This window comes from Oncorhynchus nerka, linkage group LG12 (genome assembly GCF_034236695.1).
Source record: "Oncorhynchus nerka isolate Pitt River linkage group LG12, Oner_Uvic_2.0, whole genome shotgun sequence".
Lineage (NCBI taxonomy): Eukaryota > Metazoa > Chordata > Actinopteri > Salmoniformes > Salmonidae > Oncorhynchus > Oncorhynchus nerka.
Window position 1 is genome coordinate 18,328,746 of NC_088407.1, and position 134,253 is coordinate 18,462,998.

The 134,253-nt window shown below is 42.6% G+C and overlaps 4 protein-coding genes across 6 annotated transcripts; 3 read left to right on the forward strand and 1 right to left on the reverse strand.

Annotated features, from left to right (window-relative positions):
- Positions 1-44,632: 44,632 nt before the first annotated feature.
- LOC115137902 (zinc finger protein RFP-like) lies at positions 44,633-58,285 on the forward strand. The gene is made up of 9 exons (XM_029674191.2): positions 44,633-44,721; positions 46,003-46,241; positions 46,328-46,714; positions 54,700-54,795; positions 55,764-55,997; positions 56,146-56,293; positions 56,421-56,447; positions 56,655-56,839; positions 57,015-58,285. The coding sequence occupies exons 2-9, from the start codon at positions 46,005-46,007 to the stop codon at positions 57,480-57,482; spliced, it is 1,782 nt and encodes a 593-aa protein (XP_029530051.1). The 5' UTR covers positions 44,633-44,721; positions 46,003-46,004; the 3' UTR covers positions 57,483-58,285.
- A 5,239-nt stretch (positions 58,286-63,524) lies between these two features.
- LOC115139043 (cerebellin-1-like) lies at positions 63,525-65,035 on the forward strand. Its single transcript, XM_029676217.2, has 3 exons — positions 63,525-63,842; positions 64,505-64,624; positions 64,838-65,035. The coding sequence occupies exons 1-3, from the start codon at positions 63,525-63,527 to the stop codon at positions 65,033-65,035; spliced, it is 636 nt and encodes a 211-aa protein (XP_029532077.2).
- A 2,511-nt stretch (positions 65,036-67,546) lies between these two features.
- ripk3 (receptor-interacting serine-threonine kinase 3) lies at positions 67,547-84,634 on the reverse strand. Of its 3 annotated transcripts, XM_029674193.2 has the most exons (14): positions 84,469-84,634; positions 83,559-83,749; positions 83,041-83,176; positions 82,738-82,926; positions 75,486-75,634; positions 73,222-73,271; positions 72,957-73,112; positions 72,736-72,818; positions 72,436-72,499; positions 72,231-72,292; positions 71,321-71,360; positions 70,952-71,121; positions 70,459-70,501; positions 67,547-68,084 (listed from the first exon to the last, which is right to left on the reverse strand). In XM_029674193.2, exons 2-14 carry the CDS (start codon positions 83,714-83,716, stop codon positions 67,912-67,914), a joined length of 1,473 nt encoding a protein of 490 aa, XP_029530053.2. In that variant the 5' UTR covers positions 83,717-83,749; positions 84,469-84,634; the 3' UTR covers positions 67,547-67,911. The 3 variants fall into 3 exon arrangements, 2 of the variants coding, with proteins under 2 accessions (XP_029530053.2, XP_064881390.1); XR_010465264.1 differs by lacking the exons at positions 83,559-83,749; positions 84,469-84,634 and adding an exon at positions 68,251-68,344 and having other exon boundaries at positions 67,996-68,084; positions 83,041-83,552; XM_065025318.1 differs by lacking the exons at positions 83,559-83,749; positions 84,469-84,634 and having other exon boundaries at positions 83,041-83,552.
- Positions 84,635-85,635: 1,001 nt separating this feature from the next.
- Positions 85,636-111,630, forward strand: LOC115137903 (protein KHNYN-like). The gene is made up of 9 exons (XM_029674192.2): positions 85,636-85,916; positions 97,509-97,800; positions 98,065-98,199; positions 98,676-100,768; positions 101,602-101,732; positions 101,974-102,070; positions 102,711-102,818; positions 103,135-103,236; positions 107,408-111,630. The coding sequence occupies exons 2-9, from the start codon at positions 97,534-97,536 to the stop codon at positions 107,775-107,777; spliced, it is 3,303 nt and encodes a 1,100-aa protein (XP_029530052.1). The 5' UTR covers positions 85,636-85,916; positions 97,509-97,533; the 3' UTR covers positions 107,778-111,630.
- The last annotated feature ends 22,623 nt before the right edge of the window (positions 111,631-134,253 follow it).

Below are 134,253 nucleotides of genomic sequence, written 5' to 3' on the forward strand. Positions count from 1 at the left end.
GGGATAATCAACGGGGCTATGCGTTCTATGGAAAATAACTACCTGGAAAGTGTGTTCCACGACACACTGGCAGAGTAGAACTGACATTTTCCAGAGAACACATAGAGCCCTGAGTTGATTATCCCTTTTTTTAGCATGGTTATAATTTAGCACATTTTCCGCTAGAAATGTGTTCATTTGCTGGTAGAAATGTGTTCAACATCCACTGAAGTAGCTAGTGAGTTTACTAGATAGCTATGGTAGTTGCCATGGTAACCAAAAAAACAGACTTAGCTAACCAAACCATCAGTCCTAGCTTGCTATTATGAAAATGTTTTCAATTACACTTTTGCTTTCAAAAGCAGCACAAACATAGAACATGTAAAAATTAACTATAGCCATTGAATTCTACCGTGCGAATATACCATGCGTTATAGGCAAATAATGCATGCTCTAGAATGCACTTTAAGCCAATCAGCAACAAGTATTCAACAATGAGCTTGTATAATTCGAGTGGTTCTAGTCCTGAATGCTGATTGGATGAAAGCTGTGGTTTATCAGACCGTATACCACGGTTATGACGAAACATTTATTTATACTCTTCTAATTACATGGGTAAACAATTTATAATATAAATTAGGCACTTCAGGGGGTTGTGGTATAAGGCCAATATACCATGGCTAAGGTTTGGTTAGCTAACAAGTCGTTTTGTTACCAAAGCAAACTACTGTAGCACCTATCCAAACTTGCTAGCTATTAACACTTCTAGCCACTATCTAAACTTCAGTGGATGTTGAAGACATTTCTACCAGAAAATGAAATCATTTTCCAGCAACAAATGTTTAGTGTGTTAAATTATAGCCGTGGTATAAGTAGTATAATAAACTTTGGGCTTGGAAGGTTAGTGCCACATCGCTGCACATCGTGGCACACACCTTCCACGTTGTGCATTATTTTTGATAGAACGCATAGCCCCTTGTTGATTATCCCTTACATACAGACAACTCCTGACATCTCTTTGACAAGTGCCAGCTCTGTTTAAGTGTACAAAAAAGTTACATTATTACAAGTTACATTATTCTGAATTGCTCTTGAAAACTGCATGGTTTTGCACACTGTAAGCGACAGTCCCAAAGCTTTGCATATCACGAGCTGACTGGAGCAATATTTTTTTTATTTCACCTTTATTTAACCAGGTAGGCAAGTTGAGAACAAGTTCTCATTTACAATTGCGACCTGGCTCTCAAAAGAGGCATAACAGTATTCTACTGGAAAAGTCACCATTACATTATATATTTGGATACTTTCTTCTGAAGAACAAAACTTGAATCTTCTAAAGAGCAATCTTGGATTCAAAAAACAACAAAGCGGCACCCTTTTTGGTAAACAGCTGAGGCTGGGAAACCACTCTCAAATTCATAGAGCTAAGGATGCAAGGATTGACTATCCATGTGATCTAAATTAAATCTATAATGTGCTGTTCACAATTACATTGTAGAAAAACAATAGTTAAAATAAGATTTGTTTTGGCTTCTGAGGGGGTAAATTAGTTGAATTTAGCTCTTGAGGCATATACATGTATATTCTTCAATAATCAAGGGCTATATATCATTCATTGGTGTACCAACCAATAATTGTAATTCCATACAGTTGCACAAGTACAGTTGAAGTCGGAAGTTTACGTACACCTTAGCCAAATACATTTAAACTCAGTTTTTCACAATTCACAATTTAATCCTAGTAAAAATTCCCTGTCTTAGGTCAGGTAGGATCACCACTTTATTTAAACATTTTGAAATATCCGAATAATAGTAGAGAGAATTATTTATTTCAGCTTTTATTTCATTCATCACATTCCCAGTGGGTCAGAAGTTTACATACACTCAATTAGTATTTGGTAGCATTGCTATTCAATTGTTTAACTTGGGTAAAACGTTTTGAGTAGCCTTCCACAAGCTTCCCACAATAAGTTGGGTGAATTTTGGCTCTTTTCTCCAAACAGAGCTGGTGTAACTGAGTCAGGTTTTAAGGCCTACTTGCTCACACACACTTTTTCAGTTCTGCCCACACATTTTCTATGGGATCGAGATCAGGGCTTTGTGATGGCCACTCCAATACCTTGACTTTGTTGTCCTTAAGCCACTTTGCCACAACGTTGGAAGTATGCTTGGGGTCATAGTCCATTTGGAAGACCCATTTTCGACCAATCTTTAACCTCCTGACTAATGTCTTGAGATTGCTTCAATATATCTACATAATTTTCCTAACTCATGATGCCATCTATTTTGTCACCAGTCCCTCCTGCAGCAAAGCATCCCCACAACATGAAGCTGCCACCCCCATGCTTCACAGTTGGGATGGTGTTCTTTGGCTTGCAAACCTTCCCCTTTATCCTCCAAACATAGCAATGGTCATTATGGCCAAACAGTTCTATTTTTGTTTCATCAGACCAGAGGATATTTCTCCAAAACTACGATCTTTGTTCCCATGTTCAGATGTAAACCGTAATCTGGCTTTTTTATGGCGGTTTTGGAGCAGTGGCTTCTTCCATGCTGAGCGGCCTTTCAGGTTATGTTGATATAGGACTTGTTTTTACTTTGAATATAGATACTTTTGTACGTGTTTCCTCCAGCATCTTCACAAGGTCCTTTGCACTTTTTGCACCAGAGAATGTTAATCTCTAGGAGACAGAACGCGTCTCCTTTCTGTCGGCTGTGGTCCCGTGGTGTTTATACTATTGTTTGTACAGATTAACGTGGTACCTTCAGGCATTTGGAAATTGCTCCCAGGGATGAACCAGACTTGTGGAGGTCTACAATTGTTTTCTGAGCTCTTGGCTGATTTCTTTTAATTTTCCCATGATGTCAAGCAAAGAGGTACTGAGTTTAAATGTAGGCCTTGAAATACATCCACAGGTACACCTTCAATTGACTAAAATTATGTCAATTAGCCTATCAGAAGCTTCTAAAGGCATAACATCATTTTCTGGAATTTTCCAAGCTTTTAAAGGCACAGTCAACTTAGTGTATGTAAACTTCTGACCCACTGGAATTGTGATACAGTGAATTATAATTGAAATAATCTGTCTGTAAACAATTGTTGAAAAAAGTACTTGTGTCATGCACAAAGTAGATGTCCTAACCGACTTGCCAAAACCATAGTTTGTTAACAAGAAATTTGTGAAGTGGTTGAAAAACAAGTTTTAATGACTCCAACCAAAGTGTATGTAAACTTCTGAATTTAGAATTCTCTCTTTGTCATGATGTCTTTCATCTCCTTCTTCTTCTGGTAATCCTTATTTTCTTCCTTGTGGAATATCTTTTCATTGGGCTGCTCCTTCCATCTTAGTTTGATGCCATCAGGCATCCCCTTATCTCTCAGCTCCTTCTTTATCTGTGGAACAGAAAGTGGAACAGAAATCTGTGGAACAGTGGAAATCTTATCTGTGGAACAGAAATACTGCAGGGAGTGGGTTCACAGCCAGGTTCACCATATCCCAACTCCCCCTGAGACACCTGCAGGGAGTTGGTTCACAGCCAGGTTCACCATATCCCAACTCCCCCTGAGACACCCGCAGGGAGTGGGTTCACAGCCAGGGTCACCATATCCCAACTCCCCCTGAGACACCTGTAGGGAGTGGGGTCACGACCAGGGTCACCATATCCCAACTCCCCCTGAGACACCTGCAGGGAGTGGGTTCACAGCCAGGTTCACCATATCCCAACTCCCCCTGAGACACCCGCAGGGAGTGGGTTCACAGCCAGGGTCACCATATCCCAACTCCCCCTGAGACACCTGTAGGGAGTGGGGTCACGACCAGGGTCACCATATCCCAACTCCCCCTGAGACACCTGCAGGGAGTGGGTTCACAGCCAGGTTCACCATATCCCAACTCCCCCTGAGACACCCGCAGGGAGTGGGTTCACAGCCAGGGTCACCATATCCCAACTCCCCCTGAGACACCTGTAGGGAGTGGGGTCACGACCAGGGTCACCATATCCCAACTCCCCCTGAGACACCTGCAGGGAGTGGGTTCACAGCCAGGTTCACCATATCCCAACTCCCCCTGAGACACCCGCAGGGAGTGGGTTCACAGCCAGGGTCACCATATCCCAACTCCCCCTGAGACACCTGCAGGGAGTGGGGTCACGACCAGGGTCACCATATCCCAACTCCCCCTGAGACACCTGCAGGGAGTGGGTTCACAGCCAGGTTCACCATATCGCAACTCCCCCTGAGAAACCCGCAGGGAGTGGGTTCACAGCCAGGTTCACCATATCCCAACTCCCCCTGAGACACCTGCAGGGAGTGGGTTCACAGCCAGGTTCACCATATCCCAACTCCCCCTGAGACACCTGCAGGGAGTGGGTTCACAGCCAGGGTCACCATATACCAACTCCCCCTGAGACAACTGCAGGGAGTGGGTTCACAGCCAGGGTCACCATTGTACAGCTCCCCTGTAGAAATGACGGTTAAGTGCCTTGCTCAACAGATTTTTCACCCAGTCGGCTACAGTATTCAAACCTGCTACATTTCAGTTACTGGTCCACTGCTCTAACCTCGAGGCTACATGCCACCCCTCTGTGTGCCTTACGGAGATAATTGGTATGACATGAGATTCACCTGCTGCAAAATGGCCTTCTGCACGACAATATCAGTCAGGTCCATGTTCTGGTCCTTTGGGGTCAGCTTCACTCTCACAACCTGCTGTGTCTTCTTTACTGGTGGGAGGAGCATAGAAATATACAGACACATGGATAAAATGTTTGTCATGTTGATCGCAGTGCGTGTTACAAAGTAAAATGACGGGAAAGTTATATTAACATTGTGTAGACCTGTAGCGTTGCGTTGGTAAAATCACCGGGAAAAAAGACATATTGTGTTAATTGCGTTGTGTTAATTGAGTTGTTCGCTCTCAGTGGAGGCTCCTCAGAGAAGGAAGGGGAGGACAGTGAATTTCATAACAATAAGTTTGTAAAACATTTTAAAAATGTCCCTTTTTAGATAAGACTATACTAAATGTAATCACGTCAGCAAATAATTGATTAAAAAACACAATTTTGCAATGAAGGTCTACAGTAGCCTCAACAGCACTGTGTAGGGTAGCACCATGGTATAGCCAGAGGACAGCTAGGTTTCGTCCTACTCTGGGTACATTGACTTCAATACAAAACCTAGGAAGCTCATTAATTATGTCAACTTCCGGAGGACATCCTCCAACCTATCAGAGCTCAATCAGCATGACCTGACATGTTGTCCACCCAATCAAAGGATCAGAGAATGAAACTATTACTGAAAGCATAGCTAAAGCTAGCAAGCACTGCATTGCATAAAATGTGGTGAGTAGTTGACTCAAAGAAAGAGAAAGACAATAGTTGAACAGTTTTGAACAAATTCATTTCTTCCAAATTGAAGAAGAAGCAAGAGAGAAAAGACGAGAGAGATATTCTGTCATAATTTTTCACTTTCAGTTTCACTTACTTAGCTAGCAAATGTAGCTAGCTAGTTTAGCTTACTCAAACACCCTGCTCAAACAGGATGCTATTTTAGCGAGCTGGCTATGACTGTCCAACATAACACTGGAACTATTCCATGTCATGGTAAGCTTTTGGTTTTACAAATGTATTGCCACTGGGGCCCGCAGGTGTAAGTGCTAAGCTGCTTACTGACTGTACACTGTAACATTACTGCATGATTGTAGTGGGTTCACTAACACGTTAGTTCTATTAGCTATGTTGACTATAACATTACTTTAGCTAATATGGTGACAACAATGTAGGCTGTGTGTAACCATTATGATATAGTTTGGATTGGAAAGGTTTTTTCACCTGGTCACATACAGCTGCTTTGTTGTACATTGAAGTCCACAAGCGAAGGGAAGAGGTGAGAGGAGGAGAGTGCATAGATGCAAGAAGGAATACAGCGTGGCTGCTATGAAAGTGATATTTGTCTATTTGCAATCAGGGGTGTATTCATTCTTGTTGAAAAACGTTTCTTAAAAGGAAGCAAACGGAACAAAACGGGGATAAACATACCTGAATTTGTCCAATAGAAACTCTCGTTTGCAACGGTTGAACTAATGATTACACCCTATATCAGATAGATGCAAGCAAGAGCGTGCATGACGGTATTCAATCTGTGACTGTCCATGTGTCACTGGACAGACCTATGTGCACCTACATTGTAAACTTTCATTCATAGGCTAGTTTGTAGCAACCTCATGATGGGTATAGTGAAAATATGAGTATCATGTAGTAGCCTAAACATATTGCTGTTACATTGAACTTGGTGAATGGAATATGAATGACAGTCATCAAATATGCTGTAACAGACAATAAGGCCATGTTCATGAAAAAAAATGGTTCTGCCTCATCTTAACATCACTACTGTTTGCTCTATAATCAGTTAGTTCATATGCCTTGACACTGTGATATATATTGTTTCATTACAAAACTAGAGAGCAACATCTGTCTGGTAAAGTCCACATAACATATTGCATGTAAAAAAAGATGCTTGACCATGCTGTAGATCATGTAAGTTAAGGTTTCCAACATTTTCGGGCTACTAAACAACTATTGATTTAGAACGCACAGAGAATTACCGCAAGTTACAAAGAATGCAGGTGCTGCCTTCATTATGCCAGCATCACTTCAATTTCAACATCACCTATGCTTAGTCTAATACAGTGACAAATAAAATATACCAAAAATGATTTAGTCCAATCAACGTAAGCTAAATATGATGTGGCTGTCCATTGCACTGATTTCTGTGTCTGTGTGTGTATTCGTGCTTGCATGCAAGTAGAAAAAGCATGTTAATTCACCCTACTTGTAGAGAAACACCAATGACATCCTCCTCTTTCATGTTGCCTAAACTGTCTATGACTGTCATACAGTACACGCTTTAAGTTTTTGTTGTCTTATGCTATCTGGCTAAAATGCTTGCTGGCTAGCCTAACTTTCTTTCATGGGTAATTATGCGCTAGGCCAGCTTGTTAACATTAGCCTACTACATCTAGCTACATGTTGAACTTCCATCCTCAGTCCAGGGGCACAATTACAAGCATTTCACTACACCCGCAATAACATCTGCTAATCACATGTATGTGACCAATAAAATTTGATTTGATGTATGAATTTATGGTTGGATCAGAAATGTCATTATACTCATTGAACGAACAGAGAATTAAGCAAAACCACAAGTCCAAATCCCTATCTCCATTATTGGCTAATTTAGGAAAGGGACGATTTTAGCTAGCTAGCTAGCCACCAGAGGGAAACGACACAATGAGATGCTACAATAAAAAATAAAAAAATCTGTCAATGACTGTTGGCGTCTGATGTGATTGGTGTGAAGCCAATTCCAAACTGGCTTCCCTTGAAACGTTTTTGGGGTGCACCAGGACCATTCACATCTGAGCTCACTTAGTTTAGATCAACGCTGATTGGCTATTATTTTTGTTATCAAGTGAGGCCAAAAGCTCACTGGCTTCCCTTACATTCAATGCTACGGGCTGCAGCAATGTCATACTCTTTTTGACTAGAGAGAATCAGATAGATGGCCTGACATACTAAAACAAAGGGGCGCTATTTCGTTCACTTTGATGCTTTCCCGGGTGAGATACAGTACAATCAGCCTCTTGCGAATTGAAAGAAATTGATGAAACATAGAGAGATGAAAGATACATTATTTTTTATGTCTTTTCATTTTTTTTATTGGTACATTTTTTTAGGAAGCCTGGCTTCCCTTGGCATTCATGAACACACTCCACTGGTGTAGACCTAAACACTCAATACCACAAATGGGAGAATATAGGGTTGTTCTTTTGTATTTTTAATTATGATTATTTTTACCCCCTTTTTCTCCCCAATTTCGTAGTAACCAATTGTTAGTAGTTACTGTCTTGTCTCATCGCTACAACTCCAGTACGGGCTCGGGAGAAACGATGGTCGAGAGCCATGCGTCCTCCGAAACACAACTCAACCAAGCCGCACTGCTTCTTTAACACAGCGCGCATCCAACCCGGAAGCCAGCCGCACCAATGTGTCGGAGGAAACACGGTACACCTAGCGACCTGATCAGCGTGCACTGTGCCCAGCCAGCCACAGGAGTCGCTAGTGCGCGATGAGACAAGGATATCCCTACCGGCCAAATCCTCCCTAACCCGGACAACGCTAGGCCAGGTAGCTGGGGCGGCAGGGTAGCCTAGTTGTTAGAGAGTTGGACTAGTAACCGAAAGGTTGCAAGCTCTAATCCCCGAGCTGACAAGGTACACATCTGTCGTTCTGCCCCTGAACAGGCAGTTAACCCACTGTTCCTAGGCTGTCATTGAAAATAAGAATTTGTTCTTAACTGACTCGCCTAGTTAAATAAAGGTGAAAGATATAAAAACAAAATTAAAAGGCCAACCCCATGGACATCCCAGTCACGGCCGGCTGCGCCTGGGCTCTGGGTTGTTCTTGGTTTTGTTTTTTTACAAGCAATCCAGATGTTACTCAGTGTTTCCCAATCTTGGTCATGGGGACCCAAAAGGGTGCCCATTTTTGTTTTTGACCGAGCCCTAACACACTTGATTCAACTAATTAAACTCATAATTAAGCCTTTGATTATTTGAAACAGGTGAGTTTTCAAAGAAAATTGTGAAACACTGCTTTAGTAGAGTTTAAAGTAACTCACCACTGTAGCAAACAAAGGGATGTCTGTCTTTACAGTTCCAATCGAACCATCTCTCCGTCCACGATTGTTCTTCTTTGCACACTGCAGCACCACAGGACTGAACCCCTCCATTGTTATTGGGTTGTGCATGATTCCAATACCTGAAGGAGGAGTCACTCCCATCCGACCACTTCCAGGAGTCTCTGAACAGGCCGATCCACACTTTACCACCCTTAGACACCATCTTCTGTATCTCCTGGTTCTCAGTCTGGTTCCTTACACTGGCCAGGTCTGTGTGGTACTCTCTGCAGTAACTCTGAGCTTCACTGAAGGCTTTTTGTTCACCAATTAAAATAAATGTTGACCTGTTTGTTGTCTCACCTGCAAATAGTGGTAGGATTTTGAAATCACGATGGATGGGTATTTTGGTAACACTTCATTTTAAGAGGTCCTTATTACAGTGTAAGTAATACAAGTAAGTAAGTAATACAAGTAAGTATTGTAATTAATTGTAACATTTCGTAGTTATGGTGCACCCACAACATGTAACTGGTGGTAATTACAGTCCATATTACAGAGGTGTAACAACAAATGTTTGTTACCATGCTTCTTACAAATGTAATATATCTATTATTATGATTTTGTTATAATGATTTTTTATTATTTTATTGCTAAGTCATTTCACGGTGCATGAAGCTAAAAAGAGTGGGGCTTGACAATAGGTGAATTACTTTGATAAGCATCAATCAAACACTAGTGATTAAGAGCGTTGCGCCAGTATCCGTAAGATCGCTGGTTTTAATCCCAAGACCAACTAGGTGAAGAATCTTTCGTTGAGCAAAGCACTTAACCCTAGTTGCTCTGGATAAGAGTGTCTACTAAATGTAACCCATTAACCTCTTAGGGAAGTTGAGAATTCAAGCAGCTTTTCGCAGCTTTTTGTAAAAAATCGCGCAACATTTCAGCGCCCTGCTATTCATGCCAGGAATATAGTATATGCATATGATTAGTATGTGTGGATAGAAAACACTCAGACGTTTCTAAAACTGTTTAAATCACGGCTGTGAATATAACAGAATGTGCGTTTCATCGAAAAGTGCAGGGAAATCTGATCACTGAAAATGGAAAAAAATATCAGTGCGCGACTTCAAGGAATTGTTCAAAGTGAACCGAATTACATGAGGCCGAGGTTACAGTGCCTACAGCTTCCACACGATGTCTAGAGTCTTGTCATTTGATTCGGCTTTGATTCTTGGTCAAACCGACACAAGGGAACCGATTCCCTCCGGTCTCCGACCGGATGTTTTGGTCGAGCTCTCTCCAAGACATTTTTTCGAGACGGACATTATAGAATTTACATCGCCTCCTGATGATTTTTATCGCTTATTAACGTGTACTAATACCTAAAGTTGCATTACAAAAGTATTTCAAAGTGTTTTGTGAAAGTTTATCGCTCGTCAAAGGTAATGAATGTTTTATATTTTATTTCAGCGTTTTGGTTTGCGCCGGCTAACGCAAAATCTGTCGTGTTAGGTGACGTTGCAGTATTTTGAGGGTGCATGCTATCAGATAATAGCTTCTCATGCTTTCGCCGAAAAGCATTTTACAAATCTGACTCGGTGGATAGATTCACAACGAGTGTAGCTTTAATTCAGTATATTGTATGTCCATTTTAATGAAAGTTTGAGGTTTATCAACCTCTATAGGTGGCGCTCTTGAACATTTCCGCTGATTGTGGTTCCCACCACGGGACCACGGCCTTAAGATTAATAAACAGTTACGGCTAAAATTGTGAGATAATCATTCAGTGCTTGCAAAATTGTAAGCCGATTAAGAATGGTTAATAAATGGTTAATTAGACAACCTCTTATTTCATCATGTAACGTTGCAAGGGTTTCACGGTTGAAGTACGTTCTCACCTTTGGATGAGATGTATTGGTGCACTTATTTATCTTTCCAATAATTAAGGCACCACGTCAAGATCTGTGTCACGTTCTGACCTTAGTTCCTTTGTTTTGTCTTAGTTTTAGTATGGTCAGGGCGTGAGTTGGGGTGGGCAGTCTATGATATTTTTTCTATGATTTGGGATTTCTGTGTTTGGCCTGGTATGGTTCTCAATCAGAGGCAGCTGTCAATCGTTGTTCCTGATTGAGAACCATACTTAGGTAGCCTGTTTTCACCCTTGAGTTGTGGGTGATTATTTTCTGTTGTGTGTCTTCACCAGACAGAACTGTTTCCTTGTCATTTCTTTCTTTCACTTTGTTGTTTTGTATTTCAGTGTTCAGTTTGATTCATTAAATATTAACATCATGAACACATACCACGCTGCGCTTTGGTCCTCACCTTCTTCCACCAACAACGGCCATTACAATCTGCCCATTTGCTCAACGTGTTCGAAACAAGGACGACCATGCCCAGAATTTGTGTGACAGTGCTCCTGTTCGAGTTAAATTTTTGAAGGGAAAATTGTGACTGACTTACTGATCAATAAATAATAATGAGTAGTTATTTATGATGTAAAGTTATTTGTAGATCGGTCAGTCAGCTGTCTCCTGCACTGTCAGCTGCAATGTTGAACAAGCCCATTGACTCAGAGAGAGAGTGCGGAAAGAACCGGGCTCGAGAAGAAGGTTGTGTGCAAAATCCAGACATAAGAGATTTCCGGAAAAGAAACAAAGTGTTGTAGAGGAGACTAAAACATCCATACAGGACAGAGAAGGTAGGTTTTCCATGAAATTAGATTTGCTTTTTGGATACAGAAATTGTGCTGGACGATTTAGTATAGTGCTAGGAAGTTAGCTAGCTACCCTAGTGTTGGCTAGCTAGCTAATGATAGCTTGCTAGCTGGCAAATGCTAGCTAACCAACCAATGTTACCTACGCTAAATTGTCCAGCACAATATCAAAAACTAGCTAGCAAGCAAATGTTGCTGCCGTTTTTGTAGGCTTATCAACTAGGTTAGCTAGTTAGCTCTCCAACTTAGTTAACATCTACAGAATAAACTTTCCATGCCTTAATAGCTCTTGATACTAGCCATCCCGGATCCGGGATCGTGAATACAGCCTCAAGCTCATTACCATAACGCAACATTAACTATTCATGAAAATCGCAACTGAAATGAAATTAATATGCTAGCTCTCAAGCTTAGCCTTTTGTTAACAACACTGTCATCTCAGATTTTCAAAAATATGCTTCTCAACCATAGCAAAACAAGCATTTGTGTAACAGTATTTATAGCTAGCGTAGCTAGCGTAGCATTTAGCGTTAGCATCAGCAGGCAACATTTTCACAAAAACCAGAAAAACATTCAAATAAATCATTTACCTTTGAAGAACTTCGGATGTTTTCAATGAGGAGACACTCAGTTAGATAGCAAATGTTCAGTTTTTCCTGAAATATTATTTGTTTAGGAGAAATCGCTCCGTTTGGTGTGTCACGTTTGGCTACCAAAAAAAACGAAAATTCAGTTATCAAAACGCCAAACTTTTTTCCAAATTAACTCCATAATATCGACTGAAACATGGTAAACGTTGTTTAGAATCCATCCTCAACGTGTTTTTCACATATCTCTTCGATGATATATCGTTCGTGGAAGTGTGCGTTTTCCTCTGAATCTCAATGGAAAATGCCTCCAGTTGAAGATTACGCACCAATTTAGACAAAGGACACCGGGCGACCCCTGGCAAATGTAGTCTCTTATGGCCAATCTTCCAATGATATGCCTACAAATACGTCACAATGCTGCAGACACCTTGGACAAACGGCAGAGAGCTTAGGCTCGTTCATGGCACATTCACAGCCATATAAGGAGACAATGGAAAACAGAGCCTCAAAAATTCTGCTCATTTCCTGTTTGAGGTTTCATCTTGGTTTCGCCTGTAGCATGAGTTCTGTGGCACTCACAGTTAATATCTTTGCAGTTTTGGAAACTTCAGAGTGTTTTCTTTCCAAAGCTCATTTATCCAATAATGAAATACTACCCCTAGAGTCTCAAGGGCATAGACTTTCCATGCCTTGACAGCTAACTCTAGATAGCTAGCTACCTAAAGCTGACAAATAGCTAGCTAGCTGAACTCTATGGTCTTATCTTCCCTGAACCTTACCCTCATGGTATCCGTACCCAATGCTATTACGTGAGACACACCCAGAGCGTTAATGTTAGCTAGCTAGATGTCAACCCACATGAGTAGTTCCTTTTCATTGTAAACACTAGCTAGCTTAACCTGTTGCTTCTACCCGGGACGCTTGCGTCCCAACTAGAGCTCTGGAAATGCAAATGCGCTACGCTAAATGCTAATAGTATTAGTTAAAACTCAAAAGTTCATTAAAATACACATGCAGGGTATCGAATTAAAGCTACACTCGTTGTGAATCCAGGCAACAAGTCATATTTTTAAAATGCTTTTCGGCGAAAGCATGAGAAGCTATTATCTGATAGCATGCAACACCCCAAAAGACCCACAGGGGACGTAAACAAAATAATTAGCATTTCGGCGTTACACAAACCGCACAATAAAATAGAAAACATTCATTACCTTTCACCATCTTCTTTGTTGGCACTCCTAGATGTCCCATAAACACTATTTGGGTCTTTATTTCGATTAAATCGGTCCATATAAAGCCTAGATATCGTTATATGTAGACTGTGTGATAAACGAAAAAAACATAGTTTCAAAACGTAGCGTCATTTTTTAAAATTCAAAAAGTCGACGATAAACTTTCACAAAACACTTCGAAATACGTTTGTAATGCAACTTTAGGTATTAGTAAACGTTAATAAGCGATAAAATTCATCAGGAGGCGATGTAAAGATTATTAGCTGTCCGTCTGGAAAAATGTCCGGCTAGAAACTCAACGAAAATATCCGGTCCTAGACCGGATTAGATACGGTGTCCTGTATGTGTTTGACCAAGAAAAAACTCGAAGGGAAATGACAAGACTCTAGACACCCTGAGGAAGCTGTAGGTACTGCAACCTCAGTCAATTAATTGTGGTTCACGTTTATCAATGGGTTCAAGTAGCGCATGGATATATTTTCCCCATTTTCAGTGATCAGTTTTTCCTGTGCTTTTCGATGTAAATGCCGTTCTGGTAAAGCCACAGCAGTGATTTAACCAGTTTTTTAAACGTCTGAGTGTTTTCTATCCACACAGACTAAGCAAATGCATATACTATATTCCTGGCATGAGTAGCAGGGCGCTGAAATGTTGCGCGATTTTTAACAGAATGTTCAAAAAAGTAGAGGGTCGACTGAAGAGGTTAATAACGTTATAGGCCTAAACCCTAAATGATAGAAATCATTAGAATAATGACAGTAGAGATATTGGAGGAAGGGTTCTATACCGTCTCTGATGATAGCTAGCTAGCTTAGCTTGTAGGCTAATTGTAGAGTGTCTTTGCAAAATTCTCTTCCACAGATTCCCACAGACTCCAGGATGGGAACATGCTTACAAGAAACAGATGTAACTTGCAATGTTAAAAAGGGGAGAAAGGCGCGGGGTGGCGCGGTGGTCTAAGGCATTGCATCACAGTGCTAACTGTGCCACTAGAGAACCTGGTTCAAGTCCAGCTCTGTCGCAGTCGGCCGTGACCGGGAGATCCATGGGGCGGTCCACAATTGTCCCAGTGTCATCCGGGTTAGGGGAGGGTTTGGCCAGCAGGGATGTTCCTGTCCCATTGTGCACCAGCGACTCCTGTGGCGGGCCATGTGCAATGCACACTGACACGGTCGCCGGGTGTATGGTGCTTCCTCCAACACATTGGTGTGGCTGGCTATAAGGTTAAGCGGACGTTGTGTCAAGAAGCAGTGCAGCTTGGCTAGGTTGTGTTTCAGAGGACGCACAGCTCTCGAACTTGACCTCTCCTGAGTCCATACAGGAGTTGCAGTGGTGGGACAGGACTGTAATTACCAATTGAGAGAAATTGAGAGAAAAAAGGGTAAAAAAAATAGTGATATTTTGGAGATTATTTCATTTTCAAATAACCGGAAGTGAGAGGTTGTAATCTTAAAAGGGGAAAAAAGCCATTGCACTATAAAGGCTATTCTTGTTGCCATAAAGTTAACTGTAATTAGGAGCTCATCTTTTGTTTGTTTTCACTTAGTAATGAGTAGTAAGTATATGGTAATTTCTCATAGGTAACTATATATGTAGGTACTGCTGTGTTTGGTGCTTACAGAAGCTGTTAGGATGGGTAATGTACTTTATAAGTACACATTCATTGCAAGTAAGTACCCATCCTGAGGGGAGTACTTCATTTTAATTATCTAAATCCTGTGTAACATCTAGTATTTACTTTGTACTTTGTACTGCAGATATCATATGTACTCTGTGGTGTACTTGCGGGTTTATCCTCCTACTTGGATGGCAAGGAGGTTCAGGTTGTCATAATGGGTAACATACATGTTAATTATGAAGTACATTTTGTCATTATAATGTGGGATGACACCCGCAGTGGTAAACCCCAGTCAGTGACGTTGTCCTATATCTGATCTGTTTTTGGAAACTCAACCAAGTTAACCCAGATGATACACTTTTGTGGGGGAAACTGCTAGTTAGCAACAGTGAATGGAGATTTTGAAGCGTGCACATTCACAGTTAGGTAATTAGAGCCTATTGAGCCTCCAACCTTTCTAATCTTGGACACCCGGCACATCTGTCCGCGAGAGATTATAACCTTGTGATGGTTGTTACTGAGAAGAAACAAAAACAGTGAATTGGTAACAAAACAGCATGGTAACAAGCATGTTAACAAACATGTGTTGTTACACCTCTGTGTACACAGACTGCAATTTCCACCAGTAACATGTTGTTTTTACAGTGTAAATCTGAATTATTACAATGAACTACAATACTTGTTAGTGTTATTACACATGTCATTACACGGTATTAAGGACCCCTTAAAATGAAGTGTTTCCAATATTTTCTTAATTTACACTTTACAAAAACTTGACTTGACTACACTGAGGTTATACTTGTAGTTGTGCCCATCAGTGTATATGGTATGCATGTTTGAATATGCAGCATTATATTATAGTTGAAATACAGCAATGAAACACCGTTCTCACCGATGGAGGTGTAGCAGATGAAGGGAGGTTTCTCGTTGCAATCCTCATCCTGCCACTCCCCACCCTCTGTCATGACCACGCAGTGTTCATTACTGTTCACATTATCAGGTTGTCCAATCTGCCAGTTTCTGAACTCAGCCCCTCCCTCACTGTAGTAGTCACTGTCTTCCAGAGACCACCTCCAGCTGTTAACATCATCATACATCCCTATCCAGACAATATCATTGTAATCACCAAAATGTTCTAAGTTCAGCAATCTGTTCATATCCTCCATGTTGTCTATGGTGGCCAGGTCAGTATACTTATCTCTGCAGTAGGCTTGCGCTTCAGTCCAGTTCTTGCCCATGTTCACAAAGTGGTACTGATGAGGGAGACATGGAGAGGGTAAAAACAGCCCTGTGAACAAAACTATCATTTAGTGCATAATTATCTATTGTTTACACGGTCACAAACCTCCATCCAGAGCTAACAACAGAGAACTGTAACTTGCACAAACAGACATAAAATGTATACACGCATGCACACACACACACACACACACACACACACACACACACACACACACACACACACACACACACACACACGCACGCGCACGCACAATTACTGTACTGACCTGTTAGTAAGAGAATGGTTCTCCACCCCATCGTCTGACTGAAAGTGTTTCTACTAATGGAATATAAAAGGGATTATTAAATCAAATCTAATGAAAATAAGTCATTTTATAGTATAGATGTATTTATGATAGATATTGCATATATTTCTTACATTAGTGGTTGCTAACAGGAACTTACAACTTATATGCCATATACAGTTTTTTCAGTCAATATCTTTGGTGCAAGTATGTGCACAATTGTAACAACTCTTAGCACAAAAATATAAACAAATCATCAAAATCCTTCATGTTTCAAAACAGTAAACACATTTTCTATTGTCGACTGAACCAAATCCCTCTCACATTCAATAGATATTCATATCTATCAGCTTTCACACTGGAATATGCGTGTTATCAATTGAGTTCTTTGCTAAGTGTTTTGAAAATGTATCACTTACACATAGAATTTGCTCCAAAATTATTTTGGAAAAAATATTTCAATGTTGAGATTACAGTTTTTTTGGATTGCTTACACACTAAAATTAAAAGTAGTACACTATTAGCAAAACCTTACACTCAAGAAGCAAAACATAAGCCCATATTTGCACAACTATAAGCACATTGTCAACCTCACACTTGTTGCAAAACTCTACACACAGTGATTTACAAAACATTAAACACACTTAACATACATTACACACAAACATCTATCATGAAGTCACGTCCCTGCAATACCAAAGCACTGACTGTCAGATTACCACACCCTCCAACCTATTGGTTCAACACAGTCATCAGGTGTGCAAACACTCGTTTGCTTAATTGTAGACACACCAATCAGGTGTATAAGCACCATAAAAAGCAGCAGGTGAGTTCATCGGTCTTCAAACACAATGGAAAGTGTCAGAGAAAGAGTAAGACGAGGAGGAGGAGGAGGACAAGGAGGAGGACGACGAGGAGAATGAGGAGGATGAGGAGAACGAGGAGGACGACGAGGAGACTGAGGAAGAGAACGAGGAAGACGAGGAGGAGGAGGAAGGGGATGAAGAGGAAGATAAGAAGGTGCTCAAAGAGGACCAAATCTGATAAATGAGATCCGCGCAACATTGGTTGACCACGTTGTCAACCACGGCCTGATGCTGAGGGAGGCTGGACTGCGAGTACAGCCAAATCTAAGCCGATATACAGTGGCAAGTGTGATGAGAACATTTAGACTGGAAAATAGGTATTGTAAAAATATCATCATATCAAAAACATCTGCACGGTTTCAGTAACTGCTTACAGTACTGTATTCTATGCACTATCAGCACTTCTGTTACCTTTTCCTGTGAAATTACTGTACTATTGTATACTGAGTTTTTCTCTACACAGGATTGAGGGTCAGGGACGACAAGGGGGAAGGCCTCCTATGTTCACAAAACAGCAAGAGAGGGAGATAGTAAACATGGTTTTGGCCAACAATGCTATAACACTCAAGCAGCTCCTGTCATGTTATGTCTTGTCCCTGTGCTTTCCCTTCTCTTCGTTTCCCCCTGCTGGTCGTATTAGGTTACTCTCTCTCTATCGTTCCGTTCCTGCTCCCAGCTGTTCCTCATTCTCCTAACGACCTCGTTTACTCTCTCACACCTGTCCCCTCTTTTGCCCTCTGATTAAGTCTCTATTTCTCTCTCTGTTTCTGCTTCTGTCCTTGTCGGATTCTTGTTTGCTTTGCCCTTGTCCCGTCCTGTCGTAATCTGCCTCTTCATCAGATGCTGCGTGTGAGCAGGTGTCTCTGTCCTCTACGGCCCGCGCCTACCCAGAGGGACCTGCAGTCTGTTGCCGCTAGCCCTGCAATTCTCCTCTACTACTAGAAGGAGGACTCTCCTGCAAAGATAGAGGATTTATGTTTTCCCTGTTTGGACATCTCCTGTAAAGATTGAGGATTTATGTTTTCCCTGTTTGGACATTAAAAGACTCTGTTTCTGTTGAATCGCTGTTGGGTCCTCACTCATCTGCATAACAGCTCCAAGCTAACATTGTCAATAACCATGCCATTTTCAACGATATCCATCAGGTCTCAACATCAACACTGGCACGACTGCGGCATGATTATGCAGAGGTATGTATTCACTTTAGCAGTGTGATCTTGCAAACGGTCTCATAATCTTTTACTGTACTGTAATATGTATACTAGATCTACACTGAACTACACAATTTTGCCTGACACTGTTTTTCAGAGAGTTTTACGAATGGATGGAGAGGAGATCCAGCATGAGTTCATTTACGTAGATGAGGCTGGGTTCAACCTGACGAGAACACAAAGGAGGGGAAGAAGCATCATTGGCCACAGGGCTATAGTCAATGTCCCAGGGCAACGTGGGGGTAATATAACACTGTGCAGCCATTACACAGAATGGGGTCCTCCAAAGCCATGCCCATATGGGCCCTTACAACACAGCACTCATACTTACATTCTTGGAACAATTGCACAACATAACAGCAGCAAATCAAATCGATCATATGCAATACATTGTTGTCTGGGACAACGTGTCTTTCCACCGCTCTGCTCTGGTTCAGAACTGGTTTCAGCAACATCCACATTTCACCGTCCTATATCTTCCACCATACTCTCCATTCCTCAACCCTATAGAAGAGTTTTTCTCTGCATGGCGGTGGAAGGTATATGATCTCCGTCTCCAGGCTGAGGTACCCCTCATCCAAGCCATGGAGGAGGCCTGTGACCAGATGGAGGTAGCAGCAATGCAAGGATGGATTCGTCATTCAAGACGTTTCTTTCCAAGGTGTCTTGTTAATGACAACATTGCCTGCGATGTTGATGAAATTCTCTGGCCAGATCCAGCTAGGCGAAGAGACAATGTCTAGTTATTTATTTATTTTTTAAACTTACAATACGTAAAGTGACGTTTGGTTACAGTATTATGAATCTCCATGTCAACATTTTGGGCGTGTTGAGAAATGAGTTTCTTCAGTCTGCAACATTGGTCTTGTGTAGTGTTTGGTGAATTTACATTATATTTGTACTTTGTTGATAGTAGCCTACTCTAATCATATGGAAGTAGAAGTGCTAAAAGTGTTTTAGGTTTATCACAGCAGAGTGTAACTCGTGCAAACAGAGTATAGTAATGTGAAACGTGTGTGTTTCATATGGTAACAAAGTGTGGTTTTTATAAAGAAGTGTATAGTTTTTACAAGAGTGTTCAATTTTGCAAAGGATCTGTAGTGTTTTGCTAATTGGGTGTGTGGTTGTGCTAATTGTGTGTAGTGTTTTGAAAACACGGGCCCTGTTTTGAAAATTGTGCTTAAGCAATCAAAAAAAACTGTAAAGGAATAGTTTTCTATCTACATTACAATTCAAAAGTTTGGGGTCACAGAGTTGTCCTTGTTTTTGAAAGAAATAACAAAAATGTGTCCATTAAAATAATATCAAATTGATCAGAAATACAGTGTAGACATTGTTAATGCTGTAAATTACTATTGTAGCCGGAAATGGCAGATTTTTAATGGAATGTCTACATAGTTGTACAGATGCCCATTATCAGAAACTATAACTCCTGTGTTCCAATGGCACGTTGTGTTAGGTAATCCAAGTTTATCATTTAAAAAGGCTAATTGATCATCATAAAACCCTTTTGTAATTATGTTAGCACAGCTAAAAACTGTTTTCTTGATTAAAGAAGCAATAAAACTGGCCTTCTTTAGACTAGTTGAGTATCTGGAGCATCAGCATTTGTGGGTTCGATTACAGGCTCAAAATGGCCTGAAACAATAACTTTAGTCTGAAACTCGTCAGTCTATTCTTGTTCTGAGAAAGTAAGGCTATTCCATGCAAAAAAAAATGCCAAGACACTGTAGATCTCATATAACGCTGTGTACTACTCCTTTCACAGAACAGCGCAAACTGGATCTAACCAGAATAGTAAGAGGAGTGGGAGGTCCCGGTGCACAACTGAGCAAGAGGACAAGTACATTAGACTGTCTAGTTTGAAAAATAGACGCCGCACAAGTCCTCAACTGGCAGATTCATTAAATAGTACCCGTAAAACGCCAGTTTCAACATCAACAGTGAAGAGGCGACTCCGGGATGCCTTCTAGACAGAGTTCGTCTGTCCTGTGTCTGTGTTCTTTTGCCCATCTTAATCTTTTCCTTTTATTGGCCAGTCTGAGATATGGCTTTTTCTTTTCAACTCTGCCTAGAAGGCCAGCATCCCGGAGTCACCTCTTCACACGATCATACCTAGTTATAACCAATTATAACCATAGGTGAGTTCATAAGGTGCTTCATTTCTTCTTCACACGATCATACCTAGTTATAACCAGTTATAACCATAGGTGTTCATAAGGTGCTTCATTTATGCAGGTGATTTGTCCATCTGGTCAAAATCACCGATACCCTCTGAGGATACAGTATGTATAGCTTCATATTATATCTCCAAAGAAACCTTGATTCAAATAAATACTTTTAAAGATTTGTCCAAGAATAACTACACTATTTAAAGGAAATTTAGTAATATTTCAACTTCATATTCATCATCTCCAGCACCACCCCAACATCAGCATATGTGAAAAGTGGTGTTTCTATGTTTGAAGTTTTAAAAAAGGAAGAGGAACATAAGTGTTTCCAATGACATCATCTCTGTTTATCGTGTGATTTTAACAAATTATGAGTAGGTATTGCCTACTGATTGTCTACTAATTGGTTAATGATTACACTTATCTTCCTCTATGGTTTTTACTACAAAACATATGTTGATGTTGGGGTGGTGCTGGGGATAATGAATATGAAGTTTCCATTTAAAATAGAAAGACTGAAAATACCATCATTGTGTAGTGAAACCATGAAAATTAGTGAACATAAGCTGAGATCTGGTGTTTGTGATTTTTTTTTTAAAGATTTAAAAACGTGTGAAATTTTTGGGGTGTCTGTGTAGTTGGTCTCAGAGCAGTTCTTATTATTCTGTACATAAATCACACCATTTAAAATTATATTTTATGTTTTGTTTGGTATGTATTAATTTGTTGATGCCCATCATACATGTCGCATGAGATGTTAAGAATTTGCAAAACATATATGTTACCAATTCCAATTTGTTGTTGCTAACATTGGCTAAGTGGCTAATGTTAACTAGGCTAGGGGATAGGGGTTAAGGTTAGCATTTAGGGTTAAGGTTAAGGTTAGGGAAGGGAAGGGTTAGCTAAAAGGGTTAGAGTTAGGGGAAGGGATATCTAACATGCTAAGTAGTTAAAAAGTAGCTAAAAATAAGTATGTTCTTTTAAAAAATGCCTAAGTTGTCCGTGATGATATTTGAACGCACAACCTTTGGGTTTCTAGACATTCGCATTATACGCACACCCATCCTCCTTGTCTTAAGTACATTTCTGTCTTAAGTAATCATGCCAAACATAACATATCATACTAATTTGAGTGTACCAGATTTACATTTACAATGTTACATCTAGTCTGTGAGACCAGGCTGGTAAAATGTAGCGTCAAACACAAAAAGCATGTTTTTACACACTGTGTCTCTCATACAATCACATGGTTTTGAAATGCCAATGGCTTATGGTGTTAACACCATATTTTAATTAACTTTTTTTTAAAGACACTGGGAATTGAATACTTTTCCGAAGGTATACAATGGCACTAATTATAGGCAACAGTTCAAATCAAAATATATTGGTGACATACTGTAAGGGTTTTCCTGTGGTGAAGGAGAAGCGGACCAAAATGCATTGTGGTGGTTATTCATGTTCTTTAATAAAGGAACTAGACATGAATTAACTAACAAAACAATAAATGTGGAAAACCAAAAACAGTCCTATCTGGTGCAAACACAGAGACAGGAACAATCACCCACAAACACACAGTGAAACTCAGGCTACCTAAGTATGATTCTCAATCAGAGACAACTAATGACACCTGCCTCTGATTGAGAACCATACTAGGCCGAAACATAGAAATACCCCAAAACATAGAAAAACAAACATAGACTGCCCACCCAACTCACGCCCTGACCATACTAAAATAAATAAAAAACAAAGGAAATAAAGGTCAGAACGTGACACATACACATGGTTAGCAGATGTTAATGTGAGTGTAGCAAATTGCTTGTACTTCTAGTTCCGACTATGCAGTAATATCTAACAAGTAATCTAACAAATTCACAACTACCTTACACACATAAATGTAAGGGGATGAATAAGAATATGTACATATAAATATATGGATGAGCGATGGCCGTGCGGCATAGGCAAGATGCAGTAGATGGTATAGAATACAGTATATACATATGAGATGAGTAATGTAGAATATATAAACATTATTAAAGTGGCGTTATTTAAAGTGACTAGTGATACCTTTATTAAGTCCATTTATTTAAGTGGCCAGAGATTTGAGTCTGTATGTTGGCAGTAGCCTCTCTATGTTAGTGATGGCTATTTAACAGTCTGATGGCCTTGAGATGGAAGCTGTTTTTCAATCTCTCGGTCCCAGCTTTGATGCACCTGTACTGACCTGTACTGACCGCTGTTGCGCCTTCTTCACCACGCTGTCTGTGTGGGTAGACCATTTCACTTTGTCCGTGATGTGTACGCCAAGGAACTTGAAACCTACCACCTTCTCCACTACTGTCCCGTCGATGTAAATGGGGGGGTGCTCCCTTTGCTGTTTCCTGAAGTCCACGATCATCTCATTTATTTTGTTGACGTTGAGTGAGAGGTTATTTTCCTGACACCACACTCCGAGGGCCCTCACCTCCTCCCTGTAGGCCGTCTCGTCGTTGTTGGTAATCAGGCCTACCACTGTAGTGTTGTCTGCAAACTTGATGATTGAGTTAGAAGCTTGCATGCCACACAGTCATGGGTAAACAGGGAGTACAGGAGAGGGCTGAGAATGCACCCTTGTGGGGCCCCAGTGTTGAGGATCAGTGGGGTGGAGATGTTGTTTCCTACCTTCACCACCTGGTGGCGGCCCGTCAGAAAGTCCAGGAAGCAGTTGCACAGGGCGTGGTTGAGACACAGGGTCTCGAGCTTAATGACGAGTTTGGAGGATTAAATGCTGAGCTGTAGTCATTGAACAGCATTCTTACATAGGTATTCCTCTTGTAAAGATGGGATAGGGCAGTGTGCAGTGTGATGGCGATTGCATTGGCAGTGGACCTATTGGGGCGGTAAGCAAATTGGAGTGGGTCTTGGGTATCCGGTAGGGTGGAGGTGATATGATCCTTGACTAGTCTCTCAAAGCACTTCATGATGACAGAGGTGAGTGCAATGGGGCGATAGTCATTTAGTTCAGTTACCTTAGCTTTCTTGGGAAGAGGAACAATGGTGGCCATCTTGAAGAATGTGGTGACAACAGACTGGGATAGGGATTGATTGAATATGTCCGTAAACAATGCGAGATTGTGAGATTATAAATTATGTCACAATCGAAATGTTCAGGGCAACGTAAGTTACAACAGGGGTAACATGATGTCTGATGGCTGATGTGCCATCTAGCAAAATCTATGGTCAAGTATAACAACAGGCAAGTTTGCGGGTGCCTCCTCTGTATTCAGGTCCTTCATGAACTCAGCCAGGAAAGAGCCCACCAAATGTCCAGGTGAAACTCTCCAAAACAATCCAAGAAAGTATGCTTCAATAACAACATGAGTACAAAATGTTATAACCGTGAAGAAGGAAAGAGAAAAGGAATTCACTGAACAAGAACATTTGTTTTGTGTAGCCTTTCGGCTGCTATTGGTCGCTCTATGCTTATACTGTCTGTAGTCCAAGTCAAACAGCCATTTTGATTCATGATTCGTATTCTTGACGCTACATGTAGTTGTTAATGTCTTTGTTTGCACCTGTCATGCACTTGTTTCTTATGCAAATTAAGGCTTGCTTTTTAGTTGATACTGCTGGTTTGTTGACCCAATAGCTTTTTGAGCTTTATATATTGTTTGATACTTGCCCCAAACGTTATATTTAAGAAATAAGGCACGAGGGGGTGTGGTATATGGCCGATATACCACGGCTAACTGACGCAAAGGTATATTGGCCATATACCACAAACCCTCCGAGTTGTCTTATTGCTATTATAAACTGGTTACCAACATAATTAGAACAGAAAAAATAAATGTGTTGTCATATATGTGTGGTAAATGGTCTGATATACCACGGCTTTCAGCCAATCAGCATTCAGGGCTAGAACCACCCAGTTTGTAATCTACACTAAATAGCCATGGCCATTTTAGCCTGCTCTAGCTTTGGCCTACCACGCCACTTGTTATTGCATCCCACTTTTGACAATTCTTTTGACATTCATATTGTTGTTATTGCTATAGCAACACCATTTTGCGTATTGATATATTTAATAATTGCATATTCATATTGCAATTGATGAATATTATAGCAATTAATAACTTCAACTTTGTACTCATTAATTATTAACCTGGACAAACGTATTAATTTGTATTTTCACAAAACTATCTTTTATCGTATCCTTTGTTTGAGCATAATAATGTACGTTTACCAATGAGGAGTTTATCAGCACACCATTATAAGAGCCTGGAATACACAGGAGGAAGGGAATCCCATTTACCTTACTACAGAAGAAGGGATTCTGCACTAGACCGGATTCTAAAAGCCATCAAAGTGTTTAGGAGCTTTAGACTGCACCGAAAGAGAAGGCATCTAATTCTGCACTAGACCGGATTCTAAAAGCCATCAAAGTGTTTAGGAGCTTTAGACTGCACTGAAAGAGAAGGCATCTAATTCTGCACTAGACCGGATTCTAAAAGCCATCAAAGTGTTTAGGAGCTTTAGATCGAGGAAACTGCACCAAGAGAGAACGCATCTAATTCTGCACTGGGCGTAACTCCAAACCAAGTTCTCAACTTTTTCTGGGTTAGTGCTCTCAGTCTCTTTCAAGGTGCTGCACAACTCTTGATTAAGTTGTGTTACAACACACCATGTCATGTTTTAGAACACCTTAGGATGATACACACCTTAAATCTGTCTCATAACCCCTTACATCAATGTTTTTAAAAACTTGTCATGGTATACAATTGGTAGCTACGGTCTTGTCTAATCGCTGTGTGCGCCGCCCAATGTGTCTCCCAGTCGCAGCCGGTAATGACAGAGCCTGGACTCGAACCAGGATCTCTAGTGGCACAGTGTGATACAGTGCCTTAGACCACTGCGCCACTCAGGAGGCCCACTAAACAATCATTTTGATGTATTAAGAACAAGTTGATTGACAAAGTCATGAAGAATTGAATTAAAAACCTTTCAGCTCTGATAACAAATATGTCTGTGATCATATTGATCCCAGTCAGTAGTATGGGGATTTAATATTAACTCCTTGGGGCAAGGAGAGGGACGGAAGCAACACTGGTATGCTACTACATTTGTAATACCCGTGCTTAGTTACACACTTCAAATTTTCAACTCCTTAAGTACCGGCACGATTATAGAATATCGGCTTAAAAATATTGTTTTGACACCTAAATATTGACAGTACCAGCACCTATTTCAGCCCACTTCAAGCACTAAAGATTCATAATTCCTCTCCGGGTTAAAAAGGAATTACATGTTTGGGGTAAAAATTGGGAAAACTATCACTCCAATTCATTGAATTCAATTAGAGGTCAAATCTTTTATGAATATATAAAGACATTTCAAATATTTTCTTTGGTCCATATTTAGTTATAGAAATCACCAAAAAAACAAGCATATTTAATTTTAAGTTAAAGAACAATTTCAAGCAACAAACAAATATTTTTTCCCCCAGTTTGATTGATTACGCAGTTTGGATAATTCAGTTTAGATTCATAAAATCTAAATCAAATTCAAAGATATTGACCTGTTGAGATGGTCTGCTCTCTCTCTCTGGTTGTCTGGTCTGTGGACTGAGATCTCCCGTTTGCTGTGTCTGTCTGGTGTTGTCTCGGTCAGTGGTTGCCTCTCCTCTCTACAAAGGTCTTTAGAGGGCTGAGATGCAAAGTAACCCTCCAAATGACCTTTTACAGTTTCTTTCCATTTCCACAGGTGAAACAAAATGGCCGCCGCTGCCGTGACTCCAAGTCATCCATCAGCCTCGCTCACCATGGCAGGGTGCACTCTCTCAATTTGCCTAGCAAATACCAGTGGCCACTGATGAATACAGCTGCCAAGGTGACCACCTGGGGTTGAACTCTAGTCATCTGTATTTGCCATAAGATTGTGTTATCCCTCTGAACTCAACCCTATAGTATAGGCATTAGGCTTCCAACGTGTGGTGTTGAATGATGACTGAAAAACCTGTGTTTCCCCTACAATCTTAGAAAAGGATGTTCAAAAATGGTTTGTCGGCCGTCCCCATAGAATAATCATTTTTGGTTCAAGGTAGAACCCTTTGGGGTTCCAGGTAGAACCCTCTGTAGAAGGGGAGCCCAAAAGGGATCGGCCTGGAACCAGAAGGGTTCTTCTACCTGCAACCAAAAAAGGAGACTGAGCACAGAGCAGGTTAGAGGCCCAATCCTTCACAGTCACACCATCAGGGTCCATGACATCATCACACTGGAGAAGTGGAAAGGATTTGTCTTCCCAGAGTTACAATGTTTATTTTATAACTACTTTACAAACATGATTATAAACATTTTAAACATGATTTATATCGTTGATACCTATTTCACTTACATAATTTACATACTGAAGCAAATTCCAGGGGGGTAGCCCCGACCAGGACTCAAACCAGGCTCTAGCCAAGTTCAAACAAACACCTTAGCTGTTACGCCAAGAGATCTGAATCTCTTGACGAGGTTGCTACAGTAGGTGTTGGTTAAGGTCGCTACAATTCAGTATATGTATTGTAGCGATAAGGTATATGTATTTTAACATATACTCATATCATCATCAATTGAAACAAAACGGTTCATTCTTAATGAGTACGACAGAATATAATGTTTCACATGCTACTAATACATGTTCTAAACTTTCTTTATTTTTTAGCAGTGTATTACTTAAAGCTAGAATCAACATTTGGTGAAACCACGCCATAATTCACCCCGGCGCCTTGCTATTGTTTTTGTGCTGTTGTGATGAAACAGAGTTCTATCGTGCCTGCAATGAAGTCTGAGGGGGTAAAACAGTGTTTGTTGTTTGAAGTAACGTATTTGTTGTTGTAATATCACAAAAGGATAAGGCAGTTTCACCAAATACGGGTTATATATTTTAGGATAGTATCTATTATTCCTTATATAAATATGCAAATTCCATATAGTTGGAGACCAAAAAAATTCAGAATCAGGTAAAATAATATATAGAATTTCCCAGGAAATAAGAAATATAATTCTCCAAGTTTAGAGTTCTCCCTTTGTCATAACTGGTATTCTCTCCTTCATTTTATTCTTTTGGGGATCCATATTTTTTTCCTTGCGGAATATGTTTCCATCGGGATGCTCCTTCCATCTCAGTTTGACGTCATCAGACATCCCATTTTCCCTCAGATCCTTCTTTATCTCAGGAACACAAAGAAACAGAATACAGTATAACTATGCTATGCTATGCTCATAATATAACTATAATGGTGAAAGAGCTTCTTTCACCAAGAGTGGGAGACTCACCTGCTGCAAGATGGCCTCCCGCATGTCAGGATCAGTCAGGTCTATGTTCTGGTCCTTTGTGGTCAGCCTCACTCTCACCATCTGCTGTGTCTTCTTCACTGGGGGGAGGAGCATAGAAATACACAGACGTGTCCTGTTTATTGTTACAGTGAGAGGTAACCTTGACAGCAAACGTGGCATTTGTCACAATGCATTTTACAAATGTTGCCCATGCTATAGTAGGCCATGATGTAAAGATACTTAAGAGATCACTTAAGTAAAATAAATGAAGACTCACCTCCATAACAAACAAAGGGAATCCTATACATACAAGGATGTTCTGTCCATACTCCTTCCCATACTGCAGTACAGTTCTGATTCCCTAAGCGATTAATGGGCTGGTTGGGACCCCAGTATCTGAACGAGGAGTCACTCTGGTCTGACTACTTCCAGGAGTCTCTGAACAGGCCGATCCACATCAGACCACTGCCAAGCACTAGGTTCTGTAACACATTGTTCTCTCTCTGGTTCTTCACACTAGGCAGATCTGTGTGGTGCTTCCTGCAGTAGAGCTGAGCCTCTCTCCAGGTCATCAACTCGTTATTATTAACCATCATATTTTTTTTATCTGAAATATTTGAGATTGGCAGATTTCTTGTTAGGATACAGTTCATTTGAAAATAGTGCAGATTTAATTGAATTCCTTTCATTATATATATATTTTTTTTTAAGTAGTTGGATACTTCATTCAAACAGATGTTTTGGACTATGTAAGTGAAAATATACTTGAAGAGTTTTGTTCCAAAACACTATATACAACCATTTGAAAAACATTTCAGAAATGTTTCACAATCATCAGAAATGATTGCTTATGGGACCTGTGTAAAATATTACTGTTTTTTATTCATAGATTTTTGGTGTGTTAAAATGGATTTTAAAATGGATTTTGTTGCAAAACTCTATATATCCATTGTTTAGCTGGAATGGAATATTCATATCCTGTACATTTGACTGTGATATGTAGTTGTCTCACCTAGCGACCTTAAGATGAATGGACTAATTGTAAGTCGCTCTTGATAAGTGCGTCTGCTAAAGGACCATAATGTCAAATGTAAATATTTTACATACAGATCTCATATTGCTGTATTCATAGGCCTCTGGCAGTTTTTTCGTGTTTATCACTGCTCCAGTTGCAGACAGTTTCGAAGTAACAAAAGTTTATTACAAAAACAGGGTGGCAGGCAAACGACAGGTCAAGGGCAGGCAGAGGTCAGTAATCCAGAACAGAGTGTAAAAGGTACAGAACGGCAGGCAGGCTCAGGGTCAGGAAACAGGAGACAAAGGACTGTGAGACAGGTTTAATCCTAGACACATGAAAAGTGGGATGTATACGGAGGGTACAGGGCAACAGAAGACGAACAGCAGAGGGGCTAATAATTTTGGAGATGGAGAAAGGGCCGATATAACGGGGCGAAGGTTTGCGGGACTCCACCCGGGGGGGAAGATTTCGAGTGGACAGCCATACCCTCTGCCCAAGATGATACCGGGGAGCAGAGGTCCGGTCGCAGTCCGCTTGTAGTCGATACCTGGAGGTGGTCTTGAGAAGAGCCGATCGGGCTCTCTTCCAGGTACGGTGACAACGACTGACAAACATCTGGGCCGAAGGTATGCCGACTTCTTCCTCTTGCTCCAAGAAGAGTGCGGGCTGATAACCCAGGGAACACTCAAAGGGCGAGAGACCAGTGGCAGAGCAGGGGAGGGTGTTGCAGACTTATTCAACCCACACGAGTTGCTGGCTCCGGGAGGTGGGGTTGGCGGAGACAAGGCAGTGAAGAGTCGTCTCCAGGTCTTAATTGGCTCGCTCTGACTGGCCGTTGGACTGAGGGTGGAAACTTGAGGACAGGATGGCCAACGATCCAATGAGTGTGCAGAACGCCTAACAGAACCGGGAAGAGAACTGAGGACCGGTGTGAGACCATGTCCACCGGAAGTCCATGGATCCGGGAAGACGTGCTGCACCATGAGCTGGGCCATCTCTTTTGCAGAGGTTAGCTTGGGGAGAGGAATGAAATTGGCTGCTTTGGAAAACCGGTCCACTACTGTCAGGATGACGTAGTTGCCATCAGACGGGGGGAGACCCGTGATGAAGTCCAGGGATATGTGTGACCAGGGACAGTGAGGGAGAAGTCTTAGAGACTTATACAGAAAGATTCACAGCTGTAATTGCTGCCAAAGTTGATTCTAGCATGCATTGAATCAGGGGGTTGAATACTTACCTAATCAAGATTATTTTTATTTTTTACAAATGTTACATTTTTTCTTGTATTTTGACATAGTATTTTGTGTAGTATTTTATGTAGATCGTTGACAAAACATTACAATGAAATAAATTTTATCCCACTTTGTAACACAACAAAATGTGGAAAAAGTCAAGGGGTGTGAATACTATCTGAAGGCTTTGTATACACATATTGTGGCCTGAGAACGTAGCATTTGTTGAGCATTCCTGGCACGGTTCACTGACTGATAAGACATGTAATAATACTATCATCTGTAATTTGAGGCCTTTGAATATGACATTAAGCAAGTGTTTGTTGTTGCTGTAATCCCAAATTTCCCCTTTAAACAAGTATGTGGTAATATCCATGTTTCATTTAGAAAAGAATCAAATCCAAATGCCATCCTTTTCCCACAGTATATAGTGCACTGGTTTTGACCAGAGCCCTGTTTGCTTCTAAAATGGTTCCATATTCCCAACTGCAGAGCCCTGGTGAAATAGAGTGCACAATAAAGGGAATAGTGTTCCGTTTGGGATGCAGACAATATCCTCTCAGGTCTCTGAATGCAGCTGAGCTCTCAGCTCCAGTAGGTCTATGCAAAACACATGGAAACTCTGGCTCTGGGTGGATGGAAACCAGTATGTTACACACAGATGGAAGGTAAGGCGTGACCTTAAAGTAAATAAGCACATCAACAAGTGGTGAGGTTTTAATGGGTGCAGGGTTAGTTGGTAGGGCAATTTTTTTCACAAAGTTGAATGAATTCCTGCTACAGAATAGTAGGCTGAAACACATCCAATACATTATGTGGAGGTATCCACCTACATCATTTGTTTGCGGACCGCCACAATAGCGAAGAAGAAGAAGAAACAAACACAATATTGCCAAACATTTATTCACATTGAGTATTTTAATATCCTAATGCATAAGTAATATTAAAGGTATTGCTGCAAACCTTTATCGGGGACAGTTTTTGTTTGAGGCCTGATAAAAGTTTGCAGCAATACTTTTCATACTGCTTATGTATTATAATATTAAAATCTAAAAGAATACATTTGAGCATTCATAGACAACTCGTCAAGATTTAGGGCATTGTCAATCAAAATATTTAATTAATTGTATATTTTATCACATGGTGAATTTGACATGTTCTCACACTCAACAGAAACTTCTGGTAGCCTTCTTCAGAAACCTATCCGTCATGATTGACTGGGGAAATGACCAATGGGGCTGACATTTTACCAGCACTAACAATAGCTGCATTTGTTTTGCATCACCTAGTGCCCCGTGTGGGCGGAGTTAGCACTCTATTCCATTGGTCCTTAAGTGAAGTCTCCACCCACCCAGGCCACCGGTGATGCAAAATGAGCACGCCCACTGGGACTGATTCATGGATAGAAGCGAATCAGAAACCTGCTCTTCATGATTGTTAGGAATTGTATGAATAATAACTAAACAATATCTACATTTTAAATAGAACTATGACTAATTAAAACTATACTCTGTTTTATTATATCTGATTAATAATATTAATTCATAAGGGAGGGATTGTAGAGCATGAAACAGGGGGTAATTAAATTAAATAAATACCATTCCAGCCAGGTTGGAGAGGACTGGAATTGTGGGTTTTAAGTAAGCAGAAAGGATCGTTAAACTATGGTTGAACCGACTCAACTTAGCTCAGGGATGTTTAGAGAAGGCAGTGAGTGTTTTCCTAGGTTTTCCATTATCTGGAGCTGTCTTCTGAATAGTGATAGATGAAGACTTTAGAAGTTCAATCTTGATTTAATTGTGTGTCTGGAGTGAGCGAGCGAGGGGGTGGGAATAAACTTTTGAACTTGTTGGGTCCTGGTTGATAGGAGGAAGGACATTTTATAACCTATGACGTCATATGTTGTATATAAACTGTTGTTTGTGGTTTCATGGCAGTGCGCTCCGAGAGTAAATAGTATTATCTAATTTTGATAAGACTGGTCTCTGTCTATTTTATGCAAATAAGAATCTTACAAATTCTCATAAAATAGACTAAGTGAATTCAATTAATGAAAACATATTGGAATTATGAAATTACATTAACAATGATTGACAGGGAAGATGACCAATGGGGCTAAATTGAAACCATTCCATTGGTCCTGAAGTGAAATCCCCACCTACCCAGGCCACAGGGTGGTGTAAAACAAGCACGCCCACTTGGCCTGAGGTATGGTTTTATGCAAATCAGAAACCTACACTTCATGATTGACACAGGAGATGACCAATAGGGCTGAGATTTTACTATCATCATTATCACGGGGACTGAGGAAGCACCCAGTAAAATAACAGATATGAGCCTTAGCCATTACATCATAAAAGGACACCAACTCTTCCTTATAATCCACAAACACACCCACCTTGAATCCAAATTATACATCAGACACTCCTAATGATCAGTCATTTTCTTCTAGGTCTTCTCCGTCCGAGAGAGAAAAGGAGGGATTTGATGGCACGGTACTCGTCCCCTCCTTTCAGCCTCACAGTCCGGTAGTCATTCTCTGGGGTTGAGGTTATCATACCCTTCCTTTTGACGGACTCTCTGACCACACCTAGAACTCAGTAGGTCTTGTCCCCCACCTGAGAAGGATAGGAAGAGGGTTAAGGTTAGAGCAACTCAAGCATAGATCTTTTCAATTATTTCAAATTTGGCACAGAGAAACTAGAGGCCATGAATAATGACACTGATTGGCCTATTTTTTTTTATTCTACCGGGGAACAGTGGGTTAACTGCCTTGTTCAGGGGCAGAATGACATATTTTACCTTGTCAGCTCGGGGATTCAATCCAGCAACCTTTCAGTTACTGGCCCAATGCTTTAAGCACTAGGCTACCTGCCTATAGGGGAGCTATTATATTTTACTCATGATTTTCCACTAGACTTAAACCAGAGTTTCCCAAACTCTGTCCTCGGGCTCCACAAGGGGTGCATGTTTTGGATTTTGCCCTAACACTACACAGCTGATTCAAATTTTCAAAGCTTGACGATTAGTTGAATATTTGAATCAGCTTTACCATTCTTGGGTAGCAGAATTATTTGAGTTGCCTCCAGGTCTGATGGAGCAAAAAAAATATTCAGGCTGAGATTGAAGATATGAGAAATAGGAGTGGCAACATATTCCGATACTATCCTCAGCAGCTTTCCATCAATGTTGTCAGTATCAGGTGGTTTCTCATGATTGATGGCTAGCAACAATTCTTTCATCCGTTCCACGGGGAGACTTTATTTCTGTCTCGATGTAGAACTGACTGACACATGTCTGGTCTGTCTTACAGAACATCTTCAGCAGCCTCTCGTGCTTCATAAACATCCTGTCCTCCAAGTTCTCCACTGGGTCAATCAGCTTGTGGACCTTCAGCATAGCAACTTTCTGATGAGGCTCCAGGTGAATCTCACGGTAAGAGGTCAGACACACCAGGCAGGACTTCAGGGCTTTGAGCTTCATCCAGTACAGACGTCGCAGGCCACTTCACCAGGCTTGGTGGCAGTTATGGTTGAGACGCCATCTCGAGTCCTCTTGAGCTGATCGGCGATTTCTTTGAATTCCACGTTGAGGCTAATTTGGGGTTCTCTCACAGGTTGGCTACTTACATACACGTGTATCTTTTCTTTGCAATTTATGGATTATAATATCCTAAAAACTATTTGTCTAACTTGTGCCATCATTGAAATAAAAAAAAGAGACAGTGTAAGCCTATTCAATGTCACATCTTCATCCACACAAAATGACAGTTCAAGCATATAACTACTGTCCCTCCGATTCAATCAATCTGTAGCTGTCAACATAATAGTATCTATCTGTCAATTTGAGTCAGTGCGTTTCCATGTTCACGGTATCAATGCAGTTATTCGCAAGTCAGTCAACCACTCTGTCTCATGTGCCTCAGTGCTGCATATCTGTCTTTCTGTCTGTCTAAAACCTGACTCACAGTGACAGCATTCACCACAAAACCAGTCATGGTTATTTGTTTTTTATAACCCTTTCCTGCCTGAATGTTTTTTTCAGGGGCGTGCCCATACAGTCCAAGGGGCAATGTTTCCTGGCCATGATGACACACCCAAATGGACCTGACAAGAGGAATGCATCATTAGCATTACCACATTAAAGATGAACACGAGCACACACGGACACATGCACACGTGCACACGCACACGCACATGCGCACGCACACACACACATCAGAAATCAAATGATGCATCCAATGCTGTTCTAGGTGTGTTCACTAACTAGGCAATGGGTGTGACTATGAGGTAATGTGGAATCCGTGTGACTGTGTCATGACTTGATGCCAGCACCTGAGCTCCCTGCATCAGTTTAGTTCCTCCCACTCTAGCTCTGAGTGACCAATGGGAGCTCAGACCAGCCAGACAATTGGGTTCCAATATAAATATAAATACTAGAGTCCCATTTAGAATGACTGAAGCTGTGTATTAGGGAATGTATAATCCAATGACTCCAGGGGTCAGAATCTTTCCTCCACTTCCTTAACCCCCCCCCCCTTCTCCTTTTCTCCTCTTCTTCTTCAGTCTCTCTTTCATTCTCCTTGAATTTCAGCCCCTCTGGTGCATAATGGCTCTGGTTCTTTCTGTGATGATTTCATAGTTTGGGCCTGATTCACTTTGACCTCTCATCGGCCCGTCCTCAGTCTCAGGGAGGGACAGTGGAAATTATAGGATGAAGTTGCACATAGACTTTGATCCTTGGTCAGTTTAGCATTTTCCCCACTAATGGTTAAGGTTAGGATTGCGGGAGGGGACACTGATACTAGATCTGTACCTAGGGGAAACTTCATCCTGGAGCACAGTGTTTTTTCAATCAACACCCCATGTTGGCAGCCTAATGCCGAAACTATAGGCTTTAAGTTAGAGGGCTAACATAGTCTTCTGGCGAACACAGGTGACCCATCTCACCTTGGATGCCGTGTTCATCACTGGCCACTGGTATTTGATAGGCTAATATGGGGAGTGCCTATTACCATGGTAAGCAACCCTATTAGCATGGTGAGCGAGGCTAGGGAAATGACTGGTCATTAGGAATCTCTGAAGGATGACTTGGAGTCACGGCAGCGGTGGCCATTTTGTTTCACCTGTGGAAGTGGAAAGATACTTTGTTTGGAGGGTGACTTTGCATCTCAGTCCTCTAAAGGACTTCTGCATAGAGGAGAGACAACACCAGACACACACACCAAACGGGAGACATTAGTCCACAGACCGAATCAACAGTTTCATATCTTTGAAGTTTAATTTAATTTTGTTTTCCTTGAACTTTAATGTTGTTGTCTTTACTGATTTATATGTGTAAATGTAGACCAATGAAAATATTTCTAATGTTTTAATAGATTCATAATAGATTTGAACTCTATTTGCAGTGAATGACTTGAACCAAAATTTTACCCCAGTCTTATTAATTGTTATGAGTCTTACTCAGTGCTTGAAGTAAACTCAAATCGATACCAGAGACAGGAGACAGGTGGTTGAATGAAGCCTCCGACACTAACCATGCAGTGGAGTCAGTCTCTCTGCTACTTAATAGGTAAATATCTTCTGAGTAACTTCAGTATGTAGACATACAACTGTTTGCATATGAATATTGTTGCTTTATGTATTATTATTATTAGGATTATTATGAGTCTGCTGCTGCTGCTGGTGCTGCTGCTGGTGATGCTGCTGCTGGTGCTGCTGCTGCTGCTGGTGATGCTGCTGCTGGTGCTGCTGCTGCTGGTGCTGCTGCTGCTGCTGCTGGTGCTGCTGCTGCTGGTGCTGCTGCTGGTGCTGCTGCTGATGAAAGTAGGTGAAACCCTTTTGTATTTGTTTGTGTTGATTATTTTTTAATCTGTCAAGGATAATTAACATGCAAATTCCTGTGAGATGGTAATGCCTAGGAGGGTGCAACTTGGCATGATAGAAAAGGCCCATAGTCCACACGCTCTCATGCAATTAGCGACATGGTGGCACTACAATAAGCGATTGAAGATTCAAACTTTGAAAGGTCACGCCCCCTAGAGTCCTGAAATTTGGTGTATAGGTCCCGCTCCTCACAATAAACAAATTTGCCTCAAAGAACCATATTATCCGCCGTGATCCATTTTACATTTAGTTAAAAACACTTAAAATGCTACTCGTTTGGCACCGAATTACTTATCGACACGTTTTGAGATCTGATATTTGGAAAGTGTGGTCAGGAGTGCAGAAGTAGCTAATCCTAGGAAGGATGTGTCCAATTTGTCCTAATGGTCGTGCTGTGTGGCAATAACTTGAACCCCAGCATGACTGCTTGACGTTCACTAGTTTGCAAATCTGAAGTAACATTCTATCACAGATGCAAATGAGAATCTAAAACAACAATGTCCATTTACTTTTAATCCATCTGTCTGCATATTTCAAGACATGACATATGAGGCTGCAACGAGATACCCGATGGGTTGGATGATACTTTTCTCGTCAACCATCTTGAAAAAAATAGACTTAAAACTGGAAATCAACAAATCCTCCATCTTTAACCCAATGGAAAGGTAAAATGCTTTATTATCTAAATGCTGATAGATGTGTGGGCGACAAAATGGTGCAGATTGAGGCCATGTGTCGGAGAGTGATGCGGGCGCTGGAGATGGGGGTGTGAGCAGGTGGGTCTGGGCAGGGGTGATGTTATGGATGTTTGCGAGAATCTGTATGCTGTTGTATGTGGATGTTTTGTATTGTTAAATGAAAAAATAATAATATATATAATAATAATCTATAATAATAAACTAACCCTTACAACAATGTAACTATTTAGTATTAATTGCAGTAACAACATGGTAGTGACATAGGAATTACCATTTAAAGGGGCAATCTGAATTACACTGAAATATCATTAGCAAAGGCTCTGTCAGTATTCAATTAAACATGTGTCGCGCACATATTGATTTTGTGATTTTAAATTACATTTCTATACGGGCATTTTGGGAAACCTTTGAAAAGCTTCTTCTCATGAACCATACGTCCAAATAACACCAAATTTCAATATGCACACTGCCTTCAGAAAGTATTCACACCCCATTACTTTTTCCACATTTTGTTGTGTTACACACTGAATTTTAAATGGGTTAAATTTAAATTATGTGGTCAGTGACCAAGACACACTACCCCATAATGTCAAAGTGGAATAATGTTTTTGGTATTCAACCATTTGTTATTGCAAGCCTAAATAAATTCAGGAGTAACAAGTCAAATAAATGTCCCTCCTTATCTCAGCTCGCTGGTCACCATAGCAGCACCCACCTGTAGCACACGCTCCAGCAGGTATATCTCTCTGGTCACCCCCAAAACCAATTCTTCCTTTGGCCGCCTCTCCTTCCAGTTCTCTGCTGCCAATGACTGGAACGAACTACAGAAATCTCTGAAACTGGAAGCACTTATCTCCCTCACTAGCTTTAAGCACCAACTGTCAGAGCAGCTCACAGATTACTGCACCTGTACATAGCCCATCTATAATTTAGCCCAAACAACTACAACTACAACTATTTATTTATTTATTTATTTTGCTCCTTTGCACCCAATTATTTCTATCTCTACTTTGCACATTCTTCAACTGCAAATCTACCATTCCAGTGTTTTACTTGCTATATTGTATTTACTTCGCCACCATGGCCTTTTTTTTGCCTTCTACTTCCCTTATCTCACCTCATTTGCTCACATTGTATATAGACTTATTGTTCTACTGTATTATGTTTGTTTTACTCCATGTGTAACTCTGTGTTGTTGTATGTGTCGAACTGCTTTGCTTTATCTTGGCCAGGTCGCAATTGTAAATGAGAACTTGTTCTCAACATGCCTACCTGGTTAAATAAAGGTGAAACAAATAAAAAATAAATATAATAAATTATATGGACTCAATAATAGTATAATATTAATAATTAAAATTATTTTTGAATGACTACCTCATCTCTCTCTCCCACACATACAATTATCTGTAAGGTCCCTAAGGTCTAGCAGTGCATTTCAAACACAGATTCAACCAGATCAAAGCAAGAGCTGCATGTAGCCACATGTGCACATTTTGTTCATATCCTTTCCTAGTTAGTTAGTTATTGGCACAAATATAGATAATTTGTAGTCAGCAATAGATTAGTGATTGCTTTCTACAAGAGCACAAAATGTGTACATTTCTAGACATCTTTGAAAAGCAAGTTAGATAAAGAGTTTTTTTTTGTCTTAAAGGGGCAGTTTTGTATTTTGAGACAAGATCGAATAACCTAAGTAGCCAATAGGCAGAGGGTAGCATAATTTCTCTGATTCTCTGTAATAATGGTATGGGAGTGATAATACATTTTACTTTGTAAAGTGGTTTCTTGCATCAAACAACACAACAACATTTTCAGTCACCTTGTCTGAAGGACAAGTGAATAAACAGGTTAATTTCAAGCCCTGCATGTTTTTTTTTAAAGTCTTATGGAATGTAGGTCTACATTGAACACCACACATTGGCTGCTTCTGTAGGCTGAATGATAAAACAGCTTTTTCCATGTTAAAATATTATTGGATGCATTTTCTCCATTGTTTTTGATGGTAGGCCACTCTGGTAGGCCTACATTATGATCAAATAGCCACAGTAGCCTACTTGACCAATGTTAAAACTGTAACTTAAAGCCTCAGTGTTTAAGTAAACGCGCACTGGAAGTTGCACAGAATTTTCACAACATTGAAGTATGCGCTCAGCAGACCTGAAATTTGCTCAGTGCCTGAATTCTTTTGAGGGAACATTCCTCCTGGGTAGAGGTCAAAAGCACTGACCGGGAGCCCTATAGGACAGGGGTGCAAAATTGGCCCAGCTCTGTCCAGGGTAGGGGAGGTTTTGGCCGGTGGAGCTTTCCTTGGCTCATCGTGTTCTAGCTATTCCTTGTGACAGGGCCGGGCACCTGCAAGCTGACACCCATCTTCAGTCTAATGGTGTTTCCTCCGACACATTAGTTTGACTGACATCCAGACTAAGCGAGCAGTGTGTTAAGAAGTAGGCGGCCAGGCAGGTCGTGTTTCGGAGGACGCATGACTTGACCATCGCCTCTCCGAAGACCATTGAGGAGTTGCAGAGATAAGCCAACAGACCTAATTCAGGGATAAAATGCGGTAAAAAAATATACACTTGTCACGCCCAGATGTTTCACCTGTCTTTGTGCTCGTCTCCACCGCTTCCAGGTGTCGCCTATCTTCCCCATTATGTACTTATACCTGTGTTCTCTGTTTGCCTGTTGCCAGTTCGTCTTGTTTGCCAAGCTGACCAGAACTGTGAGTGTTTAGATTGATTTTAATATATTAGTTGTCAGCGCCGTGTGTATAGGTGGCAGGGAAGTCAGGCGCAGGAGAGTCAAAATGGAGTGTAAATGGAGTCTTTTAATAAATGTCCACGGAACATGCTCCATAACACTAAAAAGTACAGACATGAAAAAACATGGGTACGAGGACCCGTCGCGCACCAACACAACAAATAAACAACACTAACAATAAAACAATCTCTGACAAAGACATGAGGGGAAACAGAGGGTTAAATACACAACAGGTAATGAATGGGATTGAAAACAGGTGTGTGGGAAGACAAGACAAAACCAATGGAAAATGAAAAATGGATCGATGATGGCTAGAAAACCGGTGGCGTCGAACGCCGAGCACCGCCCGAACAAGGAGAGGCATTAGTATACATATGCAGAAACTAAAATAAAAACAAAATGTGATGTAATACAATATAAAACACCGGGCCACGTTTAGTTGCCCAACATTTTCGAACCTTTTCTACATGTCAGAGAGGTTTTTGTTCTACATAGACTATTTCTATCTGAATGTTCCAATACGTTGCATCTTGCTGAATGCACCCAGCGTAAAAAAAAATCTGGTGTTTCTAGGTCAAAAGATTTTGTTATATTTCAGTCTTCTGTGATGTATATAAAGTGTAATATTGGGATGCAAACTCTACATCTGACATGGTACAGGTGTCTTCTTTTTTTGAAGCCCATAACCAGGAAATCAGATTTTACATGGCCATTGAAATCCTTTGTAAAAACCACTTTACAACTTATAGGGTCATCAAAGACATTACCATGATGAACCATGTTAAGTTTGGCATTGATATCTTAGAAAAAAAGAAAATATTAACAATTAGCTTTTTGACTATGTAACACTAAATCCATAAAATAATCATAACCTATGAAAGTGTAGCTTAGTGACACTAGAAAGCTCTGTGATCCTCGTCTTTTAACAGTGGCCATCAAAACTGCTTTCAGTATTTTTATCTTTTTGCGACTGCATTAAGAATGACTGGGCATGCATATTTCTCTCCCTGTGCGGCACTCGCATCATGCGAGAGGTATTGTCACGACTCCCGCCGAAGGCGGTCCCTCTCCTTGTTCGGGCGGTGTTCGGCGATTGACGTCACCGGTCTTCTAGCCATCGACGCTCCACCTTTCATTTTCCATTTATTTTGTCTTGTTTTCCCGCACACCTGGTTTTACATCCCCTCATTACTCTATGTGAATATTATCCTCTGTTCCCCCCCATGTCTGTGTGTGGTATTGTTTGTTCGTTACGTGTGTGACGCTACAGGCTGGTTTTGTGCCGGGTATTGTTGTAACCCGTGGTTTTGTTATTTTGTACCATTTTGTGTGATTTTGTGCGCTCTCTTTTTCCTTGGGCCAGAGTGTTGTGACGCAGTTGCGTCCGGCTGTTTTCCTCTGCCTGATTAAAGTATGCCTGTTCACTCATCTCTGCTCTCCTGCACCTGACTTCCTTCGACCAGTTGTGCACACTCTGACAGAATACCTGTCACGTTCGTTGTAAGGAGACCAAGGCGCAGCGTGGTAAGCGTACATTCTTAATTTATTAAAGAAATGCAACACTGAACAAACTAACAAAACAACAAAATGAAGCTAATAGGAATAGTGCAGACAGGCAACTAAACATAGAAAAAGAACCCACAAATACCCAAGGAGAAATGGCTACCTAAATATGGTCCCCAATCAGAGACAACGATAAACAGCTACCTCTGATTGGGAACCAATTCAGGCGACCATATACATACATATACCTAGACTTACAAAAAAACCTAGATATACAAAAACCCTAGACAAGATAAAACAAGCATACCCACCCTCATCACACCCTGGCCTAACCAAAATAATAACGAAAACAGAGATAACTAAGGTCAGGGCGTGACAGTACCCCCCAAAAGGTGCGGACTCCCGACCGCAAACCTGAACTTATAGGGGAGGGTCCGGGTGGGCATCTACCCTCGGTGGCGGCTCTGGTTCTGGACGCCCCCCCCCCCCCCTCTTTACACTGATCCCGCCGCCTTTGTAGATCCGGACTGTGGATCATCGCCGGAGGCTCTGGAATGCGGATCATCAACGGAGGCCCCGGACCGTGGACCGTCGCTGGAGACCCCGGGCTGGGGACCTTCACTGGAGACCCCGGGCTGGGGACCGTCGCTGGAGACCCCGGGCTGGGGACCGTCACTGGAGACCCCGGTCTGGGGACCGTCGCTGGAGACCCCGGTCTGGGGACCGTCGCTGGAGACCGTGGACTGGGGATCGTCGCTGGAGGCCCCGGACTGGGGATCGTCGCTGGAGGCCCCAGACTGGAGATCGTCGCTGGTGGCTACGGACTGGGGATCGTCGCTGGAGGCTCCGGACTGGGGATCATCGCTGGAGGTTCTGGACTGTGGCCCGTCGTTGGAGGTTCCCGACTGTGGCCCATTGTTGGATGTATAAATAAGGAGATGAGGGAGAAGGGGATGTCTGATGACGTCAAACTGAGATGAGATGCCACCCGCAGTGGTCTAAGACACTGGATCGCAGTGCTAGAGGCGTCACTACAGTCCCGGTGTCACGTTCTGTCCTTTATTTCCTTTGTTTTGTCATTATTTAGTATGGTCAGGGCGTGAGTTTGGGTGGGCAGTCTATGTTTGTTCTATTATTTGGGTATTTCTATGTTTCGGCCTAGTATGGTTCTCAATCAGAGGCAGGTGTCATTAGTTGTCTCTGATTGAGAATCATACTTAGGTAGCCTGGGTTTCACTGTGGGTTTGTGGGTGATTGTTCCTGTTTCTGTGTTTGCACCAGATAGGACTGTTTTGGGTTTTCACGTTTCTTGTTTTTGTATTCAGTTGAAGAAGAAGAGGAAGAGGAGGAGGAAATCCCTGACACCCGGGTTCAAACGGCCGGCGCAAAATTGGCCCAGTGTTGTCCAGGTTAGGGGAGGGTTTGGCCGGGGTAGGACGTCATTGTAAATACAAATTTGTTCTTAACTGACTTGCCAAGTTAAATAAATAAAAATTAATCCAATGATTTAAAAAATATATTTTATGAACATCTATGTATTATGTATTACATTTCATGTATGATATATTATACGCCCTTGTACTTATTAAGAATTAACACTGTAAAATGATGGCTGATCACATACAGTGCACTCCGAACGTATTCAGACCCCTTGACTTTTTCCACATTTTGTTACATTACAGCCATATTCTAGCATGGTTTGGAAAAAACTCCTCATCAATCTACACACAATACCCCATAATGACAAAGCAAAAACAGGTTTTTAGAATTGTTTGCTAATTTATATATTTTTTTAAATACAGAAATACCTTATTTACAAAAGTATTCAGTCCCTTTGCTATCAGACTTGAAATTAATCTCAGGTCCAGTTTCCATTGATTATCCTTGAGATGTTTCTACAACGTGATTGTAGTCCACCTCTGGTAAATTCAATTCATTGGACATGATTTGGAGAGGCACACACCTGTGTATATAAGTGCAAGTCAGCGCAAAAACAAGGCCATGAGGTCGAAGGAATTGTCCGTAGAACTCCGAGACAGGATTGTGTCGAGGCACAGATCTGGGGAAGGGTACCAAAAAATATCTGCAGCATAGAAGGCCCCAAAGAACGCAGTGGCCTCCATCATTCTTAAATTGAAGAAGACTGGAACAAACAAGACTCTTCCTAGAGCTGGCCTTCCAGCAAAACTGAGCAATCGGTGGAGAAGGGCCTTGGTCAGGGAGGTGACCAAGAACCCAATGGTCACTCTGAGATAGCTCCAGAGTTCCTCTGTGGAGATGGGAGCACCTTCCAGAAGGACAACCCTTTCTGCAGCACTCCACCAATCAGGCCTTTATGGTAGAGTGGGCAGATGGAAACCACTCCTCAGTAAAAGGCACATTACATCCCACTTGGAGTTTTCCAAAAGGCACCTAAAGGACTCTGAACATGGGAAACAAGAATCCCTGGTCTGATGTAAACAAAATTGAACTCTTTAGCCTGAATGCCAAGCATCATCTCTGGAGCAAACCTGGCAACATTCCTATGGTGAAGCATGGTGGTGGCAGCATCATGCTGTGGGGATGTTGTTCAGCGGCAGGTACTGGGAGATTAGTCAGGATCGAGGGAAAGATGAACGGAGCAAAGTACAGAGAGTTCCTTCATGAAAGCCTGCTCCAGAGCACTCAGGAACTCAGACTGGGGGCGAATATTCACCTTCCAACAGGACAACGACCCTAAGCACACAGCCAAGACAAAGCAGGAGTGGCTTCAGGACAAGTCTCTGAGCCAGAGCCCCGACTTGAACCCGATCTAGCATCTCTGGAGAGAACTAAAAATAACTGTGCAGCGACACTCCCCAAAGAACCTGACAGAGCCTGAGAGTATCTGCAAAGAAGAATGGGAGAAACACCCCAAAAGCAGGTGTGCCAAGCTTGTAGCGTCATACCCAAGAAGACTGGAGGCTGTAATCTCTGCTTCAACAAAGTCCTGAGTAAAGGTTCTGAATACGTATGTTTGTCCCGAATGCACTGTATGTGACTTATAAACCTTAGGCTTTTATATACTAACTTTAGATATATTCTGACATATTGTGTGAACTGTGTCATTTTAGTCTGTTATTAATGTGTGTTAAGGTAAATTATTGATTTGCTAAGATTTATTTGACAATTTAAAAACACAATACAACAACACATGTGGACACAATGTGATTAAAATCATTAAGGATAACACACAAAAGGTTTTTAAAAAATTTATTATTTTTATTTTTATTGTGGTTCAAAAAGTATCACTTGTATTTACATATTGTCCCTCTTGGTTTTTAAATAATTATAATGATTTAAGTACATTCATTAAGAAAATGTAATTACACATTTTAAAAATGCTGGAATTGGTGTTGATCATTGTAATTTAGAAGCTAATTCTAATAAAGGATGACAACTTCACTTGTGATTGTTTTTGTTTCTATATCAACACATACTTTAACGTTAACTCTCACCCAGAACAGCGAGGACAAAGGTGGGTGGGGTTTAGGTATGTTTGAACATCTTCGTACATATGCAGGAAACATACAAAATACAGTTAAAAAATGTGCAGATGTGGGTGGGGTTAAGGTGACTGTCTATTCTCTGATTGGATAGGTGTGGTTGAATATCACCATGTCTCCACCTATGACAGGAAGAGCTCACTTGTATCTCAACACACTGAACACACCTGAGTTGAATAGGACCGGACAAAACACTTTTTTTCTGCCTACCTGGTTCTGATTACTCACAGGTGAGTCACATCAATGAAGATATTATTATTCTATATATTATAAGATAATGACCATTATGTAAATAACTTTAATTATGTAGTCTTGAAGCTTGAAGCTGATAACTTTTAAGCAATTTTATTCATTGCACAATTATATCACCTCCTTGAACATGATACAATAAATCATATATTCTTTGTGCAATCCAATCCTCTAAAACAGATGTGGTATAGAAATATGTATATACTCATTCTTGAAAGAGATTGACTTGTTATGAAGCATGCTACACTCGCTGAAATTATACAAAAACTCATACATTAGACTGTTTGTATTTCCTGCACCTGCTCAGCAGCATTTCATTGTCGGTAACATGTAAAAAAAATATATATAATAATAATAATTAACACAAGAATAGAAGAATTATTGAGCAATTTCATAGGGCGTGATCCAAACACCTGAGTCACTGTAGGAGAAAACTAGGGACAAGTACATTCCCGTCATGTGACAATGAGCAACTGGTTTGTTTTGTTTTTCTGAGGTTAGAGATTGTGTGCTACCAAACCCGTTTATGGTTTGACACTAACCTTGTGGAGAAGCAGGCTTCCCTAAACAGGCGTGACAATGACGTGATTTTGGAGGCAACATGAGACTATGATGACACAAATGTCAGCTGCAGCTTTTCAGTAAATGTTCCTGTCAGGTTCATGTGGTTGTTGTTTAGTAGTCACAGAAGAACACATCTTATGCAAATAAAGAAACTGGTTCAGGTCCAGGTTCATTTAACATAATTGTATATATGCAAAAAGATACATAAAAGGTGATGTAACAGAGAAAAATCTTGTTTACTTGGTTCCTGGTTCCTGTAACTTTCTCCAAGGGCATGGCTTTCGTTTGTATAAAAGTATCTGCTTTGTTTCACATTACTCTCCCTTGACTTCTTTCTCTCCGTCCTTGGGATAATCAAACACACTAAATTAAATTCCAAGCTTTTAGGATTCCTGTACATAAAGGGACAAGGCACTACTTTTAAACATTCATTCTCCAGCACCATACCAGTGTCTACCAGTGATGGCACTTTAAATGGGGAGGATAGTCTCATAGTAATGGCTGCAAAGGAATCAATGGAATGGTCTCAAACACATCACCTGGTTTCCATGTATTTGATACCCTTCAATTAGTTCCATTCCATTAATTATTATGAGCCCTTCTCCCCTCACCAGCCTCCTCTGGTATCTACATTTGTGAAAATATGTATGATGAAAAGTAGTGCTCTGTTAAAAACAGTCGATTCTGTCTTGTTGAAGGCATGGCTTCCCTCATGTCTGAGGAGCAGTTTCTGTGCTGTATCTGCCTGGACATCTTCACCAACCCCGTGTCCATCCCGTGTGGTCACAACTTCTGCCTGACCTGCATCAAAAGCTACTGGGACACCCGCGAGCGCTTCGAGTGCCCCCTCTGCAAGGAGAGCTTCCGCCGTCGGCCAGAGCTACGCATCAATCACGTTTTTAAGGACATCACTGAGCACTTCCAGAGGTCCCTAAAGGTGATGTATGGCATAAAATAGGTGTATATATTATACTATTATAATATAATATTTATATTATTATTTATATGATATATATTATAAAGGTCAAAGCCCAGCAGGCAGATGAAGGCGATTATCAAGACATAGGAGTATTAGCGTCACAGTGTTCACCAGGGCTCGGTCCTGAGCCAGATGCAGTTTCCTGCGATGTCTGTACCGGGACAAAGCAGAGAGCTGTTAAGTCCTGTCTGGTGTGTCAGGGGTCGTACTGCGAGAACCACCTGGGGCCTCACCAGAGAGAGCCGGCCCTCCAGAGGCACAGGCTGACGGACCCAGCAACCTTCGCCACGCGAGGCCTGTGCCGGAAGCACGAGAGGCCCCTGGAGCTGTTCTGTAGGATGGACCAGACACCGGTGTGTGTGAGATGCAATGATACTGACCACAAGGGCCACAACACTATCCCAATGGAGAGAGAGAGCAAGAAGATGAGGGTAAGTTGAACATGTCCTACATAGGGAAGCATAACACAAAGTACCAGTCATAAGTTTGGACATGCCTACTCATTCAAGGGTTTTTCTTTATTTTTACTATTTTCTACATTGTAGAATAATAGTGAAGACATCAACACTATGAAATAACACATATGGAATTATGGTAACCAAAAAAGTGTTAGATTTGAGATTCTTCAAAGTGGCCACCATTTTACCTTGATGACAGCTTTGCACACTCTTGGCATTCTCTCAACCAGCTTCACCTGGAATGCTTTTCCAACAGTCTTGAAGGAGTTCCCACATATGCTGAGCACTGTTGGCAGGTTTTTCTTCACTTTGCGGTCCAACTCATCCCAAACCATCTCAATTGGGTTGAGGTCGGCTGATTGTGGAGGCCAGGTCATCTGATGCAGCACTCCATCACTTTCCTTCTTGGTCAAATAGTCCTTATACAGCCTGGAGGTGTGTTGGTTCATTGTCCTGTTGAAAAACAAATGATAGTCCCACTAAACGCAAACCAGATGGGATGGCCTATCACTGAAGAATGCCGTGGTAGCCATACTGTTTAAGTGTGCCTTGAATTCTAAATAAATCACTGACAGTGTCACCGGGAAAGCACCCCCACACCATCACACCTCCTCCTCCATGCTTCACGGTGGGAACCACACATGTAGAGATCATCCATTCACCTACTCTGTGTCTCAAAAATCTCAAATTTAGACTCATCAGACCAAAGGACAGATTTACACAGGTCTAATGTCCGTTGCTCGTGTTTCTTGGCCCAAGCAAATCTCTTCTTCTTATTGATGTACTTTAGTACTGGTTTCTTTTGTTAGGTTCAATTCTCAGAGTAAAACCTGAATGGATATTTATGAAAGCGTAACAAGTTTATTCTGCCCAGAGGGTCAATACAGCTGCATTCAGACAACACATGTTTCCACCACCAAAAGTATATATATATATATATATATTCCAATTTAGTCACTCATCCTTCTCTCCAATCCTTGCATCTGTTATGGTCCCACAGGAAGATGAAGTGATAGGATAATAAACCATTGTTTCTCCCTTAAGGGTATCTGACCTGACCTCAACCCTCTTGAGGCCAAATCCAAATATCTCCACCCGTATCCCTTACAGCAATCCTGTGACTTCCTGTGACCCAACACATTCCAAAGCCATCTGGTTCCTACAGATAACCATTAACTTCTGATCCAGTCTCTTTCACTTCCTTAGACACTATACTTCCGAGTATAACAATGTTCCAAGTTTAACCTAGAATCTAACACTTTGCAGCAATTCGACCATGAAGGCCTAATTCACAGTGTCCTCTGAACAGGCGATGCTGAGATGTGTGAACTCTGTGAAGCATTTATTTAGGCTGCAATTTATGAGGCTAGTAACTCTACTGAACTTATCGAATGAAATCAAATTGTATTAGTCACATGTGCCGAATACAGCAAGTGAAATGATTACTTACAAGTCCCTAACAAACAATGCAGTTTAAAAAATATGGATAAGAATAAGAAATAAAAGGAATAAGTAAATAAAGAGCAGCAGTAAGAATAACAATAGACTATATACAGGGGGTATCGGTACAGAGTAAATGTGTAGAAGTTGTTTAGAATCCTCTTGGACCTAGACTTGGCGCTCCGGTACTGCTTGCCGAGCGGTAGCAGAGAGAACAGTCTATGACTAGGGTAGCTGGAGTCTTTGACACTTTTCAAGGCCTTCCTCTGACACCGCCTGGTATAGAGGTCCTGGATGGCAGGAATCTTTGCCCCAGTGATGTATTGGGCCATGCGCACTACCCTCTGTAGTGCCTGGCGGTCGGAGGCTGAGCAGTTGCCATACCAGGCAGTGATGCAACTTGTCAGGATGCTCTCGATGGTGCAGCTGTAGAACCTTTTGAGGATCTGAGGACCCATGCCAAATCTTTTCAGTCTCCTGAAGGGGAATAGGTTTTGTCGTGCCCTCTTCACGACTGTCTTGGTGTGCTTGGACAATGTTAGTTTGTTTTTGATGTGGACACCAAGGAACTTGAAGTTCTCAACCTGCTCCACTAAAGCCCCATCGATGAGAATGGGGCGTGCTCGGGCCTCCTTTTCCTGTAGTCCTCAATCATCTCCTTTGTCTTGATTACGTTGAGGGAGTGGTTGTTGTCCTGGCACTACACGGTCAGGACTGTGACCTCCTCCCTATAGGCTGTCTCATCATTGTCAGTGATCACTGTTGTGTCATCTGCAAACCTAATGATGGTGTTGGAGGCGTGCCTAGCCATGCAGTCATGAGTGAACAGGGATTATAAGAGGGGACTGAACACGTACCCCTGAGGGGCCCCTGTGTTGAGGATCAGCGTGGCGGATGTGTTGTTACCTACCCTTACCACCTGGGGAAGGCCCATCAGGAAGTCCACGATCCAGTTGCAGAGGGAGGTTTTAAGTCCCAGGGTCCATAGCTTGTTGATTATCATCTTGAGGCAGAGGTAACTCTGGGTCTTCCTTTCCTGTGGTGGTCCTCATGAGAGCCAGTTTCATCATAGCACTTGATGGTTTTTGCGACTCTACTTGAAGAAACTTTCAAAGTTCCTGAAATGTTCCGGATTGATTGACCTTCATGTCTTAAAGTCATGATGGACTGTCATTTCTCTTTGCTTGTTTGAGCTTTTATTGCTGTAATATAGACTTAGTCTTTTACCAAATAGGGCTATATTCTGTATACCACCCCTACCTTGTCACGACACAAATGATTGGCTCAAACTCATTAACCTCTTCAACCTATGGGGGCGCTATGTCATTATTGGATAAAAAAAAACGTGCCCATTTTAAGCGCAATATTTTGTCACGAAAAGATGCTCGACTATGCATATAATTGGCAGCTTTGGAAATAAAACACTCTGACGTTTCCAAAACTGCAAAGATACTATCTGTGAGTGCCCCAGAACTGATGCAACAGGCGAAACCAAGATGAAACTTCAAACAGGAAATGAGCAGGATTTTTGACGCTCTGTTTTTCATTGTCTCCTTATATGGCTGTGAAAGCGCCACGAATTAGCCTGCCCTTTCTATCGTTTCTCCAAGTTGTCTGCAGCATTGTGACGTATTTGTAGGCATATCATTGGAAGATTGGCCATCAGAGACTACATTTACCAGGGGTCCGCCCGGTGTCCTTTGTTGAAATTGTTGCGTAATCTCCAAGCTGCTCGCATTCATCCATGTGATTGAGACAGAGAGGAGACTTCCAGGAATGATATATCATGAAGAGATATGTGAAAAACACCTTGAGGGTTGATTCTAAACAACGTTTACCATGTTTCAGTCGATATTATGGAGTTAATGTGGAAGAAAGTTTGGCGTTTGGATGAATGAATTTTCGTTGTTTTTTGGTAGCCAAACATGACGCAGAAAACGGACCGATTTCTCCTGCACAAATAATCTTTCAGGAAAACTGAACATTTGCTATGTAACGGTTTTCTAGGTGTGGTGAAGGAGAGTCGGACCAAAACGCAGCGTGTAGATTGCGATCCATGTTTAATGGAAAAAACACACTTAAACACGAATCAATACAAAACACTACAAAAACAATAAATGTAACGAAAACCGAAAACAGCCTATACTTGTGTCAACTAACACAGAACAAGTACATCAGGACACTAAGGACAATCACCCACGACAAACTCAAAGAATATGGCTGCCTAAATATGGTTTCCAATCAGAGACAACGATAAGCACCTGCCTCTGATTGAGAACCACTCCAGACAGCCATAGACTTTGCTAGATAACCCCACTAGCTACAATCCCAAATATACACACAAAAACCCCAAGACAAAACACACCACAATACAAAAACTCCATGCCACACCCTGGCCTGACCCAATACATGAAGAAAAACACAAAATACTTAGACCAGGGCGTGACAGAACCCCCCTAAGGTGCGGACTCCCGAACGCACCTCAAAACAATAGGGAGGGTCCGGGTGGGCGTCTGTCCATGGTGGCGGCTCTGGCGCGGGACGTGGAACCCACTCAGTCAATGTCTTAGTCCCCTCTCCTCGCGTCCCTGGATAGACCACCCTCGCCGCCAACCATGGCCTAGTAGTCCTCACCCAGAACCCCACTGGACTGAGGAGCAGATCGGGACTGAAGGACAGCTCGGGACTGAGGCAGCTCGGGACTGAGGGGAAGCTCGGGAGTGAGAGAAAGCTTGGGAGTGAGAGAAAGCTTGAGAGTGAGAGAAAGCTCGGGAGTGAAAGCTCAGGAGTGAGAGGAAGCTCAGGAGTGAGAGGAAGCTCAGGCAGGTAGATAGATCTACCAGATCCTGGCTGACTGGTGGTCTCAGCAGATCCTGGCTGACTGGCAGATCCTGGCTGACTGGCAGATCCTGGCCGACTGGCGGATCCTGGCTGACTGGCGGATCCTGGCCGACTGGCAGATCCTGGCCGACTGGCAGCTCGTGGCCGACTGGCAGATCTGGCAGATCTGGAAGAGTCTGGTTGACTGGCAGATCCTGGCCGACTGGCGGATCCTGGCTGACTGGCGGATCCTGGCCGACTGGCGGATCCTGGCTGACTGGCAGATCCTGGCCGACTGGCAGATCGTGGCCGACTGGAAGATCTGGCAGATCTGGAAGAGTCTGGTTGACTGGCAGATCTGGAAGAGTCTGGTTGACTGGCAGATCTGGAAGAGTCTGGTTGACTGGCAGATCTGGAAGAATCTGGTTGACTGGCAGATCTGGAAGAGTCTGGTTGACTGGCAGATCTGGAAGAGTCTGGCTGACTGGCAGATCTGGAAGAGTCTGGCTGACTGGCAGATCTGGAAGAGTCTGGCTGACTGGCAGATCTGGCGGCTCCTTGCAGACTGACAGCTCCTTGCAGAGTGACATCTCCTTGCAAACTGGCAGCTCCTTGCAGACTGGCAGCTCCTTGCAGACTGACATCTCTGGCTGCTTCATGCAGACTGGCAGCTCTGGCTGCTTTATGTAGACTGACAGCTCTGGCTGCTCCATGCAGACTGGCTGCTTCATGCAGACTGGCAGCTCTGGCTGCTCCATGCAGACTGACAGCTCTGGCTGCTCCATGCTGACTGGCGGCTCTGGCTGCTCCGTGTAGGCTGACATCTCTGGCGGCTTCTTACAGACTAGCAGCTCTGGCGGCTCCGTGCAGACTGGCAGCTCCTTGCAGACTGGCAGCTCCTTGCAGACTGGCAGCTCCTTGCAGACTGACATCTCTGGCTGCTTCATGCAGACTGGCAGCTCTGGCTGCTTCATGTAGACTGACAGCTCTGGCTGCTCCATGCAGACTGGCTGCTTCATGCAGACTGGCAGCTCTGGCTGCTCCATGCAGACTGACAGCTCTGGCTGCACTGAACAGGCGGGAGGCTCTGGCAGCGCTGTAGAGGAGGAAGGCTCTGGCTGCGCTAAACAGGCGGGAGACTCCAGCAGCGCAGGAGAGGAGACAGGCTCTGGCTGCGCTGAACAGGCGGGAGGCTCCGGCAGCGCTGTAGAGGAGGAAGGCTCTGGCTGCGCTAAACAGGTGGGAGTTTCCAGCAGCGCAGGAGAGGAGAAAAGCGCTGGTTGCGCTGAACAGGCGAGGCACACTGAAAGCCTGGTGCGTGGTGCTGGAACAGGTGGTACTGGATCGAGGACACGCACAGGAAGCCTGGTGTGGGGAGCTGCTACCGGAGGACTAGAGTGTGGAGGTGGCACAGGATGGGCTAGACCGTGAAGGCGTACTGGAGATCTTGAGAGCAGTGTTGGCACAGGACGTGCAAGGCTAGGGATGTGCACAGGAGGCCTGGTGCGTGAGGCTGGCACCAACTTCACCAGCCGACTAACACGCACCTCAGGACGAGTATGGAGCGCTAACCCAGTTGCCATCAAATCCTCGACACGTTCCGTTGGGCGAATTCCATGCAAAAAGCACCAACACAGCAACTCCCTCATTTCTCTCTCCTCCAATTTCCCCATTAACTCCTTCACAGTCTCTGTTTCGCTCACCTCCAACACCGGCTCTGGTTCTGGTCTCCTCCTTGGCTCCTCACGATAAACAGGGAGAGTTGGCTCAGGTCTGACTCCTGACTCTGCCACACTCCCCCTGAGCCCCCCCCCCCCCCAAGACATTTTTGGGGCTGATTCTCAGGCTTCCGTCCGCGCCGCCGAGTTTGCTTCGCCAACTCCATTCTCCGATAACCTTCCGCGCACTGCTCCATCGAATCCCAGGCGGGCTCCCGCACATTCCCTGGGTCGACCGCCCACCGGTCTATCTCCTCCCAAGAAGTATATTCCATACTGTCCTCCTTTTTGGGCTGCTCCTGTTGCCTCTTCTCCTGCTGCACCTTTGGGCGGCTACACTCCCCTTGTTTAGCCCAGGGTCCTCTCCCGTCGAGGATTTCCTCCCATGTCCAGAAATCCTTATTCCGTATCTCCTCTTTGGGCTGCTCCTGCCTGTTGACACGCTGCTTGGTCCGTTGGTGGTGGGTGATTCTGTAATGGTTTTCTAGGTGTGGTGAAGGAGAGTCGGACCAAAACGCAGCGTGTTGATTGCGATCCATGTTTAATGGAAAAAACACACTTAAACACGAATCAATACAAAAGACTACAAAAACAATAAACGTAACGAAAACCGAAAAAAGCCTATACTTGTGCCAACTAACACAGACCAAGGACATCAGGACACTAAGGACAATCACCCACGACAAACTCAAAGAATATGGCTGCCTAAATATGGTTCCCAATCAGAGACAACGATAAGCACCTGCCTCTGATTGAGAACCACTCCAGACAGCCATAGACTTTGCTAGATAACCCCACTAGCTACAATCCCAAATATATACACACCAAAACCCCAAGACAAAACACACCACAATACAAAAACTCCATGCCACACTCTGGCCTGACCCAATACATGAAGAAAAACACAAAATACTTAGACCAGGGCGTGACATGCTATCTAACTGAGAGTCTCCTCATTGAAAACATCCGAAGTTCTTCAAATGTAAATGATTTATTGAATGTTTTTGCTGGTTTTTGTAAAAATGTTGCCTGCTAATGCTAACGCTAAATGCTAATGCTAAATGCTAACGCTAAATGCTAAATGCTAGTTTGCTATGGTTGAGAAGCATATTTTTGAAAATCTGAGATGACAGTGTTGTTAACAAAAGGCTAAGCTTGAGAGCTAGCATATTGATTTCATTTCATTTGCGATTTTCATGAATAGTTAACGTTGCGTTATGGTAATGGGCTTGAGGCTGTAGTCATGATCCCGGATCCGGGTTGGCTCGACGCAAGAAGTTAAGAAGGAAAGAAATTCCACAAATGTAATTTAATAAGGCACACCTGTTAATTGAAATGCATTCCAGGTGACTACCTCATGATGCTGGTTGAGAGAATGCCAAGAGTGTGCAAAGCTGTCATCAAGGCAAAGGGTGGCTACTTTGAAGAATCTCAAATATAAAATTGATTTTGATTTGTCTAACACTTTTTTGGTGACTACATAGTTCCATATGTGTCATTTCATAGTTCTGATGTCTTCGCTATTATTCTACAATGTAGAACATAGTATAAAGAAATAAAAACCCTTGAATGAATAGGTGTGTCCAAACTTTTGACTACTACTGTAAAATAAGCCTTACATATTATATTTAATCAAAAACGCCTGTGGGGGTATGGTGTATGGCCAAAATACCACAGCTAAGGCCATTCTTTGGCAAGACGCAACTCAGAGTGCCTGGATACAGCCCTTAGTCGTGGTGTATTGGCCATATACCACAACCCCGTGAGGTGCCTTATTGCTATTATAAATTGCTTAACGATGTAATTAGAGCAGTAAAAATAAATATTGTGTCATACCCTTGGTCTGCCAATCAGCATTCAGGGTTTGAACCACCTAGTTCATAATAAAAAAATAATGCCTGCAGGCTTTAAATATAGTGTTACCAAATTGTGTCTTGTATCAAAGTTTAGCAGACCAGTCCTACAGTTTTTTCTTCACAGACTCAGATGAAGAAGACTGAAGGAGATCTGTTGAAGATGGTTCAGGACAGACTGAGGAAGATGGATGAGATCAAACACTCAGTGGAGCTCAGCAAAGTGAGTTCTTAGGATAAGCATCCTGACTGTTGGGGGGTACCCCAAGGCTCAACTCTGGGTCCTCTGAATTTGTAATATTTCAAACTGTTTTTAAACGAGCTACATGTAGAATATTTGCATTGTAATGCAAAATGTCAATAATACATCTGCAGTAATAGTGGAATGATAGTGTTTCACAATATTTTTTCAACCAAAAAATGATTTTGGGCCAACACAAAATTCTAAAATATACACTCTCTATTTGACAACAAATGCCAGACTTGCTTCTGTTCTCAAGATGGGAAATTTCACCCTCCCTCTCTTACATCGGCATCACTAAAAGGTGTAGTCATCTCCGCCACAAGTACAACGAACAATGGAAGACTGGGGCAAGCGGCCAATGTAGAAATCACTCTGTCATTTCCTGGTTGCTAGCATTTGGCACTCTTCACTCAATTTCAGTTTAGGTGAGAACACAAGGACTAAATAATGTAGGCAATCATTATAGTATCTAAATCACTGTGAAATATATTTTCCATAACCAAAAATATTGTTTTTATGCTTGTTTGAAATTAAAGTAGTCTCCACCATGGTTCATGCTATCTGGGATCCTTGCGATATCGGATAGCACTAACCTCTCCACTTTGTTGCGGGGAAATTGAATGCAGGGGAGGTGGAAGATTTGTTTATATCCAGCTGAAGAGTTGTTGCAAGTCACCTAGCTTCCACATGGGTGAAACATTCTACATGTAGCACCTTTAAAACCTCTTAAGGATCGGACACTTTGTCAGTAGAGTGAGTTCTTATGATAAGCATCCTGACTGTTATTGTTTTCATCTATGTGGTGTACTCCAGGGGTCAACTCTGGGTCCTCTGCAGTTTTATTTAATCAATATGTTTGTTTTTTATGAATATACATTAGCAAGACAATTCATTCACAACCATTGCCTTTAATATTCAATTATTTCTTCCTTTGTTTGGTCTTGTAGATAAGTGCTGAAAAGGAGATTGAGGGCAGTGTACTAGTCTTTAGCAAACTGGTGTGCTCCATCAAGAGAAGCCAGGCTGAGCTCATCGAGGTGATTGAGGAGAAGCAGAAAGCAGCAGAGAGGCGCGCTGAAGGGCTCATCAATGAGCTGGAGCGGGAAATCATTGAACTACAGAGAAGAAGCACTGAGCTGGAGCAGCTCTCACACACAGAGGACCAGCTCCACTTCCTACAGGTCAATGTCATTTATCTTAATACTGACACATTGATATAACATGTGATGTTGTACAATGACCCTGCCTTTCTTAATTTCCACTCTGAGGGGATAAATACATTTGAATCTAATTGAATTCATTTTAATTGAATGTTATACTCTTTTGTAGAGTTTTCCCTCTCTCTCCACTCCCCCACCCACCAAGGACTGGTCTGAGATCAGTGTATACTCCGATCTATGTGTGGATACTGTGAGGGCTGCTATGTCTCAGCTTGTGGACACCTGCAGAGACTTCGAAAAGAGATTATGTGAAGCGGGTTAGTATTTTTACTGCTGTAATATATATTAAGCATATATTATACGCTATATTCACTCATGTTGTAACTAGGGGAACAAGGTTTTTATTGCATTTTTATTGTTAACACTTATTCATTCTTATTCCAGAGCTGAGGAGAACCCAGCAATATGCAGGTGAGTCAATGCTTGTGTGTGTAAATGAATGAATGAATCATTTAATCAGTCAATAAATTAACCAATCAATCAATTAATCAATTGATACATTATTGTGTAAATAAGATTATGACTCAAGTACATACCATTGAAATATCATATTTCAAAACATACATATCTTACATTTAACTTACATAACTTACGTACAATAACTTTGACCTTCCACAGTGGACGTCACTCTGGATCCAGTCACAGCCGCCTCGTGGCTCGTCCTGTCCTCCGATCGGAAGCAGGTGAGTCTGGGATACCAGCAGAACCACTCCCTTCCTGCTGACCCTCGGAGGTTTGACTCCTGCGTCTGTGTGCTGGGAAAGCAAGGCTTTGCCACCGGGAGGCACTACTGGGTAGTCCAGGTAGGTGATGATTTAAAAAGCAAACTAATCTAAAATAACCAACGTGAGCTTTGGCGCAACCAAAAATACTATGAACGTTATATGAGAATAGGCATGACTCTCCCTCTCAACATTACAGTGCAGGGAGAAGAAACATTTTAAATTGAACTGCTGTCTGTCTACCCCTGCTCTTCAGGTGGGCGACAAGACAGACTGGGATGTGGGCGTGGCTAAAGAGTCTGTCAACAGGAAGGGGAGTGTCACGGTGAGGCCGGACCAAGGCTACTGGGCTGTGTGCCGGAGGAAAGGCAGCCATCTTAGCGCATGTGCCGGGCCATCTGTCCCCCTTCACCTGAGAAAGAAGCCGCGGAAGGTTGGGGTGTTTGTGGATTTCGAGGAGGGATTGGTCTCCTTTTACAATATGGAGGCGAAGGCTCATATTTATAGTTACAGGGGATGCGGCTTCACTGAGACACTGTATCCGTATTTTAACCCCTGTCTCCATGACGACGGGAAGAACACCGCCCCATTGGTTATCTGTTCTGTGGAAGGGGAGGCGGGGCCTATACAGGAAGTTGTGAGGTCTAATATCCCGCCCGCGGCTCTGGCGTTGGCTGGGAGGAGCCGTCAATCATCTGTTGGCTCTGTTTCGCAACACTTCTGAGGGACTTTGAGAGATACTTCTGAAAAATACTACCTGTGTTGATGGACAGAACCAATAAGCATAAAAGTGCAATTATGATTTTGTATCCAGATTTGGTAGAATTGATTCTTATATTTCATAGCTTAATGCGCAATCTCACCTTGAGATTGTTTTCTTACTAGCTTTCTACATTTTGAGGAGAAAGAAAGAAATGAGAGGATAGAGAGAAAAGGGAGGAGTGTAGAACAGGTAGGCGGTTGCGGGCAAAACAAAACAGACGTTGTATGTGATGCTCGTGTATGTGATATGATTAAATGTCTGTTTGAACACAGGGGTTCCCTGAGAGAGAAAGAGAGCAGGGTTAGAAAGAGGGAAAGGAGGGAGAGAGAGATGTGAATGAGAGAAAGAGGGCAGGGTTAGAAAGAGGGAAAGGAGAGTGAGGAAAGGAGGGAGAGAGACAGAGAGGTGTGAGAGAGCGAGAGGGTGGGGTGTGGAGAGCATGTGAGAGTGAGAGAATGCTAGACAGGGAGGGAAAAGTGAGAAAAAAGAAACAGAAAAAGGAGTAACTTCCTCGTTGCTACATGAAAACATAGAAATACAATTTATTGCAAAGGTAAGATTTAAGATTTAGATTTCAACTGTTGTAACATTTTAATTCCCAATGTTGTATTCTTAATTTGATCAAAATTGGTAATGTGGGGGAAATGTTTTTGAAGACATTATTGTTATGATCATAATAGCATATTTCTGTCACTTTACTGCTCTGTTTGATTAACATCTTTATGTAATAAACTCACTTTGTGAATAAAGAGACTTTTCCCCAAGGTGCAAGTAGCCTTCTCTAGGATTGTACATTTGTATGTTTTTAAACAATGTACTTCTATGGTGGAGTCAGATAAAGTCACCCAGATAGTATCTTTACAATCCATTAAGTTCCAAGGACATTACTAATATAGACCAGTGGATGCAGTTTGGTGCAATTTCATATATACATGAATATATGGAATTGCCTACATGCTTGAATACATGCACAACTGTGTGTGCGGCACTATACTGTGTGTGTGTGCGCATGTGTGTATGTGATGGGAGTGTGTATCCCACAGATGGTTGCTCAGTAGTGATGATGCATTCCTCTCCTCCCCCTCCTCTCCTCCCTCCCTCTCTCCTCCTCTTCTTCCCTCTCCTCCTCCTTGCCTCCCCTCTTCCTGTGTCCAGATGGCTTCGATAGCCTCAGCCACCTCCCCCCTCCCTCTCTATCTCTTCAAGCCAATCCATTAGCTAATTTCTTCTTCAACCTCCTCCTTCTCTCCTCCGCATCCCTCACTTATATCTCAATCTATACAACCTGTACAGTAGATGCTACTCATTAGAAGCTGCTTTAATATCATTACTTAACCCTGACATCAAACTATAAATTCCATCAATGCATTTAATTTCGGCCTGCTTCCAGGGTCAGTTTAGAATACTATGATTCTAAGACTATAGACTATCTTCCTCTGTAAATCAGAGTTCATTGTCAATCTCTCTTCTGAAGGGTTATTTAAGTGATAACGCCAGAGAAGCCGGTGTTTGGAGGATATGTTGGCATGGGTTAGGCCCGAGACGAGTTGAGGGTCGGCAAACCATGCCAATACTCTGCATCGTCCAAACACCAGCTTCACTTTTTCCACGTTTTGATAAATTACCGCCTTATTCTAAAACGGATTCAATAAAAAAAAATCCTCATCAAGCTACACACAATACCCCATAATGACGAAGCAAAAACAGTTTTTTTTGTAATTTTTGAAATGTATAATAAAAAAACAGAAATACCTAATAACAGAAAAAACGTTTTTGCTTTGTCATTATGGGGTATTGTGTGTAGATTGATGAGGAAAAAAATGTATTGAATCCAAAGACCTGTGTCTTCAATGGGGGCTGAGTTGAAAAACTACAAAACTAAAAAACCCACTTCCTGGTTGGATTTTTCTCCGGTTTTCGCCTGCCATATGAGTTCTGTTAAACTCACAGACATCAAAACTTCAGAGTTTCTATCCAATACTAATAATATTATGCATATATTAGCATCTGGGACAGAGTAGGAGGCAGTTCACTCTGGGCACACTATTCATCCAAAAGTGAAAATGCTGCCCCCTGCTGCCCCCTATCCCAAAATAATTCAGACCCTTTGCTATAAGACTCAAAATTGAGCTCAGGTGCATCCCGTTTCCAAAGAACATCCATGAGATGTTTATAAAACTTCATTGTAGTCCACCTGTGGGAAGTGCAATTGATTGGACATGATTTGGAAAGGCACACACCTGTCTATATAAGGTCCCGCAGTTGACAGTGCATGTGAGAGCAAAAACCAAGCCATGAGGTTGATGGAATTGATCTGTAGAGCTCCCGAAACAGGATTGTGTTCTGGCACAGATCTGGGTACAAAGACCTGTATTTTGCATTGAAAGTCCCCAAGAATACAGTTGCCTTGGAACCACCAAGACTCTTCCTAGAGCTGGCTGCCCGGCTAAACTGAGCAATCGGTGGAGAAGGGCCTTGGTCAGGGAGGTGACCAAGAACCCAATGATCACTCTGACATAGCTCCAGAGTTCCTCTGTGGAAATGGGAGAACCTTTCAGAAGGACAGCCATCTCTGCAGCACTCCACCAATCAGGCCTTTATGGTAGAGTGGCCAGACAGAAGCCACTCCTCAGTAAAAGTTTGCCATATGGTAGCTAAAGGATGCTCAGACCATGAGAAACAAGATTCTCTGGTCTGATGAAACCAAGATTGAACTCTTTGGCCTGAATGCCAAGTGTCACGTCTGGAGGAAACCAGGTACAGCTCATCACCTGGCCAATATCAGCTCTATGGTAAAGCATGGTGGTAGCATCATGCTTTGCGGATGATTTTCAGCGGCAGGAACTGGGAGACTAGTCAGGATCGAGGGACAGATGAATGGAACAAAGTACAGAGAGATCCTTGATGAATACCTGCTCTAGAGTTCTCAGCACCTCAAACTGGGGCGAAGATTCCTTTCACAGCCAAGACAATGCAGGAGTGGCTTCGGGACAAGTCTCTGAATGTTTTTGAGTGGCCCAGCGAGAGCCCGGATTTGAACCCGATCAAACATCTCTGGAGAGACCTGAAAATAGCTGTGCAGCGACGCTCCCTATCCAATCTGACAGAGCTTGAGAGGATCTGCAGAGAAGAATGGAAGAAACTCCTCAAATACAGGTGTACCAAGCTTGTAGCGTCATACACAAGAAGACTTGAGGCTGTATTCACTGCCAAAGATGCTTAAACAAAGTACTGAGTAAAGGGTCTGAATACTTATGTAAATGTAATATTTCCGTTTATTCATTTTTTTTTTGCAAAAAAAACAAAACTGTTTTTGCTTTGTCATTACATGGTAGTGTGTGTAGATTGATGAAGGGGGAAAATAATTTAATCAATTTTAGAATAAGCCTGCAACATAACAAAATGTGGTCAAGGGGTCTGAATACTTTCCGAATGCACTGTATCCATAAAAATTATGCCATTTTATTCATGACTTTGACAGGCTGAGAAAAGCTGCCTCTGTCTGTCTCATCCCAACTCCCGATACGTTCATTACTATGGGACAGCTGGAGATTGAAGTTTAAAATTGAAACAATTTTACATATGTCGGAGAGACAGAAAGCAAGGTTTATACAAATCTGCACTGTTGAAAACTAAATGTTAGTTTAACAGAAATGGGAGATAATGTCTAGATGCTTTTCATACGGGATATCAAATTTCTAACTTCTCTGACTGGGCTGATGGATTGTGCTGTGAGATGGAACAGGGTAAATAGGCGTTTTAACATCATAGATTTAGACTGTGGTAGCTTGTGGCTAGAATGTGGATTAACCAATCATCATCAAGGATTAAACCCAGCTGTTGTATAATCTAGGATACTCTTGTTCATTATGTATTAGATGACTACAAAAAGTACATATACAGTGGGGAGAACAAGTATTTGATACACTGCCGATTTTGCATGTTTTCCCACTTACAAAGCATGTAGAGGTCTGTAATTTTTATCATAGGTAAGTACACTACAACTGTGAGAGGCGGAATCTAAAACAAAAATCCAGAAAATCATAGTGTATGATTTTTAAGTAATTAATTTGCATTTTATTGCATGACATAAGTATTTGATACATCAGAAAAGCAGAACTTAATATTTGGTCCAGAAGCCTTTGTTTGCAATTACAGAGATCATACGTTTCCTGTAGTTCTTGACCAGGTTTGAACACACTGCAGCAGGGATTTTGGCCCACTCCTCCATACAGACCTTCAACAGATCCTTCAGGTTTCGGGGCTGTCGCTGGGCAATAGGACTTTCAGCTCCCTCCAAAGATTTTTTATTGGGTTCAGGTCTGGAGACTAGCTAGGCCACGCCAGGACCTTGAGATGCTTCTTACAGAGCCACTCCTTATTTGCCCTGGCTGTGTGTTTCGGGTCGTTGTCATGCTGGAAGACCCAGCCACGACCCATCTTCAATGCTCTTACTGAGGGAAGGAGGTTGTTGGCCAAGATCTCGCGATACATGGCCCCATCCATCCTCCCCTCAATACGGAGAAAAGCATCCCCAAAGAATGATGTTTCCACCTCCATGCTTCACGGTTGGGATGGTGTTCTTGGGGTTGTACTCATCCTTCTTCTTCCTCCAAACACGGCGAGTGGAGTTTAGACCAAAAAGCTCTATTTTTGTCTTATCAGACCACATGACCTTCTCCCATTCCTCCTCTAGATCATCCAGATGCTCATTGGCAAACTTCAGACGGGCCTGGACATGCGCTGGCTTGAGCAGGGGGACCTTGCGTGCGCTGCAGGATTTTAATCCATGACAGCATAGTGTGTTACTAATGGTTTTCTTTGAGACTGTGGTCCCAGCTCTCTTCAGATCATTGACCAGGTCCTGATGTGTAGTTCTGGGCTGACCCCTCACCTTCCTAATGATCATTGATGCCCCACGAGGTGAGATCGTGCATGGAGCCCCAGACCGAGGGTGATTGACCGTCATCTTGAACTTCTTCCATTTTCTAATAATTGCTCCAACAGTTGTTGCCTTCTCACCAAGCTGCTTGCCTATTGTCCTGTAGCCCATCCCAGCCTTGTGCAGGTCTACAATTTTTTCTCTGATGTCCTTACTCAGCTCTCTGGTCTTGGCCATTGTGGGGAGGTTGGAGTCTGCTTGATTGAGTGTGTGGACAGGTGTCTTTTATACAGGTAACGAGTTCAAACAAGTGCAGTTAATACAGGTAATGAGTGGAGAACAGGAGGGCTTCTTAAATAAAAACTAACAGGTCTGTGAGAGCTGGAATTCTTACTGGTTGGTAGGTGATCAAATACTTATGTCATGCAATAAAATGCAAATTAATTTCTTAGAAATCATACAATGTGATTTTCTGGATTTTTGTTTTAGATTCCGTCTCTCACAGTTGTAGTGTACTTACCTATGATAAAAAATTACAGACCTCTACATGCCTTGTAAGTAGGAAAACCTGCAAAATCAGCAGTGTATCAAATACTTGTTCTCCCCACTGTATTTATCTACTACAGGGTCAAGGTTGGGGAGGACCACCTGACCACCTGACTCCACAGCTCCCAACTGACAGAGGGACAGAGAGAGATGGACACGTGTTCATTTGGAACACTCAGACATGTGTTACTAATCTGGTAACACAGGTTGGGGACCTGGACAAGTTTGGCTGCAAGAGGGGTTGGATCAAAGCCACAGCCCAAAGGTGGGTTCCAAGGGATCGGGCATCTACCATCCACTATTCAGATTCAGTGGGTTTGGATCAATTGACCCTCTGAGTTTCAACCTTCTCACAGATTCTGGAAGGATTTAAACTATGATTTAGCAGATTACTGTGTGGTTGAGACAAGAAGACTGCAAAGACAGACATTGGTTTACTGGAATTTGTCATATCTTCACAAAGGATAGTTTTCTTTTTTACTGAAACTGTGTGTGGAAACTGACATTTTCAATTGTCAAAACAGATAAACTAACATCCCCAGAACACCCAAGAGTTCACAACCATTTCAGACAATATGCACTGCCTTCCTCTTCCTTGTTCATCTTTGCCCTGCCCCATAATGTCCGTAAGTCCCACCTTGTTCCTTGGACTAATTCTGTTCCTCCAATTTGGTCCCCCGAGGGCCAGGGCTCAGAATGACACTGAGCCAATCGTGTTGGAGGGGAAGTGCCTGGTGGTTTGTGACTCCACCCCCTCATCGGAACCTTCGGGTAACGCTCTGGGGATGTCGGTGCGGTCGGGGACTGGTCGAGTGGCATTCTCCGCTGTCAGGAACACCAACCACGAACCCTCAGAGATGAGCAACCGTACTATGACCATATATTTTGACCAGGTTAGTGAGTGTGACAATAAAACATTAACATCCAGGATACTGAATACCTATACAGGCCAAAAGTGAGTGACACATTTCACCACCAACTATACGTCAATGAGAGCTTAAGGTAAACTGCTACACCAACTAATTCACCATCTCTCTCTTTCTCTCTGCCTCCGCCCGCTCTCTCTTTCTCTCTCTCTTTCTCTCCTTTACTTCTTCTCCCCCACCCCTCTCCGTCTCTCTCCGTCTCTCTCTTTCTCTCCTTTACTTCTTCTCCCCCACCCCTCTCCGTCTCTCTCTTTCTCTCCTTTACTTCTTCTCCCCACCCCTCTCCGTCTCTCTCTTTCTCTCCTTTACTTCTTCTCCCCCACCCCTCTCCGTCTCTCTCTTTCTCTCCTTTACTTCTTCTCCCCCACCCCTCTCCGTCTCTCTCTTCCTCTCCTTTACTTCTTCTCCCCCACCCCTCTCCCTCTCTCTCTTCCTCTCCTTTACTTCTTCTCCCCCACCCCTCTCCGTCTCTCTCTTCCTCTCCTTTACTTCTTCCCCCCCCCCTCTCCGTCTCTCTCTTCCTCTCCTTTACTTCTTCTCCCCCACCCCTCTCCGTCTCTCTCTTCCTCTCCTTTACATCTTCTCCCCCCACCCCTCTCCGTCTCTCTCCTTCCCTTTCTCTCTCTCAGATCCTTGTGAATGTGGGCAGCCATTTTGATCCAGCACGGAGCATCTTCGTGGCGCCTAGAACAGGAGTCTATAGTTTCTGTTTCAACGTGGTCAAGGTCTATAACCGACAGACCATTCAGGTGAGACAAACACGAGGACACAAATACAAAGTTGACGCCCTACACAAAACAATGTCAGAGTGTGCATAGGAAGGTAAGGTAATTCGAAAGACCATGATTAATCTTGTTCCTTGTCTCCTGCCCCCTCTATCTCTCTCTATTCTATATCGCTCTCTCTCCCTCTACCCCTCCACCTCCCTTTCCCCTCCCCCTCCCTCTATCCCTTCCTTTCAGGTGAGTCTGGTTTTAAATGGACATCCGATCATCTCAGCCTTTGCCGGGGACCAAGACGTGACCAGGGAAGCAGCCACCAACGCTGGCTTGGTCACCATGGAGAGAGGAGATAAGGCTTATCTCAAACTGGAGAAAGGGAACCTAATGGGCGGGTGGAAATACTCCACCTTCTCTGGGTTTCTGGTGTTTCCTTTGTAAGAAGGGATGGGGGAAGGGGAGGGAGAGAAGAAGGAGGGGGGGGGGATAGGAGTGAGAGAATAAGAGATGGGTAAGCAAGTGAGTGATGGGATAGATAGAGAGGACGTGAGAGAGAGAGAGAGAGAGAGAGAGAGAGAGAGAGAGAGAGGATAGGATGTGAAAGAGATAGAGGACAAGACAGACTGAGGAGGAGTTCGTATAACAAAGGAGGAGGAGTTTGTATTACAAAGGAGGAGTTTGTATCACAAAGGGGGAGGAGTTTTGTATTACAAAGGAGGAGTTTGTATCACAAAGGAGGAGGAGTTTGTATCACAAAATCCTGAATGGTACCATTTTGCGTTAGACTTTTTTCTATACACTGCTCCAGCATATGAATGATACTGTAGATCGTACAGTAGGTGTCATGCTTGTGTAGTTATGTATTGTGGATCGTATTCAACTTCCTTTGATGCATGAAATGCTAATAATGACATAATAATAATAATAATTACATAGAAATAATAATTGTTCTAAAGGTAATAAAATACAATGGAATCTTTATAGGTAAAGATCAATCAAGGACAGGCTTAACTGAATGAACAACAGAGACAGAATGTAATCTGGCATTTTATTGTATAGTTTTGGGGTATGGCCTCGTCGCCGAGGAATGCTACTTAGAGCCAGATGATGATGACAGGTAGCCCAATGATGGGCAGCTGGCATCGAACCACCCCACCCCCCTACTCTGATATACTTTATGAATGCAGGCCCAGATCACAAATGTAATCATAAGGGTGACACTTCAACGCTTCGAGTGGAGGAGTCTGGGTAAGGACTCCTGCAGTTCACCCTGGTGGATCCGGCGGCAGATGGTATTTTTGGCGAGGTGTGTGTGTGTGTGTGTGTTGCCAGGAACCTATGGGTTTCATACCGTACACTGTAACAACCAATTTCTCTCGCTGCATGAATACCGAGTGGAGGCATGGAAGAATATATAGGAGGGGGTGTTGGTTTATTCTTTAAAGATGTGTGTGTTTATAGAAGTGTTAATATAAGATTATAAGCTTAATATGTACTGATATACAGTTGAAGTCGGAAGTTTACATACACCTTAGCCAAATACATTTAAACATTTAAAAATTCCCTGTCTTAGGTCAGTTAGGATCACCACTTTATTTTAAGAATGTGAAATGTCATAATAATAGCAGAGAGAACGATTAATTTCAGCTTTTATTTCTTTCATCACATTCCCAGTGGGTCAGCAGTTTACATACACTCAATTAGTATTTGGTAGCATTGCTATTAAACATTTTGGGTATCCTTCCACAAGCTTCCCACAATAAGTTGTGTGAATTTTGGCCCATTCCTCCTGACAGAGCTGCTGAAACTGAGTCAGGTTTGTAGACCTCCTTGCTCGCACACGCTTTTTCAGTTCTGCCCACAAATTAGAGATAGAGGTCAGGGCTTTGTGATGGCCACTCCAATACCTTGACTTGTTGTCCTTAAGCCATTTTGTCACAACTTTGGATGTTTGCTTGGGGTCATTGTCCATTTGGAAGACCCATTTGTAACCAAGCTTTAACTTCCTGACTGATGTCTTGAGATGTTGCTTCAATATATCATCATAATTTTCCTACCTCATGACACCATCCATTTTGTGAAGTGCACCAGGCCCTCCTCCAGCAAAGCACCCCCACAAAATGATGCTGCCACCCCCGTGCTTCACAGTTGGGATGGTGTTCTTTGGCTTGCAAGCCTCCCCCTTTTTCCTCCAAACATCACAATGGTCATTATGGCCAAACAGTTCTATTTTTGTTTCATCAGACCAGAGGATATATCTCCAAAAAGTATGATCTTTGTCCCCATGTGCAGATGCAAACCGTAGTCTGGCTTTTTTTATGGCGGTTTTGGAGCAGTGGCTTCTTCCTTGCTGAGCTGCCTTTCAGGTTATGTCGATATAGGACTCGTTTTACTGTGGATATAGATACTTTTCTGTCAAGCAAAGAGACACTGAGTTTGAAGGTAGGCCTTGAAATACATCCACAGGTACAACTCTAATTCACTCAAATGATGTCAATTAGCCTATCAGAAGCTTCTAAAACCATGACATCATTTTGGGAATTTTCCAAGCTGTTTAAAGGCACAGTCAACTTAGTGTATGTAAACTTCTGACCCACTGGAATTGTGATACAGTGAATTATAAGTGAAATAATCTGTCTGTAAACAATTGTTGGAAAAATTACTTGTGACATGCACAAAGTAGATGCCCTAACCAACTTGCCAAAACTATAGTTTGTTAACAAGAAATTTGTGGAGTGGTTGAAAAACAAGTTTTAATGACTACAACCAAAATGTATGTAAACTTCTGACTTCAACTGTATGAACCATACATACTTCATATCAATGTAATTGGCATGCCAATCTATTCATACATTCTATTGTCTCTGGATAAGGGTTACAAAAACACAATAAAGATTATAAAAGGGAAAAATAGATTTGTTCTAGTGGTAAGAAAGAAGAAAACACTGCTGGTCATTCTGTAAATCTGAGCTTTTTATTGACTTTCCTGAAGCTCAACAAATTGAGAACTTTTTTTAATGCAAAGATATTAAAGATAGTCTCTTTAGGATGTCAGTGCAGACATGCACAATCAATCCATGCTTTCTAGCTGCACAGGATTTCATCATTCAAAATGTTACAAAAAAAGTAATAAAAAAAGATAATTATCATTTATGGTTTCTTTTTTTTTTAAGGAGAGTGAATCTCAATATTTTGTGTTTTTATTACAGACAGACTATAAACAGAGGGGCTGACAGGTTAAGATGAGAGACAAAGAGTGAACCTCGGTCTCTGGCAGGGATTCGTACACGGGCATAGGGCTGGGAGTGTTGGCGACTTCACCATGGTTCTGGAGCTTTAGGGTTCTTTGGCTTCACTGGTGTGAAGTTAACTCTAGATGGGGCTGTGGGGTTTCTGTGGCGTTTACTGAGATGTGGCGACCTGATGAACATGTTGTTATTGTCACCAATCTGCAGTCCTTCCACATTGCTCATGTTGATGGAGAATCCCCCTGGATGAGAAAGGGGTTATGGGTGTATATTAATAGTCTGTCCTTGGTTCCTCACGTCATCCACAACAAGCATTGGAGAAGAAGGTCCCATGTCCCTCCCCTCAGACCTTCTCCTCCAATGCGTGCTTAGGAGGCAAGTAATAAAGGAAATACTTTTGATATTCACCCAGCTCTATCTCAATTGTCACTCATTTCTTCCTTTTCAAAATGTCTTCAAGAAGATGAAATTCTTCCTTCTGACACTTAGCAGCATGGAAAGACTTGGGAAAAAGCGACAGATATTTTTAAACACCTCTTAAAGGGATGGTTCACCCAAATTACAAAATGGCGTATTGATTTCCTTACCTTGCAAGCAGGCTATGGACAAGATATGACAGCAATCCATGCTTTGGTTTAGTTTCCCTGGCACTGTTTCCACATGCTAACGTTTTAGCATTTGTGTCACAAATCCAATTCAAGTCATGGTACCGATATTAGCATTTTTCTGGCATCATGTCCAAATCATTCGATAGATTCTAAATTGATAGTGAAGCTCAAAAAAGTAACTTATTGATGATTTGAACATGATGCGCGGAAAATGCTAATATCGGTCTCATGACTTGAATGGTATTTGTGCCACAAATGCTCAAATGTTACCACGTGGAAACTAAACCAAAGCATGGATTCCTGTCATACGTTGTCCATGCAGTGCCTTCAGAAAGAATTCAGACCCCTTGACTTTTTTTGCATTTCGTTGTGTTACAGCCTTATTCAAAAATGTATTGAATAGTTTTTTCCCCTCCTCAATCTACACACAATACCCCATAATGACAAAGCAAAAAGAGGGTTTTAGAAATGTTAGCATTTGTATTACAAATAAAAAACTGAAATATTACATTTACATAAATATTCAGACCCTTTACTCAGTACTTTGTTGAAGCACCTTTGGCAGCGATTACAGCATCAAGTTTTCTTGGGTACGACACTACAAGCTTGACACACCTGTATTTGGAGGGTTTCTCCCATTCCTATCTGGAGATCCTCCCAAGCTCTGTCAGGTTGTATGGGGAGCGTTGCTGCACATTAATTTTAAGGTCTCTCCAGAAATGTTCGACCGGGTTCAAGTCCGGGCTCTGGTTGGGCCACTCAAGGACATTCAGAGACTTGTCTCAAAACCACTTCTGAGTTTTCTTGACTGTGTGCTTAGGATCGTTGTCCTGTTGGAAGGTGAACCTTCACCCCAGTCTGAGATCCTGAGCGCTCTGGAGCAGGTTGTCATCAAGGATCTCTCTGTACTTTGCTTCATTCATCTTTCCCTTAATTCTGACTAGCATCCCAGTCCCTGCCGCTGAAAAACATCCCCACAGCATGATGCTACCACCACCATGCTTCATCATAGGGATGGAGCCAGCTTTCCTCCAGGTATGACACGTGGCATTCAGACCAGAGTTCAATCTTGGTTTCATCAAACCAGAGAATCTTGTTTCTCATAGTCTGAGAGTCTTTTGGCAAACTCAAAGTGGGCTGCCATGTGCCTTTTACTGAGGAGTGGCTTCCGCCTGGCCACTCTACCATAAAGGCTTTATTGGTGGAGTGCTGCAGAGATGGTTGTCCTTCTGGAAGTTTCCACAGAGGAACTCTAGAGCTCTGTCAGAATGGCCAAAAAGGTTCTTGGTCACCTTCCTGACCAAGGCCCTTCTCCACCGATTGCTCAGTTTGGCCGGGTGGCCAGCTCTAGGAAGAGCCTTGGTGGTTCCAAACTTCTTCAATTTAAGAATGATGGAGGCCACTGAGTTCTTGGGGACCTTCAATGCTGCAGAAATGTTTTGGTACCCTTCCCCAGATCTGTGCCTCAAGACAATCCTGTCTTGGAGCTCTACAGACAATTTCTTCGACATCGTGGCTTAGTTTTTGCTCTGCCATGCACTGTTAACTGTGGGACCTTATATAGACAGGTGTGTGCCTTTCCAAATAATGACCAATCAATTTAAATTACCACAGGTGGACTCCAATCAAGTTTTAGAAAATCTCAAGGATAATCAACGGAAACAGGATGCACCGGAGTTCAATTTCGAGTCTCATAGCAAAAGGTCTGAATACTTATGTAAATAAGGTATTTCTGTTTATTATTTTTAATACATTTGCTAAAATTTCTAAAAAACAGTTTTGCTTTGTTATTATAGGGTATTGTTTGTAGATTGTTGAGGATTGTTTAATTATTTAATCCATTTTAGAATAAGGCTGTAACGTAACAAAATGTGGAAAAAGTCAAGGGGTCTGAATACTTTCTGGAGGTACTGAAGTCACTGCTTCCAAGGTAAGGAGATATGTAACTTGGGTGGACTATACCTTTAACCAATAGACACATAGAAAGTAAATAGACTGAAAGTAATACCTGTGGTATAACTGGATGTGGTAACTGGAGTGGAACACAGGCGCTGAAAGGAGAAATTAGAGAGTAAATATTATCATTTTTATTTATTTTATCACGAGTCATACTGAGACCAAGGTCTCTTTACAGATGAGCCCTGAATTACATCAAGTATAGAAAATACACACATCAAAATGTAACTACAAAATGTAAGCAGAAATAAAAACAGGGTCATAAAAAACAAACACATTCCCTCAAATGTAAGAACATTTCGAAGATTGTTCCACAAAGGAGGTGCAAGAAATATAAAAGCTGATTTGCCTAGCTCAGTAGAGTTAGGTATCTCTGAGAATGGGTGTGGTAACTAACTCCTATGTCTAAAGTTTAGAACTTGGTCACATTGTAGCCTATGACCTGAGCTTTAGACATGACATTGGTTTCTTTGGTTTCAATGATTCAGCAGAGTACTAACAGTTATTTTGGGAACACGTTTCCATACAGAAACATGACTCTGTACCTGAAAATTGACCGCTGAACTTTGATTAGATGCAGAGCGGGAAGCTGTTGTTTTGCAGTCATGATTGAATACAGGGGGGAACATCTTTGGTGTGTGATTGGTTGAAGAAGTAACCTGATCTGCATCTGGCCATCTCATTGGCTGGGTTGTGTGCTGAAGGGATGGATACTCTATGAGGGAGAAAATAATTAACAAAGAATCGTGTGAAAGGATAATACATTTTGGATTCAAACATTAGGGGCCAGTAATGTTTCTCATTTCAACCTCATTGGTTACTAAGCAACCACCCATGACAATCCCTCATTGGTTACCAGAAACCCTCCCATGACAACCTCTTGTTGGTTACCCGCGACAACTTCCTTCGTATACCTTTATATTTCTGTTTCGAGGTCAATCTCCCAGTCGTTTCCTGTAGCAAACACAAGAACAGGAAGTCACGTTTTTTACCTTGGTCGATTATACTGATGTGTTCTGACTTCGAAACTTGAAAATATGAAGTATCTGTATTCATGTCACTGAGGGAGAGAGGAGAATGTAGAACGTTTACATTCTGTCAGAATATGTTATTGTTTGACATCAGGGATCCTATGGAAAGGAAAATGGCCACCGTCTGGTACAAGTCAACAGGACAGCCATGAGTTGGGGAGGAGTGAGGAATTTGGGCTGAGGTCAGGTCAGATAAAGTGAGGAAGAACAGATATCACTAAAGTTCTGTCTAGCAACAGAGATGTATTGGCTGTTCAGTGATGTTAGGAGGTTTAAATACCAGTGCTTGTGTGAATATGTCTTGGTTTAATGCAGCTGTGTGACCCAGTGGGTGAATAAACTTGGTTTGAGCTTTACTAAGTGTCCATGTGTTTTCTACTCTATTTAGAATCTAACAATACCCATAACACCACCATGTCACAACTGTTATTTTACATGTTACACAAGAATGCAGACTCATGTTACTCTGTGTATGCCACTCTGTTTTCTCATACACAAGATGTTTTTCCTTGAATATAGGAAAAAGAAAATAGGTCCTGAATAATGTTGTATAATGTTTTTTTTTTTTTATATTTATCAGATATTTTCCAATTTTCCATTTTCCCATTTGAGCATCTGGTGCAAAATATATCAAATTATTAACTTTAGACCCATACCTGGTTCCACGGGGGAAGTTTCCCCTAGGTACTGATTTAGGATCAGCGTCCCCTCCCCCAATCCTAACCGTAACCATTACTGAGGAAAATTCAAAACCGACCAGTGTTAAATGCCAACTTTACCATACATCGCATACCTGTGTTGGGGGAGGTTCACTCTTCACACAATCAGAGATTTTCACTTTGTGTTTTTGAATTCCTGTGAAAGGTGAATGAATAAATGAATGGATGGATGAATGGATGAATGAACAGATGAACGCACCAACAAATGAATGAATGAATGATAACTGCAGTGGTAATTTAAGATGTTTGGAAAATGTATCGAGTTATAAAGGGTTGTACCTGATGGCTGTGAGATGTGAAGGGCAGCAACAGAGGATGTAATACTCTGCTCACTCTCTGAGTCCTGGAGAGAGAGAGAGAGAGAGAGAGAGAGAGAGAGAGAGAGAGAGAGAGAGAGAGAGAGAGAGAGAGAGAGAGAGAGAGAGAGAGAGAGAGAGAGAGAGAGTGAGAGACAGCCAGACAGACAGACAAACAAACAGAGGTCGGAGTTATAATGCGAGGTAGACATTGTTGTTTAATAAAGTTGACTAGTACTGCTACGGTACTGAAAGCTTTGAATGACAGGGTCATCTTCAGTACCAGTTTTTTCTGCACTTGATGGACGGCATCATTTATCCCTTGTTTGTGTTTCTCGTACATCTTCTCTGTCACAGCAAGGCAGTCTGAACACCAAAAAAATAGAGCCATGGGTCACAAGAAAATATGGGTTAAAGATGTACTTCGGGATCATGAGCACAAAAAAAATCGTAACATATTGCACAAATTTGATTTGTAACATATCCACTCCCCTCCAGTCTTACCCAGGAATGTGGGTCTCAGGGTGGGCTTTGTATCCCAGCATCTCTCCATGAGGTCCACCAGTTCCCCCAGCCCTTCGACCTGGTCCCTGTCCAACGCATCCAGAGAGGGTCTATCCCCCTGGGGGATCCGGAACCGCACCAAACTGGACCGGGCGTCTAGGGGGACGGGAGGGGGAGGAGAGGGAGGGTTGTGAATTAGAGGGAAGTGGGTATATCTTTGATGGGCAAATGTATTTAGGTTTGTGTGTTAGGACTAGTCACTCACTAGGATATGGCTCTTTTCCCGTGATAATGGACCACAGTAGTATGCCATAGCTGTTAGAGAGAGAACAATAATCATCATGATAGCCATGTAGCGTATCTTTCTCTTACTACAGTGCCATCAGAAAGTATTTTCCGCATCTTGTTGAGTTACAAAGTGGGATTAAAATGATTCAATTGTAATTTCTTGACAACGATCTACACAAAATACTCTGTAATGTCAACTTGGAAAAAACATTCTTAACCTTTGTAAAAAAAAAAAATGGAATAACAACAATAATATTAATTTTCAAAACAAAAATATCTTGATTAGATAAGTATTCAAGACCCTGAGTCAATACATTTTAGAATCACCTTTGGCAGTGATTATAACTGTGAGTATTTCTGGGTAAGTCTCTAAGAGCTTTCCACACATTTGGACTGTGTAACATTTGCCCATTATTAATCTCCAAATTCTTCAAGCTGTGTCAAATTGGTTGTTGATCATTGCGAGACAGCTATTTTCAGGTCTTGCCATAGATTTTCAAGCAGATTTAAGTCAAAACTGTAACTCGGCCACTCAGGAACATTCAATGTCTTATTGGTAAGCAACTCCAGTGTATATTTGGCCTTGTGTTTTAGGTTATTGTCCTGCTGAAAGATGAATTCATCTCCCAGTGTCTGGTGGAAGCAGGCTGAAACAGGTTTTCCTATAGGATTTTGCCTGTGCTTAGCTCAATTTCAGTTTTTTAAAATCCTGAAACTCGCCAGTCCTTAACGATTACAAGCATACTCATAACATGATGCGGCCACCACTATGCTTGAAAATATGGAGAGTGGTATTCAGTAATGTGTTGTATTGTATTTGCCCCTGATGAGTTCTGACTCTAAACTTGAAATATTGTTAATTATCAGGTATCTTATTGGAATATTGAGTGCCATAGTCTGATTTCTACACCAGAAGTTAATGGTTATATGTAGGCGGAATGTATATAGTGGATGCAATTCAGCTTGGAATGTACTGAGTAAAAAAAAAGGCAATCACATGTTTACAGGCACTGATAAGCATGGAGAGCATGGAGAGGTCATATTAAGGGAGAAGGAACAGTTTATTGCCCGCATTACTTAACTTCCTGCCTTGCAATAAATATGTAATGTTTAGACAGAAGGAGGAGACTCCACCCAAATTGGGGTATACATAATACCACTGGTGGAAATATGTCTTTGTCTTATGCAGCTGTATAAGACTGACCCAGTGCGTGGATAAACTTGGTTTGAGCTTTATTAAGAATCTGTGAGTTTTAATCTGTTTATTTAGAACCTAACACCACAAACATAACACTTGTATTCAGGGCAAAAAGTGAATTGCTTTTCCACATTTATTGCAGTATAACTAGGCTTCCTTCTTTTCACATGGTCAGTTAGGTTAGTATTGTGGAGTAACTACAAGGTTTTGGCCCCTCCTCAGTTCTCTTATCACAGCCATTGAAGAGCGGCAGGTAGCATAGTGGTTGCTTGTTTGAATTCAGAGCTGGCAAGGTGGAAAATACTGTCGTTCTGCCCTTGAGCAATGCAGTTAACCACAACAACTGCTCCCTGTGCACATATAACATGGATGTTGATTAAGGCAGCCCCCCGCACCTCTCTGATTCAGAGGTTAAATGCGAAAGACACATTTTGGTTGAATGCTTTCAGTTGTGCAACTGACTAGGTATCCCCCTTTCCCATTAAACTCTGTACCTGTTTTATAAATCACCATTGGCCTCATGGTGAAATCCCTGAGCGGTTTCCTTCCTCTCCGAGTTAGGAAGGATGCCTGTAACTTTGTAGTGACTGGGTGTGTTCATACACCATCCAAAGTGGAATTAACAGATGAGGTAGTCATTCAAAAATTATTTTAAAACACTCACTCACAGTGTATGACTTATATGACTATGTAAGAACATTTTTACTCCTGAACTTATTTAGGCTTGCCATAACAAAGGGGTTGAATACTTCTTGACTCAAGACACTTCAGCTTTTAATTTTTTATGAATTTTTTATAAACATTTTGAATTCCACATTGTGTGTAGGCCAGTGACACAAAATCTCAATGTAGTCCATTTTAAGGCTGTAACACAACATAATGTGGAAAAAAATCTGAGTGTGAAAACTGTAGGCACTATATGTATCCATTCAGTTCACAAGCATTTCGCTGCACGTTTTATACCTGCTGTAAACTGATTTATTATTCTGAATGATGCCTTGAGAAACAGTGAAATGTCAATTGTATCAATGGTGTATACCTACCTGTAGATATCCGAGGCGTGGGTGGGCTTGTATGTCATGTCAAAAGCCTCTGGTGGCATGTAACTTAATGTACCGCCATCCTCTCCCGTGTCCTTCCTGTTCGCTTTGGAAATGCTGTGGTAAACCCTGGCTAGGCCGAAATCTGTCAGCTGGAAAGAGAGAATAATGTCACAATCATCGGTGAAATTGCCAAGGGAGGGGCATGGGGGGGACATATCTCTGCACCAGCCGTCCCTGAATATGATTGGCCGCTCTTGGTGCTCCCCATTCTCATTGGGTCAGAGCGCTGTCAATCTGGCTCAAATTGAAGAGGTTCTGGTTTTCCCGTTGGCTGAGAAACATTTTTTGGGCAGCTCCATCGATGACCACATCGTCGTCTGCATTTCAGGCATTACGAGAAAAACTTTCAGAATGACCAAGTGAATGCTGACAGAATAGAATCAGGGGACAGACTCGGGAGTAGGGATCAACATTCAACAACACAAGTGTAATAATTATTATTTGGTGTGTGCTTATATTTGTCCTATTTCATAGATGTACAAGTATGTATTATACATGTGAAATAGTTTTCATTATACATGAAAACTATGAAATAAAACATATGGAATCATGTAGAAATCAAAAAAGTGTTAATTAAATGAAAATATATTTTATATTTGAGATTCTTCAAAGTAGCCACCCTTTGCCTTGAAACCAACTTTGCACACTCTTGGCATTCTCTCAACCAGCTTCATGAGGTCGTCATCTGGAATGCATTGCAATTAACAGGTGTGCCTTGTTAAAAGTTCATTTGTGGAATTTCCTTTGAGCCAATCAGTTGTGTTGCGACAAGGTAGGGTTAGTATATAGAAGATAGCCCTATTAATTTAACTAGGCAAGTCAGTGAAGAACAAATTTTTATTTACAATGACGGTCTACCCCGGCCAAACCCTAACCCGGGCGAATTGTGCGCCGCCCTATGGGACCCCCAATCAAGGCCGGTTGTGATACAGCCTGGAATCGAACCAGGGTCTGTAGTGACGCCTCTAGCACTGAGACGCAGAGATGCAGTGCCTTAGACAGCTGCGCTACATGGGAGCCCAAATAAGTAAAGGGAAATGACAGTCCGTCATTAATTTAAAACATGAAGTTCAGTGAATTCTGAAAATCTCAAGAACTTTGAACGTTTCTTCAAGTGCAGTCGTAAAAACTGTCAAGCACTATGATGAAACTGGGTCTAATGAGGACCGCCACAGGAAAGGAAGACCCAGAGTTACCTCTGCTGCAAATCGGCAATTAACTGCACCTCAGATTGCATCCCAAATAAATGCTTCACAGAGTTCAAGTAACAGACACACCTCAACATCAAATGTTCAGAGGAGACTGCGTGAATCAAGCCTTCATGGTTGCTGTGAAGAAACCACTACTAAAGGACACCGATAAGAAGAAGAGACTTGCTTGGACCAAGAAACACAAGCAATGGACATGAGACCGGTGGAAATCTGTCTTTTGGTCATCTCCACATGTGTGGTTCCCACCGTGAATCATGGAGGAGGTGTGATGGTGCGGGGGTGCTTGCTGGTGACACTGTCAGTGATTTATTTAGAATTCAAGGCACACTTAACCAGCATGGCTGTCACTGGCTGTATAATATGATTTTGTTACCATCTAATGCACATTCAGATGTCATAAATCAGCACTGCAGAGCTCTCCCTGTCCTCTGTCGTACCTTGATTGTATTACTGTTCATGAAATCTGGAAATGTGCATGTACACCCTGGCCCATCTACTGTTTCTAGCACCAATTCTGACTTGTGCTCTGATTAGTGTTTCAAGAATTTCTGCTCTCGTAAAAGCTTGAGTTTTCTGCACGTTAACACTAGAAGCTAATTTCCTAAAATGTATTAATTGAAAGTGTGGGTTCACAGCTCCAATCCAGATGTGTTGGTCATTACTAAGACGTGGTTAATTAAGGAAGAGTGTTTTGAATACTGATGTTAACCTTTCTGGTTATAACCTTTTCGGCAAGACAGATCTTCCAAAGGTGGGGGAGTGGCAATCTTTGCCAAGGATCACCTTCAGTGCTCTGTTGTTTCCACCAAGTCTGTCCCCAAACAATTTTATTTGCTGGTTTTAAGCATTCAACTTTCAAATAGCTTTTTGTTGACTGGGTGCTATCATCCTCCATCAGCACCGGCTTGTACCCTATCTGCCCAAAACGCTCTCCTGGCTCCTTACACTAAGTCTGAATTTGTCCTGCTAGGTGACCTAAACTGGGACATGCTTAAACCACCTGACCAAGTCCTAAAGCAATGGGACTCCCTAACTCTTTCTCAGATTATTACCAATCCCACAAGGTATGACTCCAAACACCCAGAAAAGGCTACTCTCCTCGATGTTATCCTCACAAATAATCCTGATAGGTATCCGTCTGATGTTTTCCGTAATGACCTTAGTGATTACTGTTTTACAGCCTGTGTTCGTAATGGCTGCTCAGTGAAACAGCTTGTCCTGATTTGTCATAGACGCTTGCTAAAAAACTTCCTTTATGACCTGGCCTCTGTAAATTGGAATCAGCTTGATCCCCTCTGTTGAACTGTTGAAGAGGCTTGGACCTTCTTTTTTGATATTTTCAGTGATATTATTAACAAACACGTCCCCATAATGAAAATTTGAATTAAAAACAGGTTCAGCCCCTGGTTCGATCGTGATCTACTCCACCTAGGGTGTGACTAGGGTGGGCATTCTAGTTTATTTATTTCTATGTTTTCTCAGCTGGCCCCTCCCTGGATTTTGTGTTAAATGCTCTACAACAAGGCTTTCTTAGTGTCCAACAAGCTTTCTCTACCCTTAACCTTGTTCTGAACACCTCCAAAACAAAGTTCATGTGGTTTGGTAAGAAGAATGCACCTCTTCCTACAGGTGTGATTACTACCTCTGAGGGTTTAGAGCTTAAGGTATACAAGTACTTAGGAGTATGGCTAGACGGTGCACTGTCCTTCTCTCAGCACATAACAAAGCTGCAGACTAAAGTTAAATCTAGACTTGGTTTCCTCTATCGTAATTGCTCCTCTTTCAACCCAGCTCCCAAACTAATCCTGATTCAGATGGCCATCCTACCCATGCTAGATTACTGGGACGTAATTTATAGATCGGCAGGTAAGGTCTTGAGCGGCTAGATGTTCTTTACCATTCGGCCATCAGTTTTGCCTCCAATGCTCCATATAGGACACATCACTGCACTCTATACTCCTCTGTAAACTGGTCATCGATGTATACCCGTTGCAAGACCCCACTGGTTGATGCTTATTTCGCTACTCTCCGAGTTGGGCATCTCCGGCGCGGCCCACGCTTGGATTGCGTCCTACCTGACAGGTCGCTCCTACCAGGTGGCGTGGCGAGAATCTGTCTCCTCACCACGCGCTCTCACCACTGGCGTCCCCCAGGGCTCTGTTCTAGGCCCTCTCCTATTCTCGCTATACACCAAGTCACTTGGCTCTGTCATAACCTCACATGGTCTCTCCTATCATTGCTATGCAGACGACACACAATTAATCTTCTCCTTTCCCCCTTCTGATGACCAGGTGGCGAATCGCATCTCTGCATGTCTGGCAGACATATCAGTGTGGATGACGGATCACCACCTCAAGCTGAACCTCGGCAAGACGGAGCTGCTCTTCCTCCCGGGAAGGACTGCCCATTCCATGATCTCGCCATCACGGTTGACAACTCCATTGTGTCCTCCTCCCAGAGCGCTAAGAACCTTGGCGTGATCCTGGACAACACCCTGTCGTTCTCAACTAACATCAAGGCGGTGGCCCGTTCTTGTAGGTTCATGCTCTACAACATCTGCAGAGTACGACCCTGCCTCACACAGGAAGCAGCGCAGGTCCTAATCCAGGCACTTGTCATCTCCCGTCTGGATTACTGCAACTCGCTGTTGGCTGGGCTCCCTGCCTGTGCCATTAAACCCCTACAACTCATCCAGAACGCCGCAGCCCGTCTGGTGTTCAACCTTCCCAAGTTCTCTCACGTCACCCCGCTCCTCCGCTCTCTCCACTGGCTTCCAGTTGAAGCTCGCATCCGCTACAAGACCATGGTGCTTGCCTACGGAGCTGTGAGGGGAACGGCACCTCAGTACCTCCAGGCTCTGATCAGGCCCTACACCCAAACAAGGGCACTGCGTTCATCCACCTCTGGCCTGCTCGCCTCCCTACCACTGAGGAAGTACAGTTCCCGCGCAGCCCAGTCAAAACTGTTCGCTGCTCTGGCCCCCCAATGGTGGAACAAACTCCCTCACGACGCCAGGACAGCGGAGTCAATCACCACATTCCGGAGACACCTGAAACCCCACCTCTTTCAGGAATACCTAGGATAGGATAAAGTAATCCTTCTCACCCCCCTTAAAAGATTTAGATGCACTATTGTAAAGTGGCTGTTCCACTGGATGTCTTAAGGTGAACGCACCAATTTGTAAGTCGCTCTGGATAAGAGCGTCTGCTAAATGACTTAAATGTAAATTACTTAAATGCTACACTCGCATTAACATCTGCTAACCATGTGTATGTGACAAATACAATTGGATTTGATTTGATTTATAAAACCCTCTTAGGTCTCACTCCCCCCTATCTTAAATATCTACTGCAACCCTCGTCCTCCACATACAACACCCGTTCTGCCAGTCTCATTCTGCTAAAGGTCCCCAAAACACACACATCCCTGGGTCGCTCGTCTTTTCAGTTCGCTGCAGCTAGCAACTGGAATGAGCTGCAACAAACATTCAAACTGGACAGCTTAATCTCAATCCCTTCATTCAAAGACTCAATCATGGACACTCTTACTGACAGTTGTGACTGCTTTGCATGACGTATTGTTGTCTCTACCTTCTTGCCCTTTGTGCTGTTGTCTGTGCCCAGTAATGTTCGTACCCTGTTTTGTGCTGCTGCCATGTTGTGTTGCTACCATGTTGTTGTTATGTTGTGTTGCTACCATGCTGTGTTGTCATGTGTTAATGCCTTGCTATGTTGTTGTCTTAGGTCTCTCTTTATATAGTGTTGTGCTGTCTCGCTTATTGTGATGGGTGTCTTGTCCTATATTTGTATTTATTTGTATTTTTAATCCCAGCCCCCATCCCTGCAGGAGGCCTTTTGGTAGGCAGAATGTATTCTTAACTGACTTGCCTAGTTAAATAAAGGTTAAACAAGAATACAAATAATGGCACCAATTGTGCTATTGTGTGTGTTTTTTTGTGTTATTTGAAACTTATTTGGTACATAATGTTTGTTGTTTCTCTATCTCTTAATTTTTTACTTCAGTTTATTTTAGGAAATACTTTCCAAACACTTATTTTTCTTAAAACTGCATTGTTGGTTAAGGACTTGTAAAGTAAGCATTTCACTGTAAGGTCTACAGACCGGTTGTATTCAGCGCATGTGACTATTTAAAATTGGATTTTATTTGGAAGGGTTATTTGACCAAGAAAGAGAGTGATGGAGTGCTGCATCAGATGACCTGGCCCCCACAATCACCCGACCTCAACCAAATTGAGATGTGTCACACCGTGACCGTAGAGATCCTTATTATTCTCTATGTTTGGTTAAGTTAGGGTGTGACTCGGGTGGGAAAGTCTATGTTTTCTATTTCTTAGTTTTTTGCGAGTGTGGTTCCCAATCAGAGGCAGCTGTTTATCGTTGTCTCCGATTGGGGATCATATATAAGTTGTCATTTTCCTTTAGGGTTTTGTGGGGTCTTGTTTTCTGTTTAGTGTCTGTATCTGACAGAACTGTGCGCTTTCGTTTTCGAAATTGTTATTTTGTTCGAGTGTTTTTTTGATAATAAAAATCATGAACACTTTCCACGCTGCGCTTTGGTCCACTCCTTTCGACGAGAGCCGTTACAGAAGACCCCACCACCAAAGGACCAAGCAGCGTGGCCAGGAGGAGTAGGGATCCTGGGCCTGGGAGAAAAGGAAGTGGAGGACATCCTGGACCTGGGAGGAGGTAATGTCAGGGGACAAGACCCTGCCATGGAAGCAGGGAGAGGTAGAGAGAGAGGAACGGCGACGCTACGAAAAGTTGAGACAACAACGGAAGCCAGAGAGGCAGCTCCAAAAACATTTTGGGGGGTGGCACACGGGGAGATTGGCGGAGTCAGGGTTTAGACCTGAGCCAACTCCCCGTGCTTACAGTGGGGAGCGTGTGACCGGTCAGGCACCGTGTTATGGGGTTATGAGCACTGTGTCTCCAGTGCGCATTCACAGCCCGGTGCGCTCTGTACCAGCTCCCCGCAGTTGCCGTGCTAGAGTGGGCATTCAGCCAGGACGGATTGTGCTGGCTCAGCGTTCCTGGTCTCCGATGCGTCTCTTCGGCCCAGGCTATCCTGCGCCAGCTCCCGGAGCCTGCAGTGATGATCAATGGCACGAAGCCTGCCGTGATGATTCGCAGTCCAGAGCCTCCGGCGACGGTCCCCAGTCCGGAGCCTCCAGCAACGGTCCCCATTCCGGAGCCTCCAGCGACGGGGGGGGAGGTACTGTCACACCCTGACCTTAGAGATCCTTATTATTCTCTATGTTTGGTTAGGTCAGGGTGTGACTCGGGTGGGAAAGTCTATGTTTTCTATTTCTTTGTTTTTTCCCGAGTGTGGTTCCCAATCAGAGGCAGCTGTTTATCATTGTTTCTGATTGGGGATCATATATAAGTTGTCATTTTCCTTTTGGGTTTTGTGCGGTCTTGTTTTCTGTTTAGTGTCTATATCTGACAGAACTGTGCGCTTTCGTTTTCGCTTTGTTATTTTGTTTGAGTAATAAAAATTATAAATAAAATAATAAAAATCATGAACACTTTCCATGCTGCGCTTTGGTCCACTCCTTTCGACGAGAGCCGTTACAAGATGGTTTGGGATGACTTGGACCGCAGAGTAAAGCAAAAGCAGCCAACAAATGCTCAGCATATGTGGAAACACCTTCAATACTGTTGTAAAGGCATTCCAGGTGACTACCTAATGAAGCTGGTTGAGGGAATGACAAAAGTGTGCAAAGCTGTCATCAAGGCAAAGGGTGGCTACTTTGAAGAACCTCAAATATAAAATATATTTAGATTTGTTTAACACTTTTTTGGTTATTACATGATTCCATATGTGTTATTTCATAGTTTTGATGTCTTCACTACTTTTCTACAATGTAGAAAATAGTCAAAAATAAAGATAAACCCTTGAATGTATAGGTGTGTCCAAACTTTTGCCTGGTACTGTATCAAACCAAGAAGCCTGAGACTTGCCTTGGCATGGAGGCTGTCATCTAGCAGCACGTTACTGGGCTTGAGATCCAGGTGCAGCAGGGGCGGATCGAGGTGGTGGAGAAAGTTCATGCCCAGAGCCACCTGGTGGGCCAGGCGGAAGGACAGGGGCCAGGGTGGGGGGCCGGAGAGACGTTCCTGGAGGGTCGCCAGGGACCCCCTCTCCATAAACTGTAGAAATATTACAAATAAAGGAGAATAAATACCCACACATTGTATATGCTACTAATTACCACCCGTGCATGAGTCACTAAGTCAGACTTATTCACAGTAGGTATTATTTACCTCCATGACCAGCCCCAGGTGGGTGGAGGGGCCGGAGCTTGGGGGCCGTCCCTGGTACACCCCTAGGATCCTGAGGACATATGAGCTCCCCCCCTGGCGCATGAGGTCTGCCTCTCTGAGCAGAGATGAGCTGGAGCTGGTGTGTATGTGTGTGTGTGATGGGTAGGTAGAGGTAGGTGGGTGTGTGTGTGTGTGTGTGTGTGTGTGTGTGTGTGTGTGTGTGTGTGTGTGTGTGTGTGTGTGTGTGTGTGTGTGTGTGATTTGTAGGTAGGTAGAGGTGTGTGAGTGGAGGGACAAAATAATTGACAGAGATATAGGCAACATGTTATTGAGGAAAATGTGGAGTTTGCCTGGGTCAGTACTTCGAACCGGGGTCAAACGACTGTCGTTACCCCAAGAGATCCGAACCCCTTGATGAGATCAATAGGTGTTGGGTTAACAATGGTCGCTACCAGATGAATATGCACTCAACTCAAGAAAGTGCTTTTATGCAAAGTTGTGAAATAGACCATACTTACCCGTCATCATAATGCAACAACTTGATGGCCACGTCCAACCCCCACTCTACATGTCTGGCCTTGTGGATCTGTCCAAACCCTCCTGAGCCAATCACACACCATTTCTGCAGGCTGTCATCACCAATCAGCAACGGAGCCGGACAACTGGACAGTTCCATCTTTCACCAGGAGGCCAAGGAGAAATACTGCAACTAAACCACAAATGAAACAATGAATTGTTACAGCATGTGTGATGATTTACAAAAGAATGTACAGGATGTAGGCTACAATACTGCACAAAGTAACTGATTTACTGTAGCTACTGTGCCAAAGTGAGAAGAACAGACCACCATAAAGAATACCCTCAAGACAGAAATAGAAAAAAGACAAAGGAGGGAGAGCGAGAGAGAAAAAAAAACAATCCAATTCCGATCAACTCCCATATCTACTGGGTGAAAAACCACAGTGTGCCATCACAACAGCGAGATGTGTGACCTGTTGCCACAAGAAATGGGCAACCAATGAAGAACAAACACTATTGTAAATGCAACCCATATTTATGTTTATTTATTTTCCCTTTCGTACTTTAACATTGGGAATGTCTTTATTACTTTGAAACTTTTGTCAGTGTAATGTTTACTGTTAATTTTGGATTGTTTATTTCACTTTGTTTATTATCTATTTATCTTGCTGTGGCAATGTAAACATTATGTTTCCCATGCCAATGAAGCCCTTTGAAATTAATTTAATTGAAAGAGAGAGAGAGAGAGAGAGAGAGAGAGAGAGAGAGAGAGAGAGAGAGAGAGAGTAAAGACTCAATCTCTCAACTATATTGGTATTTTCCTTCGTACTCTTTTAACTTCCTCAATTGTAATTTACCATTCAATAAAAATAAGAAAATAATCACAGAACCAAACAGAACCATGCTTACCTTTGTGGTTTTCATGCTCTTTATAACAACAGGTGTTATTAAAACACTATTTTGCAATGAAATAGCAGCGAAAATGATCAAACCCGTTGTGTTAAAAATATGTCAGTTCATTTTCTGCGAGATATCTTTTCTAATGGCGGTGTACTTCTCATAAACGTCTTTCACTTCCCATCAAGAGTTGGCAGAATCAGAGGGATGACGCACTGATTGAGTGACAGAGCAGGGGCGCCTCACCTGGCTGCGAAATAGAGTGAAGGTGAAGATAACCTGATTGGTGACAGTTGTAAAATGTTTTCATAAGCTAAATAGCCGTTTCTTCGAGTCATTGACAATGACATGTTTTTATTATAACGAGCAATTTTAGAAAAATGTCCTAATGCGGTGTGTTTTGAAAATAACGTTTATTTTTTTGAATAATAGTTTTAAATTCCACTACATAACCTATTTTAGGCATATTATGATTATGTCCCAATTGTGTATTGATATGGACTTAGGCTACTTTAGCTGACAACCATTATTATTGACTGAATACTAGATTGTTGCAAATAATTAATTTCAAGACGATGTTAATTTTAGTTTACAGCTGTACCACCTATCAATAGAAAGGGAAGTTTTATGTTGCACGTGACGTAAATGGAATTTCCCTGATCGCTCGGTTTATTTTGGTTTCCGCTAGATAGCACAGCTACAAAGTGAAAATGGACTATATCGTAAAAATCAATGAAAACTCAAATCTGCTTTTTGGTCTTAATTTGACGTCATGGTTGGGCATTCGGTTAGCAGTGTGGTTACAGTTATAGTAAAGGTAAGGTTTTTAAAGTAAAAATGTAAGGAGATAAATTGTAGAAATAGGCAGGGTCTGTGACTTTGTGGATGTGGTAACTAGTGACGACCGTTAATTCTTGTTTCTTTTTATCGTACAGCCTGATGTATCTGCGCATTTATGTTCTTTCACAGAGCTAGGGATTTTACGATAGCATGTTGTTGTTATGTACAAGGGTGTTCAGTCACTTCGAATCTGATATTTATGTAGGTGTATAACACATTATTCGAAAGCACCAAAGATATTTAATACAGTATTAAAAGGCAACTGTCGGTGATATTACCGATAATAACCTATTTAAATCGTGCGTGTTAATTTGCCTACATGATTACGTATGTCGCAGATACTCCAGCCTTTATGTTGTTGTGTCTGTATAGTGTCTGTTTTAAAGCCCACATAACTTCAGACAGTACTTTCTACAGTAGCCTAACTCTGTCGCTCAATTCACAAACTTTCTTGTATAATATTACCAACCTTTGCTGTCACTCGTTCACGTCGTTTTTTGTGTCACGGTACTTGTGAACTTTGGACTGCATTGTTCTATGATTGCAGAAGGCAAAACCAAGTTATTCAAATACTAGAAATCGAAACTGAGAGAAGCAACTTCGGGAAAAGGAAGAATGAGGTTAGAGAATTATTTTGTTGAGTTTGTTCATAATATTATTTAAATATAGCCTACAATTAACTTTGTAAATTAATTAAACTATTATAGCTGTTGTTGTGGACGATGCTATGTTTAGAGAGTGTGTTAGTACCTGCTATAATTCTGTGTTCGTAACCAAGTGGTGGTAGGCCTTATTATTTAAGGTGTAAATAACAATTGGATGGTTTAAACTCGTTGAGAAACGGCGATTGGCTAATGACCAACAACAAGCTGGGTCATATAAACTAAAAAATGACATTTTCATGGATGTAAACAAATTATAGTTTTCATAAACTGTTAATAGATTGCTGTTTATAAATAATGTTTTGTTGTTGTATTTAACTGCCGAAATGCTGTTATCGAGGTAATTTCCTTAGTAAGTTACTTCAAAAAAGTTTCAAGTCAAAGATCCTCCAAGTCAGAGTTACATGTGGGGAAACAAAATTATTTTGCCCGAGTTGTGACGTATCACCACAGACCTTTGACCTTTACAACCAAAAGATGACAACAAATTCGTTTTTGACAACTACAATATGGATAATCAATATGGATAATTTAGCTAGACCATATTGTTAATGTTAAGCAAGCTAGCAAAGTGTATTATTAGCAACGTAAATGAATAAAATTAAATCTTATTGGTTGATGAATTGTTCCGACTTCAAAAGCACTTGAACACAATCATGTTGGACAATCATGTCGCACACAATCATGCCCATTTTTCTCATGAAGGTGAAACCAACAGGAGCTCAGGTATGATAAACTACTTTCCCACTTGTGATTAATGCAGGGGACTTTAATGCAGGCAAACTTAAATCAGTTTTACCAAATTTTTACCAGCATGTCACATGTGCAACCAGAGGGAAAAAAATCCTAGACCACCTTTACTCCACACACAGAGATGCATACAAAGCTCTCCCCCTCCCTCCATTTGGCAAATATGACCATAATTCTATCCTTCTGATTCCACAAGCTCAGAAATGATAGACGACTTTCCCACTTGTAATTACCAGTGGCGATGTTAGCATGTAAATCTTTGTGGGGCAAACAAAAATTTACCAAATTATTAGGGTGAGGCACATGGGCTACTAACAGTTTACTACACAACATACACTTTGAATTACACTTAGAGTTATAGATGGCACCGAAGAACATGGTTGACGTTTTACATTCTCCCAACCAATTGTGCTATTCTGTTAGTATTTTTTTGCGTTTTGTGTAACTTCTTTTTAAACTTATTTTGTACATAATGTTGCTGCTACCGTCTCTTATGACCGAAAATAACTTCTGGACATCAGAACAGCGATTATTCACTGCAGACTAAATTAAACTTTTTCCTTTAATGAGTCAGACGAAAAGGATATACTGCTTTCACTGGAAAAGACACTGATCCCCGTCATTTGCTTGAAGAAAAGACGCAGGAAAAGGAGCCGCAGATCAGGCAGCCTTCTGAGAATCCGTAGGCGAGCGGGTAAACTCCCACTACCATCCGTTCTTCTTGTTAATGTGCAAACATTGGAAAATAAAATTGACGACCTACGATTAAGATGATCTTACCAACGGGACATTAAAAACTGTAATATCTTGTGTTTCGCCGAGACGTAGCTGAATGAAGATACGGATAATATAGAGCTTGTGGGATTTTTCATGCACCGGCAGAACAGAGACGTAACATCTGGTAGAGAAGAAGAAAATGCTCACCTAGAAGCAGCGCTCCTATTGTCTGGGGACTTTAATGCAGGCGATCTTAAATCAGTTTTACCCAATTTTAACGGCATGTCATATGTGCAATCAGAGGGAAAGAAATCATAGACCACCTTTACTCCACACACAGACATGCATACAATGCTTTGCCCGGCCCTCCATTTGGCAAATCTGAACATAATTCTATCCTCCTGATTCCTGCTTATAAGCAAAAACTAAAGCAGGAAGTAAAGCAGTGACTCACTCAATACGGAAGTGGTCAGATGACGCGGATGCTACACTACAGGACTGTTTTGCTAGCACAGACTGGAATATGGAATATGTTCCGGGATATGGAATATGTTCCGGGATTCATCCAATGGCATTTAGGAGTACACCACCTCAGTCATCGGCTACATCACTAAGTGCATTGACGACGACGTCCCCACTGTGACTCTATGTACATATCCCAACCAGAAGCCATCGATTACAGGCAACATCCGCATCGAGCTAAAAGCTACAGCTGCCGCTTTCAAGGAGCGGGAGACAAATCCGGACGCTTATAAGAAATACCGCTAAGCCCTCAGACGAACCATAAAACAAGCAACGTGTCAATGCAGGATGACGACTGAATCCTACTACACCGGCTCTGACGCTTGTCAGATGTGGCAGGGCTTGAAAACTATTACGGACTACGAAGGGAAACCCAGACGCGAGCTGCCCTGTGACGCAAGCCTTCCAGACGAGCTAAATGCCTATTATGCCCGCTTCAAGGCAAGCAATACTGAAGCATGCACTGTTCTGGAAGACCGTGTGATAACGCTGTCGGTAGCCGATGTGAACAAAACATTTAAAGAGGTCAACATTCACAAAGCCGCTGGGCCAGACGGATTACCAGGGTGTGCACTCAAAGCATGCGCGGAACAATTGTCAAGTGTCTTCACTGACATTGTCAACCTCTCCCTGACCGAGTCTGTAATACCTACATGTTTCAAGCAGACCACCATGGTCCCTGTGCCCAAGAATGCGAAGGTAAACTGCCTATATGATTACCGCCCCGTAGCACTCACTTCTGCAGCCATGAAGTGCTTTGAAAGGCTGGTCATGGCTCACAACAGCATCCTCCAGGACACCATAGACACACTCAAATTCGCATAACGCCCCAACAGATCCGCAGATGATGCAATCTCAATCACACTCCACACTGCCCTTTCCCACCTGGACAAAAGGAACACCTATGTGAGGTAATGAAGGTAATGAACCTAATACTGTTCATTGACTACAGCTCAGCTTTCAACATCATAGTGCCCACAAAGCTCATCACTTAGCTAAGGACTCAGGGACTAAACACCTCCCTCTGCAAATGGATCATGGACTACCTGACGGGCTGCACACAGGTAGTAAGAGTAGGCAGTAACATGTCTGCCATGCTAATCTTTAACACTGGGGCTCCTCAGGGTTGTGTACTTAGTCCCCTCCTGTGCTCCCTGTTCACCCACAACTGTGTGGCCAAACACAACTCCAACACCATCATTAAGTTTGCTGACAACACAACAGTGGTAGGGCTGATCACCGACAACGATGATACAGCCTATAGGGAGGAGGTCAGAGAACTGGCAGTGTGGTGCCAGGACAACAACATCTCCCTTAATGTGAGCAAGATAAAGGAGCTGATCGTGTACTAAGGGAAAAGGCGGGCCGAACAGGTCCCCATTAACATTGACGGGGCTGTAGTGGAGCGGGTCGAGAGTTTCAAGATCCTTGGTGTGCACATCACCAATGAACTGTAATGGTCCAAACATACCAAGACCGTCGTGAAGAGGGCACGACAAAACCTTTTCCCCCTCAGCAGACTAAAAAGATTTGGCATGGGTCCCCAGATCCTCAAAAGGTTCTACAGCTGCACCATCGAGAGCATCCTGACCGGTTGCATCACCGCCTGCTTTGGCACCTGCTTGGTGAATGGCCCAGTACATCACTGGGGCCAAGCTTCTTGCCATCCAGGACCTATTTAATAGCCGGTGTCAGAGGAAAGCCCATAAGTCACCCAAGTTATAGACTGTTTTCTCCTCAACCGCATGGCAAGCGGTACCGGAGCGCCAAGTCTAGGACTAAAAGGCTCCTCAACAGCTTCTACCCTTAAGCCATAAGACTCCTGAACAGGTAATCAAATGGCTACCCGGACTATTTGCATTGTGTGCCCCCCCAACCCCTCTTTTTACGCTGCTGCTACTCTCTGTTTATCATATATGCATAGTCACTTTAACTATACATTCATGTACATACTACCTCAATTGGGCCGACCAACCAGTGCTCCCGCACATTGGCTAACCGGGCTATCTGCATTCTGTCCCACCACCCGCCAACCCTCTTTTACACTACCTAGCAATTGCCATACCAGGCAGTGATGCAACCAGTCAGGATGCTCTCGATGTTGCAGCTGTAGAACCTTTTGAGGATCTCAGGACCCATGCCAACTGTCTTGGTGTGTTTGGACCATTCTAGTTTGTTGTTGATGTGGACACCGAGGATCTTGAAGCTCTCAACCTGCTCCACTACAGCCCCGTCAATGAGAATGTGGGTGTGCTCGGTCCTCCTGGTTCCTGGTTCTACATTTTTTGAATGGGGCATGCTTATTTAAGATGGTGAGGAAAGCACTTTTAAAGAATAACCAGGCATCCTCTACTGACGGAATGAGGTCAATATCCTTCCAGGATACCCGGACCAGATCAATTAGACAGGCCTGCTAGCTGAAGTGTTTTAGGGAGTGTTTGACAGAGATGAGGGGTGGTCGTTTGACCGTGTACCCATTACAGACGCAGGCAATGAGGCAGTGATTGCTGAGATCCTGGTTGAAGACAGCAGAGGTGTATTTAGAGGGCAGGTTGGTCAGGATGATATCTATGAAGGTACTCGTGTTTACGGATTTGGGATTGTACCTGGTAGGTTCCATGATAATTTGTGTGAGATTGAGGGCATCTAGTTTAGATTGTGGGATGGCCGGGGTGTTAAGCATATACCAGTTTAGGTCACCTAACAGTACAAACTCTGAAGTTAAATGGGGGCAATTAATTCACATATGGTGTCCAGGGAACAGCTGGGGGCTGAGGGGGGGTATGTAACAAGCGGCAACAGGGAGAGACCTATTTCTGGAAAGGTGGATTTTTAAAAGTAGAAGCTCGAACTGTTTGTGCACAGACCTGGATAGCATGACAGAACTCTGCAGGCTGTCTCTGCAGTAGATTGCAACTCCACCCCCTTTGGCAGTTCTATCTTGGTGGAAAATGTTGTTGTTGGGGATGGAAATTTCCGAATTTTTGGTGGCCTTCCTAAGCCAGGATTCAGACACAGCTAGGACATCAGGGTTGGTGGAGTGTGCTAAAGCAGTGAATAAAACAAACTTAGGGAGGAAGCTTCTGATGTTAACATGCATGAAACCAAGGCTTTTCCGGTTACAGAAGTCAACAAATCATAGCGCCTGGGGAATAGGAGTGGAACTGGGGGCTACAGGGCCTGGGTTAACCTCTACATCACCAGATGAACAGAGGAGGAGTAGGATAAGGGTAGGGCTAAAGGCTATAAGAACTGGTCGTGTAGTGTGTTGGGAACAGAGAATAAAAGGAGCAGATTTATGGGCGTGGCATAATTTACAGACAAGGGTATGGTAGGATGTGAGTACAGTGGAGGTAAACCTATGCGTTGCGTGATGATGAGAGAGGTTTTGTTTCTGGAGGCATCAATTGACGTAGGTGAGGTCTCCGCATGTGTGTGGGGTGGGACAAAAGATCTATCTAATTCATTTTGAGCAGGACTGAGTGCTCTACAGTGAAATAAAACAATAAAAACTATCCAGGACAGCAGTAGTCAAGGCATATTGACGTTAGAGATAGGCATAAAGCAATCACAGGTGTTGATCAGGAGAGCTAAGACAACAACGGGTAAATGGCGATGAATGGGCAGAGCGGGTCAGTTAGGTACATACAGGACCTAAGTTTGAGGCTGGGGCCGACAGGTAAACTAATTGGGGTACTGTGTTATTGAAACATTCAAGGGGGTATCAGCTGTGTAGCCGATTGATCATAGTGTCAAAAGAGCAGCAATAGGTAAGTCTGGGTGTTGTTCGGTAGTCACTACTACGGGCGAGCAGGGGACACAGCATTCAGTAAAGCTAGCGGGCCGGGGCTAGTAGATTGTTCTGCGGCAATATCGTATCAGAATAGCCTCTTGAGACCACATCGGGCGATCACGTCGACAGTCCAGTCATGGTGGATCGGCAGGGCTCCGTGTCGACAATAAAGGATCCAGGCCAATTGGCAAAAGAGGTAAAGTAGCCCTGGAATTAGCTTGTATATGGGCCTAGCTCGAGGCTAACTGGTGCCTGCTTTGGGACAAAGGCGTTAGCTAACAGTAGCCACTCGTTTGCAGCTACTTAGCTGCGCTGATCCAGAATAATGAGTTGGTGTAATGATCCAGAGCGGCAGGAATCCAGTGATATGGTAGAGAGAAGCTGTTCGATATGCTCTGGGTTGATATCGCGCTGTGCATGACTGGCAGGCGTTGTCCGAGCTAAGGCTGGCTGATGTCGGGGAAAAAGGCAATGACCGCTAGCTGTGGCTAACAAAGACTAGTAGCTAGTTAGCTGGCTAGCTCCTGATGGAAGTTCCAGTTATGAGGAATAAAAATAGCAGATCCATACCACATTGTGTGAGGCGGGTTGCAGGAAAGTATATTTAGTTCGTAGATAGAAAGTGAGATTAAGATATATACGAAAAAGACTGGCTATTTACAAGGGATAAGACACGGGATAAGACAGATATACACGACCTACTGCGCTGCCATCTTGGATTAGAAGTATATATACTCCACCACAAGTATATATACTCCTAATTAGGTAGACCTTCTCTCCAATCCTGGTATCTGTTAAGGTCCGACAGGAAGACGAAGTGATAGGGTAATAACCATTGTTTCTCCCTTAAGGGGATCTGACCTGACCTTAACCCCCTTGATGCCTAATGCCCCTTGATGCCTAATCCAAAGATCTCCACCCATATCCCTTGCAATCCTGTGACTTCCTCCTGTCCATCCAACACATTCCAAAGCCATCTGGCTCCTATAGATAACCATTAACTTCTGATGTAAAAACCAGTCTCTTTCACTCCTTAGATACTATACTTAGTATAACAATGTTCCACATTTAACCCAGAATCTAACACCTTGTGGTGCTGTGCTCACTTGTACAGGAAGGTGGCAAGTTTTGTCACCAAAGTCTGGCATTCTCTGGATGTATGGTGCTTTCCAGACAACTGGGAACTCAGGGGGGTGGACAAGGTCAAATCATGCCGCCAGTGAGCTTCAGCTCGGAGCTTGGAGGCTACAGTTCCCGACCTGGAATTCCGAGTTGGATGACCATTCAAAATGTATAAGTTTTGAAAATATACCATTAAACCCAGACACGGACCACACACCAACTCCACTGAATAGCAGGCTAGTGATTGCTTAGGCAGTTAGCCACTGATTCCTTCCAAACCGCTCATTGTTGAAATTGCGATTTCCAACTTGTGTAATGTTTATTTCCAATGGCACGATGAGCAACTATACGTTTTATCTATAATATCTCATCATAATTTATCTTCATATGTCAAGGATTGAAAAGGATTTGCCGGTAGATTGTCGACTTGATTCATGATGATGACTGCTAGCTTGCTAACTAAGATTTTGAAAGTATGATGTTGACATGATCAGTTCAATCAAAGCTTTGGTAGATATAACATGATTTGACGTTAGTTTACCTGTGGCCAATGACCTTGAGCCTTCTTGGATGGGCACATCTAATGTAACTCTATGGCAGCACCCAAGGGGCTTGAATATTCAAGCTCTTCTCGTTGATTTTATTTTGATGTAATGTCCCCATGAGTGACAGAACACTGAGCCAATCATGGCGCAACTAGAGAACATTACCAACCTCTTTGTATATTCCGCTGGCTGCCCCACCACCACAGAAATCGCTGAGCTAGGCTGAAACACCTACATTTTGGAGCTGCCTTACACAAGAAAGCGAAAAAGAGACCATGTTTGTATGCAGCTTTATTAACGTGTTTGCAAACTGATATGTGACATGTATTAATGTGAAAATAACATGCAAAATAGGCACAAAAAAAAGTGTTAAATAAATCAAATATATTTCAGATTTTAGATTCTTCAAATGTTAGATTCTTCAACCCTTTGCCTTGATGACAGCTTTGCACACTCTTGGCATTCTCTCAACTAGTTTCACCTGGAATTCTTTTCCAACCGTCTTGAAGGAGTTCCTACATATGCTGAGCACTTGTTGCCTGCTTTTCCTTCACTCTGCCGTCCAACTCATTTCAAACCATCTGAATTTGGTTGAGGTTGGTTGATTGTGGAGGCCAGGTCATCTGATGCCGCACTCCACTCTCTGATGCAGCACTCTCCTTCTTGGTAAATTAGCCCTTACACAGCCTGGAGGTGTGTTGGGTCATTGTCCTGTTGAAAAACAAATGATAGCCCCACTAAGCACAAACCAGATGGGGTGGCGTATCGCTACAGAATGCTGTAGTAGCCATGCTGGCTAAGTGCGCCTTGAATTAAAAATAAATCACTGACAGTGTCACCAGCAAAGCACCATCACACCTCCTCCTCCATGCTTCATGGTGGGAACCACACATGCGGCAATCAGCCGTTCACCTACTCTGCGTCTCACGAAGACACGGTGGTTGGAACCAAAAAATATCAAATTTGGACTACTCAGACCAAAGGACAGATTTCCAACGGTCTAATGTCCATTGCTCGTGTTTCTTAGCCCAAGAAAGTCTATTATTCTTATTGGTGTCCTTTAATAGTGATTACTTTGCAGCAGTTCGACCATGAAGGCCTGATTCACGCAGTCTTCTCTGAACAGTTGATGTTGAGATATGCCTCTTACTTAAACTCTATGAAGCATTTATTTGGGCTGGAATCTGAGTTGCATTTAACTCTAATGAACATATCCTCTGCGGCAGAGGTAACTCTGGGTCTTCCTTTCCTGTGGCGGTCCTCATGAGAGCCAGTTTCATCATAGTGCTTGATGGTTTTTGCGACTGCACTTGAAGAAACTTTCAAAGTTCTTGAAGTTTTCGAAATTGACTGTCTTAAAGTAATCATGGACTGTAGTTTCTCTGCTTATTTGAGCTGTTCTTGCCATAATATGGACTTGGTCTTTTACCAAATAGGGCTATCTTCTGTATACCACCCCTACCTTGTTACAACACAACTGATGCTCAAACGCATTAAGAGAAGAAATTCCACAAATTAACTTTAATAAGGCACACCTGTTAATTGAAATGCATTTCAGGTGACTACCTCATGAAGCTGGTTGAGAAAATGCCAAGAGTGTGCAAAGCTGTCATCAAGGTAAAGGGTGGCTACTTTGAAGATTCTCAAATATAAAATATATTTTGATTTGTTTAACCCTTTTTTGCTTACTACATGCGTTATTTCGTAGTTTTGGTGTCTTCACCATAATTCTACAATGTAGAAAATAGAAAAAATAAAGAAACTCTGGAATGAGTAGGTGTGTCTAAACTTTTGACTGTTACTGTATATATATATTAGTGATGCACCGATATGATGTTTTTGGCCGATACTAATATGTGATATTTTCCTTGCCAAAAAAACGATACCGATAGCGATAACCGATATATAAACAATTTTAGCGGCCTTTTAAGCATTCTGATTAAATAGTTAACACACACACATGGACGCAGCGGTCTAAGGCACTGCATCTCAGTGCAAGAGGTGTCACTACAGTCCCTGGTTCAAATCCAGGCTTTATCACATCTGGCCGTCATTGGGAGTCCCATAGGGCAGCGCACAATTGTTCCAGTGTTGGACGGGGTAGGTCATCATTGTAAATAATAATTTATCCTTAACTGACTTGCCTAGTTAAATAAAGGTTACACACACACCACATTGACCAAAATGTTATTTTGTTGGCATTTATATATGTCCCCATTACCAGTAAAACATAATCAAAACCTATTTCTTTCACTTACTTGCTGTGCTATTTTATTGTTCATTTGTTCAGTCGTTTCATTCTCAACCAGGATTTCATCATACATGTCAAGCAGTGAAGTTTCAGCTCTGTCTGTCCGTGGCCTCTTCCTCGGTGCCCACTGTCACTGTGTCCATTTCCATCTTGTCCAGCTGTGTATGTAACATTTCACTTTAACTCTGTTTCTTGTCTTTATTAAAGTAGCAGTCCTAGTGTAACGGATGTGAAACGGCTAGCTTAGTTAGCGGTGCGCGCTAAATAGTGTTTCAATCGGTGACGTCACTTGCTCTGAGACCTTGAAGTAGTAGTTCCTCTTGCTCTGCAAGGGCCGCAGCTTTTGTGGAGCGATGGGTAACGATGCTTCGTGGGTGACTGTTGTTGATGTGTGCAGAGGGTCCCTGGTTCGCGCCCAGGTATGGGCGAGGGGACGGTCTAAAGTTATACTGTTACACTTGTACATAGCATCGAGCATGGTGGTGACACAGTAAAGAAAGAATGCCACCGATTCGCTTGTTCACAGCCTGTGTCAGCAGTTTTGTTGAGCAGGCTTTTCAATGCCATGACAGAGGGTATCACATCTGCTGCAGGCACAGTTGATGAGCTTATTTCTCAAGTCAGTTGTTTGTCAGCTAGTGTGTTCATGTTTCCAAGTTTCAAACATGTTCTCAAATGGGATTGAAATGGCAGCAGTGGTATGACAACCAGCACATTCATGAGCATGAAATATGACTTTCCTCAGTACGAAATCCTCGACGACCCACTGTGCTGTCGGACTCAGCATGCTCATGGGTCTGATATCGCTGGTCCAAATGTCAGTCGTGAACCTAATAGCAGTGACACTATTACTGTGTAACTCCGGTAGGGCAACATCTGAAAAATAGCACACATGCTGCTCAACCAGTCTGCAAAAGCCAACGTCACCCACGACAGAGAACGGTTGATTGTCAAGGGCAATGAATTTCATTATCTTGGCGTTAATGGATTTCGCCTTTGAATTTTCTTACTCTTTCAAATGACTGCTCGACAAGTTGACTGCTCGAGCCATACAGCAGACATTGTAGGCTAGGTTAGGAATGCTGTGTTCTACGTGCAGAGAAACATTTTACGTGGCGTCATTACGTCATGTACCTACGTTATATAGGTATGCACGTCATGTACCTACGTTATATAGGTATGCTCGTCAGCTTTGACATCGGTTTTACACATCGGCGTTAAATTAGACATCGGGTCGGTGCCGATGTTGGCATTGTTAGCTAATATCAGCCGATTCCGATATGTTCCCCGATATATTGTGCATATATGTAAATATATATATATATATATCTTTTTTAGCTAAACAGGTGGGGCCACCTGCCCTGAATAACGGAACATCACTGGTAATTACCAGTTGGAGGGGCGTTCAAGTGGGGTTTTCCCAGTCGTATGTGGTAAATACCAAAGTCCCACTTGGGTTATGAATACTGCTTAATTACCTAGATGAGTCTTGCGAGGCCATCCTTCCAAATCTCATCTCGTTGACCTATAGATCTATGCTGATATGGTTGTCATTGGCTGACATGGGCAAATCAAAGTTTATTGTTCGGGTACACAGATTTGTAGATGTTTTCACAGCGAAATGCTTGTGTTTCTAATTACACACATAATCTAGAAAATAATAATAATAAATATATTAAGTTATTCATATTTTATATTAAATAAACAGGTTCACTCTCTTGGTGTCTTCTCTCTCAATTTTAAAATTCAGTATCAAAATGCTTTATTTGCATGTCAAAAATTCCATGTGTATTGTCTCATTCTCTCTCTCCCTCCCCCTCTCTTTCTTTCTCTGTCTCCCACCATCTCAGTGAGTTTTGACATCTAACCAGTCCCATGGCGTCTGCCCTAAGCCATCTCTCTCCAATGTCTGTAAGAGTGAGAGAAGGATGGAGTGATAATGGAAGAGGAGAGGAGCAGGTGGAGGATGAATTTGCGTGTTCCGGAGTGCTACGCGGTGCCCTGTGGTCCTTCCATCTCTCAGTGGAGAGGATATTTGGGGTGTCCTTTACGATCGGTAGAGAGGAGGATGCTGTGTTACCCCATGATGGACAGATCTGGCTCAAACTAAAAGGAGTGAGGAAGGACGCGGTGGCTGCCAAAGTAAAAGCTTATTGTTGTTGTTTTTAACTCCATGTTTTTAATGTTATGTTAACTTGTTTTGAGGTTGAGGTTAACCTTATGTGTTTTGAATTAATGCAAGGTGGTCATTTCTTATATGTGTCTCAACTTGGGCCATGCGGTTTTTCTGATCACGTCATCTGACCAGGGAAAACTCAAAAACTTACTCTATGTTGTAACATAATATAGTATTAAATCTTTCTCTCTCTCCCCACTTCCTCCTCTCTCTCATTCTCTCTCCTCCAGTTGTTTGTGAAGGGAGTTGTGAACCAGGAGGCCCAGCAGGAGGTTCCATATCCAGGTGTCCTTCACTGTGTGTTCTGTGGAGCCCGAGGGCTGTTCATGGAGTGCCTGATCAGAAACACCTCTGCTTACATACTGGTAAGAATAGACAAATAGACAACACACACACATACAGGCTGCACACACACACACACACACACACACATAGGCACGCAGGAACACACACACAAAGTTGATCAGATGGATGATGTAAAGGAAGGAAATGCCTTTATTTAATGCCTTTAAATGCCTTTAGTCTTTATTTATTTTATTTTTTATTTAGCTACGCAAGTCAGTTAAGAACCAATTCTTATTTACAAAGAAGGCCTACCCCGACCAAACCTTAACCAGGACAATGCTGGGCCAATTGTGCGCCTCCCTATGGGACTCCCAATCACGGCCGGTTGTGAAACAGCCTGGAATCTAACCAGGGTCTGTATTGGCGCCTCTAGCACTGAGATGCAGTGCCTTGGACCTCTGCGCAATTCGCTAGCCCCTAAGTCTCTTTAGAGAGATGGCAATAATAAGGCTAAAGTTAAGATTATCTCAATTTCTTCCCATTTCCTTTCCTCCAGGTGGGTTCCCCAGGCTTCCTACTCATCTCAGGACTGGCAGAACCAGTGGTCAGGGCCTATTCCCTCATCACAGACCTGGTGAAGAACTACGAGGTCACCCAGGGACGAAGAACCGAGCCTGGCGACAGAGGATCAGGCGAGACCCTGGATTCCCGTCGGGCCTTCAAATCCCTGGTGGAGAGATGGGAGGACAGGCACACTCTGGATCTGCTGGTGCTACCAGGGGTGGTGAAGGAGACTCTACTGGATCTGGTGAGGGAGTCTGGGCTGGGATCCAACCCCGGTCCTGGGGGCTGGAACCTCAGTCTTGGGGGGTCTAGAGACAGAGCGGGTCTAATGGACACTGATAGCCAGAGACGATGGGACAACCAGTCAGGCTTGGACATACTAAAACTTATGGATACCAGAGTAGGGACCAGAGCTGGTGAGGCTAGGGACATAGAGGGAATGCAGGGGATTTCCACATCAAGGAGAAAACCTGTAAATTCCACCCACAACCAAGACCCTGGTCTACGGAATATTGGGCAGCTTTCTCAACAAAAGACGTTCACTAGCTTACATGTACAAGAAAGAGAGATGGGCAAAGATGGGTCACAGAGAGCGATAGAGAAAGACGCAGCACCTCGACTTCCCATCTTCCACTCTTTCCTTCAAACCGAGGTGGAGGGGCAAGGATGTTCCCAACAGGAGGTAGAGGATGAAGAACAGGGGGAGGAAGGAGAGGGGGAGATGTTGTCAGTAGGGAGTAGGGAGGAGTTTGGGCTCTTGCTGAAGTTCTTCACGGCTATGGGCTATGCAGAAGATGTGGTAATGAGGGTCCTGGCCCGGACCGGACCCAGAGAAGTCTCCCAGATTCTGGACCTGGTCCAGCAAGAACATGACCGGACCGGTCTGGCCATGAACCGCCCAGTGGAGATGGAGCACACAGAGGTAGAGGAGAGGGAAGGTAAAGGAGTGAGAGGAAAGAGAAGCGGTATAGATGGAGGGATGGGAGTGGAGCTGGAGGGAGGTGTGGAAGAAGGGGCGGGGAGTAGAGAGGAGGGGAGAAAAGGCAGGGAGAGTGGAGGGTCTATCGCTAACCTGTCTGAGGATTCACTGAAGGAAGGCAGGGAGAGGGTCGAGGGCGGCATGGAGGGAGGCGAAGGGGGGAACGAGGAGGATTTTGTCCTGGGAGTTGTGAAGAGGGCCGCAGCCAGTTGTGGATACACAGAGGAGAAGGTAGCAGAAGTGTACAGTATGTTACCTGAACTGTCCACACGCCAGCTACTCCTGGAGCTACAGAGGGAGGGAGCCAGAGAGACAGAAGCTGCATCCCAGGACCAGGTACGAGACGAACCAAGAGAGGTGGATGAGGCTGTCTCAGAGCTACATAGAAAGGACAGAGCAGGAGACAGGAAGGAGGAGAGAGGTAGAGAGATGGAGGCACCATCACCGCAGTCCACTGCTACTGAGAAGAGAGGAGAAGAAAGAAAGAGTGTGAAAGGAAAGAGTGAAAGGAAGACCAATGAAGTAGGAGTGACCGCGCCGAACCGAATCGGCGATGGTGCAGTTAAGGTTGAACCAGATCTGGCTCAATGGAATGCCATGACAAACCAGATTCCGTTCCCAATTCACAGTCACCAGAAGAATCCCACACAGACACACACCCCCCATCGAGCCAGCCCCCCTTTAGTCACAGGGCCGCCTCAGCCCACCTACCCCAACACACTACCCCCACAACCCACCTACCCCAACACATTACTCGCACAACCCACCTACCCTCTCTTATTTCCCCATCAACTCGTTTACCCTCCCACCCAGCCACCCCAGACCACATTACCCCCCACCCTTACCATGAATAACTCCTCAACAACCAGAGCGAAGGAGAAACGTGGTCTCTTTCCCCTAGCAGTAGAGGGAAGGGATCTCCCAGCCCTAACAGCGGTGGCTGTTGATAGACGAGTTCTCCCGACCATGGCAGCAGGGGCTGTGGTGACAGGGCAACAGCGCTTCATGGAAGGTCTCCAGACTCCATTTGACCTCAAGCTGACCGACCAACCAGGAGACCCGGGACTCAGGATGGTCATTATCGACGGGAGCAACGTTGCGATGAGGTGAGTATGAGGGAATGTGAGAACAAGAGAAGTGAGTACGAGGGAATGTGAGAACAAGAGAAGTGAGTATGAGGGAATGTGAGAACAAGAGAAGTGAGTACGAGGGAATGTGAGAACAAGAGAGGTGAGTACAAGGGAATGTGAGAACAGGAGAAGTGAGTGCGAGGGAATGTGAGAACAAGAGAGGTGAGTACGAAGGAATGTGAGAACAAGAGAGGTGAGTACGAGGGAATGTGAGAACAAGAGAGGTGAGTACGAGGGAATGAGAGAACAAGAGAGGTGAGTACGAGGGAATGTGAGAACAAGAGAGGTGAGTACGAGGGAATGTGAGAACAAGAGAGGTGAGTACGAGGGAATGTGAGAACAAGAGAGTTGAGTATGAGGGAATGTGAGAACAAGAGAGGTGAGTACGAGGGAATGTGAGAACAAGAGAGGTGAGTACGAGGGAATGTGAGAACAAGAGAGGTGAGTACGAAGGAATGTGAGTGCGAGGGAATGTGAGAACAAGAGAAGTGAGCGGATGAAGGGATAAAATAAATATGTAGAAAATGTAACCACAGACAAGAATAGCAGGCAAAATGTTGCGGTTATTCATTCGATCATTAATGTAGTTATTTATGTTAACGCTTTCATTGAAAGCAGTGTAGAAAGAACAGCAGCATACATACCTGTGTGGCCCCTGCAGTACTTGAATCCACAGCTGTTTTAGTGGTAATGCTATGCTCTAACTGACAGCTAGCTATAGTTACATGATTCAAAGCACATACTTAACTATACAAAGTATCAGTATTATACAGTATCTAATTAGGTTTTATCCCACTCCTTCTCTATAGTCACGGGCTGGGCCATTTCTTTTCGTGCCGAGGCATCGCCCTGGCGGTGCAACACTTCTGGAACCGCGGGCATCGCAGAATCAGTACCTTCCTGCCCCAGTGGAGGCAGAAGAGAGACCACCGGGGCAAAGGTAACACTATACGTCTGTCTGGAAATCCAGGCTTCACATCCACCTAGCTCTTTCATGTCATCACTTTTATCAATTCAGTTTTGAATTAAGTTACTTCAGGAAGAATGTATTTGTATTTTTCTTTAGAATAGACCCCCAACCCTGTTTAGCCCCCTAAGTCATTGATTACTGGTGGTAAATGTGTGTGACTGTGTGTACGACATTCATAAAGGAGAGGTTTGTGTGTCTGTGTTATTTTCAGAGCAGCACTACCTTAGTGAGCTCCAGAACCTGGGTCTGCTCTCCTACACCCCCTCCAGAGAAGTCCAAGGGAAGAGGATCAACTCATACGACGACAGGTTGTTCTAGTCGCTCTCCTCTGTCATACAATAGATCTGCTTGTAAACTGCTCTTATACTAAAAAAAATATTTTTTTTTAATAATTTTACCTTTATTTAACCAGGCAAGTCAGTTAAGAACACATTCTTATTTTCAATGACGGCCTGGGAACAGTGGGTTAACTGCCTGTTCAGGGGCAGAACGACAGATTTGTACCTTGTCAGCTCGGGGGTTTGAACTCGCAACCTTCCGGTTACTAGTCCAACGCTCTAACCACTAGGCTACCCTGCCGCCCCAAATATATATCTTGTTTGTAAACCGCTTACAAACTTTATCAGAAAATATCTACCTTTGAAAAGCTTATAAACGTTATCTGCTTATAAACTGCTTATTAACTTTAAGGTCTACTTATAAACAGCCAAAAACAGTGTATAAACAACTTATTAAAAAAATAAAAACATTCACATTCAACAGACAGCTGCAGTAAGTGACTAATGAACGTTATTTCAGTTTGTTACAATTATACATTTACAGTAGAAGGCTTGTTAATATTCTCTAAACGGATGAAGTGACCTCCCCTTTACACTCTTCCTTCATCCCTCTTCCTTCATCCCTCTTTTCCTTCATCCCTCTTTTCCTTCATCCCTCTCTTCTCTGCAGGTTCATGCTGCAGCTGGCCCAGAAGACCGATGGAGTGATCGTGACAAACGACAACCTCAGAGACCTGCTGGATGAGTCTCAAGTATGGTGCGAAATCATCAAGAAAAGGTGAAAGAAAGAAAGAAAGAAAGAGAGAGAGAGAAAGAAAGAAAGAATGAGATGGAGAAGATACAATGGGCACGGAATATGATTTGTAATTTAGTATGTTAGGAATTGTCTAAAGAAATCAGAAACATTTTCATAAATCGATTTTGGATAGATTTTTGCCTAACGTTAGAGTGCAACAATATCATTGTCACTACCTTAGTGGATTTGACCACTAAGGTAAACATTGTGTATGAACCAACATCCCTTTGATTTTAAATGTATCCAGTCAAATTGGTCTCATATCCGTCCGTAACCTCAGTTTCTGTTCATTACCCAGACTCCTCCAATACACGTTTGTGGGGGATCACTTTATGGTACCGGATGATCCGCTGGGCCGAGGAGGACCCCACCTAGATGACTTCCTACACTCCCAGCACAGGTAACAAACACACATAGAGCCATACACTCATACACACACAAACCCATACATGCACACACACACCCTTCATGATACTTTCTTACTCTCTTAATTTCTCCCATATTAAAGAGCAACTGCTCCTAAAAAGCAACTTCTCTTTTTGAAATGTGTGTATTTGACATCTATTTGAGTCAGAAACATTCTAGTATTAAAATGTACTACAATGTGTAAATAGAATCATTTTGGTCATAAAGTCAGTCTTGACCAAAATGTAGATTTGCGAGATGAGAGGAAAAAATTGTATGTCACAGAATGAAGGGTACCGTAACAGAACGAAGGGTACCTTAACAGAATGAAAGGTACCGTAACAGTTTTCCATGGGTTGTGTTTATTTCAATCCTGCCCACAGCTTGCAGCATCCAAGTAATCATCAGTTCGGAGCAAAGCTGCATGCGACTTGATCGTAATGCCCGTGGTCAATTTGGTTTGACATTCCATATCCCTACCACTTTTGAGAAAATGGCCTGTAGATGTTTTTGGTACACCTACTGGAGAGCTCTTCTTTGTCTACACCCATTCAGCATCATTCGCATACTCTTAAGCCTTAGCCCCACCCATCTCTAAGAATTTACTGTGTAGTAAACAACCAAAGATCAAGGCTAAAAGTGGTGAAAGTGGTAGCAAAAAATACGCTTTATCTAGTCCTTGGCCTATATCCTAATCTGATTTTGGTGCAGGTCATGTTGTTCTTCACATTACCCTCTATGGTAAACATACACTACATCGGATAAAAGTTTATTTGTCTGAGTTTATTTGTCAAATGCGCAGGATACAGAAGGTGTAAACGGTACTGTGAGATGGTTACTTGCATAGTGGAGTCTTTTGTTTAGACATGTAGCTAGCTAAATAATGAACCATAATCCCAACTCGTATTACCATGAACTATGCATGAATCTGCTGGCAGCTAGCTAAAGCTAACCAATTATGTTCAATGTTAGCCTGCTGACATTAGGCTATAACTATCAATGCAAATGGATTTCTGAGATACAAAAGAATATTACTACACAGATCATACACGTAATGTTAGTGAGCGAGACAGCCAACTAACATTAGCTAGATAATAGTACGCTTTAAATGAAAAGGACTTTCTGACTAAATTAGAAACATATACAGTGCCTTGCGAAAGTATTCGGCCCCCTTGAACTTTGCGACCTTTTGCCACATTTCAGGCTTCAAACATAAAGATATAAAACTGTATTTTTTTGTGAAGAATCAACAACAAGTGGGACACAATCATGAAGTGGAACGACATTTATTGGATATTTCAAACTTTTTTAACAAATCAAAAACTGAAAAATTGGGCGTGCAAAATTATTCAGAATGGTCCTGTATTTGGCTCCATCCATCTTCCCATCAATTTTAACCATCTTCCCTGTCCCTGCTGAAGAAAAGCAGGCCCAAACCATGATGCTGCCACCACCATGTTTGACAGTGGGGATGGTGTGTTCAGGGTGATGAGCTGTGTTGCTTTTACCCCAAACATAACGTTTTGCATTGTTGCCAAAAAGTTCAATTTTGGTTTCATCTGACCAGAGCACCTTCTTCCACATGTTTGGTGTGTCTCCCAGGTGGCTTGTGGCAAACTTTAAACGACACTTTTTATGGATATCTTTAAGAAATGGCTTTCTTCTTGCCACTCTTCCATAAAGGCCAGATTTGTGCAATATACGACTGATTGTTGTCCTATGGACAGAGTCTCCCACCTCAGCTGTAGATCTCTGCAGTTCATCCAGAGTGATCATGGGCCTCTTGGCTGCATCTCTGATCAGTCTTCTCCTTGTATGAGCTGAAAGTTTAGAGGGACGGCCAGGTCTTGGTAGATTTGCAGTGGTCTGATACTCCTTCCATTTCAATATTATCGCTTGCACAGTGCTCCTTGGGATGTTTAAAGCTTGGGAAATCTTTTTGTATCCAAATCCGGCTTTAAACTTCTTCACAACAGTATCTCGGACCTGCCTGGTGTGTTCCTTGTTCTTCATGATGCTCTCTGCGCTTTTAACGGACCTCTGAGACTATCACAGTGCAGGTGCATTTATACGGAGACTTGATTACACACAGGTGGATTGTATTTATCATCATTAGTCATTTAGGTCAACATTGGATCATTCAGAGATCCTCACTGAACGTCTGGAGAGAGTTTGCTGCACTGAAAGTAAAGGGGCTGAATAATTTTGCACGCCCAATTTTTCAGTTTTTGATTTGTTAAAAAATTTTGAAATATCCAATAAATGTCGTTCCACTTCATGATTGTGTCCCACTTGTTGTTGATTCTTCACAAAAAAAAACAGTTTTATATCTTTATGTTTGAAGCCTGAAATGTGGCAAAAGGTCGCAAAGTTCAAGGGGGCCGAATACTTTCGCAAGGCACTGTAATATCTGAAAATGTAGCTAGACTCTTACCTGTATACATGAATGAACGTTTCTCCCTCTGTCATGGATGCCATGGTTGCCCTTAGTTAGAAGATGTAATCCAGAGACAGGTGTTTTATACAACAGCCTCCTGTGTTCTCTTTTTGACTCTATTCGTATTTGGCAATCATCTCTTGGCTTCCACCGGGCATTCCACTGATTTCTAAACTCGGTCAAATTATTCCATTTCAACAACACTATTGATCACCGTTTCTTCTGTTGACAGTGATGGGAGAAGTCTACAATGTCTGGTTCAATTCAAATGTTTTTACCTAAATCAGGAATTCCATCATCGTCTGATTAATTTTCAGAGTCAACATGGCATAATCCTCCAGATTATAGTCCACCGCTACTTTTTCCCACTGATCTTTTCAGATGGCACTATTAACTTCAGGGCAGCAATGCAAGACTTTTTCAGTTATTCATGATATCTTTCAAAAAAATCTGTGGTAGAAAGGATTATCCACACATACTGAGCAGTGCATGTAATAGACAGAAGCATGCTACATGGCAGACCAATCCATTATCTCAGCCAATCATGGCTAGTGGGAGAATTCCTGTATTCTTCCGTGGCTAAACCAACTAGGCTCGTAATTTAACAATTGTATTTGCAGATGCCATACAAGTTTGTTATTAAGGCACTTTAAAGTTCACATGTTCCAGAAGGCATTTCTGCCAGAAAATGTATTTTGATAAAAAATATAAATAAAATGTTCAAATGCCTCTCCTGTGAAGTAGTGATGTGCAACATACGCCTAGCTTCTTGAAACGGGTCACAGTTGGAGAAATTAATTTACAAATATTGAAAGCATTTTAATGAGGCAACTAACACGTGTATCATGAAAATATTGTCCCATTCACATTGTGTTATTTGAAGGTCAAACCAACTTTTCCATGGTTACACACCAGCTGGCTGAATTGGCTGAACAATTTTGCAAACTCTTCCCACCTGCAAATACACACAAGAGACACCCACATCAAACCACACCCCAAAACTAACTCACATTTTAATTAATAAGGATCCGCCCCTTTTGTTTAAATGTTCACCTAAAATGACATACCCAAATCTAACTGCCTGTAACTCAGGCCCTGAAGCAAGGATATGCATTTTCTTGGTAACATTTGAAAGGAAACACCTTTGAAGGTTGTGGAAATTTGAAAGGAATGTAGGAGAATATAACACAATAGATCAGGTTAAAGATAATACAAAGAAAAAAACAACCGTTGTTTTGTATTTTTTGTACCATCATCTTTTAAATGCAAGAGAAGGCTTTAGTGTATTATTCCAACCCAGTTGCAATTTATATTTTCGCCACTAGATGGCAGAAGGGTATGTGCAAAGTTTTATACTGATCCAACGAACCATTGCATTTATGTTTTGTATCAAAACTGCCCAAATGTGCCTAATTTGTTTATTAATAACTTTTCATGTTCAAGACTGCACTCTCCTCAAACAATAGCATGGTATTCTTTCACTGTAATAGCTACTGTAAATTGTTAGATTAGATTAACAAGAATTTAAGCTTTCTGGCATTATCAGATAGGTCTATGTCCTGGGAAAGAATACGTTAGCTCAACTGTCCCGTTACGATCCCGAAGAAGTTTAAGTCATGGCCGCTAGAATTTCTTTATAAACCACATCTAAAACAATGTCAAATCAGGAAACACGATCACCCTTTAACAGGTATACATCCCTCTCTATCTCTCTCTTCTCTTCTCTCAGGCCTCCTGTCCCAGGCAGTCACTCATTTGCAGGCGTGGCATCCTCCTTCCACTCTCCCCTAGCTCCAAGGGCCCGGACAGAGGTCCTTCAGTTCCGTGACTGGACACCAGGGGTAGTTGTGGATCCAGAGCCCAGCCAGGCCAGGGGGAATGGGCAGGCTAGGGCTGGACGCGGTGGCCCAGGGATGGGCCTTGGTCTGGGGCTGGGAGTGAAGAGGAGTGCAGAAGAGACCTCCAGGCTTAGGGAGAGCCTATCCCAGGTGTTCCCAGGACAGCATAGCATGGTTACTCTGGTGCTGCAGTGTAATCCTACAGTGACTGACATCAATTCACTGTCACACTTTATACTGGAGCAGGAGAGTGTAGACTGAGAGTAGTGTTTTTGTGTGTGTGTGTGTGTGTGTGTGTGTGTGTGTGTGTGTGTGTTCCAGAGAAGAAGATGTATTAATGTATTTTATTTCAATGTTTGATTGATAAGTCTCAGTTCATAGACCGACGGGGCTAAACATTGTTTCTTAATCTCTTTGAAAACAGGACCAAAAATCGAACCATATTAATCTTATGGACAGGGGTGCAACTTTCACTGGGTTTTTTATAATTGCAGTGTGATACAAAACGTGGTTCCAGTATGCTTTACAGTCATGCAAAAGCCTCACAGCTGTCGGCTAGGCTGTTTTCTGGTTTCAGCTAGCTGGATTTCGGTCTGCACAGTCAACACAGAGCATGCAGACAGCACGTATGAAGGCAAATCTTCTGAAAGGCTGGCATATAGGACCAGCACAGGAGAGATGAACAGAGGCAGCTTCTGTGTGTGTTGCAATTTTTCTAAGAGTTGTAAAAACAAGCAGAACAGAAACTGGCTACTCCTTAGTTGACTGATCTAGCTGTGAAGGTAACTGCTGTTTTACATAAATAATAATATTCTCAGTGCAGCTAGTAGTGTAACTGGCATGTTACGTTAGCTAATGTTTCATCACCTCTTGACTGAAGTGAATGGACTGCTAGCGGCTTGTTAGCTCGCTAGTATCTCCCATAGCCAGTTCAGCTCTAGCTAGCCTCTAGCTATCTGTCAGGTAGCAGTATCTAACAGCTGTTGTTTGTTTGGAAATGTTTTGTAGCTTTTGTTATGTCCCGTTTCAACAGAAGTACATTAAACTATGTACTATTGTACCATTAGTTAGCAGAGCTAGCCAAAAGTTGGCTAATGTTAGCTAGCTAGCTTTTTTTTGCCTAAATCACAGCAGTCTTGAACCAACCGATGAAATCAGAGGCCAAATGATTGACGACAGATATTGTGATGTTTTTTCAGCACATTGTATGTTTTTATTAGTCAGTACAGCAATGTAATGTTATTGATCTGTCAGTTTCCCTAGCTAATTCCCTACTTTTCACACTGACACAGTATAAACAGCTCTACAGGCTGCACTGTCATGGTGCACAGTCAGTACACAATACTATGCTCATCATGTCTTAGCAGGATCAGATGGTGACAGGTGTCCCTGCAGCATTAGACAGCCATGGAAGACTAGTCTAGAGATCTCAGGTGAATTTTGCAGTATATTTTAACCATCAGTGAATAAATACAGTTCCATCTTGAGTTGATGAATAGGCTAGTCTGGGATCTGGGAATAATGGTAATTTCAATTGTTTAACCATTGATTCTATTCTTGGTATATATATCATGTATAAATGTACCCCAATGTAATTCTTTGTCATGCCTCATCTGAGCGGGATCAGATGGTGACAAGGGTCTCATCAGGGTCAGGTAGCCAGGGAAGACCAGTCTGTGACGGAGCTGAGGTGATTTATTGCAGATACATGACTTCATTATCTCTGTGCAGCAAACACTGGACAAGCAAGACGCTTCAAAGATTTGAACTATTCTAAGACAGTCTGACAAGCCTTTAAAGTTGATTTCCAAACTGTATCAAGTGTTGATAGAGGCTTTTCCCAATGACACAAAACATGCAAAACAAAAATGTGAGGAGGCCTTAGAGACGCTATTGATGATGATGACTGGATACAGATATGTTAGAATGTTCATTTCAGAAAGAAATTACTGCACTTTAAGACCATCCGTGGAACGTACTATATGCCAATGAAACTGAATATAATGCACTCAGAAATGTAATTATTCTGCTGGAGGTGTAAAACACAAAAGGGGACATATTTGCTTATGTTGTAGTCTTGTGAAGGCTGACTGAATTCTGGCAATGACTATGTTCTTTTATCTCAGGATGTCTACAGATTCTCACTTCCCCTTGTTTTTGTTTGCTCGGAAATGTTGATACTGGAGACTATTGTCAGAAGAAACTGTGTAACCTAGCATTTATAGTGGCTAAGAAATGCTTTGCCATGGAAGGTTGGTTATCCTCCCGAAATGGATGGAAGACATGTCAAGTTATGTTTCACTAGATTGGATTTATTAAAAGATTAAGGGTATACTGTACAACTTTCATAAGGTCTGGATGCCTTATATGGAATACTGACAAAAGGAGTCTGTATTGAAAGCATGCCCACGTCAGGGGAGATACCTACTTAAGTCAACCCTAGCTGCTAGGCTGCTCAGTCCTGGCCATGGGGGTCTGCCGTAATGTTGGTTGTCTGGCCTTGGGCTAACATAGCTGAAACCTATAAGGAATGTTTCCTAAAGCTGAGTGGAGTGTGTTGGTTTGGGGCGCAGCCGGATGGTGGACCCCTAGGGGCAGGACCGGGTGACCCAGCTATATTGTGTGCAAGTAAAAAGAGCTCTACATCACTATTAGACCTTTTTTTTTTTTTACTAGGCAAGTCTGTTAAGAACAAATTCACATTTACAATGATGGCAAACTCGCAGCCAAACCCGGACTACACCCTATGGGACTCCCAATCACAGCCAGATGTGATATAACCTGGATTTGAACCAGTGACACCTCTTGCACTGAGATGCAGTGCCTTAGCTTTAGATGCCCCCAAAAATGAGAGGACCCCCCCCCACCAAGTTATGCCCCTGCCTAAGGATATTACTGCAAAAATAGTTTGTACCCTATTATTTTAATGCTTTAGGACACTGTTGTATTTTGTGGATGTGATGACTAGTGTTGCTAAATTCAATGTACTTTGCTTTTATTTATTAAACATAATATTACAGTATGGTAATATAAAGTTGCTGATGCTCAACTTCAAATCAAACATTTCAGACTGACAATTTAGCCTCTCAACTTTCTAGAGTTTTCCCAGTTAGTTAACACTATCAACGTTTCCCTTTACTGTGGGAATTGTGATCAAATCAATGCAATATTAGACACTGTCACTACAAAATAACAAAACATAAACTATGCAAGAGATTTTGGTAATAATGGTATGGAAATAATAATGCAGTTTCTTTTGTAAAGTGGTGTCTTGCATTAGTCACCTTGTCTGAAGGACAAGTGGATAAACAGGTTAATTTCAAGCCCTGCATGTTTTTTTTTTAAGTCTTATGGAATGTAGGTCTACATTAAACACCACACATTGGCTGCTTCTGTAGGCTGAACGATAGAACAGCCATTTCCATGTTAAAATGTTATTGGATGCTTTGTCTCCATTGTTTTTGGTAGGCCTACATTATAATCAATTCACCACAGTAGCCTACTTGACCACTTAGGGGTACAGCCTCAGTGTTCATGTTGGAGCGAACCATTAAGGAGAGCTGAGCATTAAATAGGTCTAGTTGCCAGGCTGAAGTAGCAAGGACATGCACATTAAGAGAAGATGACACCCAGGCCATTTGACACCCAGGTTATACTCTATTTATGAAAGAGTACATTAACCAAGACAATACGTACATTTATGACAGCTGGACGTACTATGGTCAGCAGGATACAGGAAGAAAGATGGAAGCAAGATAACTGATGACTAACACGTGAAACAAGCATGCAATGCATACATTATTTTATTTTTATTTTCAGGCCGTGAAAAGGGTTCTACCATCGTTATAACCTAACCAAAAGCAGATGTGGGCGTGAACTAGCTCTGAGATGAGACGGAAATAATGGAGAAAGGTCAAGGAAAGCTATTTTCATATAGAGGGAGGGGACCTTATTTGTTGTGCCAAGACAGAATCGTATAAAGGAAGGACTCTGTAATATGAGAATTTAGTCTCTTTCCATGGAGGGGCTCGGCCCTGTTATGCTTGTGATGGGGTCCTTCCATGGAAGGGCTCAGTTTTGCTACTTTGTATTAAAGTGTATATTGAATTCACAAGTTCTTGTAAAGAGTATTATATTTATGAGACAATTCTCCACGACATTCACAGTAAACGCGCGCCGAAAGTTGCACAGAATTTTCACAAAGCTCAAGTCTGTGCTCAGCAGATCTGAAATTTGCCCAGTGATAAAAAAAAGAATTGAAGGAACAGTTTAAAGAGTAACACAATTACACTATATAAACCCAGCAAAAAAAGAAACTCTCACTGTCAACTGCATTTATTTTCAGCAAACTTAACATGTGTAAATATTTGTATGAACATAACAAGATTCAACAACTGAGACATAAACTGAACAAGTTCCACAGCCATGTGACTAACAGAAATTGAATAATGTGTCCCTGAGCAAAGGGGGGGGGGGGGTAAAAATCAAAAGTAACCATCAGTATCTGGTGTGGCCACCAGCTGCATTAAGTACTGCAGTGCATCTCCTCCTCATGGACTGCACCAGATTTGCCAGGTATTGCTGTGAGATGTTACCACACTCTTCCACCAAGGCACCTGCAAGTTCAAGTACATTTCTGGGGAGAATGGCCCTCACCCTCTGATCCAACAGGTCCCAGACATGCTCAGTGGGATTGAGATCAGGGCTCTTCACTGGCCATGGCAGAACACTGACATTCCTGTCTTGCAGGAAATCATGCACAGGACGAGCAGTATGGCTGGTGGCATTGTCATGCTGGAGGGTCATGTCAGGATGAGCCTGCAGGAAGGGTATCACAATGAGGGAGGATGTCTTCCCTGTAACACACAGCTTTGAGATTGCCTGCAATGACAAGCTCAGTCCGATGATGCTGTGACACACCACCCCAGACCATGACGGACCCTCCACCTCCAAATCGATCACGCTCCAGAGTACAGGCGGTACTCTGAGAGAGTACAGGGTAACGCTCATTCCTTAGACGATAAACGCAAATCCGACCATCACCCCTGGTGAGACAAAACAGTGACTCGTCAGTGATGAGCACTTTTTGCCAATCCTGTCTGGACCAGCGACGGTGGGTTTGTGCCCATAGGCGACGCTGTTGCCGGTGATGTCTGGTGATGACCTGCCTTACAACAGGCCTACAAGCCCTCAGTCCAGCCTCTCTCAGCCTATTGCGGGCAGTCTGAGCACTGATGGAGGGATTGTGCGTTCCTGGTGCAACTCGAGCAGTTGTTGTTGCCATTCTGTACCTGTCCCGCAGGTGTGATGTTCGGATGTACCGATCCCGTGCAGGTGCTGTTCGACATGGTCTGCCACTGCGAGGACAATCAGCTGTCCGTCCTGTCTCCCTGTAGAACTGTCTTAGGCGTCTCACATTACGGACATTGCAATTTATTGCCCTGGCCACATCTGCAGTCCTCATGCCTCCTTGCTGCATGCCTAAGGCACATTCATGCAGATGAGCAGGGACCCTGGGCATCTTTCTTTTGGTATTTTTCAGAGTCAGTAGAAAGGTGTCTTTAGTGTCCTAAGTTTTCATAACTGTGACCTTAATTGCCTACCGTCTGTAAGCTGTTAGTGTCTTAACGACCATTCCACAGGTGCATGTTCATTAATTGTTAACGGTTCATTGAACAAGCATGAGAAACAGTGTTCAAACCGTTTACACTGAAGATCTGTGAAGTTGTGGATTTTTACTAATTATATTTGAAAGACGGTCCTGAAAAAGTATGTGGACATCGCTTGAAATGAGTGGATTTGGCTATTTCAAGCACTCCGTTTGCTGACGGGTGTATAAAATCAAGCACACATCCATGCAATCTCCAGACAAACATTGGCAGTAGAATGGCCTTACTGAAGAGCTCAGTGATTTTCAACGTGGCACCGACATAAGATGCCACCTTTCCAACAAGTCAGTTTGTCAAATTTTGACCCTTTGCCCCAGTCAACTGTAAGTGCTGTTATTGTGAAGTAGAAACATCTAGGAGCAACAGCTGTGAAGTGGTAGGCCACACAAGCGGACGAATCTGGGTTTGGCGGATGCCAGGAGAACGCTACCTGCCCGAATGGATAGTGCCAACTGTAACGTTTGGTGGAGGAGGAATAATGGTCTGGGGCTGTTTTTCATGGTATGGGCCAGGCCCCTTAGTTCCAGTGAAGGGAAATCTTAACGCTACAGCATACATTGACATTCTAGACGATTCTGTGCTTCCAACTTTGTGGCAACAGTTTGGGGAAGGCCCATTTCGGTTTCAGAATGACCCCCGTGCACAAAGCGAGGTCCATATAGAAATGGTTTGTCAAGATCGGTGTTTAAGAACTTGACTGGCCTGCACAAGGCCCTGACCTCAACCCTATTGAACAACTTTGGGATGAATTGGAACGACGACTGCAAGCCAGGTCTAAACGCCCAACATCAGTGTCTGACATCACTAATGCTCTACATTATTACTACATTGTGAATATTATTACAATAAACCAATCAATTACATAATTAATCGATAAATTACATAAATCATGAAGTTACTCATTTTCTCCCTATGGCGACTGTGCCCATTAAACCTACTTGAGTAAACACAGAGATCAAATCAAATTTATTTATATAGCCCTTCGTACATCAGCAGATATCTCAAAGTGCTGTACAGAAACCCAGCCTAAAACCCCAAACAGCAAGCAATGCAGGTGTAGAAGCAATGCATCCATTTCCCCTTTAACCCAGAATGTAAATAGAAACACACACTTTTCATGTTATGATAGTTTACACTTAGAAACTGAGAAAAAAAATAAAAAACATTGAACCAATAACAAGAAAGCTGAAACATTTAGACATATCTTGGAATTATTGTTTGAACAATAAGTGTGAAAACAATCCAGAAGCAATTTGACATTATAATGTATCAGTAATATTTAACTGTTGTTGGCTACTGCGTATAAAGAACAGGATATATACAGTACCAGTCAAAAGTTTACACACCTACTCATTCAAGGATTTCTTTATTTTTACTATTTTCTACATTGCAGAATAATAGTGAAGACATGAAAACTATGAAATAACACATATGGAATCATGTAGTAACCAAAAAAGTGTTAAACAAATCAAAATATATTTGATAATTTAAGTAGACACCCTATGCCTTAATGACAGCTTTGCAGACTCTTGGCATTCTCTCAACCAGTTTCATGAAGAATCTTTTTCCAACAGTCTTGAAGTAGTTCCCACATATGCTGAGCATTTGTTGGCTGCTTTTCATTCACTCCGCGCTCCATCTCATCCCAAACCATCTCAATTGGGTTGAGGTCGGCTGATTGTGGAGGCCAGGTCATCTGATATAGCACCACTGGCGAGTGTAGAGAGTATAGAGATATTGTTATCCACGTCGGCACCAACGATGTTAGGATGAAACAGTCAGAGATCACCAAGCGCAACATAGCTTCTGCGTGCATATCAGCTAGAAAGATGTGTCGGCATCAAGTAATTGTCTCTGGCCCCCTCCCAGTTAGGGGGAGTGATGAGCTCTACAGCAGAGTCTCACAACTCAATCGCTGGTTGAAAACTGTTTTCTGCCCCTCCCAAAAGATAGAATTTGTAGATAATTGGCCCTCTTTCTGGGACTCACCCACAAACAGGACCAAGCCTGACCTGCTGAGGAGTGACGGACTCCATCCTAGCTGGAGGGGTGCTCTCATCTTATCTACCAACATAGACAGGGCTCTAACTCCTCTAGCTCCACAATGAAATAGGGTGCAGGCCAGGCAGCAGGCTGTTAGCCAGCCTGCCAGCATAGTGGAGTCTGCCACTAGCACAGTCAGTGTAGTCAGCTCAGCTATCACCATTGAGACCGTGTCTGTGCCTCGACCTAGGTTGGGCAAAACTAAACATGGCGGTGTTCGCCTTAGCAATCTCACTAGGATAAAGACCACCTCCATTCCTGTCATTACTGAAAGAGATCATGATACCTCACATCTCAAAATAGGGCTACTTAATGTTAGATCCCTTACTTCAAAGGCAATTATAGTCAATGAACTAATCACTGATCATAATCTTGATGTGATTGGCCTGACTGAAACATGGCTTAAGCCTGATGAATTTACTGTTTTAAATGAGGCCTCACCTCCTGGCTACACTAGTGACCATATCCCCCGTGCATCCCGCAAAGGCGGAGGTGTTGCTAACATTTACGATAGCAAATTTCAATTTACAAAAAAAAAAATGACGTTTTCGTCTTTTGAGCTTCTTGTCATGAAATCTATGCAGCCTACTCAATCACTTTTTATAACTACTGTTTACAGGCCTCCTGGGCCATATACAGCGTTTCTCACTGAGTTCCCTGAATTCCTATCGGACCTTGTAGTCATAGCAGATAATATTCTAATCTTTGGTGACTTTAATATTCACATGGAAAAGTCTACAGACCCACTCCAAAAGGCTTTCGGAGCCATCATCGACTCAGTGGGTTTTGTCCAACATGTCTCTGGACCCACTCACTGTCACAGTCATACGCTGGACCTAGTTTTGTCCCATGGAATAAATGTTGTGGATCTTAATGTTTTTCCTCATAATCCTGGACTATCGGACCACCATTTTATTACGTTTGCAATTGCAACAAATAATCTGCTCAGACCCCAACCAAGGAACATCAAAAGTCGTGCTATAAATTCACAGACAACACAAAGATTAATTGATGTCCTTCCAGATTCCCTCTGTCTACCCAAGGACGCAATAGGACAAAAATCAGTTAACCACCTAACTGAGGATCTCAATTTAACCTTGTGCAATACCATAGATGCAGTTGCACCCCTAAAAACTAAAAACATTTCTCATAAGAAACTAGCTCCCTGGTACACAGAAAATACCCGAGCTCTGAAGCAAGCTTCCAGAAAATTGGAACGGAAATGGCGCCACACCAAACTGAAAGTCTTCGAACTAGCTTGGAAAGACGGTACCGTGCAGTACCGAAGAGCCCTTACTGCTGCTCGATCATCCTATTTTTCTAACTTAATTGAGGAAAATAAGAACAATCCGAAATTCCTTTTTGATAATGTCGCAAAGCTAACTAAAAAGCAGCATTCCCCAAGAGAGGATGACTTTCACTTTAGCAGTGATAAATTCATGAACTTCTTTGAGGAAAATATTATAATTATTAAACCCCTACAACTCATCCAGAACGCCGCAGCCCGTCTGGTGTTCAACCTTCCCAAGTTCTCTCACGTCACCCCGCTCCTCCGCTCTCTCCACTGGCTTCCAGTTGAAGCTCGCATCCGCTACAAGACCATGGTGCTTGCCTACGGAGCTGTGAGGGGAACGTCACCTCAGTACCTCCAGGCTCTGATCAGGCCCTACACCCAAACAAGGGCACTGCGTTCATCCACCTCTGGCCTGCTCGCCTCCCTACCACTGAGGAAGTACAGTTCCCGCTCAGCCCAGTCAAAACTGTTCGCTGCTCTGGCCCCCCAATGGTGGAACAAACTCCCTCACGACGCCAGGACAGCGGAGTCAATCACCACCTTCCGGAGACACCTGAAACCCCACCTCTTTAAGGAATACCTAGGATAGGATAAAGTAATCCTTCTCACCCCCTTAAAAGATTTAGATGCACTATTGTAAAGTGGCTGTTCCACTGGATGTCATAAGGTGAAAGCACCAATTTGTAAGTCGCTCTGGATAAGAGCGTCTGCTAAATGACTTAAATGTAAATGTAATGTAAATGTAATTAGCAAGCAAATTACGGACTCCTCTTTAAACCTGCGTATTCCTCCAAACCTCAGTTGTCCTGAGTCTGCACAACTCTGCCAGGACCTAGGATCAAGAGAGACGCTCAAGTGTTTTAGTACTATATCTCTTGACACAATGATGAAAATAATCATGGCCTCTAAACCTTCAAGCTGCATACTGGACCCTATTCCAACTAAACTACTGAAAGAGCTGCTTCCTGTGCTTGGCCCTCCTATGTTGAACATAATAAACGGCTCTCTATCCACAGGATGTGTACCAAACTCACTAAAAGTGGCAGTAATAAAGCCTCTCTTGAAAAAGCCAAACCTTGACCCAGAAAATATAAAAAAACTATCGGCCTATATCGAATCTTCCATTCCTCTCAAAAATTTTAGAGAAGGCTGTTGCGCAGCAACTCACTGCCTTCCTGAAGACAAACAATGTATACGAAATGCTTCAGTCTGGTTTTAGACCCCATCATAGCACTGAGACGGCACTTGTGAAGGTGGTAAATGACATTTTAATGGCATCGGACCGAGGCTCTGCATCTGTCCTCGTGCTCCTAGACCTTAGTGCTGCTTTTGATACCATCGATCACCACATTCTTTTGGAGAGATTGGAAACCCAAATTGGTCTACACGGACATGTTCTGGCCTGGTTTAGATCTTATCTGTCGGAAAGATATCTGTTTGTTTCTGTGAATGGTTTGTCCTATGACAAATCAACTGTAAATTTCAGTGTTCCTCAAGGTTCCGTTTTAGGACCACTATTGTTTTCAGTATATATTTTACCTCTTGGGGATGTTATTCGAAAACATAATGTTAACTTTCACTGCTGTGCGGATGACACACAGCTGTACATTTCAATGAAACATGGTGAAGCCCCAAAATTGCCCTCGCTAGAAGCATGTGTTTCAGACATAAGGAAGTGGATGGCTGCAAACGTTCTACTATTAAACTCGGACAAAACAGAGATGCTTGTTCTAGGTCCCAAGAAACAAAGAGATCTTCTGTTGAATCTGACAATGAATCTTAATGGTTGTACAGTCGTCTCAAATAAAACTGTGAAGGACCTCGGCGTTACTCTGGACCCTGATCTCTCTTTTGAAGAACATATCAAGACCATTTCAAGGACAGCTTTTTTCCATCTACGTAACATTGCAAAAATCAGAAACTTTCTGTCCAAAAATGATGCAGAAAAATGTATTCATGCTTTTGTCACTTCTAGGTTAGACTACTGCAATGCTCTACTTTCCGGCTACCCGGATAAAGCACTAAATAAACTTCAGTTAGTGCTAAATACGGCTGCTAGAATCCTGACTAGAACCAAAAAATTTGATCATATTACTCCAGTGCTAGCCTCTCTACACTGGCTTCCTGTCAAAGCAAGGGCTGATTTCAAGGTGTTACTGCTAACCTACAAAGCATTACATGGGCTTGCTCCTACCTATCTCTCTGATTTGGTCCTGCCGTACATACCTACACGTACGCTACGGTCACAAGACGCAGGCCTCCTAATTGTCCCTAGAATTTCTAAGCAAACAGCTGGAGGCAGGGCTTTCTCCTATATCTCCTACCCATGTCAGAGACGCAAACTCGGTCTCAACCTTTAAGTCTTTACCGAAGACTCATCTCTTCAGTGGGTCATATGATTGAGTGTAGTCTGGCCCAGGAGTGGGAAGGTGAACGGAAAGGCTCTGGAGCAACGAACCGCCCTTGCTGTCTCTGCCTGGCCGGTTCCCCTCTTTCCACTGGGATTCTCTGCCTCTAACCCTATTACAGGGGCTGAGTCACTGGCTTACTGGGGCTCTCTCATGCCGTCCCTGGAGGGGGTGCGTCACCTGAGTGGGTTGATTCACTGTTGTGGTCATCCTGTCTGGGTTGCCCCCCTTGGGTTGTGCCGTAGCGGAGATCTTTGTGGGCTATACTCAGCCTTGTCTCAGGATGGTAAGTTGGTGGTTGAAGATATCCCTCTAGTGGTGTGGGGGCTGTGCTTTGGCAAAGTGGGTGGGGTTATATCCTTCCTGTTTGGCCCTGTCTGGGGGTGTCCTCGGATGGGGCTACAGTGTCTCCTGACCCCTCCTGTCTCAGCCTCCAGTATTTATGCTGCAGTAGTTTATGTGTCGGGGGGCTAGGGTCAGTTTGTTATATCTGGAGTACTTCTCCTGTCCTATTCGGTGTCCTGTGTGAATCTAAGTGTGCGTTCTCTAATTCTCTCCTTCTCTCTTTCTTTCTCTCTCTCGGAGGACCTGAGCCCTAGGACCATGCCCCAGGACTACCTGACATGATGACTCCTTGCTGTCCCCAGTCCACCTGGCCATGCTGCTGCTCCAGTTTCAACTGTTCTGCCTTATTATTATTCGACCATGCTGGTCATTTATGAACATTTGAACATCTTGGCCATGTTCTGTTATAATCTCCACCCGGCACAGCCAGAAGAGGACTGGCCACCCCACATAGCCTGGTTCCTCTCTAGGTTTCTTCCTAGGTTTTGGCCTTTCTAGGGAGTTTTTCCTAGCCACCGTGCTTCTACACCTGCATTGCTTGCTGTTTGGGGTTTTAGGCTGGGTTTCTGTACAGCACTTTGAGATATCAGCTGATGTACGAAGGGCTATATAAATACATTTGATTTGGTTTGATTTGACCATCACTCTCCTTCTTGGTCAAATAGCCCTTACATAGCCTGGAGGTGTGTTTTTGGTCCCACTATGCACAAACCAGATGCAATGGTGTATCGCTGCAGAATAATGCGGTAGCCATGCTTGTCAAGTCGGTCTTGATTCCTAAATAAATCACAGACTGGGTCACCAGCAAAGGACCATCACACCTCCTTCCCTCATGCTTCACGGTCAGAACCAAACATACGGAGATCATCCGTTTACCTGCTCTGCGTGTAAACAAAGCCACGGCGGTTGGAACCCAAAATCTCTCATTTGGACTCAGCAGACCAAAGGACAGATTTCCACTGGTCTAATGTCCACTGGCCGTGTTTCTTGGCCCAAGCAAGTCTTCTTATTATTGGTGTCCTTTAGTAGTGGTTTCTTTGCAGCAATTCAACCATGAAGGCCTGATTCACGCAGTATCCTATGAACAGTTGATGTTGAGATGTGTGTGTTACTTGAACTCTCTGCTACCACACGGCAAGCGATTCCGGAGCGCCAAGATGTAGTTGTGATGGTCGTTATAGATGACAGGTAAATGTGTAGTCAATTGTATATATATATGGCCAGATACTGCAGTAACCCTTTATCACTTGTACTAAAGTGGATCTAATCTCTCAAAAGAGGAAGAGAAGGTGAGATTCACCTGCTGCAAGATGGCTTCCTGTACGTCAGGATCAGTCAGGTCCATGTTCTGGTCCTTTGGGGTCAGCTTCACCACCTTTGTGAAACAAACATTAGTCTTAACATGAGAAAATTAAATCAAAATAAACATGTATCCATTAAAGCAAAGCTATAGGTTAATACCAACCTGGACTCAGGGGTAAACGTAACATAGTAAATGTAAATCCGGGACATTAATTAGTGTGATATGTTACATTTCGTATGGTATGTATTAATTTGTGGATCATCCATTCCATATGATATATGTTACGAATTACAATTTGTACAATGTTACGAAATGCAACTCGTACAAGATAGAAAAATGTACGATATGTTACAAATTACAATTTGTTGTGCCTAACATTATCTTGGTTGCTAACGTTAGCTAGGCTAAGGGTTGAAGTTAGGGTTAGGTTAAAAGGTTAAAGGGTTAGCTAACATGCTAAGTTGTTGCAGAGTAGTTAAAAAGTAGTATGTCGCTAAATTAAATGCTAAATTTGTCTGATGAGATTCGAACACTCAATGTTATCTGCTTGACATTAGTATTATACGCCCACCCATCCACACCAACTACTAGCACCACATAATTTAATAGCCTATCGATAGGCAGCCGTGTGGGCGTCACAATTTCAGAACCATGGACAGCGATCAGTAGGCTATACTTTGTGAGTGGCTGACACATTAGAGTTTTTTTTTTTTTTGGGGGTTCAGATAAACAGCGCTATGCCAGTGACACACACACTGTGTCATGTAACTCACCACTGTAGCAGCAAAAGGGAAGTTTTGTTCCACATGTGTAGTCTGCCCATTTGCCTGATTTACCAATCACCGACACACAGTTCCCGTAGCGATTATTGGGTGCTCCTGAATGCCAGAATCTGAATGAAGAGTTACTCTGGTCCGACCAGCTCCAGTCTCTGAACAGGCCGATCCACGCCAGTTTCCCTTCGGTACCATGTTCCCTATCTTCCTGCTCTCAGCCAGGTTCCTCACACTGGCCATGTCTGTGTAGTGCTGTCTGCAGTAGCTCTGCCCTTCATCCCATGTCATACCTTCATTTGACAAGATGAACCTCTCAGAAATGTTGGTTGTCTTTCCTGCAATTATTGAAAGCACTCTTGATGTCAAGGTAAATATTTCACAAGAAATCTATACTTGTTTTCAATCATGTTTATATGATGTCACTGCATATGCATGTTAGAGTATTTGTTAAGTTATGATGTCATTTCCTATTTTAAAAATGTTCTGATAGTACAAACAGAGCTGTAAACACAAAGAGTAAAATTTTCTCACCGTTGTAGCAGACCGAGTAGTATTTTATGATGCAACGGTCATCCCACCACGTCCCATACTCTCCTGTCACTACACAGTGGGGATCAGGCAATTTACCATCTGAACTGTCCCAGTTCTTAAACTCAGCCTCTCCATAGTAGTCCATATCTTCTAGAGACCACCTCCAGCTGTTAACACCATTATACAGCCCTATCCAGGCTGATCCATTAGAACCACTGTCTACAGTGTTGATCAGTCTGTTCATATCCTCCATGTTGTCTATGGTGACCAGGTCAGTGTACTTATTTCTGCAGTAGGCTTGTGCTTCAGTCCAGTTCTTGCCCATGTTCACAAAGTGATACTCATGAGCAAGGCATGAGGAGAAAGTGTAGAGCCCTGTGGAGAAGTCCATTATCTCATTCATATTTTCACTGTAGTGTCTATGTGAAGAACGTTATCGACATGTTGGTTCACCCAGTGAGGACAATTAAACCTGCAGTAGCAGTGGTTTAACAGTTAGCGTTGGCAGTGACTCGGGTTGTTCAGTCGCACACTTTAACGCTGCTCAAACGTCTGTGCACGGCCCTGTCCCCGATGCGAATTTGATAAATACTCGAAGACTACTCCTCGCATCTTTGAACTCACTTGATGATCTTACAATGTTCAATGAAAATGAAGCTTGCAATTGTGCTTTCTGCCACGGTGCTCTCCATGCAGTGTGACGCAAGCATAAAAAGCTGGTAACTTTTCAACCAGCATACCTCTCCATATAAATGTTCTTACCAAACAAATGATTATATTTTCTAACTACTGTAGCCTATAGATATCCGTTCCAGCGCAATATGTGAAAATACTTGTAAATGGAAAATTCTGCCAGATAAATGTTGTCAACTTCAAATCTAAAATCTGGATTTAAAAACAAAACCTTAATAAAGACACTGACCAGAGAGAAACAGGACCAGCACCTTCTTGTCCATGACATAATAACAGACCTCTTGTACCTACAGACCAAAGGTGAATACATTTAGACATGATTGTTGTCATCCTCATCACCCTTAAAATATGATCAATTTCTTGAATTATGTTGTTATCACGTTTGTAAAGAAAACCTGCTAGCTTTCCTCTGTACTGGTGAAATGTCCTTACCTGATCTGGTACTGTAGAGTCTCTGTTCATCTGAACCTCTCTCTGAATGGAGCACTGTCTAGAATCCCTGTCCAAATAAAGGGTCTGACAGTACACCTATTCATCACTTTGTTTATTCTATGTTATAGTGTTTAAAGAACACGTCACTGTACCACCAGTTTACAAGAGAGACAGTCAAATGAGTAATGAATATGACAGACCTCTTGTACCTACAGACCAAAGGTGAATACATGATACTCAAATTGTCATTGTAGTCATCCTCATCATTAGTGGCTTAGTACCAATATCGATAATGATATGGTTTGACATCGATATGAGAAAGTTATATTGTGATATCAGTTTATCCTTGCTGTTGAGCTACACTATTATGTAAAATAGCATACATGACTGTTCCCGCTGGCACAGAACACTCACAGTGACTCCACTTTATAAAGATAACTGCCTACTGATGGGCCTTCAACTGGCTTCCCATCATATTCTAACTGGTTGGGAAGCGTAGAACATTCACAACTGGTCCATCAGGCAATCAGCAAGCAGTTGTCTGAGCTTCACAAAGCCGTGAAAGTGAAGTCCACACAGTTGCAATGTAATTAATTCATACAACTGACAAGGATAATCCATACCAGTGTCCATCACTAATCGTCATCACCAGCAGTTGAATCACCACCAGCAGTAGAATCACCACCAACAGTAGAATCATCATCACCAGTAGAATCATCTGGTGACTCACTAAAATCACTACTGCAGCATAAACACTGGATGTCATAAGGTGAATGCACCAATTTGTAAGTCGCTCTGGATAAGAGCGTCTGCTAAATGACTTAAATGTAAATGTAAATGTGAGGCTGAGACAGGAGGGGTCGGGAGATGGTGGTGTTGGCGTTCTTCAGCTTGCAAGCCTCCCCCTTTTCCCACCAAACATAGTGATGGTCATTATGGCCAAACAGTTCCATTTTTGTTTCATCAGACCAGGGGACATTTCTCCAAAAAGTAGGATCTTTGTCCCCATGTGCAGTTGCAAAAAGTAGTCTGGCTTTTTTATGGCTGTTTTGGAGCAGTGGCTTCTTCCTTGCTGAGCGGCCTTTCAGGTTATGTCGATATAGGACTCATTTAATGTGGACATAGATACTTTTGTACCTCCAGCATCTTCACAAGGTCCTTTGCTGTTGTTCTGGGATTGATTCGAACTTTTCGCACCAAAGTACATTTCTCTAGGAGACAGAAAGCTTTTCCTTCCTGAGCGGTATGACAGCTGCATGGTCCCATAGTGTTTATACTTGCGTACTATTGTTTGTACAGATGAATGTGGTACCTTCAGGGCGTTTGGAAATTGCTCCCAAGGATGAACCAGACTTGTGGAGGTCTATGATTTTCTTTATGAGGTCTTGGCTGATTTCTTTGGATTTTCCCATGATGTCAAGCAAAGAGGCACTGAGTTTGAGGGTTGGCCTTGAAATACATCCACAGGTACAGCTCCAATTGACTCAAATGATGTCAATTCGCCTATCAGAAGCTTCTAAAGCCATGACATAATTTTCTGGAATTTTCCAAGCTGTTTAAAGGCAGTCAACTTAGTTTAAGTAAACTTCTGACCCACTGGAATTGTGATACAGTGAATTATAAGTGAAATAATCTATCTGTAAACATTTGTTGGAAAAATTACTTGTGTCATGTACAAAGTTGATGTCCTAACCAACTTGCCAAAACTATAGTTTGTTAACAAGACACTTGCTGAGTGGTTGAATAGCAAGTTAATGACTCCAACCTAAGTGTATGTAAACTTCTGACTTGAACTGTAACCCAGGCATCTATTTCCTGAATGCACACATTTGCATAGTTAATTTAATTCCAGTATTTTAATAAATTTCCTGCACTAATGTGTTATCATTTACACACTGTCACATTTATTTTGTATCAGAATGCCTCTATTAAAAACAATCCTTAACAGAAAAATTAGAGAGAGTTGAGAGAGTTGCGGGGATGAGAGAAGGGGGGTGGGGGGTGAGTGAAGGAGGGATGAGAGAAGGGGGGGTGGGGGGTGAGTACATTTTGCAACTGAAAACATTTGACAGGTCAGTTCAGATTAGTCCCTCCCTGTGTCGGCCATTTTGTTCCGTTTGGTTCCTAGTGAATACACCTCAAATATATAGAAATACCCCCTGCACACACACCTGCTCCAACATTATCAAATGTAATTAGTAACCGTTAATTGGGACATTAACTGAACAAAATGTATTATTAGGCCTAGGTTCTGCCAGTGGCCAATACTGATAGTTAATTAATTGATTAGTTGATTTGGTTTGTTTGTTTTTGTCTGTCTGTCTGCTGTATTAAAAATGCATTTACCTATCTGCATGGTGACCCTCAGAGTAGAGAGTAGGAAGATCCCTGTAAAACAACAATATTATGAATGAATAATATTATGCATTTGTCATAGAGAATAATATTGTGAATACACTTTAACATTATATGACAAATTGTGTAACATGCTATAGGGTAATGCTGATCATTAGAGATCTCTGACTTTTAGATGAAAGGGTTGGGGTCAACTCAATTTCCATTTCAGTCAATTCAGGAAGTACACTGAAATTTGAATGATCTTTTCAATTCTGATTGGTTCATTTGAAAGCTACAGGACTTATCTTTTTGCAAATGGAACTAAAATCTTCCTGCTGACAATGTCATAAGAATCTCTTAGAGTTTAACAGGTTAATTGGAATGTGGTTTATGTTCTGATTTGACAGGAACTGAAATAGAATTGACCCTAACCCTTGTAGGGATTTAGTTCTCACCAGAGACAGGGACAGTTCTCCTACTCCACTCCATGGATCTGGGATGTAGCAACATATTCATCAGTCAATGTTAATTAATAACATTAAACATTTCCCCCTTTTAATTATCAGTTAATATGATCTATTTCTGGACATCCAACACCTGCCATGTATAGGATGTGGATGTACTATTCTTGTCCATTCAGAATTTCCATGTCACACATACCACAACAACGATAACCTTTAAATAATGTGACAATAACCCATTTCTTTACTTATATCATCATTCTTTTTATAGTATTAGCCAAGGTTTTGAATAATAATAAAACAGTATATCCAAATATAAGATTAACATACCTGTATTGACAGGGCTATCTTGTCCTTTGCTGAATCCCTCGCTCCTCTCCTCCTTCTCAGTGTGTGTGATGGATTATTCTTACTCTCTTTTCTCTCTCTCTCTCTCTGTCTGGCAAACATGCAAACATGGGTCATGTTCATTAGGGAACACAACAGAAAAAAATTGCAACTTTTTGCAACTGAAAACAAAAATGTGTGTTTGTGATTGGATAAGAACAGATAGTCGATCACTTCCTGTTTCAATCTGTTTTCTTCCGTTTAGTGCCTTATGAACACAACCCTCATTTAGCCAAAGATGGAGAGGTTAAGGTGAGGTGTATTAGTACCCCGTGTGCGTGTGTATTTGCATGTGTGTGTGTGTCTGTGTGGTGTTGTTGCCCGGGGGATTTGTTTCGCAGTCATCCATATAATCTCATCCTCTCCCTGTGGTGTCAATAGTTACACAGCTTCAGTCTTTTCCATCCCTGGTGGAAACAGTTTGAATATGATGGAAACAGTGGATGTTCCTCAGAGGAGGAAGGGGAGGACCATCCTCCTTGGTGAATTTCATACAAATTTAAATGGTTAAACATTTTAAAAGTTATATTTTTTAGATACAACTATATTAAATATAATCACGTCACCAAACAGTTGATTAAAACACACTAGTTTTCGAAGAAGGTCTACAGTGGTGGCCAAAAGTTTTGAGAATGACACAAATATTAATTTTCACAAAGTTTGCTGCTTCAGTGTTTTTAGATATTTTTGCTAGATGTTACTATGGAATACCGAAGTATAATTACAAGCATTTCATAAGTGTCAAAGGCTTTTATTGACAATTACATGAAGTTGATGCAAAGAGTCAATATTTGCAGTGTTGACCATTCTTTTTCAAGACCTCTGCAATCCGCCCTGGCATGCTATCAATTAACTTCTCGGCCACATCCTGACTGATGGCAGGCCATTCTTGCATAATCAATGCTTGGAGTTTGTCAGAATATGTGGGTTTTTGTTTGTCCACCTGCCTCTTGAGTATTGACCACAAGTTCTCAATGGGATTAAGGTCTGGGGAGTTTCCTGGCAATGGACCCAAAATATGGATTTTTATGTTTCCCTAGCCACTTAGTTATCACTTTTGCCTTATGGCAAGGTGCTCCATCATGCTGGAAAAGGCATAAGATCAGGTAGTCCTTCACTCACAGTTTCAATCTGTTTTCTTTCCATTGTTGCCTTATGAATACAACCCTGTATTAGTCAATCAATGGGAAGGTAAGGTAAGGTTTATTTGGTTAGCAGTGGTCCATAGCACACCATCCCGTGTGTGTTTGTATGTGTGTGTGTGTGTGCGCGTGCTTGCGTGTGTGCATGTCTACTGTTAGTCCATGGATCCGGAACACGTGCTGGACCATGAGCTGGTGCAGCATGTCTCTTTGGCAGAGGGTAGCTTGCGGAGAGGAATGAAGTGGGAGGCTTTGGAAATCTGATATGCCACGGTCAGGATGGCGGTGTTGCCATCAGACCGGGGGAGACCTGTGACAAAGTCCAGGGAGATATGAGAACAGGGACGATGAGGGACAGGCAGAGGTTGGAGGAGACCAGCCAGAGTTTGTCACTGAGTCTTGTTCTGAACCATAGTAGGCAACCAAAAACCCGGGTCCGACGGGAGCCAGGCAAGCCTGGAGGCGTGGACCCACTCCAGGACCTAGGAGTGGACCGTGCCAGGAATGAACATTTGGATATCTAGGCCCCACCTGGGGTTCGGCTGTGAATGCTGCACATCACGAACATGAGTCCCTATTCCCCATCTGATTGCCGTCGCCAGGCACAAAGTGAGAAGGATGGTCTCAGGTTCTGGGGTAGTATCCGTGGGGCTGTAGCGACGTGACAGCGCATCCAGTTTGACATTCTTGGATCCAGGCCGGTATGAGAGGGAGAAGTTGAGCCGGGTGAACAGTAGGGCACACCTAGCTTGCCTGGAATCAAGGTGCTTGGCGGTGCAGAGATATTCCAGGTTCTTGTGGTCAGTCCACACAATGAAAGGATGTTCCACCCCCTCCAGCCAGTGCCTCTACTCCTCCAACGCCAGGGTGCTGTAGCCCAGGATAAAGCGGCGATAAAATTTGGCGATTCCCAGGAAACATTGGAGCTGTACTCTGGACATAGGATGGGGCCAATTCACCACCGCTCTCACCTTCCCGGGCTCCATCTGTACACCCCCTGCAGAGATGATTTAACCCAGAAAGTGGATGGTAGATAGATGGGATTTGCATCTATTTACTTTTACAAAAGATGGTTGTCCACGAGGCATTGGAGAACCTGTCGGACATGGAGCACGTGTTCTTAGGTGGAGCGGGAGAAGACGAGGATCCCGGGCAACTTCCGAGCCCCCAGGAAGACGTCTCGGGGCAGGCTGCACTGACTTAAGGCAATGGGTGTGGCAGAACGGGCTCCAGCCCATGATGGCACCGGCAGACCAGTCAATGAGGGGATTGTGTCGGAGGAGCCAGGAGAACCCCAATACCACAGGAACCTGAGGAGACTTAATGAGCAGGAACTGGATCGTCTCGCTGTGGTTCCCTGACACACGTAGGTTGATATGGATAGTATTGTGGGTGACCAGGCCTATAGAGTACCGGTCTAGTACTCTAACGTCCATGGGAATGAATAGCGGCTGAGTGGGGATATCTAGCTCGAAGCAAGGTTTGCATCCATAAAGCTCTCACCGGCCCCAGAGTCGATGAGTACCCGGAGAGATTTCGACTGGTTCCCCACAGCAACATGGCATGAAAAGGGATGCGAGTAAGGGGAGAGGAAAAGTTATCCATATTGCCCACTAGAGTACTCGCTCCTACCGGTGAGCCTGGTCTTTTAGTGGACAGCCTGTAAAACCATTCAGCTGGAGACAGCCTCGCTCTGCCTAGTTGCATGGGCTCGGGAAGAGGTGAATCGTCAGTCTTCGGAGGCTCTCGGAGGAACTCCGGTAGCCTTGTGTTCTCTCGGCAAAGGAGCCTTCGGAGACTTCCAGGATACCTCGGAGGCGAGGTGGAATCCTTGGACTGGCGAGTGAAATCGAATCTCCTCTCCTTCCTTCGTTCCCGTAGTTACCCATTGATCCAAATGGTCAAGGCGATGAGTGAGTTGAGATCCGTCAGTAGTTCCCGGGCTGCAATCTCGTCCTTTACTCGAAAATGGGGGAGCCCTGAGATAGAAAAGCCCGTCAGGTTACAGAATCTGCAGCGTAGCGCTCCGGAGGTGGTAAGTAGGGTTCTCGGGACACTGGGGTAGGCTGGGAGATTATGGGTGTGACTCGCTGCCCAGTGGGGAATCCGCAGAATTGCTCCAACAAGGTATCGAACGCCTCGTTCTGTCAGGGTATGAAGTCCCTCCATAAGACCTTGAAGTAACTCCTTGTGTCTTCCAAGGGTGGCTCCTTGCAGGGAGACAGCATTGTGGAGCTGGTCTGAGTCTGCTGGGTCAGTCATGGCCAGTTCGTACTATCAGGTTTCAGATATGGCCCAAATGCAGACAGTGTCGAAGAAACAAACGTTTATTTCTAATACAGGAGCAGGCAAACGGCAGGTCAAAGGCAGGCAGAGGTCAGTAATCCAGAGAGGGTGCAAAAGGTCCAGAATGGCAGGCGGTCTCATGGTCAGGGAAGGCAGGGGTCAATAATCCATTGAGGTGGGACAAGGTATAGAACGGCAGGCAGGCTCAAGGTCAGGGCAGGCAGAACGGTCAAAACTGGAGAAGGAATAGAAAATAGGAGCAAGAATAGACAGGAGCAGGGGAACAAACTCTGGTAGGTTTCACGAAACAAAATGAACTGGCAACAGACAAACAGAGAACACAGGTATAAATACACCGGGGATAATGGGGAAGATGGGCGACACCTGGAGGGGGTTGGAGACATGCACAAAGACAGGTGAAACAGATCAGTGTGTTACAGTCTCAGCTTCCCTAGCTCACCATTGCCAGTGTACCGAAGCCGGATAAAGGATTATGGCTACGTTTACATAGGTAGCTCAATTATGATCATGTTTTCACAAACTGGTCTTTTGACCAATTAGTTCCAATAAAGAGCTGATGTGATTAAGACCACTTAGTGGAAAAAATATCAGAATTGGGATGCCTGTGTAATTGCAGCCAGTGTGGCACAGCATAAGACAGTGTTTCACAAACTTGACCCTGGGGACCCCAAGGGCTGCAGGTTTTGGTTTTTGGCAAAAACCAAAACCTGCACCGAGTTTGGGAAATCCTGGCATAAGAACATGTAGGACAGGGGTCTCCAACCCTGTTCCTGGAGAGCTACCCTCCTGTAGGTTTTCGCTCCAAACCCAGTTGTAACTAACCAGGTTCAGTTTATCAACCAGATAATTATTAGAATCAGATGTGCTAGATTAGGGTTGAAGTGAAAACATTCAGGATGGTAGAGCTCCAGGAACAGTGTTGGAGAGCCTTGATGTAGAACCAATATGATATATGTTTGGATGTGTTCTATCACTCTTTGAAATTTGTCAGCCCTTATGGATTCACAGAATATATGTATGTAAGCTGTACAGGGCTCTGTAGCATCAAACATATGCTAAACAATCAGATTGACAAATAAACAAACTAAAATACAGGAGAATGTACATTATTTAATGCTCAAGAGAACTGGGAAATGAACAACAATGTTATATGGTAAAAGTAACATACAAAAACCATTTATGTACAGTGTAGTACATTCCTGTCCGAGTGTGTCTCAGGTGTAGAGACAGACAAGTGCAGAGAACTGTATCTAATGTGATTTACCCAAAGGTTTTTGCTGACATCTTGTCTTTTTCAAGTCTTCTCTCATTGATCGAGACAGGTGGGTGTCCACCCCAAAGTGCTGCATTTTCTGATGACTGAGACCTGTCTCGAACACGATGGTGGCGCACATATTGTTGGATTACTTTATGGAGAAAAAAAAGTAATGGAACATTTTCTAAAATCAAACTGACCCCCTGCAACTGGACACAGACCTTTTATGAGACTCCTGCTTCTCCAAATCGAGGATGAAGACCGCATCGCTAAGGTTGGTAGAACATTCTGTGCTACACCAAACAGTACCTAGAATGTATATTCCAGTAACCTGGTGTAACCATCTGTAGCTAAAATAACTGGTGATCAGCAGATGATGGGAGAGGTGGTCATTATGAAATTGTAATTCCAAAGGAACATGCAGTAAGTTCAGGGAATACTTGTAATGTTGTGGGAGGAGTGTGATGCTCAAACTGCCGTTCAGGTCCTGATGAGTCATCTGCTTGAAATCGAGCATAATGTCTAATCCCTTGAGAGGGATACAGTTCACGGGATACAGTTCTGCTACAATGACGCATGTAAAGGCCTTCTGTTTCTGTATCTAGAATACAATTCAGGATGATGCCCAGGTACCACACGATATCGTCTGGAAAACAAAAAACAAACAAAATGATACTCTATTGTGCAGTTTGAACAACAGTTGAACCGTGCCAGCATAACTTCAACATTATGGTAGACTAGTTGAACATGCATACATGGTCACAGGCACAGAGATTACATTTAGAACAATATCTAGCCTAATAGAAATAAATGGGGCATAACCCTCACCCTTTGCAGTGACCAGACAATACAAATGAGCCTAGGTAGGTAGGCAGACAGTACAGCCATGTCTATCAAGCATGCCTAGGCAAATATGTTTATAGTACAATTAGCTTCAGTTTTGTAGATTTACAACAATAAATTGTTGTACTATTGATTCTCCTCACCATTTGCTAGTAAACTTAGCTAGCCTGCTTGCTGGATATCCAATACAATACAGATTTACATCTGTTTGGAATCCTGTTTGGATCTGTTTGGAATCCTGTTTGGATCTGTTTGGAATCCTGTTTGGATCTGTTTGGAATCCTGTTTGGATCTGTTTGGAATCCTGTTTTGCGTCATGCCTATAATTTTGTGATTGAAATGCATCCAAAGTCATAATCATATGCAATGTCAACCCTCTTCAATTATGTTACATAGGTAGCTAGTAAAACGCTTTGCTAACAAGTTAAAATGCTAGGCGTGGCAGGCGATAAACCTAGCTTTAGGTGGCTGGTTGTAACGTTGTAGCTTGCTGTTTAGTAGCTATCCATATCGAAAATTAAAAATAGAAGAGGTTTTACAATCAAAACACAAAATATCTTCTATTTTTAGTCATAGATATGGCTACCGGCAACGTAAACTCACCCCATTCCGTACCAATGTGCGCAACCGCGACATTCAAACAAGGCTGCAAAGAAAACTAATGGGACTGTAGCGACTGTGTTTACTTCAAAATCTGGGGTGTGAACTACGTTTCTATTCAAGAGTTGATCGACATGGTAATGGCTCTATAGTATTGGAGAAAAGTTGAAAAAACTGACCCTCCGTTACATCGTGACGTGTCATGCAGCACGCATAAAGCAACCATTTCTGTCTTACAATCTCTCTCCACCAGGTGTAGCACTTCTCTCATCGTTTAAAATCAAGAAATGGACAGTGATGGGGTAAGGGGGGGTACCTAGTCATTTTTTGCATTATCACTGCAAGCATCATGACTATCAATGCCACTGTTAACTTCTGAAGATCACTTTAGCACCGCACTAAAAACCTGATTCAAATTCGAGTTTACGTTAGTTGTTTAGCTAGCTAGCTAAGATAACAAACCATAAAATATTTTGATTTCCCACCACTGTAACATGTTAGCCAGCAATCCACAGTATGGGTTTCAGTAGATAAACTAGAGTTAGCTAGGTGGCTTGCAGGAAAATAACTTACTTAGCTAGGCACCGTTTTTGTCATCTGCCCTCTTGGTGCTGGCATCGGCTGTAGCTGAGCATCTAACGTTAGCTAAAGCCAACTCTTTGTTTTCGAATCCTCTTCTTCAATTCCCCCAGATTGAAATTTCCCTTCATGTCAAAACTGTAACTAGGCCACTTAGGAACATTCAATGTCGATTTAGTAAGCAACTCCAGTTCATTTTTGGCCTTGTGTTTTAGGGTATCGTCCTGCCGAAAGGTGAATTTGTCTCCTAGTATCTGTTGGAAAGAAGATTGAACCAGGTTTTCCTCTGGGATTTTGCCTGTGCTTAGCACTACCCCCCCCCCCCCCCCTTTGCCAATGACAAGCATACCCATAACATGATTTAGCCACCACTATGCTTGATAATATGGTACTCAGTCATGTGTTGTGTTCGATTTGCCCCAAACATAACTCTTGTATTCAGGACATAAAGTGAATTTCTTTGCCACATTTTTTGCTGTTTTACTTTAGTGCCTTACTGCAAATATGATGTATGTTCTGGAATATTAATGTTCTGTACTGGCTTCCTTCTTTTCACTCTGCATTTAGGTTAATATTGTGGAGTAACTACAATGTTGTTGAGCCGTCCTCAAATTTCTCCTATCACAGCCATTAAACTCTGTAACTGTTTTAAAGTCGCCATTGGCCTCATGATAAAATCCCCGAGTGGTTTCCTTCCTCTCCGGCATCTGAGTTAGTTAGCAAGGATGCCTGCATCTTTGTAGTAATTGGGTGTATAGATACACCATACTCAAAGGGATATTCAATGTCTTGTCGTAGCAGAATCAGAATTAGTTAGGTACCATTGATAAATAAGATGTTTTATCTACTTTCATAAATATGCTTATGTGGGAGGAGTCACTTGGGGCCCAGAGAGGGGAGAGTTCAGGATTGTCTTCATATGTGAGGGTATCTGTTAAACCATGTGAAGGAATGGCGTGATTAATGGGGAACCAGTTAGTTGGCTCCACAATGTCTGTACACCAGTCACTCCCTACTTTTCCCATTGGGGGGAGGAGTATGGCAGTGTCTGGAACCATTGTATGTCCCCTCTGATGTCGAAACTTATCTTGATATAGTATATGACCTAGAGGCTCACTTCTCTCCTTGAGTTTGTCCAGGAGGAGTTGTATTTGAGATGGGAATATCTAGAATTGACAATTGATATATGCCATTGGATGAGATAATTGTTTGGTAATATGAAGTACCAAGAACGAGAAGTAGAACCTTGTCTTAGAGAGCAAACTGAACGATAATTTATAGCTAATGCTGTCTGGCTATGGGATACTTCTCTCTCAAGTAAAAGTATTTCTT

Excerpts from the sequence above, each read along its gene's own strand:
- LOC115137902 (XM_029674191.2), top strand. The coding sequence starts at position 46,005 with ATGGCTTCCCTCATGTCTGAGGAGCAGTTTCTGTGCTGTATCTGCCTG. Across the intron at positions 54,796-55,763 it reads ACTCAGTGGAGCTCAGCAAA|ATAAGTGCTGAAAAGGAGAT; the intron begins GTGAGTTCTTAG and ends TTGGTCTTGTAG. Across the intron at positions 56,840-57,014 it reads GGCACTACTGGGTAGTCCAG|GTGGGCGACAAGACAGACTG; the intron begins GTAGGTGATGAT and ends CCTGCTCTTCAG.
- LOC115139043 (XM_029676217.2), top strand. The coding sequence starts at position 63,525 with ATGCACTGCCTTCCTCTTCCTTGTTCATCTTTGCCCTGCCCCATAATG. Across the intron at positions 63,843-64,504 it reads TGACCATATATTTTGACCAG|ATCCTTGTGAATGTGGGCAG; the intron begins GTTAGTGAGTGT and ends TCTCTCTCTCAG. Across the intron at positions 64,625-64,837 it reads ATAACCGACAGACCATTCAG|GTGAGTCTGGTTTTAAATGG; the intron begins GTGAGACAAACA and ends CCTTCCTTTCAG.
- ripk3 (XM_065025318.1), bottom strand. The coding sequence starts at position 83,364 with ATGTTGCCTATATCTCTGTCAATTATTTTGTCCCTCCACTCACACACC. Across the intron at positions 72,819-72,956 it reads CCTGAGACCCACATTCCTGG|ACTGCCTTGCTGTGACAGAG; the intron begins GTAAGACTGGAG and ends TTTGGTGTTCAG. Across the intron at positions 71,122-71,320 it reads CTCGAAACAGAAATATAAAG|AGTATCCATCCCTTCAGCAC; the intron begins GTATACGAAGGA and ends TCTCCCTCATAG.
- LOC115137903 (XM_029674192.2), top strand. The coding sequence starts at position 97,534 with ATGGCGTCTGCCCTAAGCCATCTCTCTCCAATGTCTGTAAGAGTGAGA. Across the intron at positions 100,769-101,601 it reads GGGAGCAACGTTGCGATGAG|TCACGGGCTGGGCCATTTCT; the intron begins GTGAGTATGAGG and ends CCTTCTCTATAG. Across the intron at positions 102,071-102,710 it reads ATCAACTCATACGACGACAG|GTTCATGCTGCAGCTGGCCC; the intron begins GTTGTTCTAGTC and ends TCTTCTCTGCAG.